The sequence below is a fragment of the Balaenoptera acutorostrata genome, chromosome 3 (assembly GCF_949987535.1).
Source record: "Balaenoptera acutorostrata chromosome 3, mBalAcu1.1, whole genome shotgun sequence".
Lineage (NCBI taxonomy): Eukaryota > Metazoa > Chordata > Mammalia > Artiodactyla > Balaenopteridae > Balaenoptera > Balaenoptera acutorostrata.
The window spans coordinates 155847204-155960946 of record NC_080066.1 but is presented as its reverse complement, the minus strand read 5'-3'; the positions used below and the strand labels follow the sequence as shown (position 1 = coordinate 155960946).

The 113743-nt window shown below is 39.7% G+C and overlaps 3 protein-coding genes across 7 annotated transcripts; 2 read left to right on the top strand and 1 right to left on the bottom strand.

Annotated features, from left to right (window-relative positions):
• Positions 1-29525: 29525 nt before the first annotated feature.
• Positions 29526-65751, top strand: SNW1 (SNW domain containing 1). Its single transcript, XM_057542124.1, has 14 exons — positions 29526-29598; positions 33890-34043; positions 38254-38415; positions 45523-45618; positions 45711-45817; positions 46770-46874; positions 49340-49409; positions 50100-50165; positions 51792-51908; positions 58567-58708; positions 61273-61369; positions 64366-64483; positions 64827-64990; positions 65069-65751. The coding sequence occupies exons 1-14, from the start codon at positions 29585-29587 to the stop codon at positions 65265-65267; spliced, it is 1611 nt and encodes a 536-aa protein (XP_057398107.1). The 5' UTR covers positions 29526-29584; the 3' UTR covers positions 65268-65751.
• On the bottom strand, positions 65752-74920 carry SLIRP (SRA stem-loop interacting RNA binding protein). 2 transcript variants are annotated; one of them, XM_028167043.2, is made up of 4 exons: positions 74698-74920; positions 69501-69577; positions 66317-66424; positions 65752-65864 (listed from the first exon to the last, which is right to left on the bottom strand). In XM_028167043.2, exons 1-4 carry the CDS (start codon positions 74792-74794, stop codon positions 65802-65804), a joined length of 345 nt encoding a protein of 114 aa, XP_028022844.2. In that variant the 5' UTR covers positions 74795-74920; the 3' UTR covers positions 65752-65801. The 2 variants fall into 2 exon arrangements, with proteins under 2 accessions (XP_028022844.2, XP_007198766.3); XM_007198704.3 differs by having other exon boundaries at positions 69501-69559; positions 74698-74866.
• ALKBH1 (alkB homolog 1, histone H2A dioxygenase) lies at positions 74902-112340 on the top strand. Of its 4 annotated transcripts, none has more exons than XM_007184538.3 (6): positions 74902-75093; positions 77346-77454; positions 81134-81296; positions 92711-92801; positions 102437-102630; positions 111489-112340. In XM_007184538.3, exons 1-6 carry the CDS (start codon positions 74902-74904, stop codon positions 111649-111651), a joined length of 912 nt encoding a protein of 303 aa, XP_007184600.1. In that variant the 3' UTR covers positions 111652-112340. The 4 variants fall into 4 exon arrangements, with proteins under 4 accessions (XP_007184600.1, XP_007184601.1, XP_057398108.1 ...); XM_007184539.3 differs by having other exon boundaries at positions 111401-111617; XM_057542125.1 differs by lacking the exon at positions 111489-112340 and adding an exon at positions 103484-107921 and having other exon boundaries at positions 81167-81296.
• Positions 112341-113743: the final 1403 nt, after the last annotated feature.

Genomic DNA, 113743 nt, shown 5'->3' with positions numbered 1-113743 from the left:
TGTGAAGGAAGGAAGCAGGGGGGTGTGGTAAAGAGTAACTGGACAGAGGCCATTGATTGCGTCTTTGGAGAGAGTAGTCACACAAGGCCTCTTTGAGGAAGCTGCACCCAAATGGATGAGCACATCAGCCATGGGGAAGGTGAGGAAGCATGTTCCAAGCAGGGGGAACAGCAAGCCCAGGGGTAGGAAAGAGCTTGGTATGTTTGAGGAACAGGAAGGAACCCAGTGTGACTGAGCAGAGAGAATGGTGTGGGAGGAAGTAGGAGAAGCAGGCAGGGGCCTTTGGAGGTCTCATCAGTTTGGATTTTAGTCCAAGTGCACTAGGAGGCCATTGAAGGAATTTAAATTGAGAGGGGACATGACCAGCGAAGCTAAATAGAAAATGCACTGAGCAACCAAAGCCATTAAGGAAAGCAACTAACTCATTCCAGTTACATTTCTGGGACAGCAAGGCCTGGGTTTGCTACACTGAGTGTTTAGAATGCTGTCCAAGAGAGGTTTTCATTCAGGGTGCTGTGTGGCTTATCCCAGAGGTGGACCATCTGGGAGAAAGCATCACACAGCCAACCAGAGGAAAAGCAAGAGAAACCAAGGTACAAAGTTCTTCCTTAAGGCAACAAGGAAAAAGCACAGCAGAGGAAGTAATAAGGGAACTGTGTTCTAGGCAGGGGGAGAAGGCTTAGGGCCTGTGGTAAAGGAAGCAGGAAAGCTGCATTGGCTCCCAGCAGCATCCCAAAGGGGAGCAATGCCCCACAGGAGTCCATCCACAGAAGCAGAAGCAGAAGGAAGCATGGGCTAGAGGCCCGAAGCTGGTGTTAGCACCTGCCCAGGACAGAATGTTCCAGCAGGACAAAGGAAGTCAACTCAGACCCAGGGCCAGAAGGTCAGGGTCCAGCTACCCCAGAGGGCAGTTTAGCGTTTGCCAGAGGATCCGCAGCCCAATCCATATGCCAATCCAGGTACATCTGTGTAGTAGAGCGGAAGGGCAGAAACCTGCTTGGCCTGCCCCATGAGGTGGTCAGACGGGCCTGGACTTGATGGAAGCCTAAAGGGATTTTTTTTTTAGTATCTGGGAGGAAGTAAATCAAGATGAGTAATCTGGAATTAATTTCCAACCTGGGGGCTGGAGTGATATGGAGAACAGGGATTTCTTATCTGCCTCTGACTGACTGAGAAATCCCACAAAATGCACATCACCCAGGCCCTTCAGGCTTCTTTTGTTTTCCAAATTTATTGAAATCTAATTGACATACCCTTCAATTTTCTTATCTGTCATAAGGGAAAAGAAAAATTCCTTGTGAAAAATAGCTGATATATCTCAGTAAGGGTAAAAAAACCATATAAATTCTTAACCAGAATTGCAAATCTATTTATTGGAATATATATATATATTTCCCATATATATTTATATATTCTAATAAATATTATATATACATATATATGCTATCATTTATCAAGCACTCATTGCCAGATGCTAGTCTAAGTGCTTTAAGTATGTACGTTTTCTCATATAATCCTCATGATATATGAGATACATATCACTATTATCCCCATTTTATAGTTGAACAAACTGAGGCACAGAGAGTTAAGCAACTTGTCCAAGGTCATGCCAAAGGGCAGAGCTGGGCTTCCAACCCATGAGTCTAACTCCAGAGCCCACACTCTGGAATGGGCAGCCCACTATGATCACAGATGTATTTAGAGAGGGAATCATTTGAGGCAAATGTCTGGGGCCAAAGTAAAATACACCCTGAGGTCTTTGAGCAGTTTTAACAGGAAATAGGCAAGCTGGCTCAGCAGTAATCCTTTATTACCAACGATTAATTGACCACAGTTCTCAAATTAAGAGGCATGATGGACTGGGAGCTGGGGAGCTGGGGAGCTGGGGAGCTGTGTTCCAGTCCTGCCTATGATACTAATTAGCAGCTGACCTGGGACCTGTCATTTTACATCCCTGGGATTCAGGATCCTCTTTTGTAAAGTAAAGGAATTCTATGGGCAGAACTCTAAGGACTCTTCCATCGTTCACATTCCACGATTCTTTTTTTTTTTTAAGTTTAATTTATTTATTTGTTTATTTATTTATTTATGGCTGTGTTGGGTCTTCATTTCTGTGCGAGGGCTTTCTCTAGTTGTGGCAAGTGGGGGCCACTCTTCATCGTGATGCGCGGGCCTCTCATTATCGCGGCCTCTCTTGTCGCAGAGCGCAGGCTCAGTAATTGTGGCTCACGGGCCCAGTTGCTCCGTGGCATGTGGGATCCTCCCAGACCAGGGCTCGAACCCGTGTCCCCTGCATTGGCAGGCAGATTGTCAACCACTGCGCCACCAGGGAAGCCCCTCCACGATTCTATGAGTCTGTAAGCACTGTCCTACCCCTAGAGACTGACACGGAGGGCAGGCTTGCGGTAAGCCCCTGTGCTGAATATGCTCTGTATCCTCCCCGAGGTCCTCTCTCCACCCTTCTCTGCCCTGCTCCATGCCCAGGAGGCTGACCAGTACAGGCTGCATCCCTGAGACTCCCCTGCCCTCTGTCTTCTAGTTGAGCTTGGCCAGTGGTAAGCGTGAGTAGGAGGCAGGGAAGCCAAAGAAGAGAGAGACCCCGATGTCTGCACACACACACACACACACACACACCCCTTCCACATGTGCTCCCAGCCTTCCTGTCTGTGTTCTGGCAGTGGCTGGGTTCCTCTCCTGCCACAGCTCCTGTTGGAGACCTCTGCCCTAGCCCCAGCTCCCACTGGGCTACAGGAGCACCACTCCCACACCACACCCCTTTAGACTTAGGGATAACAATGACTTCCTGCTCTGCTGGTGCCCAGCTGCTTCCCGTTAACTTCCCACACCTCCTCTAAGCAGGCCATCCGTTCAGTTCTCTGGATTTAAACCCTTGAATGTGCCATCTGTTTCCCATAGGACCCTGACTGCTGCAGCCCCTGGGAGTGGGGTGGCTTTCTTCCTTGTCATTGCCACCATCTCTCCATGTGTCATAAATCAACATAGGAATCCCAGACCTCCTTTCAGAGTCCTACAGGCATCCTCACCAAGTCAGAGGGCCTAGAAATAGGCACTTTCAGGGTGAGGGGGCAGGATTCCCCAATTCTCCTATGGTGGTGGGAGCATCAGTACCAATGTTCTATTAGCCAAAGTCTATAAAAAACTCTTGGGCTCTTTTGAGAGAGGTGACATGGAGTCAGACAGACCTGCGTTGGAATCCGGGCTCAGACTCACTGGGTTTGAACCCTGGCTCAGCTACTAACAGGCTGTGAGACCTTCCTGTGCCTTAGAATCCTCATCTGTAAATTGAGGAAAATAACATTTGCCTCTCAGCCTTGCTGCAAGGATTGAATATGATAATCTATGCAAAGGTTTTGTACAATGCCTGGCACATTCTAAATAGATGCTCAGTAAATGTTAATTCCCTTTCTCTATTAAGCAACTAGGAGGAAGAGAGGTGAAGCCTTGAAAACAATTAGGTGGGTTAAAGTGGCTTCTCAAGAAATACCATACCAACTCCTTCAGTTCTCCAATGGGATAGCCAGGGGCTGATATGGCAATGGACCAAGGCAGGGGAAGGAAAAAAAAAAAAAAGAACAACTCCTCGGAAACCAGGCTTTTGTCAAAAAAAAGCAAAACCCAACTGCAGCAAGCAATTAGGGAACAATAGCTAAATACTTTCTATAATTAGGGAGAGAAAGCATCGCAAGTGATCAGAGTGCCTTTGTCTGCACTGACCCTCTTCACCCAAAGAATATCTTGGCTCACATGATATGGAGACTGGGGATCTTTGTGGTTTTTTTAGTTTACTTTAGAAATTTAATCTCACACCACCCTTCTGTTGCCAAGAAAGGAGGACAGCAGAGCCAGCGAGGACCCTCTCATCAGAAAGAAAGGCAATTGGAAATGTGACTCATGTCTAGGACTAATTCAATCCTGAAAGAGGAGATGATCTTACAGCTTTGCCTGGGAGTTCCTGACACCCTGGCCCTACCCTGCTCGTGGGGCAGGTGGTTGGGTTGGAATTTCTGTAGGAAGAGGAGACAGATGGGTTTTGACATCCACCTAGCCTGCTCCTTTTGCTAAAATCTGGGGGGCAGCAAATCCTTACTTTTTTATTTTTAATATTTATTTATTTATTTATTTGGCTGTGCCGGGTCTTAGTTATGGCATGCAAGATCTTTTAGTTGTGGCATGCAGGATCTTGTTCCCTGACCAGGGATCGAACCTGGGCCCCCTGCATTGGAAACTTGGAGTCTTAACCACTGGAGTACCAGGGAAGTCCCGGAGTGCACAGTTCTTTTTTTTTATTTATTTAATTTATTTATTTATTTTTGGTTATGTTGGGTCTTCGTTGCTGCGCATGGGCTTCCTCTAGTTGCGGCAAGCGGGGGCTACTCTTCGTTGTGGTGTGGGGGCTTCTCATTGCGGTGGCTTCTCTTGCTGCACAGCATGGGCTCTAGGCACGTGGGCTTCAGTAGCTGTGGCATACAGGCTCAGTAGTTGTGGCGCACGGGCTTAGTTGCTCCGCAGCATGTGGGATCTTTCCAGACCAGGGCTCAAACCCGTGTCCCCAGCATTGGCAGGCGGATTCTTAACTGCCACGCTACCAGGGAAGTCCAAATCCTTACTTTTTTAACAAAAGTAAAGGACAGACAAAAGCAAAGGAGAGGATATTTCCACAAACATTCGTGCTAGAGAATTGATCTCTTGGTCTTGACAGAAGGACCAAGTTGGCTTCCTCACCCAGAATCTCTATGCCTTCCCAGGCACTGCTATTCTCCCAAGCCCCCAGGTTCTAAGCCAAGTCATCATTTTTCCTTCATTCTTCTCAACCCCTCATCACGAACTCAGCCTCTTGACACTTCCTTCTATAACCCTTCCCATCGTTCTCTTCCTCCCCATTCCTATCACCACAAGCATTGTCAAGCTCCCCACACATCCCATGACTAGACTTCCACAGACTTCCGTCCAGTACCCCTTCCTCCAGACTCCTCCCCCTCAAAGACTTTCCACAAAACACCACCTAAGGCACTGCATTCACAATGCCATTCTGTATACCCAGACTTTCTAAACTATGGTACAAGTGGCCCTGGTGGTAGATAATTTTAGGTGGTGTGGTACACACAGTTAGTGTTCTGCCCAGGTCCCCTTGAGCAGGCCAGTATGCCCATCACTCAGCTGCTGTGAATGTTGGCTGCTAACAGCTCACAGCTGCCTCAATCTCCAGAAAATTGATGGGCTGAAGGGAGCTGCCTCACCGTGAAATGTCTGGAAGGTTACATCCTCACACATTCCTACATCATGTTTTCAAGAAAATATCCTGTTTCTTGAATGATGGGGTGCGACAAACCGTTTCTTTGGAAGAAAACCAGGTCAGTCTAGGAAAATCTAGGACACCTGCAATTCCAGTCTGTGAGAGGCCATGGAGACCTAGTTGTCTCCCACTCCCTGCCTGGAAGGAACAGTTGTTGGGGGGGTCTACCATGACCCAGGTACCGAGCCACTATTAAGCACCACACCTTGTTTTGAGAATACTGATGTAAATAAGATGATGTCCCTGCCCCACGGAGAAGTCCATAGTTCAGTAGTAGACACAGATTTTTTTTTTAATTTTACAATCAGTTTTAAAACTGCCATATAGATAAATGTGTAAAGTAATACTGGGGGAGGGGCGAGCTCCTCTACTTCTGCTACAACGGAGCGCAGTGAAGTTCAGGATTCAGCAGCTGAGTTCCAGGGTGGACTCTTCCGCTTACTTGCTGAGAGACCCCAGGCAAGTCACTGATGGTATCTGCTGGCAAAAAAAAGAGCAATTAAAATGCCCTTTAGAAGCCCAGAAGGATATACACCAACTTCATGGAAATTGGATTATAGAATTGCAGGTGGTTTTTATTTTCTTCTATTTGCTTTTCTACATTTGAAATTTTCCACAGAGAATAAAATCCTTCTGAAATCAGAAAAAGAGAAACACTAAATTTTTTTAACGTGGTTCTCACAAATAAGCTCCAAGGTGCAATCTTTTGAGGTATACACCCTCCTCCCCATACTTTATCTGCCTGTCTATCTATCTGGAAGTATTCCTCAAAGGGTAGGTTTTATGACTCATTCCAGATCGGGGGATGGAAATGTGTAAGATGATCCTGGAATATTTTGTCATACCAGAAAGCATGGAAGTTATCAGACTACTGGAGTTGGGTCAAAAGGATTCAGAAGTCAACATGAGGGGCTTCCCTGGTGGCGTCGTGGTTGAGAGTCTGCCTGCCAATGCAGGGGACGCGGGTTCGAGCCCTGGTCTGGGAAGATCCCACATGCCGCGGAGCGACTAAGCCCGTGAGCTACAACCACTGAGCCTGCGCGTCTGGAGCCTGTGCTCCGCAACAAGAGAGGCCGCGACAGTGAGAGGCCCGCGCACCGCGATGAAGAGCGGTCCCCGCTCGCCGCAACTAGAGAAAGCCCTCGCACAGAAACGAAGACCCAACACAGCCAAAAAATAAATATAAATAAATAAATAAATTTATTTAAAAAAAAAAAAAAAGTCAACATGAAGAGCCTCCCACTTGCTAAAGGTGGGACAATTTGATCATCAATTGGCTAAAATCATCAATGGATTGAAGCACATCAAATATATTTAACTCCATAAAGTTTACAACGATACCCCCCCACCAAAAAGTCACCTCTGAAGAATACTAGGAAACCACTTAATTATTTTAAAAGGTGGTCAATAAAGAGAAAGAACTGAGCATCCATTCTCTCTTCCCTTTGTGATCTGTTCCAAAGGGTAGTCAAATAGTTGATGAAGGGAAAATTCTCTTTTACAGAATATTTCAACTAATAAATGGAAAAGGAATGATTGAACATCACCAATTTGCAATTGCTAATGATTTATGGTGTAGCAATGCTCATAAATGGCTGCTAACATCACAGGAAAGACAAGCAGACTTTGGATCTTCCTAATAGAAGTAAACACTACTATCTGTGAAGTTGCTTTATCCCTCCCCCCACCGCACCGCAAAAATAAAGCAAAACAAATCCCTGAATCCAACCAGGCCTTTATATCTAATTAAAAATTTACAGGATGAAAAAAAAAAAAATTTACAGGATGGGGCTTCCCTGGTGGCGCAGCGGTTGAGAATCTGCCTGCCAATGCAGGGGACACGGGTTCGAGCCCTGGTCTGGGAAGATCCCACATGCCGTGGAGCAACTAGGCCCGTGAGCCACGATTACTGAGCCTGCGTGTCTGGAGCCTGTGCTCCGCAACAAGAGAGGCCGCGATAGTGAGAGGCCCACACACCGCGATGAAGAGTGGCCCCCGCTTGCCGCAACTGGAGAAAGCCCTCGCACAGAAACGAAGACCCAACACAGCCATAAATAAATAAAATTTAAAAAAAAGAAAAAAGAAAATGCTCCCTATTTCACTTACAAAATTAATTAAAAAAAAAAATTTACAGGAAACAGAGGAGGAACAACATCACAAAGATAGAAAGTAGAGGTTATAGGGAACTCTACAAGGCAAATGACCTAGTTTCTTCAACAAAATATTGCATAAAAAATAAATAAATAAAAGAGATGGAGGGGGAACCTATAAGTAAAAGAGAAATGATGTTACTGAACTCAGGTTCAGCTGCTCACCACTAGAAAATCAGTACTGGAGAGTGCTGGTAGAAACGGAAAACGTTGCTTTTAGTCAGAAAGCTGGCAATCTGGGGAGAAGGCAGACTCGCGTCCCAAAACTAGCTCTGAAGATTCTGCTTGCCCATGAAAGTTTTTAAAGGGAAAAGGGGAAGTAATCTCAGTTAATCATTGAGTTAGGGGATCAGACGTAGCCATCTCCCACTGTGTGCAGGCTTGTCGACTCCTTGGGACCTTTCTTTAGATGCTACCTCGTTCACACAGTTTATTCGCGAGATTACTGACGGGGAAGCTGGGGAAGAGATCTGGTCAGCTGTTAATTACTTATTCTTCATTTCTACTTCTTTGATCTATGGAAAGAGCTAACAGGTTAGGGAAGGTATTTTGTGATCAAAAGATTGGAAAGGTGTGCTTGGGCTGGAGATGAGTAGAGCCTGATGGTGCCTGGTTTAAGGTTAGTAACAATGTAGCTTTGCTAAAGTGACAAAACAAAAGGGGCCTCCTGCAGAGAGCTCTTTCCTGCCGAAAGCTGCTTGTAAATCCCCACTTGTCAGAACATCATTCCATTTCTATGGGATTATGGGTGAAGGTCTGTCTTCTTTTACTTCGTCATGCTAACATAGGGCGCCCTATTCTCAGAGTGGAAGATGTTGACATGGGTCTGTAGCCTCTCTTGGCTGACAATTTTAGTTGCCTGCTTACGTATATGGCCAGAACAAGCTACAATTATTTTGATGCCCACAAAGATATAGATTATTATGAGCAACAGTGTTAATCCCATTCTCTTAAGGCCAGTTCTTGGAATTGTACTAGCCGTAGATTCAGTACTGCTCAAGATGGAGCAGCTTAAGTCATGGCTGCAGTCTGGTCATCCCTCTGGTGGCAGTTATGGTATCTGTAAAACAACTCAGATGCTGAAAGATTCTGTGACTCTATTGTCCTGATCATTAACTGCTTGAGCCTGCTCTTTTGTGACACAGGGAGGCCTGGGAGACTTCAGTTTTTCTGCAAACAAGAGGCAGGGGACATGGAGGGGCCTTTGTACTTGGAGGGGCCCTGCAGGATTCTGCTCAGTTCCATGAGATATATCAACCAATGACAAGGGATAAAACTTACTTGGATCAATTCAGGTAAGCAAAACTGTGTGTGTGTGTGTGTGTGTGTGTGTGTGTGTGTGTGTAAAGCAAAACCAAGAACACATTAAAAAAAACATGTAAAGCCTAATTTTAAGACAATCAGGGAAATTCAAACATTGGATATTTGATGATATCAAGGAATTATTTTTTTAAATTTAGGCATGACAATGGTACTGTGGTTGTGGTTTTTAAACAGGAGTCTGTCTTTTAGAGAAACATAATGAAAGTTTTACAAATGAAATATAATGTTTGAGATTTGCATCAAAATAATCCGGGAGAGGGAATAGGAAAGGGTATATGATAGGCAAGATTGGCCCTGTGTTGAAAATTGTTAAAGTCGGTGGTGTATTCATCAGTTTCACTTTTCTGTGCTCTCTATTTTTGAATATCTTTGAAATTTTCATCAATAATATATTCTGGAAGTTCACAGCTGAAACTTGAAACTTTCAGAAAAGTAAAAGAAGAAAACTTATATTATCCATAATCTCACCCTGCAGAGATAATCACTACTATCATTTTACAGTATATTCTTCTTGACTTTTAAATAATATATAAAATAGAAATCCTGCTGTGAATATTGTTTTGTAATATGCTTCTTTCACTTAAGATAGCATTTTTTCTTTCCATTAAAGACTCTAAAACATTATTCTTAATAGCTGCAATAGTGTTTTAGTTCCTAACATTTATTTAATGAAAGCTCTATTTTTACTGCTAAAAATTATTCTGCTATAAACATCCTTGAAAATCTTTCTTTGGGGGCACTGCTTATTTTTAAAAAGTAGAATTAGTGTTTAAAAGACAATAAACATTTTCAGGTATTTAATACATTTAATACATTTAATTTAATACCAAACTACTCTCTAGGAAGGTTATCCACTTAATGTCCTACCAATAGTGAGGTAGAATTCCCCTTTGCCCCAAATCTTACTCTTCTGGAAGAATTTAATTTTCCCTATTTAATAAAAAACTCTAAGTCAAAAGAGCAATTGATAAGTGTGTTGGAGCCAGACCTTTGAATCCTATTAACTGTGTGACATTGGGAGAGTTACTTAACATCTGTGGTCCTGGGAAAAGAACAGCACTGGGAGGTCATAACCATTGAATAATGTCATAAATGTAGTGGTATATTATCTGTAAATTTCCTAGCCACCATGCCTGGCTTGGCAGAAGTTAGCTATAACTATCATCATTATCATTATTATTGTTATTACATACTACCTTTCTATAGAATAAAATTCATATTTTTGTAACAGCTGTTTTCCTTTTCATGAAGAGGCCTTTTTACTTGTTCCTGCATTCAAGTCTGTATTTAAGATAGCTTATGAATAAGTTAGGATGCCTTTGGTTGCATCCAAAAAAAAGCCCAAGTTAAGCCAATAGAGCTGCAGCACCCAGAGGTACGAAGGATTCAGAAAACGTGGCCTGACTGTCCTCAATGATTCCCTTGGTTCTGCCCATCTCTGACTGTTGTTTTCAACCCCATACTGATGTCGCTAGAATAAGGCAGCTGTCAAATAAAAGAGACACAACTATATCTACATGCTTCTTTGTTCCCTTCCAGCTGGAAAAAGAAAAAACCCCTGCCCCCTACCCTCCAGTTAGATCTTGAGATGTATACTGATTGAGAAAACTGTTTTTGTTTTATTTAGTTTTCAGTTTGTGTGTGTGTGTGTGTGTGTGTGTGTGTGTGTGTGTGTGTGGAACTTGATAAGCAGATTCTCAAGGTAAAGGGCCAAGATGTAACGCACTATTGAATAAGGAGAACAAGCTGAGAGGACTTGCTGAAACAGGAACAGAATAAGGAGCCCCCAAGCAGACCTACACATATGGTTACTTGCTACCTGACAGAGGTGGCCTGCAGAGCAGTGAGAAAAGAACAGATTTTTTAATAAATGGTGCTGATAAAATTGAGTATCCACGTAGAAAAAAATTGAAATTGCACTTGTATCTCACCTCATACACAATAGTCAATTCCAGGTGGAATTGACCTAAATGTAAAAGGGAAAACTATAAAGCTTTTACAAGATAGTACAGGAAAGCATATTGAAGACCTTGAGACAGGGAAGAATTTCTTAAACAAGACACGAAAAGCACTACCATTATAGAAAAGATTCATAAATTTGCTTACTTAAGAATTAAAATTTTCTATTCATCAAAAGATACCATTGTTAGGGCTTCCCTGGTGGCGCAGTGGTTGAGAGTCTGCCTGCCAATGCAGGGGACACGGATTCGAGCCCTGGTCTGGGAAGATCCCACATGCCGTGGAGCAACTAGGACCGTGAGCCACAACTACTGAGCCTGCGCGTCTGGAGCCTGTGCTCCGCAACAAGAGAGGCCGCGATAGTGAGAGGCCGGCGCACCGCGATGAAGAGTGGCCCCCGCTTGCCACAACTAGAGAAAGCCCTCGCACAGAAACAAAGACCCAACACAGCCATAAATAAAATAAAATTAATTTAAAAAGAATAAATGTCGTTAGGAGGAAAAAGCTAATCAATAGTGGCTAACATTTATAAAAAAAAAAAAAGATACCATTGTTAGAGCAAAAAGACAAGCAGAGTAACAGAAAATACTTGCAATACTACAAAACAGATTCACAGACATAGAGCACAGACTTATTGTTGCCAAGGAGGTGGCGGGGGTGAGGGGATTGAGAGTTTGGGGTCAGCAGATGCAAACTATTATATAGAGAATGGACAAACAGCAAGGTCCTACTGTATACCACTGGGAACTAGATTCAGTATCCTGTTATAAACCATAATGGAAAAGAATATGAAAAAGAATGTAAATATATGTATAACTGAATCACTTTGCTGTACAGCAAAAATTAACACATTGTAAATCAACTATACTTCAATAAAATAAATTTTTTTAAAATACTTGCAATAGACAAAGCACTAGTTTCCAAACCACGTGAAGAATTATCACAAATCGATGAGAAAAAAACTTATCAACCAGTAAGAAATGGACAAGAAACTTGAACAGGATCTTCATAAAAGAGTAAATCAAAGACACTCCCCTCATCAGTAAGCATGGAAATGCAAATTAAAATCAATGCCATCGTTACATACCAGATGTACAATTTTACATGATGAGTATATCAAGTGTTGGAGGTGGGAATGTAAACTGAATCACAAACTTTGGAAAAGAGTTTGGCATTATCTGGAAATAGGAAGATCCACATACCCTGTGACTCAGCAATCTACTCCTACGTGTGTACCCTAGAGAAACTGATGGGCAAATACCCAAAGTTGCACTATTCATTAATTACACCAAACTGGAAACAGCTCAAATGTTCATCAACAGGAGAGCAAAGTCTTGGACAAGCTTGCCATTACCCTCTCTAATAAAAATTAATTAATTAATAATAGCTAATCTTTTTATGAGGTATGGTTGAATAATAGCTAATCTTATTGGGCACTTACCATGTGCTAAATACTGTTCTAGGGTTTTAATATATAAACAATCATTAAAAATACTAATACAAAAAAAATACTAATACAGAATTTACTATGTGCCAGGTACTTTCTAAATAGGTTTCATATATTTAATTATTTTATGTTCACACTTAACCTATGAAGGAGTCCCTGTAAGCAGCTTTTGGCAGGAAAAAGCTCTTTGCAGGAAAGAGCTCTCTGCAGGAGGCACCCTTTTGTCTTGTCACTAACTTTAAGTCAGGCACCCCCATGCTTTACTCATCTCTGGCGCTAGCACACCTTTCAAATCTTCCAATCACGCAATACCTTGCCTAACTTATCGGTTCTTTCCGTAGATCGAGGAAGTAGAAATGAAGAATAAGTAATTAATAGATGATCAGATCTCTTCCCCAGCTTCCCCGCGAATACACTGTGTGAACAAGATAGCATCTAAGAAAGATTACCAGGAGTCGACAAGCCTGCACACAAGCCTGAACACAGTGGGAGATGGCTATGAGTCCAATCCCCTATCTCAGTGATTAACTGAGATTACTTCCCCTTTTCCCTTTAAAAACTTTCATGGCCAAGCAGAATCTTCAGAGGTGTTTTTGTGGGACACTGAGTCCACCATTTCTGCAGATCGGTGGCATTCTGATTAAAAGCACCTTTCCTTTCTACCAACATTTGTCTCTCTCTCTCGAGTATTAATTTTTCCAGCGGCGAGCAGCTGGACCTGATTCAGTAACAATGCAATTATTATCCTCATTTTTCAAATGAGGAAATTGAGGCCAGGAAGTTAACTAACTTGCTCAAGATCACACAACCGTTAGTGGTAAAGTTGGGAGTCTGCCTTCATGGAGCATATGTAGAAAAGGGTCTAAAGCAGAACCTTAAGAAAAGCCAGCAGATAAGGAGTTAATGCGTAAAGAGAGGCTAAGGAATCTTTTTACAAGACAAGGGGAGAGAGACAAAAGTCCCTTGTGGCTTCTATTTATCTCAGAGGGAGTGTGAGGAAACTTGGAGCAGAGATTTTTTTTAGTATCAGCTTTACTGAGATGTAATTCCACATACCATAAAATTCATCTTCTCAAAGTGTACAATTCAGGGACTTCCCTGGGGGTCCAGTGGTAAAGAATCTGCCTTCCAATGCAGGGGACGCAGGTTCGATCCCTGGTCAGGCAACTAAGATCCCACATGGCGTGGGGCAACTAAGCCCGCGTGCCACAAACTACAGAGCCCAGGCGCCCTGGACCCCACGTGCCACAACTACAGAGAAGCCCTCGCCACAACGAAGAACCCACGTGCCGCAACAATAAAACAACATCCCGCATGCCACAACTAAGACCTGATGCAGCCAAAAAATAAAAATAAAAAAAATCTGCTAGCAAAATAAAGTAAGACTAATATAGGATTTAAAAAGAAGTGTACAATTCAGTGGGCTTTAACAGAGTTGTACAACCATCACCACTATCTAATGTTAGGACTTTTTTAAGACTCCAAAAAGAAACCTGTACCCAGTAGCAGTCACTTCTCCTTCCCAGTCTCCCCTTCCTGTCCTCCCACCCTAGCCCTAAGCCCCTGGCAACCGCTAATCTACATTCTATACGGATAGGCCTATTCTGGACATTTCATATACGTAGAATCATATAATATGTAGTCTTTTGTGGCTGGCTTCTTTCATTTAGCATAATGTTTTCAAGATTCATGTATGACGTATCACCTATGGGTACTTCATTCCTTCTTATTGCCGAAGAATATTCTATTGTATGAATATATGTAACACATTTTGTTTACCCACTCATCAGTTGATGGACATTTGGGTTGTTTCCACATTTTGGCTGTTATGAATAATGCTGCTATGAACACTGTTACAAGTTTCAATGTGAACATATATTTTCATTTCTCTTGGGTATACACCTAGGAGTGGAATTTCTGGGTCATATGGTAACTCTATGTTTAACATTTTGAGGAACTGCCAGACTGTATTCCAAAGCGACTGCATCACTTTACATTCCCACCAACAATGTATGAGAGTTTCAATTTCTCTACATCCCCTCTGGTACTTGTTGTCTGCCTTTTTTAATTATAGCCATCCTCATGGGTGTGGAGTGGTATCTTACTGTGGTTTGGAGCAAATTTATCTTTTTTTTTTTTGACCACACTGCACGGCTTACAGGGTCTCAGTTCTCAGTTCCCTGACCAGGGACTGAACCCAGGCCAAGGTGGTGAAAGCCCCGAATCCTAACCACTAGGCCACCAGGGAACTCCCTGGAGCAAATTTCTTGACTCTAGGTTGAACTTCACCTTGAATATTCTCTTCCATCCTCAGCTTTCACCCAGCCTTTGCCAAGTCCCTCAGACCCCTCGTAAGAATGGGCTCCCGATGCCCTCAAAAAATAAAAATAAAAAAATTCTCAGTCTACCCACTATGAAGAACATTATTTTTCCTCTGGGCTGAGCCTGACCCTGACCCTGACCCTGTCCATTCAGACAGGTTTCCATTCTCATGTTGAAAGGAGCTAGATTCCTTCTCTCTCCACTTTTCTGGATTCTCCCAGAAATACTCTCACCTCACCTCTGGAGGCTTCTCTTTACTGCCCTGGGAGGAATTTAACTTGCTTTTGTCAGGAACAGCATTTAGGGTGGTTATTTTGTAAGGGGATATAAATTCTACCTGCCACACGAACTCTGACTTCTATTATTTAAACACTAAAATATTCTCAGCCCCTCATCTGAAGAAATAGCCCTATATTATTGTTGGTGTATAACTGGGTGATGGGTATAAGGACTTCTTCTATTAGGAGCCTCTGTTGATGGGATTTTGACAGGTGGTCCCCAAGGGTATATGTGTGTCTGGTGAGTCAAGGAGAACCTCGGGATATGCGTGCAGCTAGTATATGGAGCCAGCAAGTCTCAGCCATCAGCTGGGTTCAGTCATCTTTTCTCTCCCAGTGATGAGAGAGCCAGAGACTCCACTTGCCCCTGGGATGGGGTCTGGGTAGAAAGTTAAAGGCAGGTGAATAGATCAAAGAACAGACAGGCTGTTGCTGCTACCTCTGAGCCCTTTCCCATGCTGTTCCGTCTGCTCAAACAGCTCCCCGACTCCACCCCCCACCCAAACCTCTGACACTGTCCTTCTGGGTCTCACCTACTAATGGCACGTGATCTTAGAAGCATCCTCTGAAGCCCCAGGCTCTGCCACGTGCCTTTCTTTTGTACTTCCAAAGCATCTGGGGCTTACTTCCAGACCACAGTGTGATGAGGTTACCTCTTTATACCAGGGGTTGCAAACTCAAATGCCTACAGAGGCCAGAAAGATGAGAAAAATAAGTGAAGCAGGTCAGACATGATAATAATCCTGGCTTTTAAACGAAAACAAAAATTTCATCTGTTTTTCTTAAATCACACAGATCCCTTGATCTACCTTTTGTTTTCTGTCAAGAGCATCATAGGTACATGAAGCATGTCACTTCCTTTACTAAAGAAAACAGTGCAGGGACTTCCCTGGTGGTCCAGTGGTTAAGACTCCGTGCTCCAACTGCAGGGGGAACGGGTTCAATCCCTGGTCGGGGAACTAAGATCCTGCATGCACGTGGCGTGGCCAAAAAAAAAGAAAAGAAAACAGTGCACAACTGCAACCGTGAATGGCCACTGACCCCCTCAGATACAAGAGGGAGTGGTGGGGACTGTGGCCCACATTCCCACACTGGCAAACTGCCTCCTAGATGATTGCTGCCATGTGAGACTATAGGCCCAGTATTGCCATCTCTACTAGCTTTCCAAAGCTGGAAATACAGATTTTTATTAAACTCTCCCAATTTTTAAATGTCTGCAACTAATTCAAAAGTTTTGAAGCATGTGTGGACCAACAGAACACTTCTGAAGGCCAGATTCAGCCCCCAAGCCCCAGATCTACAAACCCCCTGGTCTTTAGGACTCAGACTGTGCAGTATTTAACTCCAAGTCCCCCCAGATTAGCACAGGGTCCGGTACAGAGAAAGCACTTGATACGTTTTTGAAGGAAAACACCTGATATTCATTTAGTACTCACGGGACCAAGCATTTATGCACTTTATTATCTCATAGCATCCTCAAAGCTTTATGAGGTAGGTAGACTTGCTAAAGTTTATAGAACTAGGAAGCAAGGGAGGCAGGACTCAAACTCAGGTCTGTCTGACTCCAAATTTTTAGAAAGGTACCCTCTTCCACTTGGGAGCCAGTATGGAATAGTGGTTAAGAACATATTTGGGGGGTTTAAGTCACTTTGCAGATTTGTCACTTTCCATTTGTCGTCTTGGGCAACTTACATAACATCTCTAAGCCTCCATTTCCCAATCTGTAAAATGGGGACAAATAAGAGTTAATTACTCATAGGGCTGTTGTAAGAGTTAAATGAAATAAATAGATACAGAGGAGCTCATCAACACACAATAACTATTCTTATTGCCCCCGTACTTTCCCCCTTAGGGTTACTAAATCATAGCCATCCACGCCCACATCAGCTCCTTAGTACACAAACAGGCATATTTTAGTGGGATATCTTGTTACAAGACAAGAGAAAAGACAAGGAAGTAATGTAAGGAGTCACTTCAGGTATCAGATGGCTGCCTTCTGAGCCAGCAGCACACTTGATAGGAATGAAAACGATCAAAATAAATGACAGTGCTCAGGGCAAGGGGCAAATTGTTCTCCTGCCAGGCTGTTCAATAGCAAAAGGAATAGTTATCTTGGGTCTAAAGCTTCATCCCCACTGGAGCCTTGTGTTTCAAATCCCCTTGAGGTTAGAGCCAACTTTCAAAAAGAATAATTAAATCTGGAAAGAAATGGGGTCAGCAGGTCTCGCAGTGCTTTCAATCAGGAAGTCTCAGAGCTGGAGGAGGGAAGTAGCTGCCAGCAAAGCAGCTTTCCTCCATATCAACCCAAAGAACTGCTAATTCCCAGGAAGAAGACATAGGAGCCCATCTCACCACATACAAGTTGACCTTAACTTTGTCATCTACAGTCAAAAAATTGATTCTATTCATAAATTGATGCATCTCAGAACACTTTTGACTTGCTTAATAAAAAAATTACAGTTACATTTAGTAATCATATAAAAACAGAGACTGTATTCATGATAACAAAGAAATGAAATACCTAACAATCGATATCCTGAGAGATGTGTACAATCTATGTAAAGAAAACTTCAGTATGTTATTGGAAGAGATGAAAGATGATTTTAATACATCAAAGTCTAAACAGTGTTCCTGAGATATAAAATTGTAAGGATATCAGCTCTCAAAGTTAATTTATGGTCAACTCAATGACAATCAATATTCCTACAGACTTTTTAAAAAGAACTCAACAAAATAATTCTAAATTTCATTTGAAAAAAAATGAATGGAGGGATAGCATACTTTTATTCACTTATTTATTCATTTTATTAATTTTGCATTTTGACTTTGCTTTTACAGCTTTATTGAGATATATTTCACATTTCATAAAATTCACCTTTTCAAAGTGTACAGATCAGTGGTTTTTAGTACATTCATAGAGTTGTGTCAACATCAGCACTCTATAATTTTTCCTTTTTTTTTCTTTTTTTTTTGGCCTGGGCCCTTGGCAGTGAAAGCACAGAGTCCTAACCACTAGACCACCAGGGAATTCCCTATAATTTTTCAATATTCAAAAAAAAAAAACCCACTTTATGACATTGACATTTTGAAGACTCCAGGCCAGTTGTCCTGTAAAATGTCTCATATTCTGGATTTTTCTGATTGCTTCCTCATGCTATTCAACCAATACCTCTATCTCCTGAATTTCTTGTGAGGTCAAAGTTAGGTCTAGCTTGATCAGGTAATTTAGGAACATCCTGTCAGAAGCACCTAATATCAAATTGTCCCTTGATCCAGATTTCTCCACTATAAAGGTACATTTTTTCTTTTGCGGTTAATAAGTAATCTGTGAGTCTAGCCTTTTAAACTGTGCTTCAGTACAAATCAGTACTTTGATTTAAAAAAAATTTTTTAAGATTGTGAAGGCATATGAAAGGCTTCTAAAAAGGTAGGACAGTGCTACTTTTCACCAGGGAATGAATATAAATAAATAAAGCAGCAATAACTAAAGCATAATGGCATCAGAGCATAAAATACTGGCATTGCAATACATAAAAACATGCATCATACAGGAGAATAGAATGTTAGTTGGAAGGTACCCTAGAAATAAAATTGAGTTTAACTGCCTCACTTTACAAATGCAAAACCTGAAGCTCAAGAAGCTTAATAAACGTTGTTAAGGCCAATTAAATTAAGTCCAGAAAATAATAATAATTTTTTGAGTACTTACTCTATCCTGGATATTATTCCAGTACTTTATGTGATTAAATTAATTAATGAGTTCATTTAATTATCCCAACAGCTTCATGAGATTAGATTATAATTACTTACCCCATTTTTTTGGCCAGCAAGAAATTTAGACAGAAGTTAAGTGACTTGCCCTAATTCCCTAGTAAATTAGGGAGCTGGGATGGGAACCCAGGAAAGCTGACTCCAGAATCTGTGTGTTTAAGAGCTCCACGCTTCTACCTCACAAGTTATGTCACTGTGGCTATGGGGCCACAGCTAGTTAGGAATCAGATTAGGCCCTCTGAGGATGAATTCCTCCCTCTATCTGGAATCCCAAGAGTGGAGTCAGTTGACTGTTCCTCGTAATCTGGAGCATCGCCAATTCTAGCCTACACTGGGCAGTCTATTATGAGCAGGCAGCTGCTACTTACCTGTGATAATAAGGGAAGAATGCTACAAGCACGATCCAGCACAGCTGAACACAAGCCCCCTCCCCACAAAACTGAATAAAGTACTTGGCCTTGGGGTATAATATCGTGTTACTTTTTCAGTAGATTTGCCTTCTTAATTATGTTTTGCTAAGATTGCTATTAAAGTCAGTTGCTATTCTCTATACACCCCACGGACGGCAAGGGACCACAAATGGTAGAAATGCTTCAATGCTTCACATGGATATGCCTCCGTGAAAAATGAGACTGGATTGTAAAAGCTCTTCTCCACCCCTTTCTTTCAATCCTACATCCCAGATCTTGATCTATATCTTACTGATTTCCCATGTTAATTATTTTAACCTTTTCCTCAGCGGGCTCCTTTGTCTCTCATCGCCATAGAAAACCATTCTGCCTTAAGAATTGTCTTCCTTGCCAGTTTCTTTGACCCAGGCCCTCTGTTTATGTCCTCCTTCAGCTCCAAGTCACCTGCTGAATTAAATCTAAGCTTCTTTTTTTTTTTTTTTTTAAAGGATTTTCTTATTTATTTATTTATTTATTTATTTTTGGCTGTGTTGGGTCTTCGGTTCGTGCGAGGGCTTTCTCCAGTTGCGGCAAGCGGGGGCCACTCTTCATCGCGGTGCGGGGACCGCCCTTCATCGCGGTGCGCGGGCCTTTCTCTATCGCGGCCCCTCCCGTCGCGGGGCACAGGCTCCAGACGCGCAGGCTCAGCAATTGTGGCTCACGGGCCCAGCTGCTCCGCGGCATGTGGGATCTTCCCAGACCAGGGCTCGAACCCGTGTCCCCTGCATTAGCAGGCAGATTCTCAACCACTGCGCCACCAGGGAAGCCCAAATCTAAGCTTCTTGATCTTGGCTTTGGGACCTTCTCTAATTTGCCCCTCTTTTATTCTCTTTTTAGAAATAATACATTCCTGGAGCAGAGGTTTAAGCAGATCACTGTCAGCCAAAATATTAACAGAAATAACTAATATATTTACACGGTACTTTAGATTTGAGTAAAACATATTCACCTACATTACCTCAATTAAGTCTCACAATCACTCTATGATATATACGTAAAGCAGGTAAAAAGATCAGCATTTTAAGTTTGATAAAATTGGGGGCCAAAGAAGTTAAGTGTCTTGACCATGATAACACAGCTTACCAGTGAAGCTATAGCTTGAATTTATATCTTCAGACTCACAGATCATGCTTGGTACATTATACAATACAATCAATAATCCTGCATTTACCAAAATATTTTTTGTCTTTTGGCTTATATCCTGTGGCAGGCAGAATTCTAAGATCTCTCCCATGATCCTCTCCCCACAACCAGCTCTGTGTACATGCCCTGGGGCTGTGAATATGATGAGATATCAGTCCCCTGATTGTGTTATGTTTATATGGCAAAGTTGATTTTAAAATAAGGAGATTATCTGGGGGAGCCTAACCTAATCTATGGGTCCTATAAAAGCAAAAAGACTTTTCTCTGGCTGATAGCAGAGGAGAAAGTCAGAGAGATGTGCTCCATCCGGCCTGGAAGAAAGCAAACAGCCATGATGTGAACTAACCACAGGAGTCATGTGGGAAGGACCTGAGAGTGGCGTGTAGGAGGTGAGGGTGATCCTCACCAATAGCACACAACAAAACAGGGACCTCAGTCCTACAACTGCAACAACTCGAATGAGCTTAGAAATGGATTTTTCACCAGAGCCTCAGCCTGAAGAGAATTCAGTCCAGTCAACATTTGATTTCAGCTTTATGATACCCTCAGCAGAGAACCCATTCATGCTGTGCCAGCCTTCTGACCTACAGAAATGTGAGTTCATAAATGGGTGTTGTTTCAAGCCACTAAGTTTGTGATAATTTGTTATACAGCAATAGAAAACAAATACATCTAATATTCCCTTACCCTTCTTAAAAAAAAAAAACCAAAAAAACACGTTTTCTGAAACCACTCGTATGGGCCTAGGAACCCAAGATGTGCTCTGAATCACAGCAAGTGCAGAGTAAACGTTGCTGATGCAGAATGAGGCTAAGTAGGCCCTTCTAACAGTATGGTAGTAAGAACTGGACCAGGCATTTTTTAAATTTTATTTTTTTAATGGTCATACAGTAAAACTGACTTTTTGGGTGTACAGTTCTATGAATTTTAGCACATGTATAGCTGCATGTAACCACCATCACAGTCAGGATACAGAACAATTCCATCACCGCCCAAAATTGCCTTGTAGAGGGTCACATCTTTCCCCTACCCCTCATCCCTGGCAACCACTGATCCGTTCTCTGTCACTATAGTTTTATCTTTTTAAGAATGTCATAAATAAAATCACATAACATGTAATCTTTTGAGACTGGCTTATTTCACTCATCATGATGCCTCTGAGATTCATTTAAGTTGTTGTATGTATCAGTAGTCCCTGAAATGGCATATTTTTAAACCTCTTTATGTCGAAGTTTAAAAACTACAGAAAAGTACCAACAATCAAAGGATGTTGACACTAGAAGGGATGTTTGATATTACCTGGGCCTATGCTGTTCTTTTACAAATGAGGAATCTGAAATAGAGTGAGGGTTGAGGACTTGCCCAAAATTGTATGGGCACAAGTGACTGGTGAGAGAGGTTCAATCTCCCTTGCAGTCACATAACCCATCAAAATCTATAAAGTGTGGTAAATGTTAAGACTGGGGAAAGTTCGACAGAGAAATTAAAACCTTTACAGACATGCAAAAGCTAAGAGAATTCAGCACCACCAAACCAGCTTTACAACAAATGCTAAAGGAACTTCTCTAGGCAGGAAACACAAGAGAAGGAAAAGAACTACAATAACAACCCCAAAACAATTAAGAAAATGGTAACAGGAACTTACATATCGATAACTACCTTAAATGTAAATGGATTAAATGCTCCAACTAAAAGACATAGACTGGCAGAATGAACACAAAGACAAGACCCACATATATGCTGTCTACAAGAGACCCACTTCAGACCTAGGGACACATACAGACTGAAAGTGAGGGGATGGAAAAAGATATTCCATGCAAATGGAAATCAAAAGAAAGCTGGAGTAGCAATTCTCATATCAGACAAAATAGACTTTAAAATAAAGACTATTGGACTTCCCTGGTGGCACAGTGGTTAAGAATCTGCCTGCCAATGCAGGGGACACGGGTTTGAGCCATGGTCCGGGAAGATCCCACATGCCACGGAACAACTAAGCACGTGTGCCACAGCTGCTGAGCCTGCGCTCTAGAGCTCGCGCCTAGAGCCCATGCTCTGCAACAAGAGAAGTCACCGCAATGAGAAGACCATGCACCACAACAAAGAGTAGCCCCCGCTCACCGCAACTAGAGAAAGCCTGTGCGCAGCAACGAAGACCCAATGCAGCCAAAATAAATAAATTAATAAATTAATAAATAAATTTATTTTAAAAAAAAAGACTATTACAAGAGACAAAGAAGGGCACTACATAATGATCAAGGGATCAATCCAAGAAGAAGATATAACAATTGTAAATATTTATGCACCCAACATAAGAGCACCTCAATACATAAAGCAAATGCTAACAGCCATAAAAGGGAAAACTGACAGTAACACAATTATAGTAGGGGACTTTAACACCCCACTTTCACCAACGGACAGATCATCCAAAATGAAAATAAATAAGGAAACACAAGCTTTAAATGATACATTAAACAAGATGGACTTAATTGATATTTATAGGACATTCCATCCAAAAACAACAGAATACACTTTCTTCTCAAGTGCTCATGGAACATTCTCCAGGATAGATCATATCTTGGGTCACAAATCAAGCCTTGGTAAATTTAAGAAAATTGAAATCTTATCAAGTATCTTTTCCGACCACAATGCTATGAGACTAGATATCAATTACAGGAAAAAAATCTGTGAAAACTACAAACACATGGAGGCTAAACAACACACTACTTAATAACCAAGAGATCACTGAAGAAATCAAAGAGGAAATCAAAAACTACTTAGAAACAAATGACAATGAAAACACGATGACCCAAAACCTATGGGATGCAGCAAAAGCAGTTCTAAGAGGGAAGTTTATAGCAATACAATCCTACCTCAAGAAACAAGAAACTTCTCAAATAAACAACCTAACCGTACACCTAAAGGAATTAGAGGAAGAAGAACAAAAAAAACCCCAAAGTTAGCAGAAAGAAAGAAATCATAAAGATCAGATCAGAAATAAATGAAAAAGAAATGAGGGAAACAATAGCAAAGATCAATAAAACTAAAAGCTGGTTCTCTGAGAAGATAAACAAAATTGATAAACCATTAGCCAGACTCATCAAGAAAAAAAGGGAGAAGACCCAAATCAACAGAATTAGAAATGAAAAAGGAGAAGTAACAACTGACCCTGCAGAAATACAAAGGATCATGAGAGATTACTACAAGCAACTCTATGCCAATAAGATGGACAACCTGCAAGAAATGGACAACTTCTTAGAAAAGCACAACCTTCCGAGACTGAACCAGGAAGAAATAGAAAATATAAGCAGACCAATCACAAGCACTGAAATTGAGACTGTGATTAAAAATCTTCCAATAAACAAAAGCCCAGGACCAGATGGCTTCACAGGCAAATTCTATCAAACATTTAGAGAAGAGCTAACACCTATCCTTCTCAAACTTTTCCAAAATATAACAGAGGGAGGAATGCTCCCAAACTCATTCTACGAGGCCACCATCACCCTGATACCAAAACCAGACAAAGATGTCACAAGAAAAGAAAACTACAGGCCAATATCATTGATGACCATAGATGCAGAAGTCCTCAAACAAAATACTAGCAAACAGAATCCCACAGCACATTAAAAGGATCATACACCATGATCAAGTGGGATTTATCCCAGGAATGCAAGGATTCTTCAATATACGCAAATCAATCAATGTGATAAACCATATTAACAGATTGAAGGAGAAAAACCATATGATCATCTCAATAGATGCAGAAAAAGCTTTCGACAAAATTCAACACCGATTTATGATAAAAACCCTCCAGAAAGTAGGCATAGAGGGAACTTACCTCAACATAATAAAGGCCATATAAGACAAACCCACAGCCAACATTGTCCTCAATGGTGAAAAACTGAAACCATTTCCATTAAGATCAGAACAAGACAAGGTTGTCCATTCTCACCACTATTATTCAACATAGTTTTGGAAGTTTTAGCCACAGCAATCACAGAAGAAAAAGAAATAAAAGGAATCCAAATCAGAAAAGAAGAAATAAAGCTGTCACTCTTTGCAGATGACATGATACTATACATAGAGAATCCTAAAGATGCTACCAGAAAACTACTAGAGCTAATTAATGAATTTGGTAAAGTAGCAGGATACAAAATTAATGCACAGAAATCTCTTGCATTCCTATACACTAATGATGAAAAATCTGAAAGAGAAATTAAGGAAACACTCCCATTTACCACTGCAACAAAAAGAATAAAATACCTAGGAATAAACCTACCTGAGGAGACAAAAGACCTATATGCAGAAAAGTATAAGACACTGATGAAAGAAATTAAAGAGGATACAAACAGATGGAGAGATATACCATGTTCTTGGATTGGAAGAATCAACATTGTGAAAACGACTATACTGCCCAAAGCAATCTACAGATTCAATGCAATCCCTATCAAACTACCAATGGCATTTTTTACAGAACTATAACAAAATATTTCACAATTTGTATGGAAACACAAAAGACCCCGAATAGCCAAAGCAATCTTGAGAAAGAAAAACGGAGCTGGAGGAATCAGGCTCCCTGACTTCAGACTATACTACAAAGCTACAGTAATCAAGACAGTACGGTACCGGCACAAAAACAGAAATATAGATCAATGGAACAGGATAGAAAGCCCAGAGATAAACCCACGCACATATGGTCACCTTATTTTTGATAAAGGAGGCAAGAATATACAATGGAGAAAAGACAGCCTCTTCAATAAGTGGTGCTGGGAAAATTGGACAGATACATGTAAAAGAATGAAATTAGAACACTCCCTAACACCATACACAAAAATAAACTCAAAATGGATTAAAGACCTAAATGTAAGGCCAGACACTATAAAACTCTTAGAGGAAAACATAGGCAGAACACTCTATGACATAAATCACAGCAAGATCCTTTTTGACCCACCTCCTAGAGAATTGGAAATAAAAACAAAAATAAACAAATGGGACCTAATGAAACTTAAAAGCTTTTGCACAGCAAAGAAAACCATAAACAAGACGAAAAGACAACCCTCAGAATGGGAGAAAGTATTTGCAAATGAAGCAACTGACAAAGGATTAATCTCCTAAATATACAAGCATCTCATGCAGCTCCATATCAAAAAAACAAACAATGCAATCGAAAAATGGGCAGAAGACCTAAATTGACATTTCTCCAAAGAAGATATACAGATTGCCAACAAACACATGAAAGAATGCTCAACATCACTAATCATTAGAGAAATGCAAATCAAAACTACAATGAGGTATCACCTCACACCAGTCAGAATGACCATCATCAAAAAATCTACAAACAATAAATGCTAGAGAGGGTGTGGAGAAAAGAGAACCCTCTTGCACTGTTGGTGAGTATGTAAACTGATACAGCCACTATGGAAAACAGCTTGGAGGTTCCTTAAAAAACTAAAAATAGAACTACCATATGACCCAGCAATCCCACTACTGGGCATATACCCCGAGAGAACCATAATTCAAAACGAGTCATGTACCACAATGTTCATTGCAGCTCTATTTACAATAGCCAGGACATGAAAGCAACCTAAGTGCCCATCGAAAGATGAGTGGATAAAGAAGATGTGGCACATGTATACAATGGAATATTACTCAGCCATAAAAAGAAACGAAACTGAGTTATTTGTAGTGAGGTGGATGGACCTAGAGTCTGTCATACAGAGTGAAGTAAGTCAGAAAGAGAAAAACAAATATAGTATGCTAACACATATGTATGGAATCGAAAAAAAAAATGGTTCCGAAGAACCTAGGGGCAGGACAGGAATAAAGACACAGATGTAGAGAATGGACTTGAGGACACAGGGAGGGGGAAGGGTAAGCTGGGACGAAGTGAGAGAGTGGTATGGACTTATAAATACTACCAAATGTAAAATAGATAGCTAGTGGGAAGCAGCCGCATAGCACAGTGAGATCAGCTCGGTGCTTTGTGACCACCTCGAGGGGTGGGATAGAGAGGGTGGGAGGGAGATGCAAGAGGGAGGAGATAGGGGTATATATGTATATGTATAGCTGATTCACTTTGTTATAAAGCAGAAACTAAAACACAGTATTATAAAGCAATTATACTCCAATAAAGATGTTAAAAAAAAAAAAAGACTGGGGGAAGAACAAGTATTATGGGAGCACAGAAAATAACCTTTTTGTTGTAAATGACAACAAACTCAAACTAGTTTAAAGCAACAAAATAATTTATTGGCTCACTTGGTTAAAAAAATTGAAGGTGATGTGGTCTTTAGGCACTGCTGGATCCAGGAACTTCCATGATGTTGTTCAGAGGTCTCAACCTCTATCAATCTCTTACTCTCCTCTTTACTCTCTGGTCTCTCCTTTTTGCATGGTGGCTTCATTCTTCCCTGTCACAGGCTCTTGCTTTATGCCAGGAAAGATAGATACTGGTAAATCACACCTACAACCTTATAGCTTCTGATCCAAAAGAAAGACATATGCTTTCTCTCCTAATTCCATTGATCAAACCTCTAGCAATTCTCTCTCAGTCTCCTTACTGGTTCCTCCCATCTCCCCAACTTCTAAACTCCAGAAGTCTGTCCTTGGACTACTTCTCTTCTGTACCCGCACTCCCTCCATTGGTAATCTCATCTGGTATCATGAATGTAAGTACTATCTGTCTCCAAAGGTCTCCAACCTATATCATTTCCCCCATACTTCAAGCTTGTATACAAACTGCCTGCTTGACACATTTACTTGGCTGTCTAACAAGGCATTTCAAATGTAACATGTTCAAAACCAAATTCCTGATCTTCCTCCCCCCCCCCAAAACATGACCCTCTTGCAGTTTTCCCATCTCAGTAAATGGCAACTCTATCCTGGTTGGAGTCATCCTTGATTACTCTCTTTCATACCTCACATCAATTCCATCATCAAAATTTGTTGCTTATACCTTCAAAATAGATCCAGATTCCAACTTCTTACCATATCCACTACTAACTCCCTGCCTAAGCCATCAGCATCTCTCCCCAAATTATCTCAAAAGCTATGCATTGGTCTCCCCATTTCCTTCCTTGCTTCTTGGAATCCATTTTTAACATAGTAGTCATAATGATCGTCTTAAAAACATATGTCAGATCAAGTTTTTTCCCTGCTCAGAATCTCCGATGTAATCTCTATATACTGCAAAGGAGTGATCTCCCAGATATATTAACAAGCGGAAAAAAGCAAAGTGAAGAAAAGTGTGTACAGTATCTGCTACTTGTCTAAGAAAGAAAAAGAAGTATAAAAAATATATATGGAGACTTCCCTGGTGGTGCAGTGGCAGTGGTTAAGAATCCGTCTGCCAGTTCATGGAACATGGGTTCAAGCCCTGGTCTGGGAAGATCCCACATGCGTGGAGCAACTAAGTCCATGCCCAACTACTGAGCCTGCGCTCTAGAGCCCACAAGCCACAACTATGGAGCCCGTGTGCCACAACTACTGAAGACTGTGGACCGGGAGCCTGTGCTCTGCAACAAAAGAAGCCACTGCAATGAGAAGCGCTCACCACAACGAAGAGTGGCCACCTTTCGCCGCAACTAGAGAAACCCACACGCAGCAACGAAGACCCAACGCAGCCAAAAATAAATTAATTAAATAAATAAATAAATTTATTAAAAAAATATATATATATACTTATCTGTGTATACTTTTAAATGGAAGGATAAACTATACAAAATATTTTTAAACGTTATCTACAGAGTGAGGAAAGGAAAAAGAAGGAAGAGACTGGGAAATAATCTAGACTTCTCTAAATGTACTACCTGCTTGGTAAATTTTGGATTTGAAACCATATAACTGTTTCACAAAACTATTTTTTTTAAAAAGCAGCTCCCAAAAATCCAAAGCAAAATGAAATATTCAGACCTAACTGGGTATCAAGTTAGTGGCCTAATCACACACGGAGGAATTATTCCAAGTCACTTTAAAGCAATGCAACTTGACTGTACGTGCCTAGAGAGATATACCCTGAGGACAAAAAAGACTTGAAAAAAAAATTCAGAAACTATTATCATTAGGCATATGTTTAGTAATCATATTAGAAATGTTATTCTGAAACCATTATATATATAGTAGGATAAAGCAAATGAGTAATTATGTTAACACCATTAGGTACTGTGATTTTCAGAAGAGATACACATATAAAATCAAAGTAAAATCTGTATAATCCTAAACTTGGATTGGAATATTAGTATAAATGCATGCATGATGCATTTTCTCAAAAAATATGTGTATATGTGAATTTTTTAGCTCTGTCCACTGAAAAGGCTTACAAACAATAATTGCCCAGTAACGATGAGCATTTGTAGCATCCAGATTGTTTTCTTTAAATATCACTTTCCACTTAAAGAAAACCTTCTTGGAAAAAGGACTGATTCAAGGTCTGGGGCAGAAAAAGTACTAAATTAGCCTTGAACATCTTGTCACACCAGAAATCAAGTGATCTTGGATGCGGGGTGCTTCTGCTGCTGCTCAAACTAGTGTCTGTGGTTTGGAAAAATTCAAAGAACTGTACACTAAGTGCATGCCCCTTTCTGTATGTGTGCTATACTGCTATTAAAAGTTCGTTTCTACATCATGGAAGATTCCAAACGTATACAAGAGTAGAGAGAATAGTATAATAAATATCCATTTCCCCATTATCCAGCCTCAACAGTGATCAGAACTCACAGCTATTCTTGTTTCATCTACAGTATATTCCACCCACCTCCCTCTCCCCAATATTTTGAAGCAGATTTCATTTATCCTATCACTTCATCAAAGACTATGTTTAATCCATAATGTATGTAAAAGACAATCTATCTAAAACACCTACGTATATAAAAACATACATACATAATACACATAAGGAGTGTTCTGAAGGTAACTTACTAAGGATCACACAATACCTCCCCCCCTGGAGAGTGTTTTGGAGGTGGAGTGTGGAGAAAGAAGACAGCGTGTAAAAATTTTTGAGTGTGAATGTTTTCACAGCGTCCAATAATTCTCCATTCGTCAGTCTCACGATTTCCCACTCTTTTATTTAACGTTGCCGCCCCCGGAAGGCTTTCGTATTTGGGACCCCACAAGGAAAATGAGATTAAGTGTAGAACAAAATAAAGAGACTTAAAAGGCATCTCAACTTTGTTAGTATTTTGCCTAGAGAACGCTCTATCGTGTCACAGTGGAAGAGTGATGCATTTGTTTTTTCTTAACTGAAGCGCTTATCCCGTGATAACTCCGGTTAGAAGAGAACCGAATTGTAGTCTTGTTCAAAGAACTACAAATCCCAGAAGGCCAGTCGGCTGGGGCGCCTGCGCACCGCTCGCTCCTTCCTTTCCCCAACTCTGTGCCGGGAAAGACCCGCCCCGCGGTGCTGTCGCTCGCGCTGGAAGAAGCGGAAGAAGATGGCGCTCACCAGGTGGGTTGTTGATTTGGGTGCTCGATACGGAAGGGTCTGGGAGTACCCACCTTTTTCATTTCTCTGCCCACACTCTCCGGGCAGTAACCCGGCCCGGGCCACAGAGCGACACAGGCCGAGGCCACGGCTAGGCCCTCTCGCCGGCCGCCGGGGCGACTAGGCCTCGCCGAAGCTGGGGTCTTTCCTGAGCGGCTTCCCGGGTTGAGTTCGCCCCCTCACTAGGACCGAAAGCCGCGGCGTGGCGAATAGTTCTCTGGCTTAAGATGCCGAGGAGTCGCATGTGTTTTCGCTTAAGCATCTTGGGGGTGTGGAGAGAGCTCCGTCGGGTCCGCGGCTCGGGTGGGCGCGTTGGGGGTGTGGAGGGCAGTGGCTTATTTGTCTTGGCAGAGTGAAGTGGGTGGGAGGCGACCGCTTGGCTTACGGCCGTTCGCCTGCCGAAGTCTCTCTCCTGTCTCTGTCCCGAAACAAGGATTCCTGGGAAAAAAAGGGGGGGGGGCGCGGCACTGAACGGGGATTTAAAATAAGCCACAGTAGTGGTCGCTGTCTACTAATTCGCGCCGCTGCTCTGCACTTTAACTTTGGGCCTTAGGATTTCTTCCTGTAGATGGAACCACTTCGGATTTTTGCTGTCCCGATTGCCTTGGCAACCGCAAGTAAAGTGGTCCCCGCCTTTAAGAGAAAGATGCTTAAGGGGGAGATTCCAAGGAGTTACGTCACTCCTATTAGTTGTCGACCTTGCTGCCCCATCTAAATAGAAAAACTTTACATGCGAACGAACGCAACAGGAAAAGTTGGGTGTCACAGAGGGTAAAGAAAGTAATCATGTTAGTACATACGATTGAGTTCCCTAAACACCCTTCATTCTCCTCACATACGTTTTTCCTGGCTGATGACAGTTATGAATCCTAAACATATTTGAATCAGAAAATTCTTTTGGGAATTACTTTTGGGTGCCTTGCTCTATCCTAGGGCTTGTGTGTATACAGAAGGAAATCTGACAGTCTTTGGCTGCAGTGAAGATGGGGTACAAGGCATACAGATATGAAACAAAGAACAACACAGAATGCTTATTGTGTAGTACTAACCTTAAGTGCAAAAAGAATTAGATGGAATGAGCTGAATGAAATGGAGCGTTTTCTTTAGTAAATGTTGCAGGCAGCAAACATTTGATTGAGTGCTCTCCAGATGGGAGAAGTGTGACAAAGACTAGTCGAGTTATGAGGAAAGGCTTTGTGGAAAAGATGGAATTTGAAAAGGACACAAAGGAAAAATATCAGAGATATTGTGGGTATTGTGTGCTTAAAACTGCAGTGGCAGGGACTTCCCTGGTGGTCCAGTGGGTAGCACTCAGCGCTTCCAGGGCAGAGGACGCGGGTTCAATCCCTGGTTGGGGGAACTGCGTGGTGTGGCCAAAAAATTATTTTTTTTTTCCTTAAAATTGCAGGGGCAGAGTGCAGTCTTTAAATAGCTTGACTTACATAGCTTTCTGATTTTGTTGAGTTTTAGCTGATTCGGTTTCTGGAGATGGTCTCAAGTTTCCAGGTGAACTGTTCTCTCTGAAATCTACCAGGGATTCTTAACAGCAGGGACTGGACATGCTGATGTGTTACAGTCCTGGTGTTACTAACTAAAGATTTAAAGTCATACTGATGTAACTTTCTAAACTCGTGTATTTAAGGTTATGTATCTAATAATATCACTTGCATTTAATACGCTTTCTTTAGTAAAGGGGAAAGGATAGACTAAGATGTCTCCACAGTGGCACTATTGACGTTTTGGACTGGATAATTCATTCTTATGGGACTGTCATAAGACAGTGTGGGACTGTCCTGCGCATATTAAGATGTTTAGCAGCATCTTTGGCCTCTACCCACTAGATGCCAGTGGAACCTCCAAACCCCTTTCTCCCCCCTACCTCCCAAGTTCTAACAATCAAGCTGTCTCCAGACATTGTCAGATGTCTATGTTGTAGATATTTTGCTCCCAGTTGAGAAACACTGAGGTAGACTTTTTGCTGGCTTATGCAACCCACCCCCACCATAGGAGGTGGAGCCCACCCCCACCATTCCTCATGGGAATATCATCCTTTACAGGGAGCAACAAAATTAAGACCCCCTGGAAGGCTAGGGTGTGTTCTCATCATAATCCAGGCCAGATTTCCTGTTTACTGGTTTGTCCAAACTCTGCCTTTTGATCATTTTACTGACTGGTTCTTCCAACAGAAGGTAAAGACAAGAGAAATGAAACATAAGTAAATATTTTGGCTTCTTTGTTACTGTCTTTGTATCCCTCCTATGTATTGGGTATACATGGTTTACTGAAAACAACTGTGGTATAAGCCCAAAACGTTTGACTCCATTCATCCAGTTAGTAAATCGCATGTGTTGAAAGTCTACCATGTGTCAGGCTAGGGTTGGTTTTACAGTATTGAATCAGTCAGGCAAACTTCTTATCCTCACAGAACTTACATTCTAGGGAAGACAGACTGCAGGAGTAAACAAATCAGTAATGCAAGTTCAGGTAGTAAGTACTAAGAATAAAATACAAATAAAGGGATAGAGAGTGACTCAAAGTGTGGGGTGGAATGCTGTTTTGGACAAGGTGGTCATGTAACAGCTGTTGGGAGATGTAATTGAGCAGGGACATGAATACTAAGAAGCAAGCACTAAAAAATCTGGGGAAGAGTTTTCTTAATAAGTAAATAAGAATACTTTATGGCAGTGGGAAAGCAAATGTAAAGATCCTGAGATGGCTTGTTTAAAGGAACAAGTGACATAAAAATGAGTGCAAAGGGAAGAGTGAATATATTTCTCTTGCCAACATTGAAGTAGGCCCTGCTGTGAGCTAGCTAGACAATGCGTGGAGAGTTAGGAATAAAAGAAACAGAAGGAGTGATTCCTGCCCTCAAGTTGCCTACAGTCTAATGAGAGAAAGAAAGGTAAATAAATAGATGATAGCAATAAATAAGGTAGATGTTGTAATAATGATACATAGAGTGTCTTGTGAGAGCATGGGTGGTTAGTTTGGGCAACTAACCCAAACTGGGGGAATTGGAGAACAGCTCCAAATAATCAAATATTTATGGAACACATATTGAATGGTATTTAGACACCGTGCCAAGTGGTTCATGGGTACTGTCATTTAATACTTACTACAGCTCTGTGAGATAGGTAATCTTTTGGTCTGTCATTACAAATGAGAAAACTGAGGTTCAGAGAGGTAAACAACTAATCCAGGTTAGTGAGTGGCATGGGTAGGATTTGAACTCAGTTCTTAGCCATCACATTACCTGACCCGCCAGACTGGATTAGAGCCCTCTGACATACGCTGTCATAACACTCTGTACTTTTTCTTATCACTTAGTAAGTGGATTACTATGGATTTGTGTGATTTTGATTGTCTCTCTCCCCTGCAAGACTCAGCTGTCTTTTTCTGTTCATCATCTCATTGCCTACCTAATACAGTGCCTGCACCCCAGCAACCACTAAATATTTTTGAATAAATAAGCTCTACTGCTTATTCACATATTCTTACTAGTCAAGAATCACAAAGGAACCTTAACTTTTCCATTAAATATATTATTCATATACTGGAATCCTTTTGTGGTACTTTGGGTATCTCTATAATAACATTTATCATACTTAAAAGTTAAGAATGGTTTAGTAGAAAGGCTGCTTTGATTAAAGAGTACCAAATTACATCTTTAGAATTTCTGCTTTGAATCTTTGAACTCTTAAATTTTAAATTGCATTCTAAACTATATACCTTGGGAAAACACACTTAAATATGCAACTCGTGTTTTCTTATTTTATCCACCTCTTTGTTACATTCAGTGCTAATATTTATTTTTTTGTATTGATGCTAAAATAGTTAAAAGTAGGAAGCATAAGAGTAAAATAGTTGAAAATAAGGAGTAAAAGAATAGTAAAGACACTAAGAAAACCATATACTAGAGAGTTGACCCCTTGGTAATTGAGAAAATTTACTTGCTTATTAAAAGAAAGGTGGAAGCATAAAAACTCAATGGTTTATTATGTGAAATATCTGTTAATTTTTTATTCTGGGCACCAGTTGCCTGCATCCTGGTCAGGTGTTTTTACTGTATGTCTCTTAGTACTTATTGCTTTCCAGGCATAATAAAATGACTGATAATCCTGCCATAAATCATTGGAAAGTTTGCTCTTTTGCTCAAAGGAAAAAGTATTACAGGAAAATAGTGTCTGATGGCCAAATTGCAATAATCAAATATAAGAGTTTTTAAAATTCTGACTTTTATTATCTTTGCTTATAGCTTTTTACCTGCACCTACTCAGCTATCTCAGGACCAGCTTGAGGCTGAAGAAAAAGCAAGATCGCAGAGATCACGACAGACCTCACTGGTCTCCTCCCGAAGAGAACCTCCCCCATACGGGTACCGGAAAGGCTGGATACCTCGGTTATTAGAGGTAAATAATTGTGCTGAAAATTATTATAGCACCTTTGTAAAATAAATTTAAACCCTAGAACTTCTGCATATGAATGTCAGTATGATAGAAATTCTGGTTGTGAGCTCTCAAGACATGTACTTCACTCAGAAGATTGAGCTTTTTCTTCTTGCTTATTCTCACCGCTTTATGATCACTGGAGAAGTGTACAATTTATGTCTATTCTTATGTCAAACTGTTACTCATGTACAGAAGAAACTAACAAACCCTTTATGTTTGGGGGGGATTATAGTATATGGAAAATAATGGGAAAGTAAGAGGAAAAAGATGAAAGAATGGTTTCATGTTCAGGTGCCTTTCCCTCCCTCTCCCCTTCATGCACAATGCCACATCACCCTGAAGAAACAACTTTCCTCCAGGGAAAACTCCAGCAGCATTTCCTTTTCTGATTTCTTTCCTGTTGGTATAGTGGATAGAACACTGACAAGGAGTTTTTTTTAATTAATTGTTTTGCTTTATAGCTGTGTTCCTTACTCTTTGTGTGACCCTGGACAGATCCTAAGCTCTCTTCATCTGTTTTCTTATCTTCAACTTGAGAATGTTAATATATTCTAACATACAGATTAGATGAATTTGCGGGAAGGTATAAGAGACAGAATTTGTTGGTTGATTCGGAGGCAGTGAGGGAGAAGGAGGAATCTGAAATGATCTTTTTATATCTCTAGCTTGTTCCCAAAGAACAAACTTTTTTGGCAGCACCTATTCTCCTAATTACTCAGGATCTTGTGCATCAGTTCAATGCGTATTCCTTTCCCTAATTCCAGGGCATACTGCCCATGCTTGATCACCTTTTTTTTAATCTAGGGAGAAACACGAACATTTGAGACTTTCCTCCTTTTCAAAGCCGCTTCCTGTTCTCCATCTCCCTGTATTCATTCTGACTCCTGCAAATTTTCCTCCTCCAATTCCCAAGGGATATACCTGCCCTATTAAAAACCTCTGTGCCTATTCATGTTTGTACCCAGTTATTTTCATTTTATCACTTTGTCATGTTCTGTCTTTATATGGTTATAATTTTACTTTACAAATGGGAAGGGCCCAGTGTCCTTAGCTTTTTTTCATATGCCTCCAAGTGGTGATCATAGTGAACTAAGTATTCAGTGGATTGAAGTATGTTGCTTAGCACCTATAAAAAGGCAACTGTATTCTCAGCCTCTCTCATGTTTGTCATTACCCCTGCCCTACCAAACTCTTTGTACAGCCTAGAAGAGGAACACTCAACTAAAGAGATCATGTCTTCTCCTAACATATTCCCTGGTGATTTTTTTGTTTCTTTGGTTGATTTTTGTTCAGCTGTCCTCTGGTCCTTATTAATTCTAGTGTGTGAAAGCCAGTCTTACCACACTTATGATGGGATTTTTGTTGTTGTTGCTTTTGTTTTCACTGATAATGTAATTTGTGAGAAGCAGAGCAAAATAAAAGATATTAAGGAAGCTGTGATGCCGTCTTATCTGTGGCAAAAAGACAGAACTTGTCATTATCTAACAGAAGGCTTGAGTTGTTTCTTTTTAGGGATTACACATGCTCTACTTTTGGCCTCTCGATAGATTAGGGTGGGATGGCAGGCATCATTTTACCTACAGTAGAAATCTCATCCTTACTTGCATTTCAGCATCAGGACATTCAGGTACTGTTAGCTTTTAAAATCTTACTTGACTATCAAAAGTGTCATATATCCTGGTGGAGCAGAACAGTTTATTTGAAAATCAAACCAAAATGGCCAGCTAATAGAAATACTCTGAATGCTTCTTGAGGAGAGTGAAAGTTCTGTGAAAGAAAGCATTTTGTCCTAGTTTTTAAAGTAAAAGCTATGATTTTTCTGGCAAGCTTTATGACCATGTAATGCCACATCTACAGTCCTGAAGTGCTTATTATAGTTGAAGAACTCTAGTAAATCTGAGCCCATGTCAGATTGATGGCCTGGGTACAGGTAGGACCTTTCTTGGGAATACCTTAACTATTTTCTGCCTAATTTACAAGAAAATGTCTCCTTTAGCTTTATTGTTTGTTTTTAAAAATGTCAAACCTTTCTTTAGCAAGTAAGCATGTTGTACCTAGAAAATCATATATCCAGGATCTAATGGAATATTTCTTGAAGGAGGAGATCATATAAAAGTGGCTATTTTCATAATTTTTTTTCCATCAAACCCCCTCTAAATGATTAATATTAATATATTTTTTCTCTCATTTCTTAGTGAAATGATTTGCCTTTTTTTGAGCCAGGGTATTTCAGTTTAGTAAAAAATTTAAAGACTTTTGGAGTCAAAAGATCTGGGTTCAGGTCCTCGTAGCTATCCATGAGAACCTGGAAAAATCACTTCTAACTTTTCTAAACTTGAATATTTTCCGTATGAAAATATGAGGTGTTGAAGAACTACAAGAATTAAATGAGAATATATGTGTGGATTATATATATATATATATTTTTTTAATTTGTTTATTTATTTATTTATTTATTTATTTATAGCTGTGTTGGGTCTTCGTTTCTTGCGAGGGCTTTCTCTAGTTGCGGCAAGCGGGGGCCACTCTTCATCGCGGTGCGCGGGCCTCTCACTATCGCGGCCCCTCCCGTTGCGGGGCACAGGCTCCAGACGCGCAGGCTCAGCAGTTGTGGCTCACGGGCCCAGTTGCTCCGCGGCATGTGGGATCTTCCCAGCCCAGGGCTCGAACCCGTGTCCCCTGCATTAGCAGGCAGATTCTCAACCACTGCGCCACCAGGGAAGCCCTGGATTATATTTTGTAAATTATAATAAGGTACTAAGCAAGTATTATTAAATTTAAGAAAACTATTTAAATTATATTTAATATTCATACGTTAATTTGATGATATACGTTTTTGTAATATTAAACTTCATTGACAGACTTAGCTTGTTCTACTTTAGAGGTCTTAATTCTCTCTTCTAAGTAATAGTATAATCTTCGTTAGAAATGTGGTAAACTCATTTCTGGGTCCTTCCTACTTATTTGCTTCTCATGGAACACTGAATAAATAGTATGTTGTTAAAATCTGAAGAAGAAATATAATTCTTTACTTTTTTGTTTTTTTGGCTGTACCGCTCAGCTTGCGGGATCTCAGTTCCCCGACCAGGGATTGAACCTGGGCCACAGTGGTGAAAGCCCAGAATCCTAACCACTAGGCCACCAGGGAACTCCCTAATACTTTACATTTTTGCTCTAATTATAGCATGACCTGTCCTTCACTAAGAAAATTATGTATGAAAAATCTTTTCCTTATGCTAAACATTTTGTTTAATTTCTTCCTGTCATGTACATAAAATCCACATCCTTGCCATGGTCTAGAAGCCCTTGCGTGATCTGGTGTTTGTCCACCCATGCAGACTTATCACCTATATGTCTGCTCCTCTGCCTTCAATAAGCTACAGCCCCAATGGACACTCATTTCCTAGAACATGCCAAGCTCGTTCTTGCAGCAGGGCCTTCACACTTGCTGTATAATCTGCCTAGAAAATGCTTCCTTCAGATCTTCCCATGACTGATTTCTCATCATTCAGGCTTTAGCTCATGTTACTCTTCACAAAGGTTATCCCAACCACACTATCAAAAATAGCCCCTCTTGGGACTTCCCTGGTGGCGCAGTGGTTAAGAATCCGCCTGCCAATGCAGGGGACACGGGTTCGAGCCCTGGTCCGGGAAGATCCCACATGCCGCAGAGCAACTAAGCCTGTGCACCACAACTACTGAGCCTGCATTCTAGAGCCCGCGAGCCACAACTACTGAAGCCCGCGCACCTAGAGCCTGTGCTCAGCAGCAAGAGAAGCCACCACAATGAGAAGCCCGCGCACCGCAAGGAAGAGTAGCCCCTGTTCACTGCAACTAGAGAAAGCCCGCGCGCAGCAACAAAGACCCAATGCAGCCAAAAACAAATTAATAAATAAATTCATTTAAAAAATAATAATAATAAAGAAAATAGCCCCTCTTCCCAGTCCCTTTATTGCTTTCAAGGCATTTATCACAAGCCAAAAATTATGCTTTTTATACCTTTGCCCACTAAAATGTACACTCCACAAGGTCAGAGACCTCTGTTTTGTTTACTGCCATTTCTGTAACTTCTAGCATAATAAGGGTTCAATGGTTATTTGTTGAATGAGTGAATATATCTTAAATCTCAAACTACTATTAAATATTCTTTTTATTTCTTTTTAATATATAGGATTTTGGAGATGGAGGTGCTTTTCCAGAGATCCACGTGGCCCAGTATCCCCTGGATATGGGACGAAAGAAAAAAATGTCAAATGCACTGGCCATTCAGGTGGATGCTGAAGGAAAAATTAAGTATGATGCAATTGCTCGACAGGGACAGTCAAAAGACAAGGTAACCCTCTCATTGATTTTTTTTCCCCATTGATAAATATTTTGTGAGGAGTTTTTTTAATTGTATGAAAAATGATAAATCTGGCCATTTGGTTTATGTTAAAAGTAACAGTGAAGTATACTTAGGCTAACTGAAGATGACTTCATAACAATATGAACAATATAATATGACTTCATAACAGCAATGACTTTTTCCTTTAAAATTCCCCAAATTGATGACAGGTTATGTATACTTAAGGGTTTTTATGTATTTGTTTTACATTTTAAAAGCAGTTCTTTTTTTTCCCTTCTAGTTTTATTGAGATATAATTGACATACAGCACTGTATATTAAAAACAATTCTTTTATAGTACTAACTTTTTTAAAGGCTAGCAAATTTTTAAAAATCTACAATCCTAGCACCCTAAAAAAATTAAATTTAGTTTTGTCTATAGTCTTCTATTTCTCTTCCATGTACTTAAAGAGTACATAGATACTTAATTATTTTAATGGTTCATTTGAATAGAATTAATCACATAGACTTCTTTCTCCCTTGATTAAGTACAAAACTGGCACTTGCTACTTTTAGGATGGCCCTGCTTACAAAGTAATCCAAAGATAAAAAGTGAAGTTTACTTAAAATAATCTCATCACAGAGCAGCCACACTCAGAGCCAAGGAACTGTTTTTAAGACCTAGTTTTTTTTTTTTAATAAATAAATACTCCAAGTAGAGGTAAAAGGGCTCTTTGGAATTGAAGATATTGGGGAAAGTACTTGAGAACCTTCACTACCTGTCCTTTGCTTCTCTGTCTCCCAAACATTTTCATTTTACCCTGTAAGACAGCACTAATGATAAACCATCCTTTGCTCCTCCATCATGGCTGCTAGTTTTGGGGGAAAACAATTATGCAGTCATGCAAATTTGTATCTCAGGTTTCAGCAGAGCTGTCTTGATGTTCCTCCAAGCTTAACTCCTACTCCTCTCCATCCCCTCTCAGTTTAACAGGTGACTCCCCATCTGTTTGCAGATAAGACTACTGGAAGAAAATTGTTGGCTTTCTTTATCCTGCACGTGTCTTTTTGTCTTGACTATTCCTTTTGTCTCTATAACAAATCTCTTCTCCTATCTAAACCTAATCTTGTCAAGTGTATTCTAGTGTATCCTGGATCTCGTCCCTTCCCCTTTTCTTTGTAACCTCACCTTTACTTGTATTCCCACTTTACATATATACACACTCACATATACACTCAAACATACACATCTTTTTTTTACATGAATGAGATTTTAATTCTCATAACTCCTATAGACGCTTTTTTTTTTTACTTAAGATGTTTTGAAGATTTTCATTAAGAAAAATCTATATAGATATTCTAAGCATTAGTGGTTTCCAATTTTTTAGTTTTGCACACAGTGCTGTATTCAAGATCCATATATAAACATCTTTTTGCACATGAGTATTTGTGTAAAATAAATTCTTAGTAGTCTATACATTGGGTCAAAGGATATTCACATTTCAAATGTGGCACATAATGCCAGTATGTTCTCTAAAAAGCCTTTGCTTAACAATCATTCCATTGTTTTGTGTTTCCTTCAGACCCTCCATCTGTTAGTCACCATGATTTATCTTATTTCCTTAACATTTATCTGGTATAGTCCCTTCTCTGCTACTTAGTTCAGACCCTTATTTTTTCTTGCTTAATTTACTGCAGTAGAGTCTGAACCCATCTCCTGGGCATTTGTCTTGCCTGCCTGAAAAAACAGTCATTCACGTTTTTCTGTTTCTCTCCCTCTCTCCCCCACGTAAACACACACAAGCATGCACACTTAGAATCTTTCCATAGCCTTCAGGATAAGAACCAGCCAAGCACCTTATGGCACAATGACCCCTTGCTTACCTTTCTAGCCTAGCATCAACTTTCATGACCAGAATACTGAAATCCAAAAATAAAGAGTCCAGTTTTAGCCATTCTATTTATTTTCAGTACAAAATAATCACCATAACAGGTGGTGGTTAAAGAAGAAGAAACTTTCAGGCATTTCCTATGAATGTCTGCTATGAGGAACTTCTTGCAGCTCCCCTATTATGGCATGTTCTTTCTTCCCTTGGGAGCTTCTTCTGGGTGCCCTCCTATGCTGGGGAAAGCCGTCTCCCTATTCTTTTTTCTGGCTAAATTCTATTGCTTTCAAGTCGCAACTCGCTCTTCACTATTCCAGGATACTCTCCCTGATCCTCCCTAGCTAGATTGGGTGTCCGTCCTCCCTATTCCCTGTGTTTACTGTAAAGTAGCAGTTGTAATTATCCATTTTGTTGCAGTTATCCTTTTGTTGTAGTTATCCATTCACTAATAATGTTCTATGTCATTTGACTAAAAGCTCCTTGAGTACAGAGATTATATCTTTTCATTTTCCTCTTTGGCACCTAACTTAGTGCCTGACAGCTTGACACACAGGCATTCAGAAGTGTTTGTTGGAGGTATTATAGCAATATTTATTGAATAACAGAAAACCACTTTTCCTGAAGCCACTAAGGAAGCACGGTCCACTCCTGCAAAAGGAAAAATAAGTCCCTATACATGCAGGGCATATACTGGAAATTTACCCTGGGCCATGAAGGCCTTCATCCACCTTTGTTTTGGTGCACCTCTCCTTCTCTGGAATAATAACTATGCTTTATTGGTATGTGCTACCTCTCCTCTCATTTATTAGGAAAAAGCAGCATTTTAGGACAATAATTTGACATTGACAGGATGTGTAATTTTGAATGAAATACAGTTTTAGCCCATTTTACATGTATATTGGTGATTCTTTTGTATTGAAAGTAGAGTAGAAATGTTAAAACTGAACTGTTTATTTTTAGATTTCAGTATTCTGGCCAAATAAAATCTCCAAAGTATTGTTCGTTACACAGTAAAAACCTTACATGTTTGCCTAGAAATCAGCCACTGGAAATGAACCCTAGTAGTTTATAGGGGTACCACTCTCAGGTTCATACTAACCCTGACTGTAATGGGGAAGCTGTACATGGTGCGGTGGGGGTGTATAGGAAATCTCTCTACATCCTGTTAATTTTGCTGTGAACCAAAAGCTGCTCTGAAAACTGCTCCTAAGATTGCTTAAAAAAAATCATAATAAGTAACCACAATGAAGATTAAAAAAAAAAAAAAAGAATAGTGCACTCAATGAGTTGAGAAGAAAGATACTGAATAGAGTGACTACCTGGAGGATTCTAACATTGTTTATGATGGATGTATTTCCTTGCTGGACTTTATACCCCGGAATATACATTTGAATTCCTTACACAAATTTAATTAATATGTTATTTTAAAAAGTGGATGTATTAATGCATGAAGTTTTAGACTGCATGTAATAATTCAACATTAACTATGCATTGGCATTTGGAGGAGGGGAACACTTCTTGATTGTTTGGGACTGTCTTGAACATTGTATTATGTTTAACATAACTGGCGCTACCTATTAAATGCCAGTAGTGCCCCCTCCTGCACCCCCGCCATTGTCGTAAACAGAAACATCTCACGTGTTTTCAAAGGCCCTGGGAGGGGAGTTGGAGGCGTTAACATTGCCCTGTGTTAAAACCACTGATTTTCCTGTTTCAGAAGTAGGAATTGGCTACTAAATGCACAAAATGAGATTTTAAAAAAATTCATAGTCATTCAGAATGCTGATATGCAGGGTCCTTGACATAGGATGAAAATGGCTTATTGGATTATTGAATTTGCGCTATACTGCAGTGGTTTCTGATTTGTATCAGAGGGATCTGGCATTCTTCAGAAACCAGGGACTTCTCACTGAAATATTAATAATGAAAGAGCAAGAATGGAAAATGCTAGCTGTAGGTATAAGAGGTGAACAAGGCAAGGTTCCAAGGGATAATATTCTAGGGCAAGTCTAAGGCCATTGATCTCTCTAAATGTAAAGTAAATACTGTGTACAAGACTTAATAATAATACAAAATTGGGAAGGAGAAAAAAAAATTTAAGTAAATCTCAATAGAACTAAATCCTTTTTTATTTTTTTCCAAATTGTGACTTCAGTCATAAATCTTAAAATAAAAAGCCTGGTGTTTACATTTTTCCTTCTGAAATCTTTAAATAGGAAATGTTACATACATGATATTGCCTAAAAGAATGCCTTCAACCCCTCAACCCCCCCAAAAAAAACTCCAAACAACCTTAACCCCAAGATAAATTGTATGTTATTACCTTGGTCATATGATTTCACAAACTATGTCTATAAAGACAGCGTTTTCTTTCTACCTCTGAAATGGTAGCTATGCTGACAAGCTTATCCTTTTAGTCAATCCAATCCTTTGCCAATTTTCAGTAACAAAAAACTTCTGTTTCATAGATGAGTTTTTACTTTATCTTGTTCACAAAACTCATTTGTGCTCCTGATACCTTCGAAAGTATATTGTAATTTTTCGGATAATCCTCCCCAGCCCCTTTAGTTTCTTCAGCACATTTGGTTCTCAGGCAATAAAAATTTGGGGTTTTATAGTGAATACCATGGAGGAATCTTGCTCTTCAGATGTCCTTCACTCAGCTTTGTGAAATGCTAGAATCTTATTGATGCTCATTTAAAGGGTTATTAACTTTGGAATACCCAAATAAGAAGCAGCAAATGGCTCTTGTATGCTAAATTAGTATTGAGATTTTATGTTGAGCATATACGACTACCAGGGAGTAGAATCCCTTCCTGTAGCAATTACTGTGTAAAAGTAATTAACTCTTCATAGTCTTGGTATTATTTTCTAGAGATTGTTATATAACTTTTAATTCTTATGATATAGATTTTTTCCATCCTGAAAAGAAGTAAGACTTTTTTTTTTTTAATTTATTTTTATTGTTGGTCGTGTTGGGTCTTTGTTGCTGCGCGCGGGCTTTCTCTAGTTGCGGCGAGTAGGGGCTGCTCTTCGTTGCAGTGCGCGGGCTTCTCATTGCCGTGGCTACTCTTGTTGCAGAGCACGGGCTCTAGGCATGCGGGCTTCAGTAGTTGCGGCACGTGGGCTCAGTAGTTGTTGCTTGCAGGCTCTAGAGCACAGGCTCAGTAGTTGTGGCGCACGGGCTTAGTTGCTCCACGGCATGTGGGATCTTCCCTGACCAGAGCTCGAACCCGTGTCCCCTGCATTGGCAGGTGGATTCTTAACCACTGCACCACCAGGGAAGCCCAAGAAATAAGACTTTGGAGGTCAGCTACGAGCTGTGTGATCTTAATGCACTGAGCCTTGCTTTTCTCACTGGAGTGCGCTTTAGGGTCCCTTCCAAAATGAACACTCTGAGAGGATGGTGACACTAGTAGCTCCCATATCAATAGACATGTTTTGTGGTAAATTATCTACATTTCTTACCTGATCCCTTTTCTTACTCCTGAGAAAAACAAGCTGGAGATTTCAGTCTATAGTCATGATACAGTTTTTCCAGGAAATCAACAGCTTATATAGAACATTCTGCAGGCCCAAAATATATGTACCTTTAGCATAGAATAGAGCGTCTCTGAAAGTCATACATTCAATCATTTGTACAAAAACTATTGACTGAATGCCTCCTGTGGACCAGGCATTGTTATAAGCACTGGAGACACTTAAATGAATAAGAGATTCCTCATCAATAATATAGGTATAATCATTGTGCACACCTCATAGGGTTGATGCGAAAGTTAGGTTAGTTTATATATATAAAGCAAAAGAACAGTGGCACAAAATAAGTGCTTAATAAATGTTACCTATTATAATTGTTATTACTTTAATGGGGAAGACAGGTAAAGATTTAAAATAGATAATAATTTCATACTGTGAGCAGTGCTTTGAAGAGAGTATACAGAGTTCTGTGACACTGAATGATTGGGTAGGGAGGGGTTGCCCCTTTAGTGAGGGTAGTCATAGGAGGCCTCACCCTTGCATACCTGACCTTTGAACCAAGACTCAGGTTGAGAACCCAATTGAAGAACTGGGAGCAATACTCTGTAAAGGCTCAGAATTGGGGGAAAGCAGGTTGTGTTCAAAAAACAGAAGAGTCCATGTGACTGAAGCATAATGAATGAGGGAGCGAGAGGTACAGGGGAAGATTGAAGCTGTAGGCAAAGCCAGGTCAGGTCGTATAGGCCATTAAGTTTTTTTTGCTCTGTTGTTTGGAGTGAGAAATTAGCAATAGCATGCATTTCCTTTAAGCTGTTTTAAGGAATGTCATGGTAGAATGCAATTATTGATATAAGACTTTGACTTATAGTAGTAAACATTTTCTTCTGCAGAAAATTTCTGAAGATCTCAAGTGCCCAGGAATTTTGTTTTCTTTCATATTTATAAGTTGTCCTTTATCTGTATGTGTGTCAAAGAATTCCCAACTCAAGCAGCAAAATCTAGAATGCTGCTTATTTGTTAAATTTCCAGTACTTCTGTTTTTCTATAAAATCTGCCATGTAAGTTATTATGGAAGTATTCGAAAGGATAGATGGACATGAAAGTCAGTAATATTCTATTTGGCAGAGGCCTACCAATCAGATAACAGTCCTAAATTTGGATAATGAGTGTAAAATAAGGTGTGTGTATAGAATTTTTTTTTTTTCAGGGAAGAAAGTGTTCTGGGTTTTTTTGACCATGGCATATGTTCATTTTCTTAGTCTATGAATAGAGTTGATGCCGTAAAAGACAAACATTATAAGTAGGGCGAGGTCAATGAAATTTTTTAGGCCTCCTGAATTTGGAAATTATTCAGTAACCTGACTTACATTCCAGTGAGCTTGTAATCCAAGATAATGGTGCTATAGGCGGTTTATATCATCATTAATTTCAAATCCTAGTGAGCCTTAAAAATAGGGATCACTGATGCATAAGATTTTGTTGGCACAATTTATTTGGATACTGACTTGATTAGAAGATCTCAAATAATTTAAATGCATGAGGTCAGAGGAAAATTATTAACTCTTATAGCCAGGGCAGCAATTTGTGTATATATATATTTAAACTTCCTTGGTTTTAAAATCTAAAAGACAAAATCTGTGTCCTAAATTTATAAGTGTGCTGAGAGGACATTTTGACTTCTGAAATGACTTAATGAGGTTGCTTCTCTTCATTCTTTGCTTTTCTTAAGGCTGCTTGTGTTTGAACATTTTAGGTCATTTATAGCAAGTACACTGACCTGGTTCCCAAAGAAGTCATGAATGCAGATGACCCAGACCTGCAAAGACCTGATGAAGAAGCCATTAAAGAGGTAACTGGGAATTGATATATATAATTATTTTAGATGACTTTTTACATCTTTATTAACTTTCAAACCACTCAATGTGTTGTTTCTTATCTCAGATAACAGAAAAGACAAGGGTAGCCTTAGAAAAATCCGTATCGCAGAAGGTTGCTGCAGCCATGCCAGTCCGAGCAGCTGATAAACTGGCTCCTGCTCAGTATATCCGGTATGAATCATGCCTGGAGGTTTTAGTTTCATGTTGGAAGTGATTGGATTTGGGGTCCTGGTATTCTTTCACTATCTTTAGTCACAATTGTAAATGCAGTTTTTTGAATAATGACTTGAAGCCTATTGACTCTTTGTGCATTCAGTTGAAAGCAGAATTTTTTAAGCTATCCACTTTTAAGATATTAGCTATTATGCTATTTTAAAAACGTATTTTTTGTTTTTAGAAATTAACAATTACATAGAGTATATGATGCAAACCACAATGATTATAGTTTTCAATTTTTATATAATATATATGTATATAATATATAACATTAGTATATAGGAAATATTATATAGTATAATACTATTATAATTATTTAATATAATAATAGTATACTATAAATATTAATAATATATTAATATCATTTATATAATAATAGCCATCCTTATAATACTTCCAAATTTTGAGGGATTTCACTCAACTAAATCTTTATGTGGAAAGATGATTCATATATAGATATTAATGGAAAATTTAGAGCTGGTAGGTCTGCTGCCATTATTCTTTCTGTTTTACAGCCTATGCTTAGTCAAAAACTACTAACTATAAGTTGCTTGCTGAGGATATTTTGAGGCATTTTTTCCTCAAATGCAGACTTACGAAATAGGTGCTATTTTCTAGACCTCTTATCTGTGAAATTGAACACTGTGGCTTCCATGGTTCAAAATGGACTGTGATGGATTATTTGCAAATTAATACAACTGTAGTTTACTTTGTGCTTATAACTCAGAATTGCCGTTAGTTCTCTTATCTCCGTTGCTATCTGCTCTGCCTAAATATTGTTGCAATTTTCGATTAATACTTTGTGAGAGAAGTTGACAATGTAGTCCAGTTTAGGATTGTAATAGAAGAAAAATACCTATTGAAAACTTGAACTGGATATACCTTTAGTTTCATCTACATTCTTTAGATACACACCATCTCAACAAGGAGTGGCTTTCAACTCTGGAGCTAAACAGAGAGTTATTCGAATGGTGGAAATGCAGAAAGATCCAATGGAGCCTCCAAGGTTCAAGTAAGTAGGTGGTTTCATGAGAAGGAACCACTATTCTTAAAAAAAGATATCAAAGGAGGAAAATGTCTATCAACATGTGAATGGATAAACAGATTGTGAGACATCTATATGTGGAATACTGTTGAGCAATAAAAAGGAATAAACTTTAATACGTGCAGTAAAGTGACATGGGTGAATCTCAAAATAATTATGCTGAGTGAAAGAAGTGAGACAAAAACAAGTATATACTGTATGATTCTTTTTATATAAAACTCTAGAAAATGCAAACTAGTCTACGATGACAGGAAGTAGATCAGTGGTTGCCTGCCGGGAAGGAGGGAGTATGGATAGGCGATGAGAGGAAAAAGAGGGATAGGCAAAGGGGCATGCAGAAACTTTTGGAGGTGATGGGTATCTTCACTATTTTGATTGTGATGATGGTTTCATAGGTATTTACTTGTGTCAGAAGTTAATCAGATTGTACACTCCATGTATTGTTAATTGTACATTAGTTGTACCTCAATAAAGCTGTTTCTTAAGAAGGCAAAAATATATTGCTCGATGAAATGATGTTAATAGTGTGGAGGTGAAGCGGGTAATGATGATGAGAGAGTTGGCTGTGTTTTAATAATTGTTGAAGCTGAGTGGTTGTGATGAGAAAAACAACTTTTGAGGAAAACAACTTTTTTTTTCCTGAGTTGCTACCTAGGCATTTTACAGTATGATAACCCTGCTCACACCTAGAGACTGGACATTTAGATTAGGACTTGTGTTTAGGATGCCAGTCATAAGTTCCCCCTTTGCCTTTCCCAGGGAACCTTTTAAAATATAGTTGGCCCTTTGTATCTGCAAGTTCTGCACCCGTGATTCCAGCCAACCACAGATCAAAAATATTCGGGAGGGTTTTCCCTGGTGGTCAAGTGGTTAGGACTCCGTGCTTCCACTGCAGGGGGCACGGGTTCAGTCCCTGGTCGGGGAGCTAAGATCCCACATGCCACGTGGCATGGCCAAAAGAATAATTTTTTAAAAAAAATTCAGGAAAAAAAATTCCAGGAAGTTCTCAAAAGCAAAACTTAATTTGCCACACCTACCAGAACTATTTATATAACATTTACATTGTATTAGGTATTATACGTAATCTAGAAATGATTTAAAGTCTATGGGAGGATGTGTATAGGTTATATGCAAATACTATGCCACTTTAATAAAGGACTTGAGCATTCACGGCTTTTGGTATCCTCAGGCGTCCAGGAACCAGTCCTCCTCAGATACCAAAGAGTGACTATAACCACTTAGAGTTAAGCCCCAGGAAAAGTTAGTATCCTCTGTCCCAACTACCTTGTAAGTAATAGGTATTGCTACCCTGCTCTCTATCTCCTGCTCACATGTGGCCTAGGACAGAAGATTATCCTTCCTCCAGTTCTTTCCCCGCTCCTCACTCCTCACTTCTGGGATCTGAAAGTAATAATAAATCTTGTGACTCTACTTCCTCAGGTGGGTGTATTAAAACTGCACCTTTAATTGAAACAACCCAATGGGTTTCACTTCCCCAGAGTGGGAGCTTGGATGCTGAGAGAGCTATCTGCGGACCCTGGGTGGGTGTCTTGTGCCCCTCATTCAGCAGGTCATAATCTGCACATTTTTTTTTTTTTGAAGTTTTTATTTTATTTTATTTTTTTATTTTTTATTTTTTATTTTTATTTTTTTTTAATAATATAATTCCATTTATTTGAGATACCTATAGTAGTCAAATTCATAGAGATGGAAAGTAGAATGGTGACTGTCAGGGCTGGAAGGGGGAATGGGGAGTTGTTGTTTAATTGGGGGCGGAGTTTCAGTCTGGGGGATGAAAACAGTTCTGGAGATGGATGGTAGCAACAGTGGCGCAACAGTGTGAAGATACTTAATGCTAGTGAACTGTACACTTAAAAATGGCTTAAAAGGTCTATTTTATGCATATTTTACCTTAATTAAGAAAAGATCTGAGGTGTCACTTTACGGTTTCTCCTTTCCGTGTTTCTTTTTGCAAAATAAGCAGATGCACACCCAGCCAGTCCCTCCACTCCTGCCCTCCCTCCACGTTTCACGTTCACTTAAGACAGAGCTCCCCCTCGTCACCACTCTTCCTGTAGACTTTAGGCTCCTCTAGAAACGTATCCAATGTTATACAAAGACTATGGCGACCTGGGAGTTACTTCACTGTTGGGAGGAAAATTCCCAATTTCCAAGTGTTATTTCCAAATGTTCTATAAGAGTTGAAAACATAAAATAACATCCTACAATAGGACAGCACGCACATTCTTAATTGAATACAGCAGCTCTAGCTTCTCAACACATTGCTATATAATAGGTGGACGTTTGTTATACACTCTGTTTTTGTATCTGTTTGAAGCTTTACATAATAAAAAATGAGGAGGGGAGACGACTATTAACTAAAAAGGAAAAATCTGTATCACCCTGTGGTTGTGCTTTGGTTTATCCTTCAGGATTAATAAGAAAATTCCCCGGGGACCACCTTCTCCTCCTGCACCTGTCATGCATTCTCCTAGCCGAAAGGTAATCTTTGCTCTAGTTTAAAATCTCTTTTTGTACTCCTGATTACTAATTTTATAAATAATCTCACATAGAATAAAGTCTAGATGCCTATGTAGTTACATTTCACCACACTTACTGTTTCTTTAATTTGTTTTCCAAGATCAAATAGGGACCCACTCAAGATTATAGCATGCAGTTCCAGAGTGCCTATGAGAATGTATGTAAAATGTTAGCTATTAGTTTTATTATTATTAACCTAACCCCTGCATTTAACGGAATGAAAAGGGTCTGGTATTTGACAAGAAGAATGTTATCATAGTTATAGGAAGTAAGTACCTGGGATCATTAGGTCTGTGCTTGATAGTCCAAGTGGCTTTTTTTAGATGTATTTTATTACCCAACTAAAAGAACAAGTTCTCATCTGAAAGAAGTCACATCAGTTTAAATATGTAAAAATACTAACCAGCATATATAACTGTCAAAAATAATTTATAGATTATTTTCCATTTTTTATATTAAAGTTATTACTAGAACCCATGATATGGGAACATAGTATATAGTGCCACCAAACAAATGGAATTAGGACCTTTGACTAAATCCATCCATATGTAGTGTATACTGAGCTGTCTTTGAAGAGAAAGATTGCACTTAGGTTTTTAGCTAGACTATAAATCTAAAAATGTCTCTTCTTCCTCTCTTTTCTCGATTCAGATGACCGTGAAGGAACAACAAGAGTGGAAGATTCCTCCCTGTATTTCAAACTGGAAAAATGCAAAGGTAATTAACTTGTCATAAAATCAGTCTCTTAGTTTTAGAACCTCCTGGAAAACACCCAGGAAGGACCTTCAGCCTGGGAACCTTTAGCTGAAACCTCAGCATCTCATTTAGCTGAAGATTTTCAAGAAGGAACACTCAACTTATGTGACTTTTCTCTTTTTATTTTAATGTAATAGAAATGTTAGTATGCCAGGCACATGAATACCATGTGGATTCTCCTAGTAAGTTGTAGTTACCGGAAGCATATAGACAAGGAATGGGTAGAATAAAGTAACATATCAATGAAAGATGGTATTCTTTAGAAAACTCAACTTTATATCTAAAATTCTTCCTGAAAGGATTTAAACCAATTTAAATAATCACATTTGACAAAACAGAGTAAATGTTTGGATATATTCAGTGCTTTAATTTTTAAATTATTTGTTTCTGTTTATAACAATGCAAGTATAAACTATTTAAATCCTAGATATCTCTACTAATCACCAAAGCTTCCAGGAGTCATGAAGAATCTGTAAAATAATGTGGAATAAATTTCCGAATCACTGTTTCCTCTTTTCTCCCAAATAATATTTCATGATTCTGATGTTGATGGGTGAAGAAGGCCACTTTAACCCATGGTTTAAATATAAATTATTCCTTAAAGGAAGTTAGGGAATTCCCTGGTGGTCTAGTGGATAAGACTCCGTGCTTTCACTGCCAAGGGCCCGGGTTCAATCCCTGGTTGGGGAAGTAAGATCCCACAAGCTGTGCAGCGTGTCCGAAAAAAAAAAAGAAGAAGTTATACACTCATCCTGAAACAAAAAGATTTTTGGGTGGTCTGGTTTGGATTGATTAATATGTATGTAACTATGAGGTATCTTGAGCTGACTCTGTAACACTTCCTTATATTAGGAATAAAGACCATGGACTAGAGGTCAGTATCTGGGAGTCTAGTCAGAAATCTGGAAGAATAAAGCTAAGCCTGAAAGTTACATGAATGTTCAAACGTATTCCTTGAGTTGTTGAAATAGGATGCAAAATTTCAAAACACAGAATCTTAGTTGTCTAGCAAATTTTATCTTTTTTCCATTTACTAAAACTTGCAGGGTTCCGAGAATCCGACAAGTCATGAGAACAGTACAGCAGATTAAGCTACCTATAGACACTGTGATTTTAGTGATTTGTTCTACCTTTGTATGACTGTTACATTTACTTGATGAACAACTATTAACTATTTGATAGTGATTTCCTTTTATTATAATCCACAATCTTAACATGAGAATCTGTTTTCCCAGAGCTTGCACTCTGAAATCATACTGCCCAAGTTTAAATCCTAGTTTGTCTGTTATTAACTGTATGACCTTGGTGACATTACCTCAGTATCCTTAATTTGTGAAATGGAAATAATAATGTTACCAGTCTTACAGAATTGTTGTGAAGGTTAAATGAGGCCATGGATATAAAGTGCTTAAACAATCCTCCACAGAAAGCACTCATTGTTAGCTGCTGCTGTTGTTGCTTAATTGTGAAGAAAGATGTAAGGAAAAAACTTTAAATGATTGTCAGAACGGACATATATAAACCTAGTTTTAAAGACTCTGTAGTAGCTCTTTTGTGACCAGTGTTTTCTATCTGCCTTCACGCTAGGGTTATACAATTCCATTAGATAAACGTCTGGCAGCTGATGGAAGAGGACTGCAGACAGTTCACATCAATGAAAATTTTGCAAAACTGGCCGAAGCCCTCTACATTGCTGATCGGAAGGTTGGTCTGTTATAATTAAGTTGTTTAATGCTCTTGATAATTTGTAAATCCGTTCTCAGTTACCTAAGATACTGTTATTTTAGCTACATTGCTGAGTACCTGAAGAGGCTGTCACCTGTGGATGTGTTCCAGAGATCACAGGTGCTGGTTGCAGCTCTGTACCTGGTCTCAGCGTTCGTAGACTCGTACACCTTCCTCACCACTGGTGATTCAGCTTCCTCACAAAATTCCAGAATAATGGTTCACTAGGCTGATCTCATTTTGGGAAGATTGCCAGCTGCTCTTTTTAGGTTTCATCATTTTTCTCTCTTTTAAATGTAGGTGTCTCTCAAAAGGTCAGTATCAGGGAAGGGCAAATAAACATTCCGACGTGTTGAATGCTATAGAAAATGACATTCATAATATTGGCTGTCTATTAATATCATGGTATTAATATGTGTCTTTGAACTTTACATACATCATGGCATGTGTATAGAACATAGAAGAGTATACCTTCTGTATCACAGTGAGCACCCTTATGGAAATTATCTCTTGCACATCTACACTAAAGCTTTATCTTTTTTTTGAATTTTATTTTATTTATCTTTTTATACAGCAGGTTCTTATTAGTCATCCATTTTATCCACATCAGTGTATACATGTCAATCGCAATCTCCCAATTTATCACACCTTACCCCCCCGCCACTTTCCCCCCTTGGTGTCCCTACATTTGTTCTCTGCATCTGTGTCTCAACTTCTGCCCTGCAAACCGGTTCATCTGTACCATTTTTCTAGGTTCCACATATATGCGTTAATATACGATATTTGGTTTTCTTTTTCTGACTTAACTTCACTCTGTATGACAGTCTCTAGATCCATCCATGTCTCTACAAATGACCCAATTTCATTACTTTTTATAGCTGAGTAATATTCCATTGTATATATATACCACATCTTCTTTATCCATTCATCTGTCGATGGGCATTTAGGTTGCTTCCATGACCTGGCTATTGTAAATAGTGCTGCAGTGAACACTGAGGTGCACGTGTCGTTTTGAATGATGGTTTTCTCTGGGTATATGCCGAGTAGTGGGATTGCTGGATCATATGGTAATTCTATTTTTAGTTTTTTTTTTTTTTTTTTTTACATTTTTTTTTTTTTTTTTTAAGGATTTTCTTTTTAATTAATTAATTTATTTATTTTTGTCTGTATTGGGTCTTCGGTTCGTGCGAGGGCTTTCTCCAGTTGCGGCTAGCGGGGGCCACTCTTCATCGCGGTGCGGGGACCGCTCTTCATCGCGGTGCGCGGGCCTTTCTCCATCGCGGCCCCTCCCGTTGCGGGGCACAGGCTCCAGACGCGCAGGCTCAGCAATTGTGGCTCACGGGCCCAGCTGCTCCGTGGCATGTGGGATCTTCCCAGACCAGGGCTCGAACCCGTGTCCCCTGCATTAGCAGGCAGATTCTCAACCACTGCGCCACCAGGGAAGCCCTATTTTTAGTTTTTTAAGGAACCTCCATGCTGTTCTCCATAGTGGCTGTATCAATTTACATTCCCACCAACAGTCCACACCCTCTCCAGCATTTGTTGTTTGTAGATTTTCTGATGCCCATTCTAACTGGTGTGAGGTGATACCTCATTGTAGTTTTGATTTGCATTTCTCTAATAATTAGTGATGTTGAGAAGCTTTTCATGTGCTTCTCGGCCACCTGTATGTCTTCTTTGGAGAAATGTCTATTTAGGTCTTCTGCCCATTTTTGGATTGGGTTGTTTTTTTTTTAATATTGAGCTGCGTGAGCTGTTTATATATTTTGGAGATTAATCCTTTGTCCGTTGATTCGTTTGCAAATATTTTCTCCTATTCTGAGGGTTGTCTTTTCATCTTGTTCATGGTTTCCTTTGCTGTGCAAAAGCGCTGAAGTTTCATTAGGTCCCATTTGTTTATTTTTGTTTTTATTTCCATAACTCTAGGAGGTGGATCAAAAAAGATCTTGCTGTGATTTATGTCAAAGAGTGTTCTTCCTATGTTTTTCTCTAAGAGTTTTATAGTGTCCGGTCTTACATTTAGGTCTGTAATCCATTTTGAGTTTATTTTTGTGTATGGTGTTAGGGAGTGTTCTAATTTCATTCTTTTACATGTAGCTGTCCAGTTTTCCCAGCACCACTTATTGAAGAGACTGTCTTTTCTCCATTGTGTATCCTTGCCTCCTTTGTCATAGATTAGTTGACCATAGGTGCGTGGGTTTATGTCTGGGCTTTCTGTCTTGTTCCATTGATCTATGTTTCTGTTTTTGTGCCAGTACCATATTGTCTTGATTGCTGTAGCTTCGTAGTATAGCCTGAAGTCAGGGAGTCTGATTCCTCCAGCTCCGTTTTTTTCCCTCAAGACTGCTTTGGCTATTCGGGGTCTTTTGTGTCTCCATACAAATTTTATGATTTTTTGTTCTAGTTCTGTAAAAAATGCCATTGGTAATTTGATAGGCATTGCATTGAATCTGTAGATTGCTTTGGGTAGTACAGTCATTTTCACAATATTGATTCTTCCAATCCAAGAACATGGTATATCTCCATCTGTTGGTATCATCTTTAATTTCTTTCATCAGTGTCTTATAGTGTTCTGCATACAGGTCTTTTGTCTCCCTAGGTAGGTTTATTCCTAGGTATTTTATTCTTTTTGTTGCAGTGGTAAATGGGAGTGTTTCCTTAATTTCTCTTTCAGATTTTTCATCATTAGTGTATAGGAATGCAAGAGAGTTCTGTGCATTGATTTTGTATCCTGCAACTTTACCAAGTTCATTGATTAGCTCTAGTAGTTTTCTGGTGGCATCTTTAGGATTCTCTATGTATAGTATCATGTCATCTGCAAACAGTGACAGTTTTACTTCTTCTTTTCCAATTTGTATTCCTTTTATTTCTTTTTCTTCTCTGATTGCCGTGGCTAGGACTTCCAAAACTAGGTTGAATAATGGTGAGAGTGGACATCCTTGTCTTCTTCCTGATCTTAGAGGAAATGCTTTCAGTTTTTCACCATTGAGAATGATGTTTGCTGTGGGTTTGTCATATATGGCCTTTATTATGTTGAGGTAGGTTCCCTCTATGCCCACTTTCTGGAGAGTTTTTATCATAAATGGGTGCTGAATTTTGTCAAAAGCTTTTTCTGCATCTATTGAGATGATCATATCGTTTTTATTCTTCAATTTGTTAATATAGTGTATCACATTGATTGATTTGCGTATGTTGAAGAATCTTTGCATCCCTGTGATAAATCCCACTTGATCATGGTATATGATCCTTTTAATGTGTTGTTGGATTCTGTTTGCTAGTATTTTGTTGAGGAGTTTTGCATCTATATTCATCAGTGATTTGGTCTCTAATTTTCTTGTTTTGTAGTATCTTTGTCTGGTTTTGGTATCAGGGTAATAGTGACCTCATAGAATGAGTTTGGGAGTGTTCCTTCCTCCGCCATTTTTTGGAAGAGTTTGAGAAGGATGGGTGTTAGCTCTTCTCTAAATGTTTGATAGAATTCACCTGTGAAGCCATCTGGTCCTGGACTTTTGCTTGTTGGAAGATTTTTAATCACAGTTTCAATTTCATTACTTGTGATTGGCCTGTTCATATTTTCTATTTCTTCCTGGTTCAGTCTTGGAAGGTTATACCTTTCTAAGAATTTGTCCATTTCTTCCAGGTTGTCCATTTTATTGGCATAGAGTTGCTTGTAGTAGTCTCTTAGGATGCTTTGTATTTCTGTGGTGTCTGTTGTAACTTCTTCTTTTTCATTTCTAATTTTATTGATTTGAGTCCTCTCCCTCTTTTTCTTGATGAGTCTGGGTAATGGTTTATCAATTTTGTTTATCTTCTCAAAGAACCAGCTTTTAGTTTTATTGATCTTTGCTGTTGTTTTCTTTGTTTCTATTTCGTTTATGTGCTCTCTGATCGTTATGATTTCTTTCCTTCTGCTAACTTTGGGTTTTGTTTGTTCTTCTTTCTCCAGGTCCTTTAGGTGTAAGGTTAGATTGTTTATTTGAGATCTTTCTTGTTTCTTGAGGTAGGCTTGTATAGCTATAAACTTCCCTCTTAGAACTGCTTTTGCCACATCCCATAGGTTTTGGATCGTCTTGTGTTCATTGTCATTTGTTTCTAGGTATTTTTTGATTTCCTCTTTGATTTCTTCAGTGATCCCTTGGTTATTTAGTAACATATTGTTTAACCTCCATGTGTTTGTGTTTTTTAGGTTTTTTTCCATGTAATTCATTTCTAATCTCATAGCGTTGTGGTCAGAAAAGATGCTTGATATGATTTCAATTTTCTTAAATTTACTGAGGCTGGATTTGTGACCCAAGATGTGATCTGTCATGGAGAATGTTCCGTGCGCACTTGAGAAGAAAGTGTAATCTGCTGTTTTTGGATGGAATGTCCTATAAATATCAATTAAATCTGTCTGGTCTATTGTGTCATTTAAAGCTTGTGTTTCCTTATTAATTTTCTGTCTGGATGATCTGTCCACTGGTGTGAGGTGTTAAAATCCCTCACTGTTACTGTGTTACCATCAATTTCCTCTTTTATAGCTGTTAGCATTTGCCTTATGTATTGAGGGGCTCCTATGTTGGGTGCATATATATTTATAATTGTTATGTCTTCTTCTTGGATTGATCCCTTGATCATTATGTAGTGTCCTTCCTTGTCTCTTGTAACATTCTTTATTTTAAAGTCTATTTTATCAGATATGAGTATTGCTACTCCAGCTTTCTTTTGATTTCCATTTGCATGGAATATCTTTTTCCATCCCCTCACTTTCAGTCTGTATGTGTCCCTAGGTGTGAAGTGGGTCTCTTGTAGACAGCATATATATGGGTCTTGTTTCTGTATCCATTCAGCAAGCCTCTGTCTTTTGGTTGGAGTGTTTAATCCATTCCTGTTTAAGGTAATTATCGATATGTATGTTCCTATGACCATTTTCTTAATTGTTTGGGTTTGTTTTTGTAGGTCCTTTTCTCCTCTTGTTTTTCCCACTTAGAGAAGTTCCTTTAGCATTTGTTGTAGAGCTGGTTTGGTGGTGCTTAATTCTCTTAGATTTTGCTTGTCTGTAAAGCTTTTGGTTTCTCTGTTGAATCTGAATGAGATCCTTGCTGGGTAGAGTAATCTTGGTTGTAGGTTCTTCCCTTTCATCACTTTAAGTATGATCATGCCACTCCCTTCTGGCTTGTGGAGTTTCTGCTGAGAAATCAGCTGTTAACCTTATGGGAGTTCCCTTGTATGTTATTTGTTGTTTTTCCCTTGCTGCTTTCAATAATTTTTCTTTGTGTTTAATTTTTTTTTTTTTTTAATTTATGGCTGTGTTGGGTCTTCGTTTCTGTGTGAGGGCTTTCTCCAGTTGCGGCTAGTGGGGGCCACTCTTCATCGCGGTGCGCGGGCCTCTCACCATCGCGGCCTCTCCTGTTGCGGAGCACAGGCTCCAGACGTGCAGGCTCAAGAACTGTGGCTCACGGGCCCAGTCGCTCCGCGGCATGTGGGATCTTCCCAGACCAGGGCTCGAACCCATGTCCCCTGCATTGGCAGGCAGATTCTCAACCACTGTGCCACCAGGGAAGCCCCTGTCTTTAATTTTTACCAATTTGATTAATATGTGTCTTGGCGTGTTTCTCCTTGGGTTTATCTTTTATGGGACTCTCTGCGCTTCCTGGACTTGGGTGGCTATTTCCTTTCCCATGTTAGGGAAGTTTTTGACTATAATCTCTTCACATATTTTCTAGGGTCCTTTCTCTCTCTCTTCTCATTCTGAAACCCCTATAATGCGAATGTTGTTGCGTTTAACGTTTTCCCAGAGGTCTCTTAGGCTGTCTTCATTTCTTTTCATTCTTTTTTCTTTATGCTGTTCCGCAGCAGTGAATTCCACCATTCTGTCTTCCAGGTCACTTATCCGTTCTTCTGCCTCAGTTATTCTGCTATTGATTCCTTCTAGTGTAGTTTTCATTTCAGTTATTATATTGTTCATCTCTGTTTGTTTGTTCTTTAATTCTTCTAGGTCTTTGTTAAACATTTCTTGCATCTTCTCAATCTTTGCCTCCATTCTTTTTCCGAGGTCCTGGATCATCTTCACTATCATTATTCTGAATTCTTTTTCTGGAAGGTTGCCTATCTCCACTTCCTTTAGTTGTTTCTCTGGGGTTTTATCTTGTTCCTTCATCTGGTACATAGCCCTCTGTCTTTTCATCTTGTCTATCTTTCTGTGAATGTGGTTTTTGTTCCACAGGCTGCAGAATTGTAATTCTTCTTGCTTCTGCTTTCTGCTCTCTAAGGCTTTATCTTGATTTGGTCCGATTGATTTTGAGAATATAACCAGTTCCTGTTATTGATATTGAAAATTGCTTTACTGGAATCTTGTTTAATTTTATTTTTTAGATTGTTTCTGAGAAAACACTAGTGAAATACTGACTTACAAGATTGATTGGGGTCACTATAGTTTCAACCACTAAAACATTTCTCTGAGTGAAAAAGCTAAATTTGCAATGTCGTCTAGGCAAGTTATCTTTTTATAGACAAGAATCTTTGTTTTAATCAGCAATAACAAATTTGAATTCTTTATAACTGTTCTTTCAAGCCAGAGTTTAGTCAGAGAGTTACATGACAGCTGTAATTCTTTATCCCCGTTAGTGTCTTATTTAACATCTGACTTTACTAACAGGCTCGTGAAGCTGTGGAAATGCGTGCTCAAGTAGAGAGAAAGATGGCTCAAAAAGAAAAGGAGAAACATGAAGAGAAACTTAGAGAAATGGCCCAGAAAGCCAGGGAGAGAAGAGCTGGGATCAAAACCCATGTGGAAAAAGGTATGACATACTCATTACTAAACTGAATTTGCATTGTGAGTAATATCTATCTCATTTTAGAAAATCTCTATTGTTGTTTATTGCATACAGAAGCAGTACATACATATAAAGAAAATATAGATATTTCAGAAATAATGTAGAAGTGAAACAGTAATTTCTGCCTTATTAAGCTGAAGCAGTAGAAAATAAAGAATGTGTATTTAAATGTGGGCCTCTAATATGCAAGAGCACCAGAAGTTTTTAAAGTTCTGAGCAGTATACTTTTAAAAATCACATATTACTCAAATGATGGGCTTAATTTTCTCTTATTTTAGTTTTCTTGAAACTTAGAAAGAGAAATCTGATCTCCAACTGAATAATTCATCTCTCCCACATGGTAAACTAATCCAGAGTTTTTCTATCTTGTCGGCCTTTGATCATTAAATCTGCCAGTATTTTCTCTCTGGCTTTATCTAGTGGTCTACATTGGTATATTAATGCAGTTAGAATGAGAAGACTAATTCTAATTCAAGAAAATTATGAGCATGGTTTTTCTTTCATTAATAAATCCTAGTGTAATTATTCATTCAGTTCATATTGAGCACCTACTGTGCGCAAGGCTCTCTTCTAGACACAGAGTTTTCTACTAGACAGGTAGGGGTATAGCAGTGAGGATTTTAGTGAATGTAGACAGACCCAAAAAAGTTAGTCATGTAGTATATTAGAAGGTGATAGTAGCTATGGAGAAAAATAAAACAGAGAAGGAGTATAAAAGTGCCAGAAGGAGGGAGCGGTTGGAATAGGCCTCACTTCTGAGATAGTAACATTAGCATAAACACTTGAAGGAAGTAAGGAAGTGAGCCATGTGTTTATCTGAGGGAAGAGCAAGTGCAAAAGCCCTGAGTTGGGAGTATAACTGGTGTGTTCAAGGAAAAGCAGGAGGCCAGTATGGGTGGATTAGACTGAGAAAGCTAAGCAGTAGGAGATGAGGTGTCAAGAGTAGTTAGGGCAAAGTGGCCAGATCATGTATGCCTTTTAGTCGTTGTAAGAACATAGCTTTTACTTCAGGTAACAAGGGAAGCAATTTGAAGAGTTTTGAGCAGAGTGACATGATCTTGCATATGTTACAAGGCTGTGGAATGGTCATTTGGAGAAGCAGGGAAACCGTTTGGAAAGCTATTGCAATAATCCAGATGAGAGATAATAATGAGAGGTAGTGAAAACATGGTCAGATACTGGATGTATTTTGGAAGTAGAGCTGACAAAATTTGCTTATGGATTTGGTAGACGAATGACAGAAAAGGAGTCAAGGATGACTCTAGAACTTTTGATCTAAATATTTGAGAAGGATTGAGTTGCCATTTACTAATATTGAGAAGACTGCAGGGGGAAGAGATTTGGGAGGGAAAGATTAAGAGTTTAGTTGTGGACATGTTAAGTTTAAAATGGAGGTGTCAAGCAGGCAATTGGTTATAGGACTCTGGAGTTCAACTGTAGGGAAGTAACTAAGGTTATAAGTAGTAATCCACTTCCTTGAATCGTACATAAATGTCTTAATGAGGCAAGATATAAAAACCTACCTGTTGTAACCTAGCCACTGAAGGTAATTCAGAGTAAAAACTTCCCTGTATCTAAGTTCTCTAAACTGATTTAAAAAAAAAAAAAAAAACAGAATGGTTCTTGAGAAATTAGTTAAAAATTTTAAAAATATCTTGCCAAATATTAATAAAAGCTAACGCTTATTGAGTGTTTATCATGGCAGGCACAGCTCTGAGCACTTTACATATATTACCTTATGTAATCCCTACAGCAACCCTATGCAGTGGTTCTATTATTATCACTGTTTTACAGAGGAGGAGACGAAGGCTCAGAGGGGTTAAGTCATCGGCACAATTTCCCATTGCTAATCTGTTGTAGAAACAGGATTTGAATCCAGTCTGGCTCCAAAGCTCATGCTGTACACTGTATTCCTTCTATATCTACACTATATCCCTTCAGCCTGGAGAGGGCAGAGAAAATGAAGATAGACATAAACACAATAGATACAGATCAGGGTGCAGCCAGCCCCAATGTACCATGAGCAAAAGGTTCTTTATTCGAAGTCAGTCTTTGAAAATATAAGGATAAACTTTGCATAATTCTTTTTCCTGACATTTTATTATGAAAATTTTAAAACACATAGAAAAGTTGAAAGAATTGTACAGTGAACACCCATATCTCCACCACCTAGATTCTACAGTTAACATTTATTTAAAAACAATTAGCATTGCTAAATTTGCTTTATCACATACCTACCCAGCTCTCTCTCCATCTGTCAATCCACCATACTACTTTGATGTGTTTCATAAAGGTATCAGTACACTTTATGCCTAAACACTTTAGCTGCATTCATGATTCTGGAATTCACATTCAAAAATTAAACCAATACCGTTGGATTTAAATTAATTGCAAGTAAGGTTAGAAGGGCTGAATGTGAGTACAAAGAAATTCATGGATTTTTCTGTCTAAGGTTAAAGAATATTCTCTTGTTCAAAATATTAATGGGTAATATAGTGATAAAGTAATTTTCAACTGTGTCCACACAGAGGATGGGGAGGCACGTGAGAGGGATGAAATCCGGCATGACAGGCGAAAAGAGAGACAGCATGACCGGAATCTTTCCAGGGCCGCTCCAGATAAGAGGTAGGTACTATTTGAGATAAATACGAATTATGAAGAGTGGCCTCTGTGAACCTTTTAGAGAGGAGGTTTAGTGCACTAAGACCAGTTTGCTTCTCTTTCCTCTTCAGGTTGATAACTTAATAAATCAGCACTTATTTTCTTGTACTTAACTGCTTACTCTGTCTTAGCAGAAGAACTAACTATCCATGGAAGTTATCTTTTCTTCCATTACCTTGTAGAGTCAGCTAGAATTGAGAATGATAGGGATATAGAAAAGGGAATTGAGATCATGTTTGTGAATAATAGAAAGTCGTGGATATGCCTGTCCTGGTCTGTTCCTTTCCTGTTTCAAATGGTGAGACAAATTTATCATGTGCCTATTCCTCTGGACAGGAAATAAGCTTCTGTACCTTTATTGAGATCCTTTCACGTGCAGAGTACTGTACCAAGTACAGTGGGGAAGAAGAGCAGGTTTTGTAAGAAGTGAAAGTCAGCCTCTTTTCATGAGCAGTTTCACTTAAAATTCAGAAAGACAGAGCTGTCATTTGAAATTACTTAGGAAAATTGACAGAGCGCTCTTCATAAGTACAGACTTGTAAAGAACAAAGGAAATACATGTATGGAGACTGGGAATAAAGTAGGGATTAGTGAAGTTTGTGGTTCACCAAAGGCCGAGGACTGAAATTGCTGAAAAGTTGAAGAAATGCTGTAATACAGAGGTGGAATTCTGAGTAAGGGTTAAATGCAAATGTAAAACATTTTCTTTCCAAATAAGCAGTCTTCCATGCTCTCATCCTCCTCTTAGCTGATACAATCTATTTTTTCAAGTCATATCTTAAACAGATTCCTGCTGGTGGTGTTCTTTGTTGTTTAATGACATATTTCATCTCCCTGAATAAGTGAAGTCATGGAGAAGCAGAAAATCTGAATTTAGAGTTGTGTTTAAATGTACAGTGTAGGAGAGAGGAAAAGAGTATCAAAGTGCACAGTTAATAACACTCTTAGTCTGAAATTCCTAAGCTGTAAAAATCAAAATGTCTCTGGATAAATTGAGCCCTTAAAACCAGTAAAGTGACTATGAGAATTGATAACATAGAAAAGCTTTAAACTTGTGATTGTATGAAAATTAGATTGTCTATAGAAATCATTTTAAGACCTGAGCCTCTAGTAAAATAAGTGATGAGGTTACCATGGTATCACTGCGATGTAGATTGCATATATACTGAAACAGCAAGGGAATTAAGTTAATCTGAATGTCAAAAATCATACTGAGTAATCCAGTCATTGACATGTTTACCTCAGAATTCTAATAGGATAAACTTACTAAATGTGGTTAGGTAAAAGAACTGATTCAAGCTTATTGAAAATGATTCGTGTGATACATCTAATTTGCATCTACTCCCCCTAACCCTTTATAATAATAGCAGATATAGACCATAACAGTTTCATATCTTAGCATGCATTACAAGGTGATTGCTTGTATTAAAGACTTCCATATCAAGAATGATTCTTTTGAGAAAGGACAGTCTTCAGTAAATGGTATTGGAAAAACTGGACAGCTACAGGCAAAAGAATGAAACTAGACCACTGTCTTACACCATGCACAAAAATTAACTCAAAATGAATTAAGGATTTGAATGTAAGACCTTAAACCATAAAATTCCTAGAACACACTGGTAGTAATAAGCTCTTTGACATTGGTCTTAGCAATGTTTTTTGTGAATCTGACTCCAAAGGCAAAGGAAACAAAAGGAAAAATAAATAAATGGGACTATATTAAACTAAAAACTTCTGCAAGGTGAAGGAAACCATCATCAAAACGAAAAGGCAACCTACTGAATGGGAGAAGATACTTGCAAATCATATATCCAACAAAGGATTAATATCTAGAATATATAAAGAACTCATACAACTCAACAACAAAAAAACAAACCCAATTAAATTGGCAGAGGATCTGGATAGACATTTTTGCAAAGAAGACATGCAGATGGTCAACAGGCACATGAAAAGATAACATCACTAATTATTAGGGAAATGCAAATTAAAACCACACACCTGTTAGAATGGCTCTTAGCATAAAGACAAGAAATAGCAAGCATTGGAGAGGATGTGGAGAAAAGAGAACCCTCATGCACTGTTTGTGGGAATATAAATTGGTGCAGTCAGTATGGAAAACACTATGGAGATTCCTCAAAAAATTAAGAATAGAACTACCATATGATCCAGCTATTCCACTTCTGGGCATTTATCTGAAGAATACAAAAACACGAATTCAAAACAGAATATGCATCCCTGTGTTCACTGCAGCATTATTTACAATAGCCAAGATATGGAAGCAACCTAAGTGCCCAGCAACAGATGAATGGATAAAGATGATCTGGGGCATGTGTGTGTACACTAGAATACAACTCAGGCATAAAAATGAAATCCTGCCATTTGTGACAACATGGATGAACCTTGGTATTATGCCAAGTGAGACAAGTCAGAGAAAGAAAAATACTGTGTGATTTCACTCATGTGAAGTCTACAAAAACAGAACAAAATGACCAAACCAAACAAAATCAAACTCATAGATACAGAAAACAGATTGGTGGTTACCAGAGGGGAAGGGGATTGAGGGATTGGTGAAGTGGCTGAAGGTCAGGTGTATGGTGATGGACAGTATCTAGACTTCTGGTGATGGTCACTCTGTGTAGGCGTCCAGATGCCGAATTATGTCGTAGTCCTGAAACTTATAAAATGTTATACACCAATTTTATCTCAAAGAAAAAAAAAGAGTCTCTTAGCAGTTCTTTTCTGCTATCAGGAAGGCTTAACTGTAAAACCCTATCTCTTATAATCATGTATCTGAAATGCTTTAAGAGCTGCCATCCTCGTTAATGCATTATCAAGGAATATATATATTCACAAGGTGTGAATGTACATATTTACTTTGCTTCTGATATCGGTTGTATTTAAGTGGAAATTCAACTTGTTTGTGAAGAATTTTCAGTTTGTGGCATGGTATTTCAAAACAGGTCGAAACTGCAGAGAAATGAAAATCGAGATATCAGTGAAGTCATTGCTCTTGGTGTGCCCAATCCTCGGACTTCCAATGACGTTCAGTATGACCAAAGGCTCTTCAACCAATCCAAGGTACAAAGAGTCTAGAAATAGCATATATTAAGTGTTGATATGAATACCAATCCTCAGGGAAATGGAAATTAACATACTAGTATCCTCCAATTTTAAAGACCACTACGCCAAAGCAGTCAGTTGTTAATGAATACCATATTTAATCTGAGAACCCAAAGGTGGTATGAACAAAAGTTAATGGACTTTGTGACCATTCTTTAATGACCTTTTTATTTGCAGTTCAGATTGTTGAAAATGTGAGCTATAAATGAGCAAGGGTTTTTACTCTTCACAAGAATGTAATCAGATTCAACTTTTAATAAATAATAACATTACATTTTTAACATCCTCTATTTTTCCACAGGGTATGGACAGTGGTTTTGCAGGTGGAGAAGATGAAATTTACAATGTTTATGATCAAGCCTGGAGAGGTGGTAAAGATATGGCCCAGAATATTTACAGGCCCAGTAAAAATCTGGACAAGGACATGTATGGTGATGACCTAGAAGCCAGAATAAAGACTAACAGGTACCAAGGCAGACAGTTTAGTTTATGTCTGCACCAGTGAAAACAAAGTAGTTCATGGTTGTTTCTCTTTTTCCCTAGATTTGTTCCCGATAAGGAGTTTTCTGGTTCAGACCGTAGACAAAGAGGCCGAGAAGGACCAGTTCAGTTTGAGGAGGATCCTTTTGGTTTGGACAAATTTTTGGAAGAAGCCAAACAGCACGGTGGCTCTAAAAGACCCTCAGATAGCAGCCGCCCCAAGGAACATGAGCATGAAGGCAAGAAGAGGAGAAAGGAGTAGATACTTTCTGCAGAGTGAATGAACTGTTATTCATAACCCTAATGATGCAAGTCATATGGGGGAACACTTTGTAAATGGCCAGGATAAAAACTAAATCTGGGTGTCAGAGCCCAGCACTACTTTTTATTATAGGAGAAAGGGGGGGGATGGAAAAATTCTACTTTGAATTATTTAGTTTTTTTAGAGTGGGTTGTGTTTGTGCTTCTCCCACCTTTTGGCATTTATAGAACATACTACCCCACACATGAAATTAAGGCCACTTCCTTTCGAGTGACATTAGTACTTTGGGGTTAATATTTTGTCTAAGAATGACTGCTTATAAAGTTACCCCAACCACAGTGCATAGAAAGAAGGATGTTCACATATTGGAACTGTCCTGCCAAATGATGTTTGCCCCTGTTGTGCTCTATTTTAATTTGGAGTGGGGAAAGTAAGCTCTTGCTTGGTGCAGCTATCTGTTTCCAATAAAAACATTTAGACAAAATTTCCAGTTTTGTTTACTTTATTTAATAGGCAGTGATGGTCTCAAAAATCTTACTCTTCATCAGATGTTTGGTCCCCTTGCAAAGCTTTGGGTTTTTGAGCTTGAACATGGAGCTGGGGGGAAAAAAAAAAGAAAATCACATAAGCACTGTAAGGAAAGGCAATGTCTGCAAAAACATTAAAACTGAAAACTGTTGTTTTATTAGGGAGTCAGCACCAGGAAGTCAAAGTATGTTATTTGTTCCTTGTACTTAAGACTCTCTGAACTTCAATTAAAAATTGTAAATCAGTCTGGCCCAAGGTCACATAGTAAGTAGAAAAGCCAGGATTTCAACCAGGGTCTCCCTGCTGTTTCCACTGTTCTGTGTTGCATATACCTTGCTAACCATTAAAGTGTCTTCTTGTACTTCCCTTTCCAGACCTTTTAGAACTGGGCACTCTCCCACCACCACCATTCTTTAATAAACATTAAGTTACAAATCTTCCAAAGTCCCTGTCATTTCACACTTCTGACCTATTTAACTGATATACAGAAAGCTCATGACATGATATAGAAAAAGATTTACCTTTACTCCATCAATAACATGATTTTCCTGTTGTAGTGCATTGTGAAGTTCTTCTTCTGAAGAAAATTGAATCCAACCCATACCTCTGTGAAAGCCAGTCTCTTTGTCCTAAAAATTCAAAATTTAGGAAGAGATTAATAATCATGAACTTGAGAAAGTTTCCAGGAGTTCCAAATCAAACTACCAACCTTTTCATCTGCCAAAATGGAGTAAAAGACATTTTAATAAATATCAAAAACCCTGCTTTAATACAAATACTCTCCTATTTACCCAAAGCTTAATCTCTGTTAATCATAACACTCTCTGCTTTTCTACTGCCACTGGAGAAATAAAATATGAGTAAAGAGCTTTCTGTGTCATTCTAGATATAAACCATTAACAGCAATAGTCAAGCGAAATTTTGATCACATAAAGAAGTACTCTTCCTGTTTCTAACTTCTTCACTTCTAGAAACTAGAAAATTAACCCTTAAAACCTAGGTGCATTTCTAGTAATTTCTGAGACTAACCACCCTCATCACAACTACCACCATTAATCATCACATGCTCCTAATGAAAAAGGAAAAAAAAGTTACCTTTATTTACCTAGTTCTAGACTTCTGGTTAATTTAAGCAGTTCTGCTACTTCCCTTGTGCAAAAGACAGAGTGCTTATCATTCAACCTATACATCAGATTCTATATGTCTTATATACATCAGAGATTCTAGTGTGCTTAGATGTACCCTGCCCAGCCCTCCAGCCCTTCTATGTAAAAAATGCCAAGATGTCTATTCACTCAATGTACATCATCAGTCTTGTTACAAAGTTATGTTGTGCTCTGCCCCCAAAAACACATTCTTGGAAATTGCCCCCATATACCTGGAAGGTAAGTTTATAAGTATGAACCTAGAACACAGGAAAAGCTTCTGTTAATGTCCCAGTGATTCACTCCTCACCTCATGACGATTTCTAAAGCACTCTACTCCACTGGGCCATTTCCATTTGTAAAGGCATTAACATTTTTGTGCTAAAATTTAGATACTATGTATCTAAAATGGGAACCTGGATTTCTAACTTGAGTACAATGAACTTGTTACTAGAAACAAATTTTCTTCCTGTTACACATTACTTAATTTTCCCAAGAATCAAAACCTTCTCATGTTTAAATCTAAAATCTGTTAACTCCAGGTCCTAAATTCTTTTAACAGGGAAATGGCAACCAAGAAAAATGTTACCTTTTGGAGAAACTTTTTTTATTTTTTAATATTTTTATTTATTTATTTATTTTTTGGCCGGTGGCATGAGGGATCTTGGTTCCCCCACTAGGGATCGAACCCTTGCCCCCTGCAGTAGAAGCACAGAGTCCTAACCACTGGACCGCCAGGGAATTCCCAAGAAACTTTTTTTTAAATGCTCTTCAAAAAATACAAATTTCATACACTTTTAAAACTTTTTTATGCTTATAGATTTTCATGTCTGTAATACCCATGCCTCATTTTTTTAATCAACTATAAATCCCATTGTATCAATGAATTAGTATCTATTTAACCAACCCCACTGATGAACACTTAGGTTCTTTCCAATTACGATATTATTAAACAATGCTGTTTTGAACATTCTTGACCTCACATTTCTGTAAAATAAACTCCTAGAAATGGAACTGCTAGATCAAAGCAAAGGCAAATTCTTATTGTTAATAGATTTTGCCAAATTACCCTTCAGTGAAGGTATCAGTTAACTTCTCAACAATTGCAGTACCAGTTTCCCTACACCTTTACTAGCACTGGATATGCATAATCTGTTAGATCTTTGGAAGCCAAGTAACATTAAACCAAGCGTTAAGAATTTAAGTTGCTTTAAGTTGATACTTTACCACAGCCTTTTCAGTGCCATGAGGAAAAAAGCAGTTTTAGTGAAGCATGTGTAAACTCTGTGTACTCACATCACACACCCCAAAAAACAGTAATCTAGAAAGTCCACAGAAAAATATAGCCCAGGATAAAGTACAACAACAAATCTGTAGATTGATTTCTTTTTTTTTAAGACTTTTTTTTGGAATTAAAGGACTCCATTACATTTTTTTTTAACTTATTTACTTATTTATGCCACACCCCAAGGCTTGTGGGATCTTAGTTCCCCCACCAGGGATTGAACCCATGCCCTCCACAGTGAGAGCACAGAGTCCTTACCACTGGACCACCAGGGAATTCCCTATAGATTGATTTCTAAACCCTCATGAGGAGGCAATGAAAATGTAACATATAAGCACACACAAAAAGCACTCAACTCAATGAGGATGAAGGTTAAAATATTCTCCACCAGTTAGTTTTATGATAAAATTATCCTCTACTCTCTGAAGTCCTTATTACGACACTGTAATAGACAAAATTCCAAAACAGCCCCAAGATCTCCATGTGTCCCACCATGTTGACCCTGTATAATCTCTCCCCTTGAATGTGGGCAAGGCCTACGACACGCTTCTAACCATAAGAATATAGCAAAAGTGATGGGCTATTGCTCCCTTGATCAGGTTATATAGTAAGGATGATGGGGTGTCACTCCAAAGACTACATTATAGAACTGTCTTACCAGACCAGAGAAACTCCCTTGCTGACTTTGAAGCAAGCTGCCATGTTGGGACTAGACCAGAGAAACTCCCTTGCTGACTTTGAAGCAAGCTGCCACATGGGAGAGAAGCTGGGTAACAAGGAACTGCAGGCAGTTCCTAGGAGCTGAGAGCAGCCTCCAGCTGAAAGCCAGCAAGATAGCAGACACCCCAGGTCCTACAGCTGAAAGACTAATTCTACCAACAACCTAAGGGAGCTTGGAAATCAATCTTTCCCAGCTGAGCCTCTGATGAGACTGCAGCTCCAGCTGACACCTGGATTGCAGCTACGTGAAACTCTGAACAGAGGACCCAGCAAAGCTATGCCTGGACTCCTGATCTGTACAAACTGTGAGATAATGTATGTGTGTTGTTTTGAGCCATTAACTTTGTGATAATTTTATGCAACAATAAAAAACTAACACAAATACCTCAAATACCTAGGATAAGGTTTATTTTTTTAAACCACTATCACCCGTAATTTAATCAACAAAGACTGAACAGCTTCACTTCATTACAAATTCTATAAATTGATAATGCTTTCACACAAAAAAATCAAGAATTACAGGATAACATTATTACTTTTTTTTAAAATACTCACAAAAGGAACAGTGCACTTTCGTACATGGCCAAACTGTGAAAAGTGTTCTCTCAGTTCACCTGTATAAGAAGAGAAAACTATTAAGAGTTGTTAATTTTGTATCCTCCATCCTAGATTGATACAGAAACCAAAAGGGCTCCTAGAGCTCCCAAACTTCTTGTGAACAGGAGTTACTTTGTATTCCCTTGAAGCCTTAAGATCTAGGAAACAGCTATGGTATTGATTATAAAATTGTAATGTACTAGATTTGGGGAGGTGATGGGGTGGGAACATGGACAGATAAATTGCTGAGTTGACTGTAATCTTCATCCCCAGCAAATACTGAGTGTCTTCACCACACCAGGTACTGTGCTAATAAACGCATGGATTATAATCCCTGAGAAGATTACACAGAAGACAGAAAAACAATTACAGTACAGCATGTTGTTAGCTATATTAGAGATTTCCAAATAAAATCTCAATTTACTTGCCTTTCATAATTTACAGTTTACATTAGGTTAAATCGTTGTTACTCTTAATAAAATTTGTTGAGTCGACCCTACCTATCCTTCCTGCCTTACTTCCCATTGCATGCCCATAGTTACTTTCTAGTACAACAAATGAAAATCTGTGTATCTGTCCCGTGGATTCCTGTCTTTGCCTGCTGTTCTTTCCCTTTAACATGTCAGTAATCCAATCTCCTTTTGCCTAAATTGTATCTATCCTTCAAGATCCAGGCCAAAAACATTCACAGATTTTATTGGGCTCCTACTGCAAAACAAGACAACATACTAGCCCTGTGAGGCCTCAAAGATGAATAGTAGATTATTTTAAAGATCAAAAACTACTTGATCAGCGTGCCCGCCTCCAGGAAGTGTGGGGTGACGACGTAAACTCTGGGGTGAGAGACTAACGTGTGGAAACTCTGCACCCCACACCTGCTGCAGAAGCTGTGCAGGGCTGGGTGGGTGCGGGATCGGTACGTCATGATGCTCTCGGCGCCCAGGAAGAGCGTGAAGCGCGAGACTGGGACGAGGAAGTGTGGGTGCTACTTTTTCCTGAACAGCCTGCAGCTGCAAACCAGAACTCACAGGTTTGCAGGAGCCCAGGCTCAAATTTAACCGCGCAGCAGTGGTTCACCCCCAGTGTAGTTCACCAGGCCTGGAGACTCCAAGGTGTCCAGCAAACTTGGCCGTATGCATGCAGCTGAGGCCTCACAGCTTCCCCAATGTCTCCAGCGCTCTGGCTGCGCGCCCAGGTGTATCTCGTTGAGGGGGACACGGAGGGCGCCGGCAGCTTCAGGGCTTGCTGCACACCTTTGGAGCCCACCCCCCCAGAGCTTCTGCTGAATCCTTACCGGATCCCACCTGGCCGCCGCTGGCCTCCTCCCCGCCGCGTGGCTCCCCACCCGGACTTGGGTAAGTGGGCACCGCATGTCCCTGACCGGATGGCTGCGCAGATGGCAGCAGGGTTCCCGGTTTCCTTTTGGCCCCGAAGCTGAACGTTCGTGCTTCTCCTCACTCTGCCCAAACTGCCTGCAGCCTTCAGGTGTGTGCCCACTGCCCCTGGTTTCCCAGGAGGTTACTGAGCAGCCTCATTGCATCAGCCTGACTTGTGCTGTGAAGAGACCCTTCCCTTGCCCCTGTGAAACAGCCTTTACTGGCCTGCAACTCTGGCTGAGCCTATCAGCTGCTCCTTCTCCTAACTACTGTTTTCTGTTGGCGATGCAAATCAGCAGCCTAACCTTAAAATACTGAAACACTGAAAATACTGAAGACCTTTTAGCTAGCAGGCAGCAGCAGGCAGAATAGTTCAAAATAAGCATTGTTCACCTAGTAGAGTCAAACTGAGGCATACACAGACCTTCAGGGATGTGAGTGTGTAGTGTGTGAGTAGTTGTGCTAAAGTTGGGAGTAGTAAAGGTGATGACCCACAATACTACGTTACAACACACCAGTGGATCCATAGAGAAACTAGATGTTAACCTCAATATAGGACAAAAAGTCACTTATTTAAATTCGTTCTCTAAGAACAGGAAGTAAAAGAAGAAACAATACATTAATTTGTCCATCTCTACCAAGAACAAATTAACAGCTCTGGGAAGCATAGATAGGAAGCTGAACCGTTCTCTGGAGATTGATGTGATCATTGGGCATGGCCAGAGGAAAGACCCCACAAAATGAACATAGATCCTCTTCCCTGAGGTGTAACAGTTAAACAGTGAGGAGTCTTCAAAAAATTGCTTCCTGAATTAGGTAGTGACATCTACACACACCGGCTGCAAGCAGAGATGCACAAATCCACCCACAATCTAAATTCAGTCATTCTTAACATTCTGTCATATACACATATCTATATGCATGCATATATATGTAGTTTTTCAAAAACATTTTTAAGTAAGATACACACATCAGTCCCATTACGTCTCTCAATACTTCAGCACTCCTGTCCTAGAAATAAAGACATAATTTATAGCCACAATATCATTATCACACTTACAAGTCAATGATAATTTCCTAATTTCATCTAACTCCCAGTGTAATAGAGAAGAACTTTTGTATTCTATTACAAGTTAATCCCTAAAGGGATGTTGCCTATAAAGCTTAAATTATACATAATGGCCCATCTCTGGGAACCCTGCCTCCCTGGTAATGAGTGTTAAGCTAAAATACCTTTGTTTAGCTTATAGGAAATGTCCTGACCAGGCCCACCTGTGAATGGCTGTACCAAAGAAGAAATTAACACATCCCCTCCGGAGTCTGGCTGGAACCAGGTCTTTACCCACTTCCCTTTCAGTATAAAAGAAGCCTGAATTTTAACTCAGGGAAGGTGTTTCTTTGGAACACTAGTCCACCATCTTCTTGGTCTGTTGGCTTTTCGAATAAAGCTGCTATTCTTTGCCCCACCCAACAACTCATCTCTCAATTTACTGGCCTGTCGTGCAGTGAGGAGCACAAGCTTGGACTTGGTAACACCAGTATATATTTTAAATTTCCAAATTGTTTCCTAAATGTGTTTTTAAAATTTACCCCCTCAACACAGGATCTATTAAAAATCACACATTAGGGCTTCCCTGGTGGCGCAGTGGTTGAGAGTCTGCCTGCCAATGCAGAGGACACGGGTTCGAGCCCTGGTCTGGGAGGATCCCACATGCCGCGGAGCAACTGGGCCCGTGAGCCACAATTGCTGAGCCTGCGCGTCTGGAGCCTGTGCTCCGCAACAAGAGAGGCCACGATAATGAGAGGCCCGCGCACTGCAATGAAGAATGGCCCCCACTTGCCACAACTAGAGAAAGCCCTCACACAGAAACGAAGACCCAACACAGCCATAAAAATAAATAAATAAGTAAACCCAAAGTTTAAAAAAAAAAAAAAAAATCACACATTAAATTTGAAAAAAAAAAAAAAAACTACAGGATCGCTTTCTCTTCTGTACTACAGTGCTTGTACTTTCACTGATTTACATTTCATGTTACCTGTTTCACCACCCTAGTTCATCTAAACCTCACTAGTTCAAAAACTGCCTATATTTGTTGTTTGTAAGTCTCCTCACCCCCACCACTATACCATAAGCTTGCCAAGTGTTGAGTCCACTATGTCCACAGTGATTGATAAACAATAGGGCAATATTTGCTGAATGAATAAATAAATGTCCAGTAATCCTTCAACCAGCCACAGGGGCTAAATTTCTGAAGTGCTCTAATAGTTGATCAAACCAGTTGGCAAGATCAGGCTCTCACACAGAACATATTACTGGAGGATAAACAAAATAGTTTTAAACCAGGTATTAAAAGTTCTAGAAAACATTCACTTCCAAAACAAACTAGCTCTAGAAAGTAACCCTTTTCCCAAATTACCTACAACTGTTATGGAAAAACAGCTGCAAGCACCAAGAACAATGCCTACCACATAACAGATACTCCTTAAACATTTGCTGAATGAATGAACTGAGAGAGACTGTAGTCAAAGTCGTATTTTATACACTCTTTGAGGATCTTGAGCAAGTCCATTATGGTCTGGAAACGCATCTGCAAGATGCTTGCAGAAACCCCTCGGCCTTTCCAGTTTCACAGGGCCTAAGCAAGACATTCTGCTGGGTGTGGTCTGAGAAGGTGGGGCACAAACTGATCTATTTCCCATTCTACTACCTACACTCATTCCATTCCTTGTTTAAGGGAGCTGACCTGATACATGAATATCTGCAAAAGTGACCATGGATTTTTAAATTTTTGTAAGCATATGTAAAAACCTTAACTCAAAACTGCAGCTGACAAAAATCAATGTTGGTGAGAGATTTCAGTACTGATTACTCCCAGCCCTCTATCTCCAGCCTAGGCCTCTCCCATGAGCTTCAATTTTTGTAATCATGAAAACAACTATCATTTATTGAGTACTTACTCTGTATTGAGCACAAGTCTAAGCAGTTTACATATAAATTCATTTAATCCAATCAACAATCCTAGGAGGAAGTTATTATTGACTCCATTTTATAGATGATGAAACTGAGGCACGGTAGTGAGCCCTTTTCCCCAGTTACTTCCGTTAGTCAGGTTACACAACTACCAAATGGCCAAGCTGGAATTCTAACCCAAGGAGTACGGTTTCAGAGAGCATTTCTCCATCGATACACACCGTCCTCTGTCCAACTAACGGAGACCTCACAGGTTTTTCAAACTAAACACATTTAAACTTTACTCCTCATCTTTCGATCTGCTTCTCCTACATTCTAATCACGAAATTCACCAACGCTAAAAACCTGAAAGTCATTCCACCCTTTCCCCCATCCGTACTCTTCCCCCATTCAAGCCATCTGTCGATTTTGTTTGGTTAACATAAGTGAATCTGACTCTTCCTTCTACCACTACCCTGAAATCCTCACCTTTGAGCTAAATCACTGAAACTACTACTTGCCACTTTGAATCCATCCTCCACCCTGCAGTCAAAATAACTCCTTCTAAATCCTTCGTCTTAAATTTCCAAGTAATTAAACCTTTAAACTCCGAAAGGCCAGAGACCGTGAATACGTGCCCCCAAAGCTCAAGGGGCATCCCTAAACGGCTAATTGCAAACAAAATTTCTTTCTACTCACTGGCTTGCTCAGGAGCATACTCAGCCGCCTTAATCCAACCACCACGCTGATTTAAGTGCTCCGCAGAAAGCAAGGTTTTTCGGGATTGCTTAGACCTAAAACTTCCGCCCCTACTACATCTCCAACTCACTCGAGGCCGCGGTCCACGGAATTTTTCTGACAAACGCAACCGGCCGGCGGATATTCGTACGCAGTGCTACTGCGGCCCTCGCTGCCGAAGCCGTCATCTTCAGAATGAGGGACCTCCAGTGACCTGAGGGCACGACCCCGGAAGAGCCTGCCTGATCCGGAGCACGGAAATCAGCTTCCGGGTCAAAGGAGGCCGGGCGGCGAGATGGGGGAGATGGGGAAGATGGCGGCGGCCGTGGGGCCTGTGGCGACGCTGGCGGCGGAGCCTGGGGAGGACGCCTTTCGGAAGCTTTTCCGCTTCTACCGGCAGAGCCGCCCCGGGACCGTAGACCTGAGAGGGGTCATCGACTTCTCGGTAGCCCACGCAGCCCGCGGCACGGGGCCTGGTGCCCACAAGGTACGGAGAGAGGGGCGGCGCGCGCCTCCCCGTCGCCACGCCTCGCTCCTTGGAGAGGTTTCAGTGTTCTCCTAACCTCTTTTCGCTTCCAGGCTGATGGTTATTGAGCGACCCCCGCCTTCCATGGGTGCACAGTTGAACTGCCCACAAAGTGTCACACTTTGGCGATTGAGGGCTCTGTTCACCGTTTCTCCACGCAGCTATTCCTGGCTGCGGCCTCGGTCAAAAAATGCCTGGGAGTTGGTGTTTATTCCTTCCATTAACTGTCCATTTGAATTTGCACCTAGATTTGTGTGAAAACCCTTAAACCGGGTTCGCAGACGTTAGGGTAGCTCTCTACAACTTGAAGAAACCAATTACCCGAGTGTTCCCAGAAACCGTTGTCCATAAAAGGCCCTGTCTTCTCTGGGACTTTTAGAAAGAGGGCATTGAAAGATTCTGAGATAATCCCTCCAGGTTGAAAGTAAAGGGCAACTGAATCCAAGCACTATACATTATTTCTACCTTATTTCTGCATTATTCCTCGTGGAAATTGAAGGAAACACGGGGGGAGGGGGAGGGGACGCAGGGAGAATCACAACTATAACGTATGTTTTCTTTTCATTTGCGTTAACACTGAAGATAGATCCCTAATTTGCCATTGGTGTTGTCCACAGGTGGCTGGATGAGGCATTCTTTTCAAGCTTAGTGATAGAGCTCAATAAAATTGGAATGCTATAGTGACATCATATTTGTTTAGAACTCAGCTTCTTAGAAACTTCATTTGTTAGCAGAGATGGTCTTAGAGTTGTCAAAATAACATACAGAAAGTCCAGGAATAGTGTACTTGGCTCATGGGAGAACCTCTTAGACTTCCGTTCAACTCCTTTTTCCATATTTTACCGTAATACTTACATAATTTTAAAATGGAAGCCACCTGAGAAGGGGACATTGTATCTGGCATAGTACCTAAAACAGTAAGTACACAGTGAAGGCACTATCTATTGAGTACATAAAAACATGGGTAGTATTTCATTCTTCGGCTCAGAACAGATTGAAAGTAGCAAATTAGAGAAGAAGAAAGTTTCCATTAATAAGACATAAGATGAGAGCGGAGGAGAAAGTGATGGCTAACAGTCTGACAAGGGAGGAAGCAGAAAAACTTTAAAAGGCTGAGAGGTTTGATTCAGCTTAGAATATGATAGATTAGGTCTACAAACTTCTTTCCAGTTTGAGGGTGTTGCTGAATTACAGTGCAGTATTAAGTATGATCTATTTAAGAAATCATTATGAAATGTTTGAAATAAAAACATTCTGTTCTCTGGGTACTAGAAAGAGTTAGGTGGTCAGGACTCTCAGAGTTTCAGATAGCCATTTCATTATAGAGACTGGATATACAGCAGCCACTTGTTGGTAGTTTGTCTGGAAATCTGCACTCTTGGCAAAGTTAATAGATTAAGAGATCATCATATCTTTTGGGGAGAGAACATTGGAGGTATTCTAAGGCAAGCCAGACCCTGAGTTTATTATTAATACAAGAATAGTTTGTTTTTTTAAAAATATCCTTAGTTACTTTAGTGACTGAATATTGGATTCCTCAACTAGTTTAATGAGCCATCCATAAGATACTCTTAAATGCAAAGAAACCTTCATAGGCCCCTTAAAAGCTTAATTTTTAAGTAATTAACAAAGACAAAAAATTACAAGTTTCATTTTGAAGTTCCATCTAAGAGAGCAAATATTGTACTTTTAGCAAACAGCATTCCCAGTGTTTTATTGAACCATTTTTTCTGAGTGGTTTGAGCACTCACCCTCCCCAGCCTGGTGTTCCTCATAGCTCTGTTTAAACACCTATGTGTACAAGTTCCTCAGGAGCATTATTGTTAGCCCTAACTGAAGTAAATAGCATTGTGACTTAGGGTATTCCATATACCAAACACCTTTCATAATTCAGAGTCCTATAAGAAATCACAAAGGTGTGGTATCATAGGAAAAGATAGTCTTAAAGGCCAAAGTCAGTCTGCTTCTCATCATTACTTCAGTTTTGTATAGCTCTGTTGTGTTTATTAGTACGTAGCTGAGGAAACTGAGGTTCTAAGAAGTTAAGTGACTTATCTAAGTCTTGCATTAAGCAAGTGATAGAGCTAAGTTTAGGACCCCAAACATATGACTCCTAACTGCCCCATATCAGAAATGCCTTTAGAGGTTTGAGGTTCTCACAGTTAATCTGTAAAATAGCTTTAGCCCACTGACTTCTGTTTCCTTCCTGCCAGGTGGTCAAATCTCACCTAAATGTGTCCTCAGTCAGTGACCATGATGCATACAGAGCTGGACTTCAGCCGGTAAGCAAGTGGAGAGCCTACGGACTCCAAGGTTATCCTGGTGAGTGCACTTGAGCTCAGAAGGCAAAATGAATCATTTGTCTAATTTTGGAGGAGGAGTTAAAATCAAGTAAATAGACAAAGAAGAAAACTAAACACACAAATATTCCACTCCCACACCCCTCCTGAATTCTGCCATGTCTAAGATTTCCATTTATTTGGCATTCCCAAAGGATAGAACAGGAGTCAGTAATGCCTGCCTTATAGTGCAGAAAGTGACAAACCAGGTACAAATCAAAAATTAGGACACTGACTCTGGGCTCCCTGCTGCAGCTCTGAACATCTACTCTGGCAAAAGAAGCACTTCGAATTGATAGAGTAACTCATAATGTTCACTCAGGTCACAAAATCCCTACATTCGCAAATGGCATAACAACTTAAAAATTGTTGCTTTCATCAAGGCTGAATTTTTGAAAAGAGAATTAAAGTTAATGAGATCAAAAGTCCTAAAAGACTAAATAATGCAGAATTTTGAATTTTAGTGATATCAGGTAGTTCATTTTACAGATAGAGAAATTAAGATAATGATGAAGGGTGGGTAATGTTATTAACCTTTTTTCTAGGCTCATGGGACCATTGTGTTGATAGATTAATTATCATGAACGATTTAGAAAATTTGCAAATGCCTTATTTGGCCAAACGATTTTATATTTGCATCCTGTTTCTAGAAGACATAAAGTTAACATTGCACTTGTGATGTCAAATGTGGATCAAAAGCAAGAAAAATTCCTTTAAAAAAAATTAATTTTCGTTGTTCCAAGGGCCAGGTCTGTGTTACAGTTATTAGTACATTATCAGCACTGAAGTATATGTTGATAACATTGGAAGGGGTAACAGCTTTAAAACTTTTATAAAAGGCCTTGTGCACTTTAGTTCTATATTAAAGAACTAAAGACCAGTTTTGTGTCTGAAGTCACAAAGGAAACAGTTGAATGGTGGCTTTTATATATGAAAGCATTGCTCTTCCTGAGTTTGAGTAAATGAGGAGCATACATCACCAGTAGTGTTTTGTGCACCTTTTGTTCTTGAATGCTGCCCTTTACCTTTCAGGCCTTGCTCCTGTTTTCATGGCCATGTTTCTGTTGCTGTGCCTTCTTCCCTTAACAGATTGTTCAGACTACAAAGTTATCAATCCCACTTCGGTTTTCTATTGTCCAGATTGGAGTGTACCTCATTTTATTGTGCTTCACAGATACTGTTTTTTGTTTGTTTGTTTTTCTTTTTTACAAGCTGAAGGTTTGTGGCAACGCTGCATTAAGCAAGTCTGTCAGTGCCATTTTCCCAACAGCATTTGCTCACTTTGTGTCTCTGTCACATTTTGATAATTCTCGTAATATTTCAAACCCTCCACCGGCAAAAAAGTTACAACTCAGTAAAGGCTCACATGATGGTTAGCATTTTTTAGCATTATTTTATATAATTAAAATAAATAAATTTTTTAATTAAAGTGTGTTCATTGTTTTTTTAGACATAATGCTATTGCACAGTCAATAGAGTACAGTAGAGCGTAAGTATAAGTTTTATATGCACTGGGAAACAAAAAATTGGTGTGACTTGCAATATTTGCTTTATTGCCGTGGTCTGGAAGCAAAGTTGCAGTATCTCTGAGGTATGATTGTACTTGCTATTTGAGGTTTCCTAGGACTTCACACTTAAGCCACATCATTTGAGTTGGTACCTCATTATGTTATGTTTCCTGCCATTGTAAGCTGCATTTAATTGAAGTACAATGTCCAGAACATGTGAAAGGAGTCTCCTCTTACTCTGACTTGATCAGAAGGATTATGTTTACTTCCGGATCCTGCTTATTCTGAAGGAACCCGAGTATACCACAAGCTGTCCTTACAAGAGTGAGCAGGAAGGTGATGGGTCTGAAGACCAGAAGCTGAGCCTGGGGAAGAGTAGACCTGAGTGGGAACATGACAGCATCAAACATTTGAAATTTTGTCGTACACAAAAAGGGGTGGGAAGCAATGCATACTAGTGATTAAGGTCTGACACCAGATTACATGGCTTCATGTCCTGGCTCTATCACTTCCTACTGTATGATCTTGGGCAGGTTTCTTAATCTCTCTTGGCCTCAGTTTCCTCATATGTAAAATGTGTCTAAAGATAGTACCCACTTCATAAGGTTAGGATTAAATGTGGTGTACAGGTAAAGTACTTAGGTCAGTGCCTTGCACATAGTAAATGCTCAGTAAATGTTAGCTACAGAGTTAGAGGCATTTATCAAGAAGAATTGACAACTGATTTGGGGTTGCTGTATGTGTCAGGACCTGAGACCAATGCATGAAAAATTAAAAAGAGGCAAATTTTAACTCCATAAAAGGAAGACAGCAGTTGTCTGGAATGGACTGCCTATAAAAGTACTCAGTTTCCTGTCACTGTTCAAACTTGAATTAGATCAGAAGTATTCTTCCTTTGATGTGATATCTTTGTGGGTATTATAATATTCTTATTTTGTGAAATAGTGGTGATAGCAGACAGTAGGTTATTGGAAATTTTTTTCATATCTTTTTTTTTTCTTTAAAAATATTGACAGTCCTGTTACTCCTAAATTATTTGGAGAATTTGACTAATACATGACATGCAGAAGTAGCCTCCAACTTATAAGTGAATGTCCACTCCTGTCCTCCAATTTTAGAGGAAAAGGGATTGCTTCTGTTCAAAACCACTCCCTTTACCCTTTAATCCCTCCTTCTTTTACCCCTTCCAGCTTTCAAGACCTTGCTGTGTTCCTTTCTTCTCTTCTGTTTTCAACCAGTTCCTTTCTGCTGGCTCTTTGCTCATGTAAGCGTGCTTAGGTCTTTCCAAACCCTAAAAATGATAAACTCCCCCCTTATTCTTCTGTGACTACTCCTCAGCCTTTGTTTCCTTTCACAGCCAGACTTCTAAAGGCATTATCTGTATAACCGTCTCTACTGTTCTATCTCCAGGAACTTAGGAGAAAGTTTTTCATCTCTTTATCTCTAATTCTTAAGAAAGTACATATAGTGTACATTTGTTGAATGTTCGATGAATGAATCTTTAACCATGCGTAGCATTCCAGTTAAGTATTGTTATTCGTCTTTTACAGAGGAGAAATGGTTAGGTATTTGCATACTGAGCAGATGTCTATACCACCTTTCTTCCCTGTTATAGTAGTCAAAGTTCAAAGGAAGCAGAAATCACACCAATTATTTTAACAGATGATGTAATATAAAAAAAATCATTAGCCAGATATTAGAAAACAAAAAAGGCAACACTGAGATATCACAAAAGTAGTAACTTCAGGAAGCAGCTTCCACCTCTCTAAATGATACCTGGTGAAATTTGAGGGGTGACTTGTCAGTTTTAGTTCTGAAGTTTGCTTTGGAATAACACAATTGATAATTGTGTAATATTTGTTTCTCTTGAGGGTAACCCAAAAAACTAGAGATAATTGCATAGTGGTAGATGTCTAACATTCATCATCAAAACAGCTTTTTATTAACTTGAAGGAACTCCTCTTCCTCTAAAATTAGAGAGAATAGAAATGAGAATATACGCTTATGTGTGGAAGCCACTGGAAGCATTAGCAAAAGGAGACACGGAATAAATAATAATGTAATGGGTATAAGGATGTCAACAAAAATACATGATCTGATTAACTGATGGAGGATTTCCTCCTCTTCTTTTTTTCTCATCCATCTTTTGTATAGGATTTATTTTTATCCCAAACCCCTTCCTCCCAGGTTACCAGTGGCACTGGGTGAAGCAGTGCCTTAAGTTATATTCTCAGAAACCTAATGTATGTAACCTGGACAAACATATGACTAAAGAAGAGACCCAAGATTTGTGGGAACAGAGCAAAGAGTTTCTAAGGTAAGTCTTACCAGTCACAATAAAGCATTAGTATTCAGCTCACGTCATCACAGATCTTTGAAGGAACTACTCTATAATAGTTCAGTGAAAGTAACTAACATATTTATTTTTCCTCATTTCCACTCAAATACAGCACAGTTATATTCTTTCCCCCAGGAACATTTGGACAGACACTTTGACCGTTATATTAAATTGAGGTCCACTTTAAAGATTTGCTTATCATATCTTAGATATCGAGTTCATCCTCATTAATCATCAGATGATCCATTTTCATTCGGCTTCAGCCCTTTTTTCTACCTAAAGTGAGTTCCTTTGGAGACTTACAGTATCCTGAAGAAAGTAACACTGAAAGCACTACTCTCCTAGATGAAGTCAGTGTTACTGCCTGTTTTACGGTAGGTCAGCTGTTGTTCATGGAAACTAGTCCTTGTACCTTAATGTTGTTTCAGCATTTCATTCATTCTACAGATGTATTTTTTAAATTTATTTATTTTTATTTATTTTACTATTGTTTGTATTTATTTAGTTATTTTTTGTCTTCGTTGGGTCTTCGTTGCTGCGCGCGGGCTTTCTTTAGTTGTCACGAGCAGGGGCTTCTTTTCAGTGCGGCGCGCGGGCTTCTCATTGCAGTGGCTTCTTTTGTTGCGGAGCACAGGCTCCAGGCACACAGGCTTCAGTAGTTGTGGCACATGGGCTCAGTGGTTGTGGCTCGCGGGCTCTAGAGCACAGGCTCAGTAGTTGTGGTGCACGGGCTCAGTTGCTCTGTGGCATGTGGGATCTTATCGGACCAGGGCTTGAACCTGTGTCCCTTGCATTGGCAGGCAGATTCTTAACCACCGTGCCACCAGGGAAGCCCCTACAAATATTTTTTGAGGGTCAGTTATGTACCAGGTGTGATGCTAAGCACTGGAGATAAAAAGATAAACAGGACACTGTCCCTGCACTCAGGAGGGCATAGTCTACAGCAGGAACTCAGTATTGAAAGGAATAAAATAATAGAGCTCAGAAACTGCTACGATAGGTGTTTAGGAAAATGCAGTGGGGGCCAGAGGAAGAAATTCTTCCAGGCAAGAAGGAGGTGTCAGGGAAAAATGATTTTTTAATTGGGCCCATTATCCTCTTTTTTTCTCTGTCCATTTGAAATGAGTCTTCAAAAATGATAAGGAGTTTGCCAGTCAGAAAAGCAAGAAGGCTGTTGTCGGTAGAGAAAGCAGCCTGAGCAAAGACAGAGTAACTTGTTCTGTGAGATAGGAGCACAGAATATGTACATTCATGTGTTCATTCAACAAATATCTGTTGAGTTTCTGCTATGTCAGATACAGAAACATATCTTGTGTTATGTGCTTGTGTGTTAGAGATTGTGTGTTAGAGATTCAGGACCAAAAAGACACAGTTCCTGCCTTCAAGCAGTTTGTAGGTTAGTCGAGGACAGAGACATGTAAACATAATTAAATACAATTTGGCAGGTACAGGGATAGAGTTTATAAGATTATGAGTATGGTCACTTAAGTGGCTAGATTGAAGATAGATGATGGGAGATGCTTTCTGGAAGTCATGAATAGAATTGGCAAGAGAAGACACCGGAAAGGTAGGTTAGGGCCAGATTGTAAAGAGTTCAGTGATGTAAAGTACTAGTTCTAGAGTCAGATTGCCTGGGTTCAAATCCCAGCTCTGCCACTTACTAGCTTTGTTAACTTAAGCAGTTTCTTAACCTTTCTGTACTTCAGAGTAGTCTTTTCCTCATTTAATAGTGTGAGGATTAAACAAGATAATATGTGAGAAATCCTTAGAACAGCCTGTTAAAACCATTATACCAGCTTTGTGTGGTCTGTTTGAACTTAAGTGGCTCTAATGGTATAGTTTTCAGAAACTATGTCATGTTAATTCTAGCGGGGAAATAGACAATTTTCTTAAGTTGAAAGGAAAATGAAAATTAAGTGCATTGGTTTTCCTTTAAAACACTCTTGGTCTGTAGGTTATGTTATAGGCAAGAGCAGTAAGGAAAATCCTGTTCTCAAGTATGTCTTCTGTAGAATTGAGAGCAAAGTAAAGGAAGATCATGGCTGAGTGAAATTAGTCAGAGAGCTTAGAGTTTGTTACTAAGCCAGCCTGTGTTTTCAAGTAATTGATTTTTTTGTTTCTGACAAATGACTCTGTAGAAATCCCAGTTGTCATCTTCTAAAATAGCTCAGATGAATCTCTTTAATAAATCATCCTGTAAACAATGGTGAGATACCTTTTTTTGGGTCTAATAAATTAGCAAAAATGAAAAATGCTATGGTCATACCTTCTGTTGTCAAGGGTTGGAAGAAATTGATATGCTCAGACATCGCTGGCAGCACTGAAAATCGATGAGGGACTAGTTCTCCTTCTGTCACTGTATAGAATGTGTGTTTCAATTTCCTTATCTGGGAAACAAAGGGATTGGGCTGGATAAGCCATTCAAAGTGGCTGAATCACGGTCAGAGTCACCTAGACAGTACATGCCAGTTCTCCCACTGTCCCAGAGCATATCAGAAAGGGAGAGGGTCTGTGGTTCAAAAAGATTTCCCTAGAGATTCTGATTATCTACCATAACATTCACATTGAGAACCACTGAACTAGAGGACCTTTAAGAATCCTTTCGATTTTAACTTTCTAGGTTTCTGTGGTCAGGGAAGAAGAAACTTTTAAGTAGGAAATGAAGGAATATTTGGAACATATTAGCAAAGATGGTTTGTTCACAATATTAGGACACCTCAATTCTATGTTTTGTTCAAAGTTTATTGTCAGTGAATAGTGTAGCTAGAGATTCTCGCACAAGAGTACAATAGTTAGGTGTAAGCATCTTTATTGCAGCATTGTTTGTAATGGGGGGAAAATGAGAAACAAGTGTCTGTCAGCAGGAGATCAGATAAATCAAGCATGACAGACCCCAGCAGTAGAGTGCAGCCACTACACAGCCATTAAAAAATCCTAACTCCAATCCTCCAGCAAATATAGTAGGGTCTACAGTTGTAATAAACAAAATCATTCCTCAGCATCTCCATCACAACCACTGTAGTCTAAGCCACCATCATTTACTGCAGTAGCCTCCTAACCAGTCTCCCTGTGTCTGCTCTTGTGCCTCTTCAGTCTGTTTTCTACAGAGTATAGAAATCGTGTCATTTCTTTTATAGTTTCTAATGTGCAATACTGCAGTTCAATTCTAATGCAAACCATCCAGAGTCAGCACAGACATCACAAGTTAAGGGCGTGGTCCTCAACCAAATTACCCTCACTTCAGACACCACCTACAAGTTTGGGAGGGCCCCAGGCTGTACACACTTCTTACCAACTGGTTACAAATTCAGGGGAATTCCCATGACCTCCTCAGGTTCATTAACTCACTAGAACAACTCCTAAAACTCAATATACTTCTGATTATAATTTTACTATAAAGGATACAAATCAGGGCCATCCAATGAAGAGATCTGTAGGGTGATGTCTGGGAGGGTCCTGAATACAGAGCTTCCATGTCCTCTTCCCATGGAATCAGGGCATGTAGCCCTCCCAGGAAGCTCTCCCAAGGCCTAGTGTTCACAGTTTTTATTGGGATTTCACTACTTGAACATGACTGATTGACTCATTGGCCACATGCTTGAACTCAGTCTTTAGCCCTCCACCTATCCAGTAGGTCATGCTAATATCACTTCAAGCCTAAACCCTCTAAGTTGACACTGGTCTTTCTAGCTTAACAAACCCACATCCTGAGTCATCTTTTTAGCATAAACTCAGGTGTGGTCTTAGGGTCCACAGTGAATAACAGATACTCCTATCCCTCCCAGAAATTCCAAGGGTTTAAAACCTTGCTGTAAAGAACCGAGGACAAAGGCCAGTCAGATTCTTTGGTTACAGCCCCATCACACTTGGAATAAAATCAGACGTTAAGGCCATGAGGCCTAGATGATCTGGCTCTCCCGCCTCATCTCCTTTTCCTTTTCATTTATTCTCCAGCAGTACTGGCTTCCATTCTATTCCTTAAACGCATCAGGCATGCTCAGATTCTTTTTGTACAAGCTGTTTGTTCTCATGTCATTTTATGAGATGATTCCTTTATTCAGTTAAAAATAGCCCGTTTCCCGTCCTCTTTATCCCTTTGCCCTGTGTTTTTATTCTTCAGTGCATGGTAGTTACTAAATAAATATTTGTAGAATTACTTAGTTAATGGATACTTTCTTATGCCTTTTGAATTTTGTGAATGTATCATCTATTCAAAAATAACTTTTTAAAGAATAAGGCAAGGGAAAATATACATTTAAATAAAGCAGCTTAGCTTTATTTATTCCGTAAGTTAGCTTATGAAGTGCTTTGTATCCATTTTTGTATGTGTGCTTTTTTCCATTGATATTCTCATTGTGGAAGCAGAACTAATTCCTTCCCCTTTTTGTTTCTTTAAGACTTTGTTTATGATGCTGTTATAGCATTTATTGTAGTGAATCCTGTCATCTGCCCCCCTTCTCCTTCCTACTACCTGCCATGCCCCTATCCCTGCGCCCAGACCTTGAAATTCTTGTAGCCTTGGCGCCAACCACAGTTCTTAGTATATATTAGAAGGTGTTCAGTAAATACTAATTTTAAGTAAATTGATATCTTCTCTATTAGCCCAATAAAAGCATAATGCTGAACTTGAGAATCATCAATTAAAAACTGTATAGTACAATACCTTTCCATCTTATTTTCATTAATTTATTAAATAGTGTACATTTGTGCTTTAGGAAATATTTGGTGCTAGCATAGATACAAAACTCATTCCATGTCTTTGAGGAAGGGACTATTAAAGGAGGAATTCAGGTGCTTTCATGAGGTATTTACAGCACTAAAGCTGTATTCTTTAATAGAGGAAGTTGCAAGGTGCTGTATGGGCACAGTAGAGGGAGAGACTGAGTCGAGGATAAAGATTTCCCTTAAGTGTTTAAGCTATGTGTGGAAAAGCAAGTTAGAAAAATCTGCTACACAGAGAGTAGAGTAGGAGAGGAGAGAGCATTTCAGTAGAAAATTGTATGGTCAAAAACATAGCCATGAAAGAAGGAGGGTGGGATACCTTGTAGGAAATGCTTGAAGATGAAACTAGAAAGGTTCGTGCCAGATTATAAGGGGGTTTGCATGCCATATAGTATAGGCAAAGAATTAATCGATCAAAGAAAGAAATGGAAACATTTTATTCGAGCCAAATGGAGGATTATTACCTGGGAACAGCATGTCAGAAAGCTCCAAGAACTGTTGCAGCCATTAGAAGTCAAGGCACAGTTATGTAAGTTTTTTTGACACAGAGAGTTGTATATTAAGTGATGGATTATTGACAGTTTACACATCCAGATCTAAGCATCCCCTTACAAGATCAAGAAGGAACGTTATCTTTTAAGGAGTTGTCTTGTTGCTAAGAGAATGTTGCTCTTTATGTGAGCAGGTATTTCTGCCGATGGGGGAGGTTTGCTCGATGCATAATGCAGATACACAATGCACAGTAAGGGGAAGAGAGGGAGCTAAAGGGCAGAGAAGATTTTTTTTATGTTTAAATTTTTCTTGTCTTGGGAGTTCCCTGGCTGTCCGATGGTTGAGACTCCACGCTCTCACTGCCAAGGGCCCAGGTTCAGTCCCTGGTCAAGGAACTAAGATCTCACAAGAAGCGCGGCGCAGCAAATAAATAAATGAATGAATGAATTTATCTCGTCTTGCCAAAAAACATAAATTTTATTTCACAGTAGGAAAATGTGGACTTTGTCCTTATAAACAGGAGGAATTCATCAAGATTAGTAATAGATTTTTCACTTTAGAGAGATAATTCTTGTGGCAGTGAGGAAAGTGGATTGAAAATTTAGTCATTGCAAAAAGCACAATTAAGAATTTAGCTTAAGGGACTTCCCTGGCAGTCCAGTGGTTAAGACTGCGCGCTTCCACTGCAGGGGGCGCGGGTTCAGTCCCTGGTTGGGGAACTAAGATCCTGCATGCTGCGCAGTGCAGCCAAAAAAAAAAAGAATTTAGCTTAATAACCCACGCAAAAGATGATAAAGGCCTGGAAAAGACATTGTGTATAGGGCTTGGGAACCAAGAGATTATGAAAAGTGACATAGAAGTAGTTAAGGATTATGCACAGATTTCTAAGTGACAGGCAGGTTTACACTTAAGTTGTGGGGGTTCCCGCAGGTTTATTGAGATAATTGACGTATAACAGTGTGTTAGTCCAGGGTGTACGGCATGATGATTTCATACGTGTATATATTCCAGATGGTTATCACAATAAATTTCGTTCACGTCAGTCACCTTGCATCATTACAAATTATTTTTCTTGTGATAAGAACTTTTAAGATCTACTCTCTTAGCAACTTTCTAGTATATAATACAGGGTTAACTATAGTCACCATGCTGTACTTTACATCCCCAAAACTTACTTCTCCTACAACGACAAGTTTTTATCTTTTGACCACCTTTACCCATTTCTCACTCACACACACACACACACACACACCACCCCAGCCTCTGGCAACCACCAGTCTGTTCTATTTCAGATTTTTTAGAGTCCACATAAAAGTATGATCATTTGTCTTTATCTCATTTATTCCATTTAGCATAATGCCATCAAGTTTCATCCAAGTTGTCACAATTGGCAGGATTTCCCTTTTTTCTGTCTGAATAATATTCTACTGTGTGTGTATCACATTTTCTTTATCCATTCATCTGTCATTGGACACTTAGGTTGTTTCCATGTCTTGGCTGTTGTAAATAATGCTGTAATTATTTATTTATGCAAAACAGTATGGAAGTTTCAGAAAATTAAAAATAGAACTACCATATGATCCAGCAATTCCACTTCTCAGTCTGTATCCAAAGGAAACAAAATCATTATCTCAAAAACATACCTGCACCTCCGTGTTCCTCAGTGGAACATTATATACTAAGATTTAATGGAAATAAGGTTTGGAGGAAGAGGAAAATGAGCAGAGATGATCCTTAGTGTAGTTTGGGGCTTATTGTTTTTGAAATGCCTGTGGAGTATACACATGGAGATGTCTAGTATGCCTTTGGAAATATGGAGCTGAGCTTAGGAGCATAATGAGAGAGAGGGAGAGAAACAGAGATAGATAGATGAGGGAGTTACACATGAAGGCCATAGTGAAGTGAACAGTGGGAATAATGTGTTTTTTTGTTTGTTTATGGAAAACATACAGAGAAAAGAAGGCGATTGGCCCTAGGAAGCATCAGCTCTGGGTGGGAAAAATAGTACTATTACAAGCCAAGGCAGGAAAGTGTTTCCAAAATAAGAGAAGGACCAACCATGTCTGTAGGCCTGGGATTTGACAATTAAGTGGTATAATTGAAACTAAACTAGTTTTGGGGAGTGGTGTAAGCAAAAGTCAGATCTCAGAGAGGGTGGGCAGCAAATATTGAGTCCTTTTAGGAACGTTTAATTGTGAAGAGAAGAAGCGATGTGGAGCAGAGGGAGGCAGGACATATAGGGTACCTGAGGAAGAGGTCAAGTTGAAAAGATGTTTTCTCAAGTATGTGGAAATGTTGAACATTTTTGCAGATCAAGAGGAAGAAACAAGTACACAGGAAGAGTTGAAAATATGAGAAGAAAGATGATAATGGAGAAGGGCCTCAGAGGCTACATCAGGGAAATGGGAGATAGTATAGGTGGAGAATTGGCCTTAATGAAAAGAAGTAAGACCACTGCTGAAACCAGGAAGGAAGGACAGAGTAAGGATTTCAAAAAGTTTAGAGGTGTAGGGGAGGAAAGTTGAAATCATTAACTGGATCACTTGATCAGGCCTCGTATTCTCCTTGTCCTGGAAGGGAGTAAGAGCAGGACTGAGGACTTGGGATAAATGGTGAAAGTTTAGAACAGAAGGTAGAAGATTAGATAAGACTAACATTTGCAAGATAGTAAAAGGGTGTTAAGGTAGAGTTGGATGTCCATTTGCGCTGACTGAGAGATACAGGTTGAGAAGGGAAACAAAACTGGAAGCACTCAAATACTGAAAAAATGGAGTTTCTAGGGACAGGAGATGGAACTTTAGGTTTAATGGAAATGAGAGACTAGGAAAGGAAGAAGGACAGAAAGCTGTAGTCGTGGAGGGAAATATTCAGAGTTATGAAAGACACAATCCCTAAATCTTTAAAAATGATGGAAAAAGCAATACCTGCAATAGGATTTTGAAGGTTTTCTGTCATAAACAACCTTCAGACTGCTGTCCTGAGTGAGTAGTTTTGCTTTCACAATGGTTCACTAATGTCCCTTGAGGCAAGAAAGAAAAGAAAATACCAATGCTTACCCACTGCACAGAGAGTGGACAAGCAGGACAGGAGTTCTTTTCCACCCAGTTAGGGTTCAGTTGAAAGCAGTGCTATAGGATGAGATTGCTGAAAGAAATGCCAGCGCTTACATCAAGCTTTTACCCCTGACAGAAAGTGAGCAAAGTGCTGGGTGGGCACATTCACCAGGGGAGAAGGTGCCAGCCCACCCATCCATCATCCTCCAGCTAGTGCCTGGAGGGGCAGCATGTTGCTGTTTGCAGTGAGAACCAATAATTAGGGTCACACCTGCTTGAAAACATTCTTTTGGATAATTGGGTGAAGATTTAAAGTTAGGTTAGGTGCCAACATATTCCCTGTATTCCTTAGGGTGGATAAGTGGCTCCACTGGCACTGAGCCTTCTTGGCTTCTTTTTTGGACAAATCAGGTACAAAAAAAGAACAGCCCACCCATGCTTTCATTAATCCCTCAGTATTTTCTGTTTGAAAAAGATCTGGGAGCACGTGAAACTTGGTTTGGGCCTTACACTATTCACAATGTTCAAGTGAATTTTTTGGAATCTTTGTTACCCAAGAGGCCTGTGGGCACCAGAAAGGTCCCTAAGTGGTACTAAGACAAGAAATGTCTAGCACTGGCCAGTCCTGCTCTCACATCTTGAAGGCAAGTGTTACAACAGTTGTTGCTACTTTCCTTCCAGAAATTCTATACAAAGGCAAGAATGGAAGTCAAGTTCTCAGAAGAGGATATGAAATAAGGGATAGAATCTCATACCTACCTGGGTCTAACACATTACATACATACACACACACACACACACACACATTTTCACCTCAAAATGGCACACTCAGTGATCACAACTGTTCTTTCACTAAGCGTCTTTAAGCTTTTTTTTTTCCTTTTTGTTATGAGGACTGGGCTTAATGCTTGTGAAAGTATGGCTCTTCTCTGGCTTCTTTTGCATCCTGGACCTATCCCCCTCTATAATATAAGGCAATACCCAAAGCCTTTTTTATAGTGATACAGTTAAGGTAGAAAAGACATGTTCTTTTGGTTTCCTAAAAAAGAAACTAAATTTTAAAGGGTATGTTATAGGCTATATCTTCATGTTTGGTTGTTACTATAATTTTGATAATTTTATTAACACCACAAACCTATGTTAATTATAATAATGTATACCCTGTTCTTAAAGAACATTAGACCCAATCTTTTGATGAAAAGCAGCTTATTGGTGCCATATCGAATGTCTAAAATGCCGTCAAGTTTTCAGAGCTGCCTTGTTATCTTTATTTGTACAGATCAATCTGATTTTGGGTTCTTTGTCAAGAATAAAATGATCTCTTATTGAGCTAGAAAGAGACAGAGTTTTCTTTTTTAATTTTGGCTAGAATAGTGTTTCTCAAAGTGTGGTTCCTGGACCAGCAGCATCAGCATGATCTAAAGAAGCTCAGTGCCCAGATTGTTACTAGGGGATGCCACTTAGGCAGTCTCTGCCTGACAGGTACCAAAATCCAGACTCCCAGAGGGGAGGCAGGTGTTCAGCATAAACTGTATTGTTTATAGAGACAGTGTAGGCACAGTGAGTCCTGGCAGTGGTGTGAACCTCCCCAGAATCCAAGTTCCAGATGCTTGCCAAGGGCCAACCTAATATGCAGTGCTTTCAAAGGATAGCAGTCGGACCTGCTATGCCTCTTTTCTTCACAGCTGTCCTAAATATATCAGTGTTTGATCCATTCTTTTTATTTACTTACTGGTCTTGATGTATGTCTGTGTGGCAATTTCCTTAGAATGTAAACTCTTTGAGGACAGATAGCATCTATTCTGTAAACTTTGTCAGACCTCAAGATGAGTGCTACTTACAGTGTGAGCCTGTAATAAGTCCTTTGCTTCTGTTCATGCTTTGTGCCTATATTGCCTATTGCATCACTCCTTGTTTAAATGCTGGCCATTTTTCAGTGCCATACTCAACTCCCCAACTCTGCCATGAAGCCTTAACTGATAAGACAGTTGACTTTGAGCTCTCCTTTTTCTTAATTCTAGTGGTCTTCCAAGTCTTGTGCTATTCAGTTTAGTGCTAGATTTTATACTACCTTAAATTTTCCCCTCATTTCTTATACTTATCCGTCGTCTCCTGTCAAAATATAAACTCCTTAAAGCAGCCTAATCTTTTCTTTTTTAAAGAGCAGTGGTTCTTAGACCCCAAAAAAATTTTTTTTGATTAATGATGTAACTTACATAGAAAAAACAAACTAAATAAAATGATTAGACCTAGCATTCTTGTATTTTTAGATATTTAGAGGTAAACAAACAAGCTTCCTCTTTAGAAGGAGAGTAGTTAGGGAATTCCCTGATGGTCCAGTGGTTAGGACTCTGTGCTTTCACTGACGAGTGCCCTGGGTTCAATCCCTGGTCGGGGAAGTAAGGTCCCACAAGCCACGCAGCACGGCCAAAAAAAAAAAAAGAAAAAGGGTAGTTAATCCCATAGATTTGATTAGACAAGATATAATTACAGAAAGGATACCTCCATTTTACAGAAACCTCCTGTGGTTTGAAAAAGGGAATATCAGAAACCAAATCAATTACAGTGGCCCTTAATTGTTAGCTGAGCCTCAGTTATCTAAGTTGTTAATATGGGGTTAAAGAAGTCATCTTAAACCAGTAATTTTTGATTGTATACTGTATTTTGCCAAATGTTTTTTCCCCCAAACTACAATTCTGGGAAGCCACATTATTCTAGACATAGTGATAGCTATAATTAATCACATCCTGCTTCTGGCAAACCAAACTGAACATGTTCTGTTAGCCAAATTTTCAGTTATCTGTAGGGCTCTTTGTCCCATTTCCCATGGACAGGTAAAGGCATTTCTGTTGTCATTTTGTTTTATCATTATTGAGATGCTGGAGATTTGACATTTAAAATTGATCCCATTCAGCAGAGGATTTAGAACCAACGATTAGAAATTAGAAATGCTAACGTGTGTTTTAGTAGTATTCTTGGTCAACTCATTTCTGTTCTAATTTCCCCTGTGGAGATCTTGGCCAACAGCTTATATAGAATACCAAATTTAAGACTCCAGGATCCATACAACAGGCTATTGCTGCCATTTGAAATGAATAAATCATCTTTTGTCTCCAATCTTTGCAGGTATAAAGAAGTGAATAAACGGAGACCCCGAAGTTTACTAGAGAAACTACGCTGGGTGACCCTAGGCTACCATTATAACTGGGACAATAAGGTATTCAAATTTTCTTGCTAATTCCATTGTTTTTCCATTTTTATGCTTTTTGGGCCACATAGTTTGACTTCTTCCTGGCCAAGCTTAAAGTATCAGATTATACATTTGCGGAAGGATTTCTTTTATTTATTCCCTCCTAAAATCCTCTTGTTATGGTATCTCAAGAGGAATGAATAATTTATCAAGAGCAAATTACTTTTTCATATGTTCTCAGGTTATATTATTTTCTCAGAAGTCATTGGTGCTTCTTCTGTGGAGGTTTCAGGGATACAGATTTTTCTTTACTGTATTCAAGAGCAGTTCTCAATTACAATCTTTATTTCCATTATTATTTAGTGTTTGTTGATCATTTATTTTCTACATACTATGTGCCTGGAGTAAAAGAAGCTCCATGTACTTCTGGTATTATCTTCCATCAACTCACAAAAGAACTTTCAAGATCTAGACGCCTTTGACTGCTATATAAGGTCTGATCAGGAGAGAGATGGGAAAGAATGTCCTGCAGTTAACAAAGTTCCATGTTTTCTTGAGGTACAATTTCTTCTTTCCTGACCCCTACAATTCAGAAAATGCCTCCTTTATCGCTGGCATCTCAGTGCTTCTTTTCTCAGTGAGATGTTTGCCACCAAGTGGAAGGACTAATTCTGAGAGTAAACTGGGTAAAGCAAATTGGTATAGACCATCTTCCTACTAATCAGTTACTTTTTAAGAGCTCCATAGTTTCAGTCAACCCAGCTCATTAATAAATATGTTAACTACTCAAAATAATGGTAAATGTTGCTCAGAGCTATTCATGATAAAATTCTTATTTTCAGTGATTAGATTTAATGGAAAACTAGACATCTGTATTTGGGGAAATGGCCATGTGGTTTTCTTTGGGTTAGACAGCCTGGATTTGAATCTTGGCTTCAGTATGGATAGTGCCTCCCTCATAAGGTGGTTGTGAGGATTAAATGATTAACGCCTTTGTAGTAATAACAACAGTGCCTGGCTATTCTAAGCAGTTAAATGTATTAACACCATAAATTTTAGCTTATTGTTCTTTATGATATTAATTTTACTGTAGATATTGTTATTCCCCAAGGAATAAGTTGACCTCATTTACTAAGAAAAACATGGAGTGAAAATTATCAAACACACTGAAACGGTAATCAGAAAAAGAGAAAGAGAATTAAGAAAGAAGAGTAGTACATAGACAGTTTGGATAGGGATGAAAGCCCAAAAAGGTAATTCTTTCATTATAGCAGAGGCAATCTAGTGCTAGAACAGGAGCTGTTAAGTGGCTGGTCTTCTGAAGGACTAAAACAAAACGGTAGAGAAAACCTTAAAGTTTTCTAACTACACCCTTAGTTTTGAGAAATTAAATAGCAGCTCTTATTTGCAGTTCAGGAAGAGAAGAATAAAGTAAAACAGATTCCAACTGAAGAGGCTTGGCCATCCATCAAAGACTTTTCAGAAAAGTCTTTCTTAATGTGAAGTTAAAGCTCACTTCTCAGCCCTGAACCAAGATGGCAGAGTAGAAGGAGGTGCTCTCACTCCCTCTTGTGAGAACACCAGAATCACAACTAGCTGCTGGACAATCATCGACTGGAAGACACTGGAACTCACCAAAAAAAGATACCCCACATCTGAAGACAAAGGAGAAGCCACAATGAGACGGTAGGAGGGGTGCACTCACAGTAAAATCAAATCCCATAACTGCTGGGTGGTTGACTCACAGACTGGAGAACACTTATACCACATAAGTCCACCCACTGGAGTGAAGGTTCTGAGCCCCACATCAGGCTTCCCAACCTGGGGGTCCAGCAACGGAAGGAGAAATTCCTAGAGAATCAGGCTTTGAAGGCTAGTGGGATTTGATTGCAGGACTTCGACAGGACTCAGGGAAACAGAGACTCCACTCTTGGAGGGCATACACAAAGTAGTGTGTGCATCGGGACCCAGGGGAAGGAGCAGTGACCCCAGGGGAGACTGAACCAGACCTGCCTGCTACTGTTGGAGGGTCTCCTGCAGAGGCAGGGGGTGGCTGTGGCTCACCGTGGGGACAAGGACACTGGCCAACCAACAGGGAGGGAACCCAGCTCCACCCATCAGCAGTCAAGCGGATTAAAGTTTTACTGAGCTCTGCCCACCAGAGCAACAGTCAGCTCTACCCACCACCAGTCCCTCCCATCAGGAAACTTGCACAAGCCTCTTAGGTAGCCTCATCCACCAGAGAGCAGACAGCAGAAGCAAGAAGAACTACAGTCCTGTAGCCTGTGGAACAAAAACCACATTCACAGAAAGATAGACAAGATGAAAAGACAGAGGGCTATGTACCAGATGAAGGAATAAGATAAAACCCCAGAAAAACAACTAAATGAAGTGGAGATAGGCAACCTTCCAGAAAAAGAATTCAGAATAATGATAGTGAAGATGATCCAGGACCTCGGAAAAAGAATGGAGGCAAAGATCAAGAAGATGCAAGAAATGTTTAACAAAGACCTAGAAGAATTAAAGAACAAATACCTAGAAGAATTAAAGAACAAACAGAGATGAACAATACAATAACCGAAATGAAAATTACACTAGAAGGAATCAATAGCAGAATAACTGAGGCAGAAGAATGGATAAGTGACCTGTAAGACAGAATGGTAGAATTCACTGCTGTGGAACAGAATAAAGAAAAAAAAATGAAAAGAAATGAAGACAGCCTAGGAGACCTCTGGGACAACATTAAACACAACAACATTCGCATTATAGGAGTCCGAGAAGGCAAAGAGAGAGAGAAGGGACCCAAGAAAATATTTGAAGAGATTATAGTCGAAAACTTCCCTAACATGGGAAAGGAAATAGCCACCCGAGTCCAGGAAGCGCAGAGTCCCAGGCAGGATAAACCCAAGGAGAAACATGCCGAGACACATAGTAATCAAATTGACAAAAATTAAAGACAAAGAAAAATTATTGAAAGCAGCAAGGGAAAAATGAAAAATAACATACAAGGGAACTCCTCCCATAAGGTTAACAGCTGATTTCTCAGTAGGAACTCTACAAGCCAGAAGGGATTGGCACGATATACTTAAAGTGATGAAAGGGAAGAACCTACAACCAGGATTACTCTACCCGGCAAGGATCTCATTCAGATTTGATGGAGAAATCAAAAGCTTTACAGACAAGCAAAAGCTAAGAGAATTCAGCACCACCAGACCAGCTCTACAACAAATGCTAAAGGAACTTCTCGAAGTGGGAAACAGAAGAGAAGAAAAGGATCTACAAAAACAAACCCATAACAATTAAGAAAATGGTCATAGGAACATACATGTCGATAATTACCTTAAACAGGAATGGATTAAATGCTCCTACCAAAAGACACAGGCTTGCTGAATGGATACTAAAACAAGACCCATATATATGCTGTCTGCAAGAGACCCACTTCAGACCTAGGGACACATACAGACTGAAAGTGAGGGGATGGAAAAAGATATTCCATGCAAATGGAAATCCAAAGAAAGCTGGAGTAGCAATACTCATATCAGATAAAATAGACTTTAAAATAAAGAATGTTACAAGAGACAAGGAAGGACACTACATAATGATCAAGGGATCAATCCAAGAAGAAGATATAACAATTATAAATATATATGCACCCAACATAGGAGCACCTCAATACATAAGGCAACTGCTAACAGCTATGAAAGAGGAAATCGACAGTACCACAATAATAGTGGGGGACTTTAACACCTCACTTAACACCAATGGACAGATCATCCAAAATGAAAATAAATAAGGAAACACAAGCTTTAAATGACACAATAGACCAGATAGATTTAATTGATATTTATAGGACATTCCATCCAAAAACAACAGATTACACTTTCTTCTCAAGTGCGCACGGAATGTTCTCCAGGATAGATCACATCTTGGGTCACAAATCCAGCCTCAGTAAATTTAAGGAAATTGAAATCATATCAAGCATCTTTTCTGACCACAACACTATGAGATTAGAAATGAATTACAGGGAAAAAAACATAAAAGACACAAACACATGGAGGCTAAACAATATGTTACTAAATAACCAAGAGATCCCTGAAGAAATCAAAGAGGAAATCCAAAAATACCTAGAGACTAATGACAGTGAAAACACAATGACCCAAAAACTGTGGGATGCAGCAAAAGCAGTTCCAAGAGAGAAGTTTATAGCTATACAAGCCTACCTCAAGAAACAAGAAAGATCTCAAATAAACAATCTAACCTTACACCTAAAGGAACTAGAGAAAGAAGAACAAACAAAACCCAAAGTTAGCAGAAGGAAAGAAATCATAAAGATCAGAGCAGAAATACAAACAAAGAAAACAACAGCAAAGATCAATAAAACTAAAAGCTGGTTCTTTGAGAAGATAAACAAAATTGATAAACCATTAGCCAGACTAATCAAGAAAAAGAGGGAGAGGACTCAATAAAAGTAGAAATGAAAAAGGAGAAGTTACAACAGACATGGCAGAAATACAAAGCGTCCTAAGAGACTACTACAAGCAACTCTATGCCAATAAAATGGACAACCTGGAAGAAATGGACAAATTTTTAGAAAGGTATAACCTTCCAAGACTGAACCAGGAAGAAACGGAAAATATGAACAAACCAGTCACAAGTAATGAAATTGAAACTGTGATTAAAAATCTTCCAACAAACAAAAGTCCAGGACCAGATGGCTTCACAGGTGAATTCTATCAAACATTTAGAGAAGAGCTAACACCCATCCTTCTCAAACTCTTCCAAAAAATTGCAGAGGAAGGAACACTCCCAAACTCATTCTATGGGGCCACCATCACCCTGATACCAAAACCAGACAAAGATACTACAAAAAAAGAAAATTACAGACCAATATCACTGATGAATATAGATGCAAAAATCCTCAACAAAATATTAGCAAACAGGATCCAACAACACATTAAAAGGATCATACACCATGATCAAGTGGGATTTATCCCAGGGATGCAAGGATTCTTCAACATACGCAAATCAATCAATGTGATGCACCATATTAACAAGTTGAATAATAAAAACCATATGATCATCTCAGTAGATGCAGAAAAAGCTTTTGACAAAATTCAACACCCATTTATGATAAAAAAACTCTCCAGAAAGTGGGCATAGAGGGAACCTACCTCAACATAATAAAGGCCATATATGACAGACCCACAGCAAACATTCTCAATGGTGAAAAACTGAAAGCACTTCCTCTAAGATCAGGAACAAGACAAGGATGTCCACTCTCACCACTACTATTCAACATAGTTTTGGAAGTCCTAGCCACGGCAATCAGAGAAGAAAAAGAAATAAAAGGAATACAAATTGGAAAAGAAGTAAAACTGCAGATGACATCATACTATACATGGAGAATCCTAAAGATGCCACCAGCAAACTACTACAGCTAATCAATGAATTTGGTAAAGTTGCAGGATACAAAATTAATGCACAGAAATCTCTTGCATTCCTATACACTAATGATGAAAAATCTGAAAGAGAAATTAAGGAAACACTCCCATTTACCATTGCAACAAAAAGAATAAAATACCTAGGAATAAACCTACCTAGGGAGACAAAAGAGCTGTATGCAGAAAACTGTAAGACACTGATGAAAGAAATTAAAGATGATACCAACAGATGGAGAGATATACCATGTTCTTGGATTGGAAGAATCAATATTGTGAAAATGACTGTACTACCCAAAACAATCTACAGATTCAATGCAATGCCTATCAAATTACCAATGGCATTTTTTACAGAACTAGAACAAAAAATCTTAAAAGTTGCATGGGGACACAAAAGACCCCGAATAGCTAAAGCAGTCTTGAGGGAAAAAAGCGGAGCTAGAGGAATCAGACTCCCTGACTTCAGACTATACTACAAAGCTACAGTAATCAAGACAATATGGTACTGGCACAAAAACAGAAATATAGATCAATGGAACAAGATAGAAAGCCCAGAGATAAACCCATGCACCTATGGTCAGCTAATCTATGACAAAGGAGGGAAGGATATACAATGGAGAAAAGACAGTCTCTTCAATAAGTGGTGCTGGGAAAACTGGACAGCTACATGTAAAAAGAATGAAATTAGAACACTCCCTAACACCATACACAAAAATAAACTCAAAATGGATTAAAGACCTAAATGTAAGACCAGACACTATAAAACTCTTAGAGGAAAACATAGGAAGAACACTCTGACATAAATCACAGCAAGATCTTTTTTGATCCACCTCCTAGAGTAATGGAAATAAAAACAAAAATAAACAAATGGGACCTAATGAAACTTAAAAGCTTTTGCACAGCAAAGGAAACCGTAAACAAGACGAAAAGACAACCCTCAGAATGGGAGAAAATATTTGCAAACGAATCAACAGACAAAGGGTTAATCTCCAAAATATATAAACAGCTCATGCAGCTCAATATTAAAAAAAGACAGCCCAATCCAAAAATGGGCAGAAGACCTAAATAGACATTCTCCAAAGAAGACATAACAGATGGCCAAGAAGCACATGAAAAGCTGCTCAACATCGCTAATTATTAGAGCAATGCAAATCAAAACTACAATGAGGTGTCACCTCACACGAGTTAGAATGGGCATCATCAGAAAATCTACAAACAACAAATGCTGGAGAGGGTGTGGAGAAAAGGGAACCCTCTTGCACTGTTGGTGGGAATGTAAATTGATACAGCCACTATGGAGAACAGTATGGAGCTTCCTTAAAAAGCTAAAAATAGAATTACCATATGACCCAGCAATCCCACTACTGGGCATATACCCAGAGAAAACCATAATTCAAAAAGACACATGCACCCCAGTGTTCATTGCAGCACTATTTACAACAGCCAGGTTATAGAAGCAACCTAAATGCCCATCGACAGACGAATGGATAAGGAAGTTGTGGTACATATATACAATGGAATATTACTCAGCCATAAAAAGGAACGAAGTTGGGTCATTTGTTGAGACGTGGATGGATCTAGAGACTGTCATACAGAGTGAAGTAAGTGAGAAAGAGAAAAACCAATATCGTATATTAACGCATATATGTGGAACCTAGGAAAATGGTACAGATGAACTGGTTTGCAGGGCAGAAGTTGAGACACAGATGCAGAGGACAAACGTATGGACACCAAGGGGGAAAAGTGGCAGGGGTGGAGGTGGGGGTGTGATGAATTGGGCGATCGGGATTGACATGTGTACTCTGATGTGTATAAAATGGATGACTAATAAGGAAAAAAAGAAAAAAATGAGGAAGAGAAACAAGAAATAAGTATATTAATATACTGAAATAACAAAAATATATTGAAGGCCGTTTTTTTAAATGTGGATGAAAGATTAGTTTGTGTATGTTAGGTTTCTAGTTGTTGTTACTGTTCGCATTCCTGTTAATGGATTGTTTCTGCTGTATTGAATCCTCTGTGCTTTGGAGCAGGTGTGTACCAAATTGTCTTTTGTCCCAGTAATAATCACTTACTGAAGACAAAAAAAAGAAGCTCACTTCTCTCCAGAGCTGTGACTAGTGGACACTAGTGGGGATGTGAGACAAAAGTGGATTTTCTAACCAGATCTGAGGTTGATTGAGTAACGGGAGGAATGAGAGAGGAGCATCAGACCAAGGAAGAGTATCAGGATGCTGCTGGCTTACATAGCCAGACTAGCCCTCAGACTCATCTGCGTAGGAGGCTGCTGCCTTGTCATTCTCAGAAATTGTGTATGTTTTGTAGAGAGAGTGTTCTGGCCTTTGTTTTTTGTTTTTTAAGAGAAAAAGGGTATTTATGATCCTTAGGTACAAAAAATAGAGGCAGTTCAGGGGGTAAGTGCTGAAAATTACTTCCATTTTAAGGTCCTGCCTTGACCACAGTGTAAGTCGGTTTAAATTCAGATGTTTTGAGCATGTCATCCCATCAGATTGACCAGTGAAATCACATGAAACTACGTTGCAGGCTGAGGGGTCCAAAATCAAACTGGCTATAGTATTTGAGTTTCCTTTTTTTTTTTTTTTTTTAATAAACTTTGTATTTTAGTATAGTTTTAGGTTTACAGAAAAGTTGAAAAGGTAGTACAGAGTTCCCAAATACCCCACACTCAGTTTTCCCTTTTATTAACGTCATATTAGTATGGTACCTTTTTCTCAATTAGTGAACCAATAGTAAAACATTATTATTATTTTTTTAATATTGATATTTATTTATTTATTTGGCTGCGCTTGGTCTTAGTTGCGGCACGTGGGATCTTCGTTGCTGCATGCGGGATCTTTTAGTTGTGACATGCAGGCTGTTAGCTGCAGCATGTGGGATTTAGTTCCCTGACCAGGGATCAAACCCAGGCCCCCTGCAGTGGGAGTGCAGAGTCTAAACCGCTGGACTACCAGGGAAGTCCCAGTAATACATTATCATAATAGTGAAATCCATACTTCATCTGTATTTCCTTAATTTTTAACTGATGGACTTTCTGTTCCAGGATCCTGTCCAGGTTACATAACATTTAGTCAGCGTGTTTCCTTAGGCACCCCTTGGTAGTGATAGTTTTGAGTTGCCTTTTACCCTAAGAGAACTATCCTGTTTGGGAGTGGAGTATACCAGAGAGAGGTGTAATTGCTTCATATGTTGACTCTATACAGCGTGACTTTGCCTGATTTATCACTGCATAGCACAGTGCCTACCATATAATAGGTGCTCAGTATTTTGAATTGACCCATTATTAGATTACTGGTTGCCTCAAAAATGGATGGCTATTAAGAAGTACAAACTACTATGTATAAAATAAATAAGCTACAAGGATATATTGTACGGCACAGGGAATATAGCCAGTACTTTGTAATAACTGTAAATACAGTATAATCTGTAAAAATTTTGGGGGCTTCCCTGGTGGCGCAGTGGTTGAGAATCTGCCTGCTAATGCAGGGGACACGGGTTTGAGCCCTGGTCTGGAAAGATCCCACATGCCGCAGAGCAACTAGGCCCGTGAGCCACCACTACTGAGCCTGCGCATCTGGAGCCTGTGCTCCCCAACAAGAGAGGCCGCGACAGTGAGAGGCCCGCACACCGCGATGAAGAGTGGCCCCCGCTTGCCGCAACTAGAGAAAGCCCTAGCACAGAAACGAAGACCCAACATAGCAATCAATCAATAAATCTTTAAATAAAAAAAAAAAATTTTGAATCACTATGTAGTATACCTGAAACTAATGTAATGTTGTAAATCAGCTATATACCTCAATAAAAAAAATTTTAAGGGGTGGGTAAATCATGCTATATTAATATTACATGTAATAGAGAACAGACTTGTGGTTGCCATGCGGGAGGGAGGGATTGGAAGTTTAGGGTCAGCAGATACAGACTATTATATAGAGAATGGATAAACAACAAGGTCCTACTGTATAGCACAGGGCACTGTATTCAGTATCCTGTGATAAACCATAGTGGAAAAGAATATTTAAAAGAATGTATACATAGGTATAACTGAATCACTTTGCTGTACAGCAGAAACTGACACAACATTGTAAATCAATCAATATATTACATGTAAATTAGATGATTTTAAAGTGGTAATTAATCTTATGCCACAGTTTCCTATTTTCCTGAGATCATTGTTTATTTTTCTTATTCTCCCTACTTTTATCAAAGAAATACTCAGCAGATCATTATACACCTTTCCCTTCTGACCTGGCTTTCCTCTCAGAGCAAGTAGCCGCTGCCTGTGGATTTCAGGGTTTCCGAGCCGAAGCAGGTATCCTGAATTACTACCGATTAGACTCCACACTAGGAATCCACGTAGACAAATCTGAACTAGATCACTCCAAACCCCTGCTTTCGTTCAGGTAAGTTGGGTCTAGGGATTTTGAATTACTTTTTATCACTTCATTCCTTTTTCTAAAGAACTTTTAAGCTTAAATAAATAAATAAGACATTAAATTTTTTAAATGGTTGGACTCTATAATCTTTCATTTCTGGGCATCTTAGCCATGTATCATAAGTAAAATTAGCCTAGTCCTTTTAGAGTAATGACCAAATTACAATGAATATTTCTGTTTAAGATGCATGGAGTCTGTCTTTTGTAATGAGAGGTATTGTCAGTGTCTGTGGAATAGATAAGTGGTAAAGGCCATAAGGCAAAGTGAGCAACCTTTTCGGAATAGAGAAGAGCAAAGCACAGAAGCCTGAATAGTTTACTCTCCTTGTCTCCTTAAATGTAAGTTTATATTTTTGCAAAGTACTGCACCTGTATCTCATGAGGAAAGTGCATGAACAGAATCTTTTATTAATTGCCTTATCTTTAAAGTGAACAGGAATGATAAATATATAGTAAAGGACCCAAATAAATTTTAATTTGCTTATTTAATTGCTTCAGATTTTATTTTGCAGCAGTTTTGAGGGCTATAATAAGTTTAAGTAGCAGATCACGGGCTGGTCGCTCATAGACACAAGCCAGAAAAGAAGGATCTTAGCATGGTTTAAAAAGGAGGATTGGGACTTCCCTGGTGGTCCAGTGGTTAGGACTTGATGCTTTCACTGCCGTGGGCCCAGGTTCAGTCCCTGGTCAGGGAACTAAGATCCCGCAAGCTGCACAGTGCAACCAAAAACTAAAAAAGCAGTGGGCAGTAACTTTCCCAATCATGGCTAGTGACAGAAACTTACTATGTGTATTGTTTTACTTTTTTTTTTTTTTTATAGCTTCGGACAGTCTGCCATCTTTCTCCTGGGTGGCCTCAAAAGAGATGAAGCCCCCACCCCCATGTTTATGCACAGTGGTGACATCATGGTAATGTCAGGTTTCAGCCGCCTGCTGAACCATGCAGTCCCGAGGGTCCTTCCCAGTCCGGAAGGGGAGAGCCTGCCTTGCTGCCTAGAGACGCCTCTCCCAGCTGACCTCCCCAGAGACGCAGTGGTGGAGCCCTGTTCTGTGGAGGACTGGCAGGTGTGCGCCAGCTACTTGAAAACTGCTCGTGTTAACATGACTGTCCGGCAGGTGCTGGCCATAGGTCATGACTTCCCTTTGGAACCCATGGAGGAGAATAAAAGAGACATCCCCACAGAGGGTTCCTGCCATCTGGATGATGAGAATAGCCAAGTAAAACGAGCTAGGTTAAACCCTGACTGCTGAGACTTGGAGAGCCCCATTCTTTTACTCAGGCAGGTCTTAACAGTAAATGACCATGCTGTTTTGTATTGCCGCAGACTTCAGCACAAAGACAGGCCAAAAGCAGAGACGAGGAAAAACTCATCATTGATCACACTGTTGCCTTGGAACCCATCCTGAAGAGAAAACTGATTAACCACTTTGGTCAGAGAAGTGCTTGACATGGTCCAGTCCCGGTTAGGTTTTGGCACTAACGTATGTGAGAAGTCCAAGGAGGTATGAGCTCCCACAACAGCCTTCTCAGCCTCGCCGTTATCTCTGAGCGAGGTAGACGTGAGTTTCCATGTGTGTGGAATCTTTAAATACCTCAGGTTTTATTGATGGAAAACATAATTCCCCTTCCACCACCCCATCTAGTGATTTGTGGTAACATTGTGGTTCCAGGAACCAACCATTAGTCTTACCTTCTTAATTCTTCCAATCAACACCAAATTCTTTGATCTTCTCTGGCCTTCACAGAAAAATCCTGTACACTTAAGACAATGGAACTGGAAATCACATCTCCTAGAAAAGACATTAATCACAGCTATCTCTCTTGCCTAAACGGTAAATATATATAAACCCAAGGGAAGAGGGACAGTAGTTTCTCCAGATGTCTTTCAGGTCTGTAAACTCTTCCCTTTGGCTTTTAAATGCAATTTTAATTGTTGGACTAAAAAAGTCCTAAGGGTGTTCTGTAACTGTTTTCCCCATGGATAAACTTACTCAGTTTTAAATTAAAGATCTGTATCTATGTTTGAGGGTAAGTGTATCTGGGATTCATTTTTTCCTGTTTTCGCTTGCTGTATTGTTCATGCTATTGAAGCCCTCTAGCTGTTTCTGCCCTAAGTATTCTTTGTGGCTGTCTCACAAGAGAGAATATTCCTTGATACTCCAGTCACTGCGGTTTTTTGTGTTGTAGACAGCATGGAAAATGCATGAAACACTGAGTTTAATCTGTGTACCCCCACCAGCTCAGCTCGGTATACCCTGAGCCTTTAAGTTACCTTGTGTCTCGGTGGGCCTCAGTTTCCTCACTCATAAAATGAAAATATTTATTACCATCTTCCTAGATGGATATTGCTATTTCAAACAATAATGGAAATTTAGTGCTCCTTTCTAGATACATAATATTGCCAATATTTTATTACTATCTGGATTCGTAGAAACATCCCAGCTTATTTGTTTGTGTGGACAACTGACCAGAAGCTGCTTTGATACCTGCTGCTTGCGACACCACTTGCCAAATTTGCATTTCTCCTCTGTCCTGCCTTTTTTTTTTTATGAGTGTTGAATGTTGAGTTTATATTGTAATCCTTGGTAGGTTTTTTTTGTTTGAAGGAATAAAAATTAACAGGTTCATCCTTTATGTGTACGTACATAGGTTCTAAAATTTGTTCGTGATAGGATAATTTTATATAGTTAAAATTACCACTGGAAAAATCCCTTAAATTTTTCATAATGTACATTATATGAACACTGTACATTATATGTGACCCACTGAACACCAACACATGTCATTTAGTAAATCCAGCAGTCAGCTTATCTTTCAGCATTAGAAGATTGCTCTTTAGTCAGTTGATTATCAGATGAAGGTATTAGCTTGTGTTCAGGGTCAATATTTTACAAAAAATACATGTTCAAACTGTAAACTCACACTCCATCAAGCAAGATATATATGCTGTGAGAAGCATGTGGAAACTGAGGCCAGACAAGAGGATGGAAGACTCCTCTCTGCCAGCCCACGCTTCCTCTAGGGATGTGCTCCTGGACTCATTTGGGGGGTGGAGAGGGCTGAGCAGAATTGTTTGCACAGTTCACTTCTCTCTCGTTTTTATGTATATTTCTGTGAGGCACATATAGTTGAAGATGTATATAATGCAACTATACTTTGACAGCAGAAATTATACAGCTCAAGGAAAAAGGAAAAATTGGTGATTTTTCTACATTTAAATGAGGATTATCCCCCCCCCACCAAGTTTGTTTTAGTTGTCTACCAGATGTTTTCTAAGTCAGGTGTCAGCAAACTATGAGCTACCCTCTGTTTTTGTACTGCCCATGGACTAAGAATAGTTTGTACATTCTTAAATGGTGGGGGGGAAAGCTCAGAAGAATAATATTAGTGACACATGAAAATTATATGAAATTCAAATTTCTGTGTCCATAAATAAAGTTTTATTGGAACACAGCCACACTAATTCATTTCCGGATTATCTGTGGTTGCTTTCATGCTAAAATGACAGAGTTGAATAATTGCAACAAAGTCTAAAAGATATGATCCAGGCTCTACAGCAAACGTTTGCCAACACCTAGAAAGGAAACCAGACCCCTAGAAAGGAACCTGAAACCAAGAGAAAACATCAAGGGGAAGATATTTTGTTTTCTTTATTATTTTATATCAAAAATGCCAGGGTAGATACTCTGTTCTAGGATGTATGTGGTATCAAGAGTGGAGTCACAAAATGTTAGGTCTGGGGAAACTGGCACTCTGATGCTCTGCAAGTGGCAGTGTTAACTTGCTATAACCTCTAAGGCTCAGTTTGGCATCATGTAACCTGTAATTCTTTTGTACATCCCAGTTGGGCCAGGGTAGTCCTTTTCCTCTCAGAAGGGTTCTGGTTTGATGATAAATTATATGGTCATCCTAATTATGTTCTAAAATGTGTACCATTTGACCCAATAAATTTCACTCCTAGTTGAGTCTAAGGAAGTAATTAGAGCTGTCTGCAAGATTTTTGTATAAGAATATAATAGTTTGAAATAAGCTCAATATCCAGCAACAAGGAGTTGGTTGATTAAATTCATGTATGTGTTCAATAAATGGTTATTGAGCACTGTTCTTTGATTTGCACAAAGTACCTGCTTTTGTGGTGCTTATATCCTAGTGGAAATGACATAACCATACAGAGGAAAACTATAGCCATTAAAATTCATGTTTTGGAAGAACAAGTAAAGATAGGAGGAAATACTTGTGTTTAATGAGGAAATCCAGTTATGAAACCATGCATAGTAACCTAATTCTGTATAGATTGTTTATATATTTTTTAAAAACTGGAAGGATATGTACACCAAAGTGTGAATGATAGTGGGATTACAGTTGATGTTTCTTCTATTTGTGCTTTTCTGTATTTCTATTTTTTTTACATTGAAAATTCTTTTGTCTTTTTTTTTTTTAATAAATTTATTTATTTATTTATGGCTGCATTGGCTTCGTTGCTGCGCGCGGGCTTTCTCTGGTTGCGGCGAGCGGGGGCTACTCTTTGTTACGGTGCGCAGGCTTCTCATTGCGGTGGCTTCTCTTGTTGCAGAGCACGGGCTCTAGGCATGCGGGCTTCAGTAGTTGTGGCATGCGGGGTTCAGTAGCTGTGGCATGCGGACTCTAGAGCGTAGGCTCAGTAGTTGTGGCGCACGGGCTTAGTTGCTCTGCGGCATGTGGGATCTTCCCAGACCAGGGCTCGAACCCGTGTCCCCTGCATTGGCAGGCAGATTCTTAACCACTGCACCATGAGGGAAGTCCCTAAGTCATTTTTTAAATAAAGAATACATGCTTGAATTTTTTTCCAATTAAAAAAGATAGTCCTTTACCCTGTAATTCTGTCTCTACTTGAAATATATTAGAATGCAAATCTAGGAACATCAACATTGTCTAACAAGAGGAGCTTGTTGGAGGAAACTATTTTATGTTATAAGATACTATATAACAACTATCAGTCACGTTTTAGAGACATATTCAGTAATCAGAAGAAATGCTCAATATGTTAACTGAGAAAAACAGCTTAACAACAGAATGCACAAGCATTTTACCAGTGCTTTTTGTATGCACAATTTGTATGCACAGAAAAGGCTGGAGGGTTATAATCTTACATCTCCCAAATTTTCTATCGCCAGCATAAATTGCTCTTTTGAAGAAGGCCTTTGTGATGCTTTTTTGGAAGGGGCAGGTAAGGCATACACTGCACTCAGCAGCAGCAGCTTTGTAGAGTGTCCACTCACCTTTTTTTTTTTTTTTTTTATGACTTACTTTTTTTTTTTTTAATTTATTTTATTTATTTATTTATTTATTTTTGGCTGTGCTGGGTCTTCGGTTCGTGCGAGGGCTTTCTCCAGTTGCGGCAAGTGGGGGCCACTCTTCATCGCGGTGCGCGGGCCTTTCACTATCGCGGCCCCTCCCGCTGCGGGGCACAGGCTCCAGACGCGCAGGCTCAGCAGCTGTGGCTCACGGGCCCAGCTGCTCCGCGGCATGTGGGATCTTCCCAGACCAGGGCTCGAACCCGTGTCTCCTGCATTAGCAGGCAGATTCTCAACCATTGCGCCACCAGGGAAGCCCTGTCCACTCACCTTTTTAACTGCCCTCATCAGCTCCATTCCAGTCTGAGGCCCTTTCATCTGGCTAAGATGGATCTTCTCACTACTGCTTGCTTATTATTTCAGTAGAGCCTCTTGCCTGTTTCCAGCACCCTACATCAGATTTTTCCTAAAGCATCCCAGGCCCGCAGTGAGACAGAGATGTGCTGAACAGGACAAACTCAGCAAGACTTGGCTTGCCACGTTCTAATTTTCCCAATTCCTTTTTTACTAAGATAAGCTGGTCTTATCCCTTTTCTGTTTTCCCTTCATCTAAAAGGTTGGTTTACTAGAGTAGGGAAAAAAAATAAAACCCTAATACCCTAGGTGGATTCTACTAAGGCAAATTAGAATGGTAATGAGGTGGAAAGGAGCCTGAGGAATGATTATTGATCTCAGTGTGAATGAGGGGCTGGCAGAGCTAGGCAGAAAAGACACCTCACCTGTTTTCTGCTTTGAAGATTACAGTGGAAAAAGCAACGCAAATCTAGCTTCTTAGCCTGCGTAGTAAGTTTTTATTGACAATCCTTTTGATCAACTATCCTATCCAAATTTGAGCCCTCATGGAAATGAGTTTGCTGGTTCTCAATTAGTTTTATTGGAAAAACAGATTTCTAAGATAAGATGGTATAGACGATGGAAAGTGAAATAGAGTGGTTATCAGGAAAGGTAGATTTTAATAAAGCTCCAACACTTAGCTGTGTGACCTTGAATAAGTCACTCCACTGAGCCTCAGTTAACCTTTTTGAGCAACCCAGTTTTCTCACCTTTAAGGAGGTTTGACCAAGTAATCCTGTGTTACCTACCAGGTCTGCAATGCTGTTCTTCTAAAATGAGAAATTAATCTCAGAGTTTGGCTAAACAGCAAGGCTACCCAGTAAGCAAGATTGTTGGTAAGGAAATCAAGTGTTAACCAAGGGAAAGAGGAGGGTAAGGAGGGGTTAGAGAAATGCAAATTAAAGCAATGAGATGTAAGTAAATAAGATGTTTGTACCCATCTATTTGGAAAATCTAAGGAGATTTTAACCTCTTGACTGTTCTTTTTACTTCCACCCTATTTCTTAATGGTAAATATGGCTCTGTTTTCAAAGTATCCAGAATCTAATCCCTCCTTTTTGCCTGTAGCGCCCTGACCCAAGCCACTATCATCCGTCAACTGGATTATTATTGCAATAGCCTTCTGACTTCTTCCATGCTTGTCCCTACCTTCTACTCCTATAGTTTATTCATAGTTTATTCTAAACTATGGCCAGAGAGAGGCTATTAACATGTAAGGCGGCTCATGTCACTCTGGTGCTCAAAACTTTCTAATATCACTTGTTGCGCTGAGTAAAAGCCAAAGCCCTTTTAGTTGACTACCAGTCCCTCCCCATCTGGCCCCCCATGTCCTCTTGGTCCTCTCGCCCACTCTGTTCAAGCCACACTGGCCTCCTTGCTGCCCCTCTGAAAAGACCAAGCACATCCCTGACCTCTGAGCTGGACTTGCCTTTGCCTAGAACACTCTGTTCTCTGAGATTTGCACTCGCTTCCTTCAAGGAAGGCTCAGAATCACCGGGGTGGGGCCTGCCTTCACTATCCTATTCAAAACCTCAACCCCACTGCCATTCCTCATTTTCTTTACCACGCTCTATTTTCCATAGCATTTATGACATAAAACTTCATTATAGGAAGTAAGGAAATAATAATTTCTTTTTAATAGTAATTTCTTTTTTCCTTATTTTTAAGAAATAGGGAAATAATATTGTTTCCCCCCACTAGACTCTAAGTGCCCTGAGGCAGAGATGTGCCCTAGTTTTCTAGAACAGTGCCTGGCACATAGTAGTTTCTCACTGTATATTTGTTGAATGAATGGATGCCCAGTGTCGGTGGGATGTGTGAAAATGAAATTTACATTGATAAAGCTATTATAATCAGTGTTTAGCTAAATTTTGACGCAGCAATTCTACTTCTAGGTATCTTCCTTATAGAAATGCCTATCAGGGACACAATGATATGTGTAAAAAGATGTTCATTACAGTGTTCAAAATAGTGGAAAACTAGAAACAACCCAAATGTTAATCAGTAGGGAAAGAGTTATTTGAATTATGGTTCATACACACTATGGAATATTAACACTATGGAGCCCTTCACAATAATGTACTGACATGAAAAGTGCTCCAAGGGACTTCCCTGGCGATCCAGTGGTTAAGACTCCGCGCTTCCACTGCAGGGGGCTCTGGTCCAGGAACTAAGATCCCGCATGCCGCGCAGTGTGGCCAAAAAAAAAAAGTGCTCCAAGACACATTGGTTATTGAAAAACATGAAATAGCAAAATTCTATGTACAGTGTATGAATTAAAATGTAAAAACTAAACAAGACTATTACCTGTATATGCACGTACATGTGCGTAAAGATGGGGGAAAAGATACATCCAAACGTAACAGTGGGAAGGAGAGGGATTGGGAGGTGGTAGAAGGGACTTTTTACTCTATATGCTTTTGTGTGGTCTGATTTCTTTTATAAGAACATATTTATGTATTACTCATATAATTTTTTTTAATTATGCATAGCAAACCCTGTAAAGAATTATATGCAGTAATGAAAAATGGAGGAAATAAATCTCTGAACTCTCTGGAAGTTTCCTATTATAAATAAGATCGGGTACTGTGTTAAGTGATGCAGAAAGCAACCAGTTTCAGCTGCTCCCACAAAGGCTTTAGTTCTGGTTTCTGGGTTGGGATTCTCCATGGGCTGACTAGGGAATGTATGATCCTATCCATCCGGCAAGAGAACCAACCTACATCATGTTTGTGTCCTAAGCTCAGGTAGCTTGCCGCGCCTGGAAACCTTGTTCTACCTCCGCCATGGAAACACCAGCGTGGGCTTTGGTTGCTAGGGCAGTAAACAGTCAGCCTTAAGGTTGAACCAGTTGGCGAGGGCCACAGTCCTCCCCTGAAAAAGATTACCGTATTCTAGGGACATGGCTGGGCAGATAGCATTGAAGTCCACAGGGCCCTAAGATTTATTATTTACTATTTGTTAGGTGAGGGAAGGAGGGAGGAGAGGTAAAATCTGCTGTTGGGGGCACACTGGTGGGTGTTCATGTGCGTGTACCTTTCCTGGGTTCAGTGTGTGTTCCCTTTTGTTAGATGTGAACTGTCCTGTCTACAAAGTGAGATCAGGCCTGAAAATGTGCCCAACTGATGGCCGGCTGCTCCCATTTGCTCCCATCAACAGGAATCAAGCACTTCCTGAGAGCCACCAGATAGAGGCCCTAAATGCTTTGCCTTCGTTTTTAAGAGGTGCTCAACACAAAGGCTCCGATCTCAACAGCTGTAAAAGAGTCAACAAACCACCTTGCCTGGGTTCTGGCCATGGAAGATTCTTCTCCTATCTCTGAAGACAACCATCCCATGTCTGTGTCATTATCCAACTACTCCTGCCTTTGGAGGGGTCGCATGGTAGAAGAATTGCCTACAGGAGTTGAAGAAACATCAGTGTTGCTGCTGTCTGTCAGGCAGCAGCCCTTGTTATTTATTAATCCAGCAACTATTTATTAAGCATCTATGCAGTGTGAGTCACTGTGTTATGCGAATGTGATGGGCATTGTTTCTGCCCTCAGGTCCTACAGTAAGTGGGAAAAATACCTCCGTAAACAGGCAATAAAATATGCTGTGATGAGCCAAGTGCAAGGTGCAACAGGAGGGGCATATAACAGAGAGCTGGGAGGGAAAGGCTTCCTACAGGAAGGAACATAAAAGCTGGCAAAGAATGAGCTGGACGTAGCTTCACTACCCTCCTGTGTGGCTAAAGGCCATTTATTATCTCAGTTGTTTCTTTGGTCTTGTGGGAATAAAAGCATCTGGAAAATTTGAGGACTTTTTCAAACCTTAATAGTTGATGATTCTGTATGATTCATTCGTTTTGTTCATAGCCCTTAGCAATGTCTGCTATCATGTCCTTTGTTCACTCTATTATCTGTGTCCTCCAAAGAGCAAGCTCCCTAAGGGCAGGCTCTCTTCTGTCTCGTTCACTGATATTTCCCTAACATCTAGAATACTGCTTGGTACATAGCTGCTCAATAAAATACTATTGGACAATTGAAAATTTTCCAGGCAACCTTTTTTGAGGAGTTTACTGCTTATCCTAAGTGGGAATGTGGCGAGAAAAGGCACTTCCAGCATCATCAACCAAACCCTATCCAAGTGTTCCTCATGCCTTAATCAGGGACCATTCCACTGCAAGACACAAACTTACCAAATTACAAAAAGCATCTGAGGGCAGGAAATGCACAGAGCCTCCCTGAGAACCAGAAGCAGGAAAGACCCCTGGACCACAGCAACTGCCACATTTCCCTCCCTCCACCACCCTCTCTGGTCTTTGCTTCCCTTTGCCGGTGTCTGCTTCCTGGGATGCAGACCCTCTTTGCCGATTTTACTTACACAAAGCTGCCCCCAAGTTGCACCTTAAACCTTCCAGGCTGTTTGCAAATAGATAATTAACCCCCATCCAGACTGCTGGAGGAGAATCCGCTTGGTATTCTTCATGTTCCCACTGTCCGGTCAGCTGTGGCCAGGGACACAGGGATACTTTGCTCATCAAAATCAAAGGAAGGGGCTTCCCTGGTGGCGCAGTGGTTGAGAATCTGCCTGCCAATGCAGGGGACACGGGTTCGAGCCCTGGTCTGGGAAGATCCCACATGCCACGGAGCAACTGGGCCCGTGAGCCACAATTACTGAACCTGCGCGTCTGGAGCCTGTGCTCCGCAACAAGAGAGGCCGCTATGGTGAGAGGCCCGCACACCGCGATGAAGAGTGGTCCCCACTTGCCGCAACTAGAGAAAGCCCTCGCACAGAAACGAAGACTCAACACAGTCATAAATAAATAAATAAAATAAATTAAAAAAAAAAAATCAAAGGAAGGATAATGGGTGGAAGGAAAGGAAATGATTAGCGGAAGAAATGATTGGCATCTCTACTGACGTTCATTGTACAAATTTCCTTCTAGAATGAAGTGCTTGAGAATGTTAACCCCAGATCACTGGACCCAGAGATAATAGAAGGGGGGCCTATCCATGGCTGTCCCCAAGCCCCTTCACCAGAGGCTACTCCCAGGGCCTCCCCCAGACAAGATTCATCAGTGCCCCCATGACACCTCCCCTGCTTATCACCTCTTGGGCTTTGTGAAAAGGTTGGAGATAAGGGTGAGGCATCTGCTGCCCCCGCACCCCCATTGCTTGGGAGACCAGAGGTGATTGAGGCGCTTTCAGCCAGAAAAATATAATTTAAGGGCTTGGCATCTGGCTGGGAACAGAGAGCTGTGTTGCCATGGCAATGCCTCGCTTCATTTAACAGCAGCATATCCCTGAGTTTGGTCACATCCACACTCAGGCACATGTAGCTCCCTGTCAGCAGCCCCCGCGATGCACACACACACACACCTCTGGCAGAAGTCCCTCTGCAGAAGCAAAGCCCATTCCTGCGCCTGCCTCC

Coding starts and splice junctions, on each gene's coding strand:
- SLIRP (XM_028167043.2), bottom strand. CDS start 74,794: ATGACGGCTTCGGCAGCGAGGGCCGCAGTAGCACTGCGTACGAATATC. Junction 69,578..74,697: donor TCCGTGGACCGCGGCCTCGA/GTGAGTTGGAGA, acceptor AACTCTTAATAG/TTTTCTCTTCTTATACAGGT. Junction 66,425..69,500: donor GAAAGTGCACTGTTCCTTTT/GTGAGTATTTTA, acceptor TTGAATTTTTAG/GACAAAGAGACTGGCTTTCA.
- SNW1 (XM_057542124.1), top strand. Junction 34,044..38,253: donor GGATACCTCGGTTATTAGAG/GTAAATAATTGT, acceptor TTTAATATATAG/GATTTTGGAGATGGAGGTGC. Junction 64,484..64,826: donor GGCTCTTCAACCAATCCAAG/GTACAAAGAGTC, acceptor ATTTTTCCACAG/GGTATGGACAGTGGTTTTGC.
- ALKBH1 (XM_007184537.3), top strand. CDS start 74,902: ATGGGGGAGATGGGGAAGATGGCGGCGGCCGTGGGGCCTGTGGCGACG. Junction 81,297..92,710: donor CAGAGCAAAGAGTTTCTAAG/GTAAGTCTTACC, acceptor CAATCTTTGCAG/GTATAAAGAAGTGAATAAAC. Junction 102,631..103,483: donor AAACCCCTGCTTTCGTTCAG/GTAAGTTGGGTC, acceptor TTTTTTTTATAG/CTTCGGACAGTCTGCCATCT.